The 144,179-nt window shown below is 41.3% G+C and overlaps 2 protein-coding genes and 3 pseudogenes across 2 annotated transcripts; 4 read left to right on the top strand and 1 right to left on the bottom strand.

Annotated features, from left to right (window-relative positions):
* The first annotated feature begins 38,498 nt into the window (after window positions 1–38,498).
* LOC139461319 (multiple epidermal growth factor-like domains protein 10) lies at window positions 38,499–41,941 on the top strand (annotated as a pseudogene).
* A 6,392-nt stretch (window positions 41,942–48,333) lies between these two features.
* On the top strand, window positions 48,334–54,145 carry LOC139461318 (scavenger receptor class F member 1-like; annotated as a pseudogene).
* A 13,639-nt stretch (window positions 54,146–67,784) lies between these two features.
* Window positions 67,785–99,815, top strand: LOC139460953 (serine/threonine-protein phosphatase 6 regulatory ankyrin repeat subunit B-like). Its single transcript, XM_071242428.1, has 9 exons — window positions 67,785–67,925; window positions 81,359–81,423; window positions 82,441–82,725; window positions 83,339–83,492; window positions 84,175–84,200; window positions 87,977–88,025; window positions 88,060–88,080; window positions 92,242–92,285; window positions 94,681–99,815. The coding sequence occupies exons 2-9, from the start codon at window positions 81,366–81,368 to the stop codon at window positions 98,985–98,987; spliced, it is 4,944 nt and encodes a 1,647-aa protein (XP_071098529.1). The 5' UTR covers window positions 67,785–67,925; window positions 81,359–81,365; the 3' UTR covers window positions 98,988–99,815.
* A 1,423-nt stretch (window positions 99,816–101,238) lies between these two features.
* LOC139461317 (scavenger receptor class F member 1-like) lies at window positions 101,239–115,860 on the top strand (annotated as a pseudogene).
* A 301-nt stretch (window positions 115,861–116,161) lies between these two features.
* Window positions 116,162–117,757, bottom strand: LOC139461316 (mucin-2-like). The gene has a single exon (XM_071242939.1). The coding sequence runs from the start codon at window positions 117,755–117,757 to the stop codon at window positions 116,162–116,164; it is 1,596 nt and encodes a 531-aa protein (XP_071099040.1).
* Window positions 117,758–144,179: the final 26,422 nt, after the last annotated feature.

Genomic DNA, 144,179 nt, shown 5'->3' with positions numbered 1-144,179 from the left:
TGTAATTAATATGAACATGAAATATCCGTTTGTAAACATATTTACAGGAAAACAATGATGGCATAATACTTATTTGCCGTATTATGTCAGTTTCAATCATGCACAAATATGACATGTCCTTGTAATGATAAGTGTTAATGTCAACAGAAGTCCATTAATCTATATTAAGTAGTCATACCCAAGCAGTATCTAGCAGCTAAGCCAACGAGAGTGCTCCCCCTTGAGCAGTAACAAGATGGCCACCATGCTGACCACATGGTCTGAATAAAAGGGCTTTTTAACACGAAGTACCTTTCTTCAGTTATTGTTACAAACCACTACATGGTGTCAGAAGTAAGTCTACCCATCAAAGAAGTTACTGACAACAATAATGAATAACTTGGAGCCTCCCAAACCTTTGGAACTTGCTGGAAATGTGAGTGAAAACTGGCGCCGTTTCAAGCAAGCATGGGAATGCTACTACACCATTACTGTTGATGGTAAAAACAAACCTGATGTATACAAGTCATCTTTATTGCTGCATTACATTGGAGAAAATGCCAGAGAAGTATTTAATTCTTTTGAATGGGCTGAAGAGGAAGATAAACAGAAAGTTGAAAAAGTACTGTGTTCCCAGAAAAAATGTGACATTTGAGAGATACAATTTTTTTACATGTTCACAAAAGGCAGACCAGACAATAGATCAGTATGTTAGTGAATTGCAACAAAAAGCTAAATCTTGTGAATTTGGACAACTCAAAGACAGTTTGGTTAGAGACAGAATAGTGTGTGGCGTGTACAACAGTGCTTATCGAGAGAAATTACTGCGTGATGATAGATTAACTCTTTCAAAAGCAATAGACACATGTCGTGCTGCAGAAATGGCAAGTTGTCAAGCTAAAGAAGTAAGTGAAGATTGTGCAGTTCATTACATAAAATCCAAACCAAAGTCAAAACCAAAACAGAAAATGAACTACAAGCAAACAAGTAAACAAGAAACAGTAAAACAAGAGCTTTGTGGACGGTGTGGAAGAAATCATACCCCAAAACAGAAATGTCCAGCATCTGGTCAAAAGTGTTTGAAATGTGGTCTTCTCGGACATTTTGCTACACAATGTAGATCTCATTCAGGTCGATCCCGACGTGTCTATGATATTGATGCAGAAGCATGTGATTATCCACCAGAAGATGCAGAATTCTTCGTTGATGTTGTGGATACAGACAGTCAGAGGGTCTCTAACTCAAAGGCTAGGATGATGTCACATGACATAAATGGAACACAGGTACCCCTCAAACTTGACAGCGGCTCAGACATGAACCTCATCAGCTTGTCACAGTGGAATAAACTAAAATACCAGCCACCATTAGAACCTCCTAAGATGAGCCTAAAAGCTTATGGTGGAATTGACATACCTGTTGTAGGACAGGCAGAACTCACAGTCACCTACAAAGGTAAACCATACAAGACTGTATTCATGGTAACGTCAGACAACAATAGATGTATCCTTGGTGTGGAGGATTGTGAGAGACTGAACTTGGTTCGTAGAGTTTACGAAATCAATGTTGATGAGAAAAATTTGAACAGCCAGAATTCTACAAAGCCAGAAGATATTCTAAGTGAATATCAAGATGTATTCACAGGGCTTGGATGCTTGCCTGGTGAACATACCATAAAAGTGGACAAAGAAGTCACACCAGTCATAGAAGCTTGTAGAAAAGTGCCATTTGCTCTCCATGATCAACTTAAAGAAGAGTTGAACAGAATGAAATCACTTGGAGTGATCACAGAGGTTACAGAACCTACTGAATGGGTTAGTTCGATGGTGATTGTGATCAAGAAACAAGGGAAATTGAGAATATGCCTAGATCCTCGCAATTTGAATCTAGCAGTTCAGAGAGAACACTATAAACTCCCAACTCGTGAAGAAGTGATGTCGCAGTTTTCTGGTGCTAAAGTGTTTAGCAAGCTGGACGCCTCCTCAGGCTTTTGGCAAATGAAGCTAGATCATGCCAGCTCAATGCTGACAGCATTCAACACACCATTTGGGAGATACCGTTATCTCAGACTCCCATTTGGTATTTCAAGTGCGCCAGAAGTGTATCATCGAACCATACATCAACTCTTCGAGCACATTAGAGGTGTAGACACCAGTATGGATGACATGATCATCTTTGGTAAAGACACCAGAGAGCACAACGAGCGACTGAAAGCAGTACTTCAGAAGTGTAGAGACAGTGGTCTGAAATTGAATAGAGAGAAATGTGAAGTGGGTGTCACAGAGCTTACCTTCCTGGGAGATAGAATTTCTGTTGATGGACTCAAACCAGACCCTAACAAGGTGAAAGCCATCATGGATCTTCAGAAACCCATAGAAAAGAAGGAACTGCAACAGTTCCTTGGGATGGTTAATTACCTAGGAAGGTACATTCAAGACCTCTCAGCAAAATCAGCACCACTTAGGCAGCTGTTGGAAAAAGACAGTCATTGGTCTTGGTCTCATGAACAGGACAAATCATGGGAAGAACTTCGAAACCTCATCTCACAAAGACCGGTTCTTCAATTCTATGATACCAAGAAACCCATCAAAGTGTCTACAGATGCATCAAAACATGGACTTGGTGCCATACTGCTGCAACAACATGAAGATGCATGGATGCCAGTAGCATATGCGTCAAGGGCGATGACCACTGCAGAGACTCACTATGCACAGGTCGAGAAGGAAGCACTAGCAATGTGTTTTGGAGCTGAACGGTTCCATCAATATGTGTATGGGAAAAAGTTTCTTGCAGAAACTGACCATAAACCACTGATTCCCATCTTCAAGAAAGCTCTGAATGACTGTCCTCCACGTATTCAACGTTTCCGTCTTCGCATGCAGAAATATGACATGGAGGTAATGTACACTCCTGGTCGAGAGATGTATGCAGCAGATACCCTGTCAAGGAACTTTCCTAGTGATCAATCACCCACCAGTACAACTGAAGCAGATGTACAAATGTATGTTGACAGTATCTTGTCAACAGTGCAGGTGTCAACCGACAGATTCGCACAGATCAGAGCAGAAAGCACCATAGATCCAGAAATGACAGCTCTAAAAGCAATCATCTTGACAGGTTGGCCTAATGAACATTCACAGTGCCCAAGAAACCTGGATGATTTCTGGAATTATCGAGATGAACTTTCATGTATTGACGGAGTAGTCTTCAAAGGCAACCGCATCGTCGTTCCCAAAGGTATGCGGAAACTGATGTTGCAGAAAATACATGCAGGACATCTGGGTCAAGAAAAATGCAAGCAGAGAGCTAGAGAAGTTCTATTCTGGCCTCGAATGAATCATGACGTAGATGTCATGGTAAGTGGATGTGAGACGTGCTTGAACTATCGTCATCGTCATCAACCTGAACTACTATCACCTCACCCAGTAGCTACTCAGCCATGGCACTATGTCTCCACTGATCTTTTTGAACTCTACTCAAAAGACTATCTTTTAGTTGTGGACGCATACTCTAACTTCCCAGAAGTCATTGCTTTGCCAAATCAGTCCAGCCAAGCCGTCATCAAAGCACTACGATCCATATTTGCCAAACATGGTTCACCAGTTGAACTGTTCAGTGATAACGGACCATGTTATGCGAGTGCAGAATTTGCAGATTTTGCTGTTGAATGGGACTTTAAACACTCTACATCTACTCCTAAATACCCCCAGTCAAACGGTCTTGCAGAACGCACAGTCCAGACTGTCAAAAACATCATGAAAAAGTGCATTGACAGTGGGGAAGATCCTCATCTAGGACTGCTCGCCTATCGTACCACACCGTCACAGCTGTTAATGAATCGGACAATCAGGTCCAATCTCCCACTGAAGAAAGATCTCCTTCATTCAAGTACACCTGATCCAGATCAAGTCATCAAACACAAGCTGGTTTCGAAAGAGGAACAAAAGTACTACTTCGACCAGAAAGCATCTCCTCTACCTCTACCCCAGTTAGAACCAGGTAGCAGTGTGAGAGTGTATCGAGACACAAATAATGACTGGAAAACAAAAGGTAAAATAGTGCAAAAGGTAGCACCAAGATCCTACCTTGTGCAAACAGAGGGAGGTGGAAGACTGAGACGAAATCGCCGTGATCTCCTCCTTACTCCTCATGACAACACACCTCGCATTACAACTAACCAGCCTGCAACAACAACAACAACTACAACTTGCTTGACAACTCCCGAAGCACAGCACAGTGGTACTACAACACGATCTGGCCGAGTCATCAACAAGCCATCTCGTCTGATCGAAACCGAGTGATGTGTGAATTCTGAACTGTTAAAGTTTCATGTTTCGGAAGTTGATTTTCAGTAGACAAGGTTTTTGTCAGAGACTTTAATTGAGTTTAGTTTAAGTTCTAAAGTTAAGAGAATGGCAAGCCATCATAAATGTGCAAACTGAATGACAAGAAGAGACACTCATCAGGAAGGAACTGAACATGATCAATTTGACATGATGTGTCATTTTAAGCACTCATTGAAAAAGAAAAGAAAAGAAATTAAACTTATCTATTGTTGATGTGCTTAGCCAGGCTTTAAAGTGTTTACATTGTTACCAGTTTAATTCAGTGTTTATATAATGTTAATTTCAACTTAGAAAGGGAGATGTAATGATAAGTGTTAATGTCAACAGAAGTCCATTAATCTATATTAAGTAGTCATACCCAAGCAGTATCTAGCAGCTAAGCCAACGAGAGTGCTCCCCCTTGAGCAGTAACAAGATGGCCACCATGCTGACCACATGGTCTGAATAAAAGGGCTTTTTAACACGAAGTACCTTTCTTCAGTTATTGTTACAAACCACTACAGTCCTCACCTGCTGAAAATTTCGGTCGAAAATGAGGCATGGGGTGAATAGAGTTACCTCCATTTGAGAATTTAGAGCCAAACCGGCCAGAAGCAAAACGGACGATAATTCTGACGAAAACGGTTAGTCAAAAAGGAACAGTGAACTTTCAGATTGAAAATAAAGACAATAGTTTAGTCATATATAAAGTAATTATGAAGACCGATACACCACATTCATTCATAAATACAGTTTTTTCATGTGTCATAATATTTTAAGTGTGTCGAAATCTTAAATAGTTGTAAAGCAACTGAATATCGTTTTTGGTTATGGCTGCATTAGATTTTCACTCTAGTGGATGTAGAATATATACTCATTAATTCTTCTTTTTCATAATTTCTAAGTTTCTTCATAGAAAATATTGATTGAAAGTTTGCATGTAGTTGCGTTTATGCGTGCCTGCATGGGGAGCTGGGCCTTCCCGCCTTACAGCTGACATAATACCGATGCGACTAAGGATCGTTATTTAAGAGTCGACCCGTGAAGATTCCGGGGTAGAATAGGTCTTCAGCAACCCATGCATGCCGTAAAAGGTGACTATGCTTGTCGTGTACAAGACGACAAACGGGATCGGGTGGTCAGACTCGCTGACTTGGTTGATGCATGTCATCGATCTTAATTGCGCGGATCGATGCTCATGATATTAATCACTGGATTGTCTGGTCCAGACTCGATTATTTACAGACCACCGTCATATAGCTGGAATATTGCCGAGTGCGGCGTTAAACAACAAACCGCTTGTCTAGACTTGCCTATTTTTGTATACAATAGCGACGTTTCCATTGAATTTTTGTTCAGTAGAACCTTGGAGCAAGTCTAGCCAAATACCAAGACGAAGTTAATGAACCATTCGGCACCAATCGGCCCTTTCCGTAACCCGGAACAAGCAGCAAGCACCAATCACAAGAGAGATCACAAGCGTGAAAGGCCTTGTTGACAGCCATCAACTGACCATGGCGGGGCACGTGCATATCTTGTGGCTGGCATTACCACTACCACGCCCTGTGCAGTCTGTTCGCTCGGTCGTTCTTGTCGCATCACCGTCACTGGACAGGACGATTATGCACATGCATCTGTAGGTGAGTGCGTTCGATTTTTCACTCGCCATTCTTATTTCTCGCACACAGCCATCTTTCTGTCCAACGGGGCCAGCAGCATGTCCAAAACATTGACCTGCCTTGGCCATTTGGCAGCCCCTTTTCCATCAGGACAATGTCATCCGTGTCTGCCGCTCTCAGACGCACATTTTAATTGATTTCTGGCGAGGAAACAGACGGCCTTCCATGTATAACTGCCTACATCTTGCATGTATAACTGCCTACATCTTGCATGTATAACTGCCTACATCTTGCATGTATAACTGCCTACATCTTGCATGTATAAATGCCTACATCTTGCATGTATAACTGCCTACATCTTGCATGTATAACTGCCTACATCTTGCATGTATAAATGCCTACATCTTGCATGTATAACTGCCTACATCTTGCATGTATAACTGCCTACATCTTGCATGTATAAATGCCTACATCTTGCATGTATAACTGCCTACATCTTGCATGTATAACTGCCTACATTCACCCACAGATTATCCCCTTCACAGTGTCAACAAATCAAAATTGTCAACTACCGTATTACATCCAAAAATAACAATGTGCGTTCCCCTTGTTCAGTAAGCTCCATTCATTAATGAAGTTCGTGTCTTTATTCCATTACAGGTCTGCTGAACCGATGTCTCACAACCAAGGTTCCCCCTCCCAAGGAAAAAGTTCATCTGTCATCAATTATTTCCCATGACATCTGCTGTCTTGTAAACACATGACCTCAAAGTCAATAGTAATGTTGTCAAACGCCAACCAGCATTGGTCACTTTTCTGGTATCAGTTCATTGTAACCATGGTAACAGATATAAAAATATTGTAGTATCATGAACGTGTGAAAATCACATTTGTTTTATTAACACCTTTTTATCCGAATTTTAATATGAAATTTATTTTTATATTTTGTTTCCATAGAATCAGAACATAAAGATTTGTAGAGTAATTGTGGTTTATCTTTGTTTCTTTGGCTGGGAATTGTTTGTTCTCATTGTGTTGGACATTGTTGCAGACCCTGACCCGATGCCTGTGCAGCCACCGATCCAACCTCCACACACTTCCTCCTGACACCTCTCCACACACTTCCTCCTGACACCTCTCCACACACTTCCTCTCAATATGTTCTGCGACATGGAAGATTGTGTAAGGTAGGTGATTTTATCCCAATGGTAGCCGCTGTATTCGCCATATTATGCAACCCGCTCCAATAAGATAATAAGGTACTTTATCGTTTGTTTATTTTACAGCAAGGTTTGGTGTCAACAATGTTGCAACCAAGTTCTTCTCTATCACTTTTTCTCTGACAACAAATTTGACTTGTGCCTGGTTTTAGCAGGCGCCATCTTTGTTAATTTTCCATCCTCTCGCTGCGTTTAATATGGCGAATATTGTGCTAACATTTTGCCTCTGGAATGAGAGTATGAGGACATCCTCCAAAGGAATCAAGCAAATCTCTTCATTTTTAGGGGGAAAAAAAAAATTATCAAGGAATTATGCACTTGCTTGGAAGCTCTTGGATATTTTTACTTCAGTACATCATAGCATGGGTAGTTTAGATTACAGGGTGTCTTCAGGGTGTTTTGTGTTGTTTCTGGTTAAAGTCCTCCTCTTGAGATGGGTTAAGTGGTCAAATAGACTATGTATACTAACCAGATACATGAAGATCCGGGGTAGTATAGATCTTCAGCAACCCATGCTTGCCGTAAAAGGTGACTATGCTTGTTGTAAAGGGCGACTAACGGAATCGGCTGGTAAGCCTCGCTGACTTGGTTGATGCATGTCATCGATCCCAAATGCCTGGATAGATGTTCATGATATTAATCACTGGATTGTCTGGTCCAGACTCTATTATTTACAGGTCGCCGCCAAAAACCTGGAATATTGCGGAGTGCGGCTTTAAACAACAAACCAACCAACCAGATACATCATAGCATGGGTAGATTTAGATAACAGGGTGTCTTCAGGGTGTTTTGTATTGTTTCTTGTTAAAGTCCTGCTCTTGAGATGGGTCAAGTGGTCAAATAGACTATGTATACTAACCAGATACATCATACCGATGAAGATCCGGGGTAGTATAGATCTTCAGCAACCCATGCTTGCCGTAAAAGGTGACTATGCTTGTTGTAAAGGGCGACTAACGGGATCGGCTGGTAAGCCTCGCTGACTTGGTTGATGCATGTCATCGATCCCAAATGCCTGGATAGATGTTCATGATATTAATCACTGGATTGTCTGGTCCAGACTCTATTATTTACAGGTCGCCGCCAAAAACCTGGAATATTGCGGAGTGCGGCTTTAAACAACAAACCAACCAACCAGATACATCATAGCATGGGTAGATTTAGATTACAGGGTGTCTTCAGGGTATTTTGTGTTGTTTCTTGTTAAAGTCCTGCTCTTGAGATGGGTCAAGTGGTCAAATAGACTGTGTATACTGACCAGATACATGAAAGAATGGTTAAATTTAGATTACAGGGTGTCTTCAGGGTGTTTTGTGTTGTTTTTAGTTAAAATCCTCCTCTTGAGATGGGTCAAGTGGTCAAATAGACTGTGTATACTGACCACATACACAATAGCCTTGGCTGATGCATGCCATGGATCCCAATTGCGTGGATTGATGTTCATGTTACCAATCACTGGATTTTCTGGTCCAGACTTGATTATTTTCAGACCACCGTCATATAGCTGGAATATTGCTGAGTGCGGTGTCAAGTATTGGAGAAAACACGCTCACGAGCTTTTGGTAGACAGAGCATGCCCTGGGGAGAGGGAAAACCCAAGGGGCGAAGCCAAAACCAAAACCGAGGGAAAGTGTTTTTCCATGCTTATGAACCAAAAATAGAAACTTAAAGCAACATTTATCATGTTGCTTGTGTACGGATCTTGAAAAGAACATTCTAAAAACCAGTGAAGCTTATCAACACCTCTGTAGCCTCGTGGTACACTCACTTGGCTACAGATATGAAGGTTGCGAGTTCGATCCTCGGGAATATAAAGAAAACATTTGTCATTTGATTTTACATTTCATTGCATGTTACAATCTGAACGGAAGTTATATTAATAAAATACCCAGGACATTATATAAAACCTCTGGGATATTATATAAAATCCCTGGGACATTACAACGTCCCTGTTTATGAGATTTAACCCGACTGGAAAGTAATACCTCACAATAGGTTTTAATGCCTATATAAAGAAGTCTCTTACTTAATAACGATCCCAATGAATAGGTTTATAAGCAACAAACAAACATCAAAGCCTTGTTAGATTTAGAATGCAGGGTGTCTTCAGGGTATTTTGTGTTGTTTCTGGTTAAAGTCCTCCACCCAGGTGACAGACCCCTCACTCACACACTCTCCCAGGTAACAGTTTGCAGATCACCCCCACCCCAAGTGACAGAACTCCCTCTCCCCTCCCAGGTGACAGACCCATCCCACCCATCAGGTGACAGTTACACCCAGATGACAGATCACTCCTATCCCCAGTGACAGTGGCGCCCAGGTGACAGACCCACCCCAGATGGCCAATCAACCCCACCATCCAGGTGACAGTTACACCCAAGTGACAGACCTACCCCACCCCCAGGTGACAGTTACACCCAAATGACAGACCTAACCCACCCACCAGGTGACAGTTACACCCAAGTGACAGACCTACCCCACCCTCAGGTGACAGTTACACCCAAGTGACAGACCTACCCCACCCACCAGGTGACAGTTACACCCAAGTGACAGACCTACCCCACCCTCAGGTGACAGTTACACCCAAGTGACAGACCTACCCCACCCCCAGGTGACAGTTACACCCAAATGACAGACCTACCCCACCCACCAGGTGACAGTTACACCCAAGTGACAGACCTACCCCACCCTCAGGTGACAGTTACACCCAAGTGACAGATCCACCCCACCCTCAGGTGACAGTTACACGCATATGTCAGATCAGCCCAACTCTAGGTGACAGTTACACCCAGGTGACAGACCCCGCCCTCCCTCAGGTGAAAGTTACATGCATATGATATATCTCCCCCCTCACATATCTTCACTCACTCACTCTGATATACATTAAATTTGTATTCATGTGTCCCTAAAATAACTAATTATTTCTTATGAGGACAATCTCAATTTTTCCCTTTAGTCATATTAAAAGATCACTGTAGCATATATCTTGGGTCTACAGGGCCAATCCCCACTGTAGCACTTGCTTTAGTTCTACAAGGCCCATCCCCACTGTAGCACTTGCTTTAGTTCTACAAGGCCCATCCCCACTGTAGCACTTGCTTTAGTTCTACAAGGCCAATCCCCACTGTAGCACTTGCTTTAGTTCTACAAGGCCAGTCCCCACTGTAGCACTTGCTTTAGTTCTACAAGGCCAGTCCCCACTGTAGCACTTGCTTTAGTTCTACAAGGCCCATCCCCACTGTAGCACTTGCTTTAGTTCTACAAGGTCAATCCCCACTGTAGCACTTGCTTTAGTTCTACAAGGCCAGTCCCCACTGTAGCACTTGCTTTAGTTCTACAAGGCCCATCCCCACTGTAGCACTTGCTTTAGTTCTACAAGGCCAATCCCCACTGTAGCACTTGTTTTAGTTCTACAAGGCCAGTCCCCACTGTAGCTCTTGCTTTAGTATTACAAGGCCCATCCCCACTGTAGCACTTGCTTTAGTTCTACAAGGCCCATCCCCACTGTAGCACTTGCTTTAGTTCTACAAGGCCCATCCCCACTGTAGCACTTGCTTTAGTTCTACAAGGCCAGTCCCCACTGTAGCTCTTGCTTTAGTATTACAAGGCCAGTCCCCACTGTAGCACTTGCTTTTGTTCTACAAGGCCCATCCCCACTGTAGCACTTGCTTTAGTTCTACAAGGCCAGTCCCCACTGTAGCACTTGCCTTGGGTCTAGAAGTTCCTGCTGTAGGAATATTGACCATGCCATTTTCTATTTTTAGCTGATGTCCCTAGGTCTGTGCCCCTTGCCAGTCACTGCAAGACACACGAACCTGAAACACAAGAGCCAAGTTTTTTATAGCAAATATGGGCATTCCACCCCAATGTTGGAGCAAGCTAGTGAAGGACCTCTCACCAGCTGGCTTAGGCTGTAACTGAAGTGAATACACTCAAGGTAAGATCCTACAGGGTCTGGCTGGGGTGCTTCCATGTCGGCTGCAATCCATCATGAGTTCTTTCAGTGTCAAGCAAAACTGTGCCTTGAAATCCTGGCTCTGCACCTTTATTGTTCCTCCAGTTACAGAACGCTTCTGGTTTGCAGTCAGCTCTGTAGCTTAATGGGTTCATTCGGCTAGCCTTTGTACCTTCCACACAGGGTCTAACAGTTTCAGAGCCTTGTTCCATCTGAAAGACATGAGGTCCCATCAATAGTAGCATCAACACATTCTGTATTGCAAGCCGATTCCCAGTGTCTTTTCCCATACTGAATTAAGAATATAAAGACCAACATGTTTGCAGACACACCTGCCTTTCCTTTCAGCCAGGGGCCGCCTCCACGGTCCAGTGGTAGAGCGTCATACCCAAAGACGTAAAAAGATGGTACTTGTTGTTATCCTGTCTGGCGCTTCGCATTAAGGGGCTAAAACAAGGACTGGTCGGCTCGGAGTCAGTGTACTGTGTCTGAGTGGGGTATTCATGTTAAACTGCGGCATGGTATCTCAGTGAGCTAGCACTTTAAATCGGCATCAGTCCGGACTAGTACAAGCAGCCACACAAACACACACACGTACTTGGACGTCGCTATATAAGTGCAATAATCTTGGACGCGACATTAAACCCCATTTCACCTCACCTCTTCTTTCAGCCAGGCTCCAGTCCAGCAGAGCTTATTCCAGAATACCACATTGCTGCTGATTAAGTAATGGTGTCATCAGGGTGGGTTCACGTAGCTTCAAGTTAAATGGCTTCAGACCAGGTACCTCCCCAAGTTGTACCATGATCCAGAAAGATGACAGGAGTATCTAGTGTCCTGCTTGAATGTGGTGTCCAGTCTGTGCCAGAGATTTAGCTCACCTGGCTGGAAGTAAAGTGAGTTTATGTTGGGTGACATTGTCTGTCCTCCCCCTGTCCATCCCTCCGTGCCTCTCTTCGTTGTTCACTGACATCTCCACGGAGACTGTCCATCCCTCCCTGCCTCTCTTCCTTGTTCACTGACATCTCCACGGAGACTATCCATCCCTCCCTGCCTCTCTTCGTTGTTCACTGACATCTCCACGGAGACAGTCCATCCCTCCCTGCCTCTCTTCCTTGTTCACTGACATCTCCACGGAGACTGTCCATCCCTCCCTGCCTCTCTTCCTTGTTCACTGACATCTCCACGGAGACTGTCCATCCCTCCGTGCCTCTCTTCGTTGTTCACTGACATCTCCACGGAGACTGTCCATCCCTCCCTGCCTCTCTTCCTTGTTCACTGACATCTCCACGGAGACTGTCCATCCCTCCGTGCCTCTCTTCGTTGTTCACTGACATCTCCACGGAGACTGTCCATCCCTCCCTGCCTCTCTTCGTTGTTCACTGACATCTCCACGGAGACTATCCATCCCTCCCTGCCTCTCTTCGTTGTTCACTGACATCTCCACGGAGACAGTCCATCCCTCCCTGCCTCTCTTCCTTGTTCACTGACATCTCCACGGAGACTGTCCATCCCTCTGTGCCTCTCTTTGTTGTTCACTGACATCTCCACGGAGACTGTCCATCCCTCCCTGCCCCTCTTTGTTGTTCACTGACATCTCCACGGAGACTGTCCATCCCTCCCTGCCTCTCTTCGTTGTTTACTGACATCTCCACGGAGACTGTCCATCCCTCCCTGCCCCTCTTCGTTGTTCACTGACATCTCCACGGAGACTGTCCATCCCTCCCTGCCTCTCTTCCTTGTTCACTGACATCTCCACGGAGACTGTCCATCCCTCCCTGCCTCTCTTCCTTGTTCACTGACATCTCCACGGAGACTGTCCATCCCTCCGTGCCTCTCTTCGTTGTTTACTGACATCTCCACGGAGACTGTCCATCCCTCCCTGCCATTCTTCCTTGTTCACTGACATCTCCATGGAGACAGTCCATCCCTCCCTGCCTCTCTTCGTTGTTCACCGACATCTCCACGGAGACAGTCCATCCCTCCCTGCCTCTCTTCCTTGTTCACTGACATCTCCACGGAGACTGTCCATCCCTCCCTGCCTCTCTTCGTTGTTCACTGACATCTCCACGGAGACTGTCCATCCCTCCCTGCCCCTCTTCGTTGTTCACTGACATCTCCACGGAGACAGTCCATCCCTCCCTGCCTCTCTTCGTTGTTTACTGACATCTCCACGGAGACTGTCCATCCCTCCCTGCCCCTCTTCGTTGTTCACTGACATCTCCACGGAGACTGTCCATCCCTCCCTGCCTCTCTTCCTTGTTCACTGACATCTCCACGGAGACTGTCCATCCCTCCCTGCCTCTCTTCCTTGTTCACTGACATCTCCACGGAGACTGTCCATCCCTCCCTGCCTCTCTTCGTTGTTTACTGACATCTCCACGGAGACTGTCCATCCCTCCCTGCCTCTCTTCGTTGTTCACCGACATCTCCACGGAGACAGTCCATCCCTCCCTGCCTCTCTTCGTTGTTTACTGACATCTCCACGGAGACTGTCCATCCCTCCCTGCCCCTCTTCGTTGTTCACTGACATCTCCACGGAGACAGTCCATCCCTCCCTGCCTCTCTTCGTTGTTTACTGACATCTCCACGGAGACTGTCCATCCCTCCCTGCCCCTCTTCGTTGTTCACCGACATCTCCACGGAGACTGTCCATCCCTCCCTGCCTCTCTTCGTTGTTCACTGACATCTCCACGGAGACTGTCCATCCCTCTGTGCCCCTCTTCGTTGTTCACTGACATCTCCACGGAGACAGTCCATCCCTCCCTGCCTCTCTTCGTTGTTTACTGACATCTCCACGGAGACTGTCCATCCCTCCCTGCCCCTCTTCGTTGTTCACTGACATCTCCACGGAGACTGTCCATCCCTCCCTGCCTCTCTTCCTTGTTCACTGACATCTCCACGGAGACTGTCCATCCCTCCCTGCCTCTCTTCCTTGTTCACTGACATCTCCACGGAGACTGTCCATCCCTCCCTGCCTCTCTTCGTTGTTCACTGACATCTCCACGGAGACTGTCCATCCCTCCCTGCCTCTCTTCGTTGTTCACCGACATCTCCACGGAGACAGTCCATCCCTCCCTGCCTCTCTTCGTTGTTTACTGACATCTCCACGGAGACTGTCCATCCCTCTGTGCCTCTCTTCGTTGTTTACTGACATCTCCACGGAGACTGTCCATCCCTCCCTGCCTCTCTTCGTTGTTCACCGACATCTCCACGGAGACAGTCCATCCCTCCCTGCCTCTCTTCGTTGTTTACTGACATCTCCACGGAGACTGTCCATCCCTCTGTGCCTCTCTTCGTTGTTTACTGACATCTCCACGGAGACAGTCCATCCCTCCCTGCCTCTCTTCCTTGTTCACTGACATCTCCACGGAGACAGTCCATCCCTCCCTGCCTCTCTTCGTTGTTCACCGACATCTCCACGGAGACAGTCCATCCCTCCCTGCCTCTCTTCCTTGTTCACTGACATCTCCACGGAGACTGTCCATCCCTCCCTGCCTCTCTTCGTTGTTCACTGACATCTCCACGGAGACTGTCCATCCCTCCCTGCCCCTCTTCGTTGTTCACTGACATCTCCACGGAGACAGTCCATCCCTCCCTGCCTCTCTTCGTTGTTTACTGACATCTCCACGTAGACTGTCCATCCCTCCGTGCCTCTCTTCGTTGTTTACTGACATCTCCACGGAGACTGTCCATCCCTCTGTGCCTCTCTTCGTTGTTTACTGACATCTCCACGGAGACTGTCCATCCCTCTGTGCCTCTCTTCGTTGTTTACTGACATCTCCACGGAGACTGTCCATCCCTCCCTGCCTCTCTTCCTTGTTTACTGACATCTCCACGGAGACTGTCCATCCCTCCCTGCCTCTCTTCGTTGTTTACTGACATCTCCACGGAGACTGTCCATCCCTCTGTGCCTCTCTTCGTTGTTTACTGACATCTCCACGGAGACTGTCCATCCCTCCCTGCCTCTCTTCGTTGTTCACTGACATCTCCACGGAGACTGTCCATCCCTCTGTGTCCCTCTTCGTTGTTCACTGACATCTCCACGGAGACAGTCCATCCCTCCCTGCCTCTCTTCGTTGTTCACTGACATCTCCACGGAGACAACATGGCCGTCCTATAGAGCTGAAACTTTGTGTGAATGATTCAAGTTGTGGTGTTGATGATGATGATGATGATGATGATGTTGGAGATTTAATGAGCACTGTTACAATTAGCAATGTTGCCGATTTCACACTTGGGGCATACCTAGACACATATGAAGGAATTATTAAAAAAATGTAAATTTTCAAATATATGCCAAAAATAATTTCCCATGACGGGCGTGAAAGGGAAATAAGTGATTACCCAAGAGTAATAGGTTCATTTGGGAATAGGGGCCTGAAAACTAGTTGACGAAAATGATGTGTTAGTGTGATTTTTGAGTTGCTTTTGCTTGTTGTTTTTTTATTGGTAGGACATTTAGATCCTACTGTTTAATTTGGTTTGGATTAGATAATTGCTAAGGTTGTAATAGCTGGAGGAACTAGTGAGGAGTTGCTGAATTGTGGTAATGTGTGTGTCTATGTCACTTCAAGGTTTGTTGCGGTGTATGATGTAGTGTTTATATTGGAAAATGAGGTGGTTAATGTCCTCCACTATAGGTACACTACAGTGCCTTTTAATATTGGGCTTATGGCTGTTTAGGTTTGTGTGCCCAGTGTGGAGTCTAGTTATAGCCCTGTCTTTTAGTTTGTTTTTATGTATGTTAAGACTTTGTATTGAGGTTTTTTTTACTATTTGTTTAAGGTGTTTTGCTATCATTGAGTTTTGGCATTTAGATGTCCATTTAGCCCTAAGTTTGCTTAGAATAACTGATTTGACTTCGGCCTTGCGGTGTTTAAGTTGGCCCCTGATTTGGCAGCTTTGTCAGCTTCTTCGTTTCCGAATATTCCGATGTGGGCTGAGACCCAAACCAGGTGGACACCATGTCTTCTTTTGGGATTGTTTGAATCCTACCGAGAATTTTACCTGTGAGTGTACCCCTGTTTTTAGAACATTTATTTGGGAGCGCTTGTAAGCTACTTAATGAATTGGTAGGTATTACAGTTTGGGGTTGTCTGCTGTTTAGAGTATTGTACAGTGCGGTGTAGAGCCATCAACTCCACAGTGAAGAGTGATTGGCCAGCGGGGAGCCTGTACATCTTGTTTGTAGGTTTAGAGTATTGTACAGTGCGGTACAGAGCCATCAACTCCACAGTGAAGATTGATTGGCCAGCGGGGAGCCTGTACACCTTGTTTGTAGTTTTAGAGTATTGTACAGTGCGTTATAGAGCCTTCAACTCCACAGTGAAGATTGATTGGCCAGCGGGGAGCCTGTACACCTTGTTTGTAGTTTTAGAGTGTCGGGAGTGGGTTCCAAAGCCTACTTATGGTGCCATTCTCCCCATGTTTGGTTTATGTATTGGAGGGAGATGGCCTTTGCTAGTGTAGTAGTTTAGCTTGGTATTTATGGTAGGAGTTGGTAGTTGAGGTGTAGTTATGGTGTACAGTGATGTGATTGGGGTTTGCTGTGGTGCTGCTAAAACATGTTCACATCTTGGAAATGGGTCAAGAGGTAAAATACCATACTGTCTTGTTTATCATGAACACCTGAGTATAATGTGTGCACCATTCTTGGGTTTAAGTTTGGGGAGAAATTGTTATTTCATGTATGTATTGTGTGCAGTAAACATGGTAAAAAACTACATTTTATCACTTCAGGTGAACAGCGGATAAGAAACTTGTCTCCTAAAATAAACCGGAAATAGCAATCAGATGTCCACACATTTTCACTTGTATCAGGAACCTTGTTAATTAGTTGCTTGGTTGGTGGAAAATGTGCATACATGCTGCGGGTTCGGTTTCAAATTTAATTTAATGCGGATAAATCTACAGGTAACCTTGCTCTACATTGACAACACAGTGTGTTTAACTCCTAATTTGGCCTCTACAAAGTATGCTGTCTCAAAGTCAACGGTTTGCCCTGTTTCAGCTGAGGGTTTTACTCTAATAATTGTATTCAGACCAATAAAACATCGTTTTTAATCTGAAAAACTCATTTTATACCCTTGATAATTACGTTATTTAAACAATGAAGTTCCAATGTTTTTTTAGGTCTCTCATGGTTACTCAAGTCTGGATTAAATACTGGAAGCCATTGTTCCTATTGTTGTTGTTGCACACTACTGGTTTGAATTTCGAAGACATCTCACGTGAGATGAGTATTAAATAAAACAATGCAGCTGAAGGTTCTTGTTCCTGTGATTTGATTGCATGTGAGTATAATTCCAGATCTGGGTACAACATGTTTTTCACAAAGGGAACAAAAGGCAGAATGGTTTCGATCACATGCAGCCGGATACAATGAATGTAAATGTTTTACAAATTCATACGCGACTGGAAATGAAATCTCCTCAGTTTATTGGACACTTTATTTGCATTAACCCGCTTTTAAGGGAAATTCTTTGTGCATTTGTAGGAGCCAAGGTCGACCACGCGGTGCATCCGGAGTAGTGGTACTTTTAGGAGCATTAAGTCAAGGAATCACTGTAATAAATGCATACATGCATTTAAAAAACTGGCAAAGAAAATACAGAATTGGTTTACCGGACTGACATTGGTGTTTGCTGATAATACAAAATTGGTTTACCGGATAGACATTTGTGTATGCTGATAGCATGTGTAGTAACGAAACAGGGAAACAGGATTGTTTTGTCAATTGCCATTTAGGTAAGGAGTTCTGGACAAATTAGTGATGTATTAGTAATGTATTTGAGATGAATTCATGTCAAACATTTACACTCAAATTCTAAGGATACATGAGAATCTCACCCGAGTGTCTTTTGATATCAAATATATCAACACGAGTCGATAAACGTGGAATATCTCTGAGGCTTGTGATATCTCCTATGGGAGCCAGTTTGGGTGATAAAACATGATAAAATAACTCAAGTTGTGTATTAGTTACGGTTTCCAAATTTTCCATAAGCCTTAAACAATGATGGGCTTAGTAAAGATGAAGGTTATGTTTGAATTGCAGACTTTTTTGTGTCCTGATAGGCCTCAGACCACAAGGAAGGAAAATAGGAGAAAAACATTCCCTGTTTAAATGGGCTGTTAAAGTCTGTGCCAATTTTTTGGAGTGACTTGTGATAGCTTAAGTGAAAGATTAGACATTGTACTTGGTGGCTAAAAGATTAGACATTGTACTTGGTGGCTAAAAGATTAGACATTGTACTTGGTGGCTAAAATGTTTTTTAGCCACAATCTGTACATGGTTACAGACTCCATCTTCCCATGATTTGACCCCAAGTTCAAGGCCGTTGTGGGTGTTTCCGCTTGGGACTTTTGGTGAGCATTGTTATCCCCTGTTTTGAAAAACGGGGTGATAAACCAATCAGCATGTCCGTCCGTCCTACATCAGTTTTCCGTTTCCAGAGCAGAATTCCTGAACTGTTCCATATTTTCTAGTTGAAACTTGCCGTACAGATCAGTCTAGTGGTGGTACCTTTTGATGATTTGGGATATTGAAAAGTAATGAAAAGCATTATTTTTTCTTCACTGACCTGAAGGTGTCCAATGGCAATGAACGAAAAGTTGGTATAAGTAGCTAAGCTCCATTTCCAAATTTCACCCGACCAGGGAATATGTCATCTCCTGATGACTCTTGGTGACAGAGGTTACTGCAAACCAAGATGGTGGATCCAGGCTCCAGACTGATATTTTGCAGATTTAGTGGCAAGTGGCAGGTTGGTCAGCATGCCGCAGGAGAACATCAGTTTTCCGTTTCCAGAGCAGAATTCCTGAACTGTTCCATATTTTCTAGTTGAAACTTGCCGTACAGATCAGTCTAGTGGTGGTACCTTTTGATGATTTGGGATATTGAAAAGTAATGAAAAGCATTATTTTTTCTTCACTGACCTGAAGGTGTCCAATGGCAATGAACGAAAAGTTGGTATAAGTAGCTAAGCTCCATTTCCAAATTTCACCCGACCAGGGAATATGTCATCTCCTGATGACTCTTGGTGACAGAGGTTACTGCAAACCAAGATGGTGGATCCAGGCTCCAGACTGATATTTTGCAGATTTAGTGGCAAGTGGCAGGTTGGTCAGCATGCCGCAGGAGAACAGCCTACGACCGATACTTATTATGGGGGACTGTCAGGTCACTGTAGATATCAAAGAAGGAAGGTAATTGTTGTCTGAGGCCTTATGATCTGAGTGGCCATATAGACTATGTATAGTGTTGGGCCGCAACGATACAGAAAGTCAATATGATACGTATCCAACATGCAAGGATACAGAGACCTTTGTGTACTGTTCAAATAATGTAGGACCACCTGTGTGGCCTAGTGGATAGAGCGGCGGCCCAGAGAGCTGAAAGTCACAATATGATACGTATCCAACATGCAAGGATACAGAGACTTTTGTGTACTGTTCAAATAATGTTGGACCACCTGTGTGGCCTAGTGGATAGAGCGGCGGCCCAGAGAGCTGAAAGTCACAATATGATACGTATCCAACATGCAAGGATACAGAGACCTTTGTGTACTGTTCAAATAATGTAGGACCACCTGTGTGGCCTAGTGGATAGAGCGGCGGCCCAGAGAGCTGAAAGTCACAATATGATACGTATCCAACATGCAAGGATACAGAGACTTTTGTGTACTGTTCAAATAATGTTGGACCACCTGTGTGGCCTAGTGGATAGAGCGGCGGCCCAGAGAGCTGAAAGTCACAATATGATACGTATCCAACATGCAAGGATACAGAGACCTTTGTGTACTGTTCAAATAATGTAGGACCACCTGTGTGGCCTAGTGGATAGAGCGGCGGCCCAGAGAGCTGAAAGTCACAATATGATACGTATCCAACATGTAAGGATACAGAGACCTTTGTGTACTGTTCAAATAATGTAGGACCACCTGTGTGGCCTAGTGGATAGAGCGGCGGCCCAGAGAGCTGAAAGTCACAATATGATACATATCCAACATGCAAGGATACAGAGACCTTTGTGTACTGTTCAAATAATGTAGGACCACCTGTGTGGCCTAGTGGATAGAGCGGCGGCCCAGAGAGCTGAAAGTCACAATATGATACATATCCAACATGCAAGGATACAGAGACCTTTGTGTACTGGTCAAATAATGTAGGACCACCTGTGTGGCCTAGTGGATAGAGCGGCGGCCCAGAGAGCTGAAAGTCCATCCCTGGCTGCATCGTACCACACGATGTGTAAGGATGGTAATTGTTGTTTCCCTGGCTGGTGCTCGGCATTAAGGGGCTAAAACAAGGACTGGTCGGCTTGGAGTCAGTATACTGTGTGTGAGTGGGGTATCCATGTTAAATTGCTGCATTGTATCTCGGTGGGCTAGCACCATAAAACTGACATTAGTCCGGACCAGTACGAGTGCTAGCACATGCACAGACAGACACCTCACATTATTCTTGTTATTTGCTTGGTATGATTGTTTGTTTGTTAAGTCTGGTCCAGACAATTCCATGACAGACATTATGAGCATCGATCATCACAGTGAGATACAATGACATGCAATCAGTCATCGAGCTTGACCACCCAAATTCAGTTGCCTCTTACAACAAGAATGCGACCTATATTCTGACCCGGAATCCCGACAGGCTTTGAATTCAGATACAACATGTAGCACAAATGCCTGAAAGAAATGCATGTTTTTAGTTTGTAAACTATATGGCAGGACATTTCTGCTACTGCCACTGCCACATACTTGACTGAAGTGACCAGGGGTCCAGAAAATTTAAAATCCCAAACAGACATTTGCATTTAGGCCACTCCCCCTTCAAATAGCGTATTTTAGTACGACTTTTCACACACATTACAAGTTGTTACATAGGTGTTCCCTTGTTAATGTGCGCTTCGGTTATAGTGCGTGGTAAAGCATGGCTCCCAAAATTTACTAACATATATAATAAACTCAAGTTTTCCAATGACACAGTGTTATCCCCCCATCTCAGAAAACATTATCAGCTGATCACCGCGATCACGTAAACCGGAAATACAAGTCCACAAATCCGACTGAAGTACGCAATTTAATCCTATTATTATAAGATATGGTAATAAAAAAAATGTTCATTGTTTATCTGGACTAATGTTTGCAATATATTTGATTAATTATATTCCATATTTAATTCAACAATTATAATAATGTTTACAATAATTTTGGTGAAATCGTATGCAAAGTGATCGGTAGATCGCACAACTTGCCGTTATTTACAGCAACCACGGTCAGGTTATCGCTATTGGAGCCTTGAAACAAACTTTAGGTTGCAAGAGATTGGATACACATATCATAAATGCCGTACCATGACTCGCTAAAAGTCATATTTGAGGCAGTTTGACTATTAAATGTCAACATAACGTTTTCACAATGGAAATACATGTAGCGAGGGAAGTCCCTACAGTTACTGGTCAAAATCGTTCCATACGTCAAAAAATGGTGGAAGCTGCAACTAAAATAACATGATATTGGAATATACTATTCCTGATTAAATAAGAATTTCAGATAAAATTTCTTCCAACCATTGCATCAAAATTCTTTGGAGTTGATTCATTGGGTACATTATAACTGAATTACTGGTAGATTGGGAGAGACGTGTGCACAGCTGATTGCTATTTCCGGCTTAGTTTACGAGAAAATACACACGGAAATCCTAATCTCTGCATATAAAACAATGCCTTGGAGTGCAGGAAATACATTTTAAATGGTGTATCATCATGTCTATTGATGTTTTATGTCAAATTTCATACTTTTATTGACCAAGTTTGTTTTACCTGTTTATTCACCTGAATTCGCATGAGGGATACGATAACCCTAATCAATTATTTTGACCCCGAAGGTAGCATTGTTTGTTTTGGAAAATGTCCGGACAGAAAAAATTAAATGGCCGGTAAGCAATATTATAAATCAGACATTTGACATTCCCAATCGGACATGTCCGGCCCATATGACCGTTTCCGGACCCCTGGATGTGACTGTCTAGAAGCAAGGGGATTATTTCCACTAATTACTTCCCGCTCACCAGTGTAACGGTCATTCTGTGTGGTGTAGCTCAGACTAGTATGATGATACAGACTAAAACCTTAAAAGACTCTTTTCCTGTGGGGTCTGGGTTAAGATGGGTCCCAAGGAACCTAAGTTTGTTGTACAATGTGACTTAATGGCTCGGACAGCCAGGCTCTGTGTTGATGTCATGTTATGGTACCCCAGCATCCCGGATTGTTGCACATAGTATCAATCACTGGATTGTCTGGTCCAGGCTGTGTTGATAGCATGTTATGGTACCCCAACATCCCGGATTGTTGCACATAGTATCAATCACTGGATTGTCTGGTCCAGGCTGTGTTGATAGCATGTTATGGTACCCCAACATCCCGGATTGTTGCACATAGTATCAATCACTGGATTGTCTGGTCCAAGCTGTGTTGATAGCATGTTATGGTACCCTAACATCCCGTATTGTTGCACATAGTATCAATCACTGGATTGTCTGGTCCAGGCTGTGTTGATAGCATGTTATGGTACCCCAGCATCCCGGATTGTTGCATATAGTATCAATCACTGGATTGTTTGGTCCAGGCTGTGTTGATAGCATGTTATGGTACCCCAACATCCCGTATTGTTGCACATAGTATCAATCACTAGACTGTCTGGTCCAGGCTGTGTTGATAGCATGTTATGGTACCCCAGCATCCCGGATTGTTGCATATAGTATCAATCACTGGATTGTCTGGTCCAGGCTGTGTTGATAGCATGTTATGGTACCCCAACATCCCGTATTGTTGCACATAGTATCAATCACTGGACTGTCTGGTTCAGGCTGTGTTGATAGCATGTTATGGTACCCCAGCATCCCGGATTGTTGCACATAGTATCAATCACTGAATTGTCTGGTCCAGGCTGTGTTGATAGCATGTTATGGTACCCCAACATCCCGGATTGTTGCATATAGTATCAATCACTGGATTGTCTGGTCCAGGCTGTGTTGATAGCATGTTATGGTCACCCCAGCATCCCGGATTGTTGCATATAGTATCAATCACTGGACTGTCTGGTCCAGGCTGTGTTGATAGCATGTTATGGTACCCCTACATCTTTACTTCATTAACCATATCATAGAATCGCTACTTGGCCAAATAATTATGGCCCTTAGGAATTGTTTCATACAATATGTAATGTACAATTTTTTTCTCCTATTCAGTTTTTACTTTTCTGAAACAAAAAACGACTTGTGATAGTAAATATGGTGTGTTTGTTTTTATCCCCCCCACAAATTAGGGTGGAGCAGAGTTCATCCATCGGTCATTCCATCTGTCCTTCTGTCCCTCCATCCACTTCTGAAAGGGGACACATTTTCTCAGAAACTAGTTAAGTCAGAGAAATGATATTTTGCACACTGATGTTACTGATCGTGATCTCAAAAAAAGTTTGAAACTTGGTGTTATAAATTCCTTTTTTACAGAGTTATGGCCCTTGTTCCATCGTTTTCAATTTAGTGCTTAATGCTTGAAATAGGGACAAGTTTTCTCATAAAATACTGAAGTTGCTTGAATGTCAGTTTGTATGCTTATCTAAGAGACAAGCGTCAAAACTGAGTTAAAAAATTGGTCCTGTAAATTATGTTTTTAACAGATGTACAGCCCTTGTTCCATGCCATGGTACTTAGTACATAGTGTGGGTCATGGGGACAAGTTTTCTCAGAAACTACTGGTTAGTTTATCATGGAGATACAGTGAGTTTGTCCGGGGGAGGGGCCTTTTGTGTGTAGTAATTTCATATTTAAATCAGATTGAATGTAACCAGATCTTGATGGTTATCATGGCGATACAGTGAGTTTGTCCGGGGGAAGGGGCGCTTTTGTGTATTGTAATTTCACATTTAAATCAGATTGAATGTAACAAGATCTTGATGGTTATCATGGCGATACAGTGAGTTTGTCCAGGGAAGGGGCCTTTTGTGTGAAGTAATTTCACATTTAAATCAGATTGAATGTAACAAGATCTTGATGGTTATCATGGCGATACAGTGAGTTTGTCCAGGGAAGGGGCCTTTTGTGTGTAGTAATTTCACATTTAAATCAGATTGAATGTAACAAGATCTTGATGGTTCAAGGAAACAAGTTCGCATTACACTTGTCTTAAGTCAAGTGATCAGTGGTTGATATCACGGACATGCATTGTACGACGGACATGCATTTTCCCAAAGAGAAGGCATAGTGATAAACTAGAAGTGCTGATACCTCAGTCTAACATGAATTCCCCACTTAGACACTATTTAGTAACTCGGAGCCGACCAGTCCTTGTTTTAGCCACATAATGCCATGCGTCAGGCAGGGTAACATCTGTTGGTATCTTTTGGACGCGGACTGTATCGAATCCTTAACCTGCCGGTCTCTGGGAAGATGCTCTACCACTAGGTCACAGAGGCGGTGTGATACAACTGAAACATATGGTACAATGCTGTGTATATTGTGAATGTCTGTATACACACTGATGAATCTCATCTCTTTATAATATTATACATGTATGATATATGAATGATATATGTAGATACATAAATTAGTAAACGAGTCACCGTTAGATGTCGTGCTTACTACCACTCGTCCAGCACTTGACTTGATCTCCAACTGGTGCATGTTTACCGTCACAAAGCAACATCAAGTAATCAAGTGCTGGAGGATCATAGTTTCAAGTGTTGTAAATAATTTTAACCGTGCAAAGGTTATCAGTTGTGTGAGGGATTTTTTACCAAAGGAGACATTACCACATTTTCCCACCCATCAATCTATGATGCCTGTGCCTTTGTCCTTTATGAAATCAATCCTGCTTTTGTATTGCAGCACTGCAGTATAAGATTCCTGTACGAACGTGTTCAGGCCCAAACAGTATCTGCATGCGAGACTGAACAGCTACTGCCTTCATTTGACATTAATAGTCGGGGACAACATGGCTTGACAGCAGTGATGAGGGCAGTTCTCAGTGAAAAGAAGAATGTTTTCGACCTGCTTGTGTCAAAAGGAGCTGATCTCACACTGACTGATGACTACAATGGCAGTGTACTTCATCTGGCATGTAGAGGTGGAAATAGTTCCATTGTAGAATATCTTCTGCATTTGAACTGCTTCTCTCCAAGGGAGCTAACCCATCACTCACTGGTAATTACAATGGTACTTTACTCCATGCAGCCAGTGAAGGTGGAAACATTGACATTGTTAGACATGTTATTGGTGACTTTGATATTAACACACAAGGATGGAATGGTCACACGCCACTGATGTCACAATCGAATGACATCATAAACGTCTGTGACACTGAAGCTGATTAGCTGCACAATGATTATGGATGATAAATATACTTTTAGCCTTGTGTATTTTGATATCAAATATATCAGCAATCGTGAAAAAAAATAAACTGTCCTTGGCAAGCCTCGGAATCTTTAAACTTGTATCAACATGAGTTGAAATAGTTCAAATAAAAACACATTTGGGTGAGATTGTGTTCATGGTACCTTATTCTTCTGAAATAATGTTTGTAACATATTCCTAGCTTTATATGAATTTTAACATTTGGAATCATGCATTCACTTTGTTCATACTAATTGCTTTGTTTTCCTGACTGAGTCAGTTATTGATGTAGAAGACGTTAAACTATTACGACTGTAAATGCCAAGCACTGTATCACGGAAGCCGGGATATCATAAAGATTTTGATTGAAGGTGTACAACGTCTGTACTGGAAATATAACATATAATCCAATAATGACCAATCTAGTGGAAATCAGTAGCAGCAGTAGTAGTTGTCGTAGTAGTAGAAGTAGTAGAAATAGAAGTAGAAGTAGTAGTAGTAGCAGTAGAAGAAGTAGTGGTGGTAGTAGTAGAAGTAGTAGTAGTAGTAGTAGTAGTAGAAGGAGTAGTAATAGTAGTGGTTGTATGTTTTGTTTCTTGTTTAACGCCACTTTCAATGTAAGTAGTATTACTATTAGTATGCACATTATTAGTATTATTATGTACAGATAAACATAAGAAATGCAGCAAAGAGGATGTGTGTGATCCTGGCACAGTCAGGCTAGTTAGGCTCCTCATCAGCTTGGGGCCCTTGCCCCCTCTACACGCAGCCCAGACAGTGAAAAGGACTTCTCCCAGGAAGCGCTGCCTTGTCAAACCCACTCAGAACTTTTCCGAGAATGTGAAGACTCCCTAACACTGCAGCTTTCTGCATTACTCAGATTGTCAGAAGGGCTGTATTCCTGGTAGCAAACCCGGGTACTCTCCCAATGTCTGTTAACAGATTGGGAGGTACCACACCTAAGGCACCGAGAACAATTGGGAGTCGGACAACTTGGTACTTTGGATGCAAGCTTGACATTTCGAAAGCGAGGTCCGCACATTTTCCATGTTTTTCCTCAATCAAGTCAATCATATTTGTGTCACTAGGGACAGACAATTTAATGATATAAATGATTTCATTGGTTTTATCAAAAAAGATCATAATGGTTAGCCTGGATACATCTGAGGCTGTAAACAGGCCTATTCCAAAACATGTGGTATTGACAATATTCCATGGCGCCCTCTACATATTCCGGGTAGAACCATGGATGGAACTCTGTGTCAAAATCACAAGCATGGCGAGGACGGTAATAAAATGATCGAGCCACACTATCATGTCACTAAAGATATTGTGCCAAATTTTGGCATCAACTGACAATGTGTTGGGCAGTCTCATTTAATTCATTTCCTAATCTACTTTTCATATTTTCACTTTGATATAAAATCGCACATTGACGGTATCAAGTGGGAAGTGACTTGTCCTGAGCAGCAAACAGGAAGCCTCCTGTTTCACTTTTTAAATGAAGGACTCTGCAGGGTTGCTGGTCTCAACACACTGCACATAAACTCGATGCAGTGGTCATTCAGATAGACTTTCAACTAAATGAAGTGTGATTTGTATTGCATTAGTGATAATGATGTAAAATGTAAATTGTAAATATCTTGAACACTTTTAAGAAGAATTGTTGGATATATGTTGTTTGTGTGACTGTACAACGTCCTCCTCCTAAAACATGTTTCTGGAACTTATTAACAGCATAATCTCAGCACTTGTTCAGCCATGATGAAAACATTAACATGTGATTTTTAGTCTGAACAAAATCAGCAAATGTGCTATCGTGTCAGACATGAAGCAAACACTTACTTGTGTGTGCAAAATGTGTAAGTGGCTGGTGCTACTGACAGGGAAGGATGTACTTACCCTTTTCTCGAACACCTGGTGTCCTCTTCTTTCAGTGTTCCATTCATATAATGTTCACCGCTATTTTGCCTCTGACGCCAAACTGAATCTGACTTCATGGATAATCGAGACTGGTCATTGTCCAGCGTTGCCATTTTATTATTATATGATATTATATTGAACGATTTTCAAATCACACACATATGGCTGTATGACGAACATCAATCAATTTACTGTGTCTTAGGTAATTACACTATGTCCAATTTGTTGACAATCTTAAGTCCCTGGGACATATTAGGAGACCTGTAGAGTTAAAATCTAAAACACAGTAAATTGATTGATGTATCTGACAAAATTCATTTGAAAAACAGCTTTAATGTTAATGTTAGATTCGTATTGTAACATATAGCCTTTTGTAGAAGTTTATATGCCTAACATGCAATCAGTGTGATCATATGGTTTTATATGTGAACTTTTTCTGGCATATTTTCAGTGGCAATATTAGCACATAGTTGTCATGAAAGCAACTGTTTCTCTTAGAGATTAGATGGCCTTGCAGGGTAACTGACCGGTACATAACATTGAAGACGTTGTTGTGAATATAATGTTCAATGAGTAAGGATGTGCAAAAGAAAAGTCCTCATTTACTCTTGTTGTGTTTTTTTATGCTGTACTGCGATGTTATTGAGCTGTGACCATTGGAAAATAATATGTCTTCTTTCATTATATATTATAATTATACTAAACAAATAACACTGGATGAAACTTTTAATTGGATGGTTAGCTTTGCATTGTAAAAATAGTAATACGCTTGCAGGGGCTTTAATGACACAGAGGGGTGTCTCACAATTAATTCTACACACCGACGTGATGTATCCCATTTTCCTTCGTAAAAATAGATTCTGCAGTAGAAAAAAAAAATCTTAATGTCGTGAATGTTCTTTTTGTCGGATATACTTGATGTGAAATGCATGTTTCAATGTGTTAGTTTTAACTCTTTGAATAAGTTCTTCTTATTGATATTTTATGTCCCTGTTCAACATATGTTGAATAACTGCTGTCACTTGAAATGGTAAACTTTTAAATTTGTAGTAGTAATTACGTTCATATCATTAACAAGATCAACAACTTAAATAACCTTCAAAATATATAAGCTTTAAACATCGAGCAAAGACACAGATGTTACCAGTATATTCCCCATCGTTTGTTACAGTAGTTTATATAATGTACACATTGCAATTCGTAATAAATAAGTTTCATTCTGAGTTTCATGCTATTCTTGATATTTACATCTATATCAATTGCACGTCAATCAAGATCGAGGTTCGGATCCCGACATGGGTACTATGTGTGAAGTGAAGGTCATGTTACAGGACACTGCTACCTCACTCAATTTTATTCACGTAGTCCCAGTGGTGTATGTGCGCTGTGACGAGAACTGACGTATGTGGACACTGACGAGAACTGGTTTGTGTGGACACTGGCGGGAACTGGCGTATGAGGTCACTGGCGGGAACTGGCGTATGCGGTCACTGGCGGGAACTGGCGTATGTGGACAGTGACGTGAACTGGCGTATGTAGATACTGACGAGAACTGGTTTGTGTGGACACTGACGGGAACTGGCGTATGAGGTCACTGGCGGGAACTGGCGCATGTGGACAGTGACGGGAACTGGTGTATGTGGACAGTGACGAGAACTGGTGTATGTGGACACTGACGAGAACTGGCGTATGTAGACACTGACGAGAACTGGCGCATGTGGACACTGACGAGAACTGGTGTATTTGGACAGTGACGAGAACTGGTGTATGTGGACAGTGACGAGAACTGGCGTATGTGGACACTGACGAGAACTGGCGTATATAGACACTGACGAGAACTGGGGTATATGGACACTGACGAGAACTGGCGTATCTCGACAGTGACGAGAACTGTTGTATGTGGACACTGACGAGAACTGTCGTATGTGGACACTTGCCTTAACTGGCGTATGTAGACACTGACGAAAACTGGCGTATAAGGACACTGACGAGAACTGGTGTATCTGGACACTGAGGAGAACTGTGGTATGTGGACACTGACGAGAACTGACGTATGTGGACAGTGACGAGAACTGGCGTATGTAGACACTGACGGGAACTGGTGTATGTGGACACTGACAAGAACTGGCGTATATAGACACTGACGAGAACTGGGGTATATGGACACTGACGAGAACTGGCGTATGTGGACACTGGCGTATGTGGACAATGACGTATGTGGACACTGAAGAGAACTGCCGTATGTGGGCATTAACGAGAACTTGCGTATGTGAACGCTGACGAGAACTGGCGTATGTAGACACTGACGAGAACTGGGGTATATGGACACTGAAGAGAACTGGCGTATGTGGACACTGACGAGAACTGGGGTATGTGGACACTGAAGAGAACTGGCGTATGTGGACACTGACGAGAACTGGCGTATGTAGACAGTGACGAGAACTGGCGTATGTGGACACTGACGAGAACTGGCGTATGTAGACAGTGACGAGAACTGGTGTATGTGGACATTGACGAGATCTGGTGTATGTAGACACTGACGAGAACTGGTGTATGTGGACACTGACGAGAACTGGCGTATAAGGACACTGACGAGAACTGGTGTATTTGGACACTGAGGAGAACTGTGGTATGTTGACACTGACGAGAACTGGCGTATGTGGACAGTGGCGTATGTGGACACTGAGGAGAACTGCCGTATGTGGGCATTAACGAGAACTTGCGTATGTGGACACTGACGAGAACTGGCGTATTTAGACACTGACGTATGTGGACACTGACGAGACCTGACGTATGTGGACACAGACGAGAAGTGGCGTATGGAGACAGTGACGAGAACTGGCGTATGTGGACACTGGCGTATGTGGACACTGAAGAGAACTGGCGTATGTGGGCATTAACGAGAACTGGCGTATGTGAACACTGACGAGAACTGGCGTATGTAGACACTGACGAGAACTGGCGTATGTGGACACTGAAGAGAACTGGCGTATGTGGACACTGACGAGAACTGGTGTATGTGGACACTGACGAGAACTGGTGTATGTAGACACTGATGCATGCGGACACTGAGGAGGAGACAGATACAAGTAGGCATGCCTGACAGACATAATGCACGCAATCTGTATGATATGGAACCATACCAATGTATTGTTCCTACAATCTATCATTCTGTGTGTATATGTATATATATATATACAATATGTATATTAGTTGCTCAGCAATTTTTGAAGAATGGACAACAAAACAGTATGTGGCGTACCAACAGGCAACTATCTCAAACCTGAGGGCTTCGTTCATGACATTAACGATTACAATTTATCCGTATTTACAATCTAGTTCAGTCATTTTTCACTTCGCTTAGTTTTACATATTGACAGTAAAATATACACATGATTCGACTGTCGAGTTAGACCACACTGTACTACCACACGACTGATGTTGAATGTGTACGCCTGTGTGGGCTGTAACGTCAGATAACACTCTACTACGCGACTAATGTTGAATGTGTACACCTGTGTGGGCTGTAACGTGAGATAACACTGTACTACATGACTGATGTTGAATGTGTACACCCGTGTGGGCTGTAACGTGAGATAACACTGTACTACATGACTGATGTTGAATGTGTACACCTGTGTGGGCTGTAACGTGAGATAACACTGTACTACATGACTGATGTTGAATGTGTACACCTGTCTGGGCTGTAACATGAGACAACACACTACTACATGACTGATGTTGAATGTGTACACCTGTGTGGGCTGTAACGTGAGACAGCACTGCACTACATGACTGATGTTGAATGTGTACACCTGTGTGGGCTGTAACGTGATACAACACTGTACTACATGACTGATGTTGAATGTGTACACCTGTGTGGGCTGTAACGTGATACAACACTGTACTACATGACTGATGTTGAATGTGTACACCTGTGTGGGCTGTAACGTGATATAACACTGTACTACATGACTGATGTTGAATGTGTACACCTGTGTGGGCTGTAACGTGAGATAACACTGTACTACATGACTGATGTTGAATGTGTACACCTGTCTGGGCTGTAACATGAGACAACACACTACTACATGACTGATGTTGAATGTGTACACCTGTGTGGGCTGTAACGTGAGACAGCACTGTACTACATGACTGATGTTGAATGTGTACACCTGTGTGGGCTGTAACGTGATACAACACTGTACTACATGACTGATGTTGAATGTGTACGCCTGTGTGGGCTGTAACGTCAGATAACACTCTACTACGCGACTAATGTTGAATGTGTACACCTGTGTGGGCTGTAACGTGAGATAACACTGTACTACATGACTGATGTTGAATGTGTACACCTGTGTGGGCTGTAACGTGAGATAACACTATACTACATGACTGATGTTGAATGTGTACGCCTGTGTGGGCTGTAACGTGAGACAGCACTGTACTACATGACTGATGTTGAATGTGTACACCTGTGTGGGCTGTAACGTGATACAACACTGTACTACATGACTGATGTTGAATGTGTACGCCTGTGTGGGCTGTAACGTCAGATAACACTCTACTACGCGACTAATGTTGAATGTGTACACCTGTGTGGGCTGTAACGTGAGATAACACTGTACTACATGACTGATGTTGAATGTGTACACCTGTCTGGGCTGTAACATGAGACAACACACTACTACATGACTGATGTTGAATGTGTACACCTGTGTGGGCTGTAACGTGATACAACACTGTACTACATGACTGATGTTGAATGTGTACACCTGTGTGGGCTGTAACGTGATACAACACTGTACTACATGACTGATGTTGAATGTGTACACCTGTGTGGGCTGTAACGTGAGATAACACTGTACTACATGACTGATGTTGAATGTGTACACCTGTGTGGGCTGTAACGTGAGATAACACTGTACTACATGACTGATGTTGAATGTGTACACCTGTCTGGGCTGTAACATGAGACAACACACTACTACATGACTGATGTTGAATGTGTACACCTGTGTGGGCTGTAACGTGAGACAGCACTGTACTACATGACTGATGTTGAATGTGTACACCTGTGTGGGCTGTAACGTGATACAACACTGTACTACATGACTGATGTTGAATGTGTACGCCTGTGTGGGCTGTAACGTCAGATAACACTCTACTACGCGACTAATGTTGAATGTGTACACCTGTGTGGGCTGTAACGTGAGATAACACTGTACTACATGACTGATGTTGAATGTGTACACCTGTGTGGGCTGTAACGTGAGATAACACTATACTACATGACTGATGTTGAATGTGTACACCTGTGTGGGCTGTAACGTGAGATAACACTGTACTACATGACTGATGTTGAATGTGTACACCTGTGTGGGCTGTAACGTGAGATAACACTCTACTACACGACTGATGTTAAATGTGTACACCTGTGTGGGCTGTAACGTGAAACAGCACTGTACTACACGACTGATGTTGAATGTGTACACCTGTGTGGGCTGTTACGTGAGACAACACTGTACTACATGACTGATGTTGAATGTGTACACCTGTGTGGGCTGTAACGTGATACAACACTGTACTACACGACTGATGTTGAATGTATAAACATGGGTCTGCTGTAACATGAGGCCATGAATGACCAAATGCTTTCGGGGTCCAGGTATATCCAGATGACGATTTGTGTTTAATCAGCAGAATATATCTAAATTATGTAAAGTTGTTATTGGACTGGCATCTTCCCTTCACCATTAACGTGTGATATAACTTGATTAATATTGAAACGGGGTTTAATGATGATCACATGCATTCACCGCTGAAGTGAGATATGATTAAAGGGAAACAACTCTTTATGCCATATTTCATGTCATCACTCAGCTCACGGCTGACATCAAGGAAATGGTAATCACCGTGTTCAGTCATTTCCATTCATTTTTTCACTTCTTCATCATGTGTCGACACTGGTCAACTCCAAACAGGAAGACGACGGTTAGCAAATGAAATGTAAAAAAAAGAAACTAGAAGTGGAAACACAATTGCTATATGGTAATGTAATATTATTGTTCAACAATGTTGAAACACTATTACCCTGTTTTTACAATGATTAGTTGTCAGGAATGTATTACGGTATAATGTGTTGTGTGGAAGGTACTACTACACAGACTGAACATACACAACCTATTCAGCGTCACTGAATGATTGAACCGGCGATGAGGGATGAGGACACTCCTGTCTCCAACGTGTAGAGTGGTTTACACCACAAGGATATTTTAGTCTTTAAAATCTTGTTGACACACACACAACGAGCTGTACGATAAACAACAATGTTTGTGAAATTCAATGAATAAATGTGAACTATTCTATTTAAAGATTTGCTTTACTAAATCTATGCCGGAGGTGTTTGTATTCAGATGGATTCCTCGTCGCATGATCTAAATAAATGTTGAGAGGTAACTAATAACCGAATGCATCAACACAATACGCTGGCAAACGCAACGATTTCAATGCCACGTATAATAGAGTGTTCTGCCTGATAATGTTTGATACAATCTGTCAAAGACTTGATAACGCTGTATACTTAATCGTAGCAGTAATCTGAATACATTAATTATACATGGTGTTGTATTAAAGGCTGAGTACAGGCGGGGTACCTGTACCTGTCTAACAGACTAATGAGCAGGAAGTCGGGTCTGCAGTTTCACTTTTATCAGCTTAACTATGCACGTATGTTAATTGGGTAAGTTGAACTGAAACCAAGCCAGGTGCTGATAGATCCTGTCTCGCTAGACACTGACATGTGGATAGTGTGAGTGAGTGAGTGAGTTTGGTTTTACGCCGCTTTTAGCAATATTCCAGCAATATCACGGCGGGGGACACCAGAAATGGGCTTCACACATTGTACCCATGTCGGGATTCGAACCCGGGTCTTCGGCGTGACGAGCGAACGCTTTAACCACTAGGCTACCCGACCGCCCCTACATGTGGATAGTCTCATGACTACACGATGACACAGTAGTACATTGGCTTCTGTAGGTATCACAGATATGAGGACATCCATACCCAGATAAATGTATAAGATCAAAGGGCATTTATGAAACATGCTAAAACCATACAGTTTCGCACTGGCGTATCTGAATTCGACCGAAACACGAGAAACGTATGAATGAATTAGGAATCTGTCTGTAGTCTGTCAGGTCATCACCATGGAGTAGCGAATCAAGGCTTTGGAATTCTATATTACACATATGTTTGATACCACTTATCTCAAACGGGATGTTAACCCACTGGTGTGTAATAAAGACACACGCACACATACGTGATCACGGACGTCGCTATATAAGTGCAATATTCACGAATACCACGTTCGACGCCACCTCACCTCACCTCACCTCACCTCACCTCACCTACAAAAGCATAGTATGCATTAACATAGTTTAGTTCATATATTGGATGGGGTGATCAGGTAGCCTAGTGGCTAAAGCGTTCTCTCGTCTCAACATGGGCACAATTGCTAGTGTCCCCCGCCGTGATATGCCTGGAATATTGTTAAAAGCGGCGTAAAACCAAACTCACTCACTCACTCAGTCATATATCGTTTATTTTCCGGGAATACAGCTGTTCTCACATAGTTGATCAGTAGGTATTTCATAGACTTTGAGGAAAATAAAAACATAACAAAGGCCATTCCACACAAACCACCTTTGGCACATGAGCATTGAGTATGGATCAAAAGGTGTCTGTTTCGTGTTTAGAGCTACCCAACATTGTGTACAACTTGTGACAGAAAGTAAAGCAATAGATAACTAAATACATAATCAGTAATAAGGATCTATCTAACTATCCATGTTGAAGCACACCTTGTAGAACAGTAACTGTTATCGTCCATAAGGATCTATCTAACTATTCATGTTGAAGAACACCTTGTAGAACAGTAACTGTTACCGTCCATAAGGATATATCTAACTATCCATGTTGAAGCACACCTTATAGAACAGTAACTGTTACCGACCATAAGGATCTATCTAACCAATCATGTTGAAGCACACCTTGTAGAACAGTAACTGTTACCGTCCATAACATGTATTTCACTGGTTGAGGTCAGGCAACAACCTTAATATCACTGCATTCTGGTCATGTGACAACCATTGTAATCCTAAACACATGCCAAACCGTTGTAATGTGTCAACTTCACGAAAAATACAACCTACATTTTTGTTTTTGTTGAAACCATGTCCTGTTGATCTTGTGCATGTTTATTTCTGCTGTGAACAGTTTCATATAAAAAACTACTCTCAATGTGCGCCTGGTGCAAGGGGGGGTGGGGGGTAGACATTGCCTCAAGTAACTAGGCCATGAGCAGGAAGTCTAGTTTCACAATGATGGAGGACACTGTTTGACCTTGTACCTGTGTATTTGGGCAGCTCTAACTGACACCAAGGCGCGTGTTGTCTGTTTCCTGTTTCACACTCCACTGAAATGTCCACAATCCCCTGACTGTCACGTGATACAGCTAGCCTGGCTTCTGCAGATATCACAACTAAAAACAGACAGTCATACACGGCATTCGTAACTTTAAACATAGATTACAAACGTGCACGAGTTTTATGTCAATCTGTATCGTTTCAGAGGGAAGCATTTGCTGGTAGTCAGTGTGTCAGTGCGCTATACACGAAGTGAATGTATAAATCAATATGTTTTCAATAGAAATGTAGGACGTACTTTCGAAATGAGCCTTAATATGTTCGTGATATGTGTTGATAATATGATATTCTATCATATCGTGATTAGTTGATTCTGGTTGATCATTCGGAAGCACGAAATCACAATAACCACTCTTGTTCATACCACGGAATCGACCATGAGGGTGCATTACAGGGTTCAGGAACCAGGCAGTTGGTATATGTGCTGTCTGTATGACTACATCGCATTAGTATGAATGTACATCAAAACTTAGCCTTTTCGCATTGTATCCACCATGTACGTCTCCTACAATAGCACAACTACATTTAATCACTGACACGGTTGTACTTTGGAGCAGAATACTTCCTCCACAGTTGTTGTGTGAGCTGTATGTGTATCAACGTCCGCACAGTATTTCCCGATGTAAAGTAATGTCCTATATACACCATTCAAGGCCCCAGTAAAGCCTTAAAAAAGTTGCATTGTAGACAGGTGCATGACTTTCCAAATTTGACAAGAATGATGTCCGATGCAATTGGGCCATATCCCTACTGTTTCTTGGATCTCATGTTGAAAGTAATCCATATTGAAATATATAACTGATCTGAGTAAGTGAGTGAGTATGGTTTTACGCCGCTTTTAGCAATATTCCAGCAATATCATGGCGGGGGACACCAGAAATGGGCTTCATACATTGTATAAACTAAATCTTTCACTGATTAATAGCTGTTTCCTTTCAATTGAAATGAAAGCGAGTAAAATGTAAGCAGACTAAAGACATTCTCCCAACAGTACCGAGGTGTACAGGACGACTTGTCTCCTGGAACATGCGTGACTTCCGTGGAATCCCGGGGAAATGATGAAGCAGGTTTTCCAAACCTGAATCAAAATGCACACATAAAAATCGCATATATATTGGACGTTACAATCCTTTGACACGGCAGTTGAAACGTAATTAGCAAAGTGACACATTTATCAGCGGAACAGAGAGAGAGGGAAAGGAGTTTGTATGTCACAAATAGGCTGACGCAGGTGGATATCGCAAGACCCTGTAGGTGCTCAAGATTTGGGTCACCACATAAGTTGATGCACCGTCCTGCGATGTTTCGGTGCAGCTTCAATGGTAAAGAACTGTTGGCAGTGACATAACTGTCAGAGGGTACTCGACGAAAGTCATATTGCTCAGCATCGGGTTGATGGAAGAGTGTGTGCACCAAGAGGAACGCCTGGCATCTGGATGCATCCAAGAGGTCCACCAAACTGGAATTGGTTGGATGGTATAGGTAGGCATCTGCAATGAGCAGAAAACGTGCCTCGTGAATTTGAACCTGAATATTCACGGATTTAGATATGAAATTATCCAGACAAATTATCTGCCAGTTTTATGTGGAGAACCCAAAGTAAGATTCTGGAACACAACAAAACAAGAGAAGAACTGCCCAGGGCATCCTAAACAATGTGCAGGCCCTGCCATGGCCAGCATGTTCACCGGATATGAAACCATTTGAAAACGTGTGATACCGCATGGACATGCAGATTCTAGATCGACAACAGCGACCAGTCTGAGTTCAGTTCGAAAAGTCTGTACAGGGGAAGTACTGGAGATTCCTATGACGTCATCAAGCGATTGACGACATCAAAGTGACGATATGTGGTAAGTTTCATTAATGCAGATGGCGAACAAAAACGTTATTAGTCACCAAGTAGAAACATTAACATAAACATTTTCAGTTTTATAACAAGTGTCTTTTTCCATGCCAGGGTGAAGACTCTCTATCAGGACACATTTCAAGTGAATAACTTTGTTGGTTGATTTGTATTTGTAATGTGGTGATGACCTGATGTATTAGTATATATGTCAACTGAAATCAGCTCGAAAAAGATTATGAGATTTTGAGAAAGTCGTTGAAATTCTCGTATGACGTCATCAGACAGTTGACAACATCAGGATGATGATGTGTGGTCAGTTGCGTTTATGCATATTGATATTATAGAAAACGTTCATAGTCACCCAGTAAAAACATTAACAGGAACAATTTCAGCTTTATAACATGTGTCTATAAAAACTCTGTATCTATTGCCGTGTTGATTTGTGCTTTTGTTTCCTTTTACTGACATTCAAACACAGTGTCAATGTGATTTTTATTTGCTCTTCAGTTTTGTAATTTTATTTTCCGTGAAATGAGGAAAAACGCCATTGTATAAATTAGATCATCACGAATAAAGTTCGTTAGATTCATACAGCCAGCCGATGAACTCATCGCTCACTTTGGCTGCGTTGATCGAACACGTGAGTTGACAATTATGTAGGTGACATACTTCTGTAAGTAGCATCATAACATTAATGTGTAACAGGTGTCTGTTCTGGTTTTACATAACATCTTCTCTATTACAGGTGATGTCTGTACTGGTGGTAGTGCGCATTGCTTACCTGATCATATCTACAGGTAAACATTCTGATATAAGTTAAATGGTTCAAATCGTAACCTTTTAGCTTTGTTCCAGTCATGATATTAATGTGTGATAATCATTTTCAAAAACAATGAACAAATCCAGGTCAGCTCTATATGTGTTGTCCTTCTAGGGTTGATTTGGTATAGAGTCAGATCCTTGATACCTGTCTTAATTTACTGATGTATTCTTTATATGATTTCCAGCTGCCATTTGCAGTGAAGACCAACACTGTCGAGACTGTGACAGCGACACTGGCAGTTGTCTGACCGAGTGTGACAGTGGTTATTTCGACCTGAAATGTAAGTCTTTTTGCAGCAGGAACTGTAAAAATAAGAAATGTAAATCTTTGAGCGGTGGCACAGAAGTGTGTACAGACGGTTGTGTCCCAGGGTATCAGGGCGGTAGATGCGACATACCATGTGACAGTCCAGGAGGTAACTGTGCAGCTTGTGTTGGTGGTTGTGGTGGAGGGTACTGCCAGCTTGGTTCAACCTGTGTGTCAGGATGCAGTGGTTCCTACTATGGTTCTGACTGTAAGCATTGTTCAAATAGATGTAAGACATGCAATGGTTATACAGGGATGTGTGAGGAGTGTATTCCACAATATTTTGGACCGAGCTGCGAGTATTCATGTGAACACTGTAGGGACACGTGTCAATTCGGATGTCTGCGTGGCTGTATACCTGGCTTTTACGGTGCTGCATGTGAGAAGGGATGCAGTACAAACTGTGGGTTTAGCCCAATGATGCTAAACAATATCAATGCAGACACACGACCTGTAATTAATGACACAGTGGAATGCAATCAGTACAGTGGTGACTGTCGTCATGGATGTGTCGATGGTTGGTTTGGTCCACACTGCTCCTTTCAGTGTAACGGTAACTGTAGGAATGGGAGATGCAATGATACAGGCGACTGTGTAGATGTGTGTGCATCTCATCATTTTGGAAGAAACTGTATACCATGCCCTGACAACTGTATCAACCACATATGTCATACAACCTATGGAACTTGTGTTCATGGATGTACTACTGGATTCTATGGACAATCGTGTAACAACACGTGTGAATTCTGTCTTGGTGGAGAGTGTGACCAGATGACGGGAATGTGTTTCAAAGGCTGCAACACAACCGGACACAAATGCACATCTATCTGCAGGAACAACTGCACTGTGGACGATTGCCGATCATGTCAGGGTGAGTTAATATCATGGAAAAGCACATCCATGTGCATCATAATTGAAATTAGAATGATGAATCATGAAGTATGTAGGTCAATGGCAATGCATTATGTTTTGCGGTTATACCACACAGATCAAGGTGGACGTTATTTCCCTATGCAAATGAACCGCCTCCATTGTCTAGTGGTAGAGTGTCCGCCCAGAGAGTGGAAGGTCCGGAGTTCGATCCCCGGCCACGTCGTACCAAAAGGCATACAAAAGATGGTACCTCTTTAGCATTAATGGGTGCTACATATTTTGGTGAAAATGCCATTTGCTGCCTATACGTTTAAAAAAGAGATGTTTGTGCTCACAATATTCTTATTTAATGTGATAGTGTAACAAATCAGTGATACGATAGGTGTTGTGTATCTGTCATAGTCGTGGTACTTTAAGTTGTAATACTATAATCTAAAACACATTGCACAGAACAGATTTATACCATCATTATCAAATATTGGCTTTCCAGATGAGAATGGGAAGAAAACGGCAATCGGACTTTGGACTGGGCTTACAGCTGTGGTCATAGTGATTGTGATGCCAGGATGCCTGTGTGCCATCAAACGTTGGAGAACTAAAAGGTACCTACATGACAGGCAGATGGTTCCGTATCTCTTGCAATAGCTGGCTAATGATTCGCAATTATCTTTACACTAATTCAGACAGAACCTGACAATTATTGAAATGTACGATTTATACTTGAATCAATACGCCAGTTCACTCAATGTTGTGAAGGCACTTCACAGCTTTTGTTGCTATCTAATATTCCTCTTTATTATTGCAGAGCTCAACCATCAGCAATTGTTCAACACAATGATGAAGGTGTTCAGGATAATATATATGTTCTGTAGAATACCAGGCCATAAACAGATATTGACAGATCAGAGATGAAGATATAGAATATCAGGCCATAAACAGATATTGGCAGATCAGAGATGAAAATATAGGCATACCATGTGTGCCACCAGCTGTGAGGCAAGAGGAAGTGGGCACAGACTCTCCATGCCAGTGTTGGCAGAATGGTTTTCTACAACAGGTGGTGGAAAATACAATGATGGATCCGAGAGTTTTGCTGGAGGAACCCTGTTTTCCACTCATATGCCACAGAATGTTGCAGGCAGTGGTGCAACCCAGCGTTCTGCCGGAGATACCCAGTCCTACACTCGTATATCACAGGATGTTTCATATGGCGATTCATCCCAGAGTACTGCCGGGGGTACCCGTTCCTACGTGCATATGTCACGGGACATGGCTGATTCTTATTCGTCCCACAGTTCCGCAAGTGATGCTCAGTCCTACACCCGACTCTTACGTGATGTTTTTGTATATTTTCCCAAGACAGTCGTGAGCTATATATCACCCGTTCATAAATAAATGTATATGAATTATGTTACTTTAAGTCTTTAATGTACTTTGTCTGTAATTCAAATCTGATATTCAGCTCACTTTGAAGACATCATGTTTGGCATCATGAGCTGATAATGCATCCACTAAGTGCTCCGTCGCTGAAAGTGTTGAACACACGACCTATTATCAAGGTTTACTAAGATAAACCTCGAGCGTCTGTGATTCAGAAGCCTTGGAACCCAGCATGCTCAAATACTTGTCATGTGCTATTTGCTTTATTGTGGCTTTTGAAGGTCTTCTAGTTTATGTATCATTCCCAGGCTTTTCACTCCCTCCTGATTGCAGCTGTTCTCCTCTTGGCAGTGGCAAAGGAAGGAACACCATCCTTTAAAGTTGACACAACTGATGGCTGTTGGAGATAACCCTTTCAGTTAGATATACAGCATAGTGGTCAATGTTGCCAATTTTCATCAAAAGAGAACACCTCTAGACCCTTTGTGACTGTAGAAAGATGATATGTCGTTTCATGGAAATAATTTCGAAGTTAGGCTTAAGACTCTTGAACCACCCAACGTTATCACAGAGTGTGATAGTGAATCGTGTTGCTGTGGTAACCTAACTTCCATCAACCCAACTTCATTCCTTGATTCATTGGGATTTTGTTACAAAACGTTGAGAGTTTAGGTATAGTAACATATCTATATTCAGAGATTGGAGCCAACTTGTCAAACCTGAAAGTAAATCGCAAGTTCACTGAGAAAAGGATATGTGGAATGCTGGACTTCCTCATTGATAACATCCATGTAAAATCTGGGGGGTGAGACAATGAGGTAAAAGTAAGCGTCCCCATGGGCACAAATTGTGGTCCCCTTAGTGCGGATCTATTTCTTTATGTATATGCATCGGAATTTCTGCTCGGATTGGCAAAGTCAAAACAGGGCTATTTTGCCAAGAAGTTTAACTTAAGCTTCAGGTAATCTGTGATCTGATATTGTTTAATAACCATTAAAGAGCCAATGCTCTTCCCCTGTTTTACCCACCTGGACTAGAAAATATGACACCAATGAAGCATTCACATCTGTTCATATTTCTATCTATGCATACAGAGGTTTCAAGTTAAGTTATAGGTTACAACAACGAATGCCTCAGTGAATATTGTTTGTTTGTTCAAATTTGACACATCGGTGACATAAATGATGTCTGATGTAATTCCCTATTTTCTCCAACTTCCACCCGAGTGTTGTTTTCTCAGATTAACAATTAAGTTTCCTTTGGATGAAAACTTTGGGGGTAAGACATTTCACTAAAATGTAGGTATCCCCGTGGACGTCAGTTGTGCTCCTCTTGTTGCTGATATGTTTTGTCATGCATATGGATCATAATTTATGTTGCATTGATTTACTGATGTACCTGAACCAGAATTAAAGTAGACCAGTGAGTCTGCGTCAACTACTTCATAACGATCCAGAGTTACAAAAATGTAGGACAGGAGGATTAACTTCAGCTTTCCAATTGTCAACATTCCTTTGATGTTGAGTAATTTTCCTGCTTCTCCAGCCCTTGCGGTTGACATTTCACATTTTTAAGATTTCTGAGAGTGTCATACAACTCTTGCTCAGAAGCTGTTTGATCACGTTTTGATCATTCAAGGCATCGATAAAGCTTTCAAAAAGTGACGCATCAGTGACAAAAATTATGTGCGATGCAATTCCCTATTTTGATTTGTATCATACCGTACACCTGGTATCATCACTATTGTGATATAGTGATCCATAAAAACTTGCTCATGAGGAAGTCGTTCCATATAATTCGTGCTTTTGGCAGAGATTCCTTGGGACGATAGAAAGCGTTTACTTTCTTTTATTAAACTGTTAGGAGAGTTAGGGAGTGTAAAATCTGATATTGTTCTAAAAGTTCCTAAAGTTACAAAGTAACGTTTACTGATATATGTGCAACAACGCAAGTGTAGGCGTTTAGGTCTCGCCTAAAAGAAAACTTGCATATGCTTTTCGTTTTCTCGACTTTATAAATAGTACACTAAGCATCTCCCTATGATATGCCCTCGCCATTTCTCGCTATAATATTATGGCCAATTACACCTTATGTTACACCACGGTTTATGTTATGAAGTGTATTATTCTCTATTTTAATGTATTACTCTATGCGTTCTCCCATGTTTGCCCCAAATATGTCTCTATATGTTGCCTTATAAATTCCTCTATATCTTACACTGTGAATTATCCAAGAAATGTACAGTATTGTTACACACACCCTGAACATTTTGATATCTTCTCACTCTACATATTGTGTTATACATTATTCAGATATGTACCAACTAATTAATGTGTGTCTCGATACCTTTATAAATTTATATCTTTTTGTAAATAAAATGTACATATGTGGAATTGTCATGTCTGATTCAAGATTGTTCGATTACCTGGTCAAGACTCCATTGTTTACAAGCCGTACGGTAGGGGTACTGCTGTGCACGTTCAAGCACCAAACAGGGACTTCATTTTTATGCAAAGTTGTACCTTAGGTTACAAACGGTATAACGCTATGTACTACACAAGTCGGTTGCCCTATGCATTATTCTAACGACACTTACTCAGATAATGAAAACACTTGAAATACATGATTCAGAGCAGTCAACTACTGTGCCAGTACGAGTGGTCTGAACTCACAACGGGAAACGTCTTAAAAATGTACAGTGATCTAAGCCTACCAAATAATACTTGTTTAGCATGCAGACATATATTTATTGTATCTGACTTAGTCCTGAAAGAGAGAGAGAGATCGGTAGACATACGTGGTGTTTGACTCGTGTCTCCAGACACACGTGATGCCACTCGTGTACATCACCATACATACCAACATACATACATACATATTTTGAAACGTGGTGTCACGCGTAGGCGTGTGCCTCCAAGAGGACGAGGGGGAGGGTGTGGGTTCTTTTGGATTGTTGTTGTTTGTGTTGGCAAAGTAAGCAGGGTGGCTGTCGATTAGTCTGAACACCATGTGGACACCATGACGTCTTGCATGTCACTGACGATAAGAAAAGACTCCATCCCCTGTTTGGGCTGACTGACACCAGGCAGCTGATCTTTCAAGCATGAGCCCTTTTTTTTTCTTTTATCTATTGTTATATGTTATTCTTTATTTTATTTCTTGGTGTGCACCGCCATGACAGACAGACAGACAGACAACGTAGACGACATCTCAACTCAGCCTCTACCCTCGGTTCAGCATCCTATTGGAGTTGAGATCAATCAAGCCACAAAGAGTCAGTTCAATTTATCCCTGTTTAATGATGACACATAGAGAATGAATGAAACAGCAAACGTGCAGGCTCGCTCGCCTGTTTTTTTTCCCGCTCGCCCCCGTTCAACTTTCATGTTTTCGGGTTTCATTTATAAATAGCATTTCTCCAACTGTGTTTTACCGTAATCAGGGAAGTAATGTTTGAATCACACAGTAAATGACCATGTAATTTGAAACAGCTGCCTTCTCTCGGACATATTTCTTCCGGTTCGTTACAGTCTGACTGATGCAGTTCTTTTCGCCTCTTGCCTTATTTGACAGGTCCAATGAACATTGTTTTAATCCCACTCTCCGTTGATTGGCTACTGACTGTGTAGGCGTGTCAAGTTATGTTCATAAATTAAACGATCACCCGATTCATGTCACGCCACTGTATTTATTCCTACACCTGGAATGTTTATCAATGTCGTCATTTTTGTCTGTTTTGATATATGCAACTGTTTTGGGTTAAACTATTGTAGATAAAACATGTTTTACGTTGTCGAATTTAATTATAAGCATTGACTGTATATATTTTTTCGGTTCATTGAGGTATGAATCGAAAAACCGATGAGCAAACTTGTGTAAGAATCCGGATTCATACAGTTTGCACATCGGTTTTTCGATTCATACCTCAATGAACCGAAAAAAATACACAGTCAATCCTTAGATATATGGTGATTTATAGTCCATATTTCATTTTAGTTTTGCCATATGCTGTAGAGTGTTATCATCTTGTTTATGTCTTTGTGACAACAGTTTGTGTATACTTTACAATCAGCAATAAACAATTGGAATCTTGAATACACTTCCTCTTGCGTTGTATGTCATCATAGTTGGATCTACGTCTATGCCGTTCACTCGTCACTCGGGGAGGTCGGGTAGCCTAGTGCTCAAAGCGTTTGCTCGTCACGCTGAAGACACAGGTTCGATTCCCGCCATGGGTACAATGCGTGGACATGGGTCCATTGCTGGTGCCCCACACCATGATATTGCTGGTATATTGCTAAAACCGGCGTAAAACCATGCCCACTCACTCAGTCGTCACGCAAGGTTTCAGTTCGGATCCTTACATGTGTAAAGTTAATGTCTGGTTTCTGCCATCGGGACACTGCTACCTCATACACTTGAATTTGTTTATTCCCAGTCAAGATCAGAGAGGTTTTAGATGATCAGAGTCGCATTGCCCTTTAAACACGTTGATCTTCTTGTTAAATATATCCGCATACTTAAGAGAATACCGTTTTGTTCCTTGTAAATCGTTCATATTAAAAAAAACGAACTACGTTTAGTTCCCTGGTTACGTAAAAGGTAGGTGCTTTGTGTTAATGTCATGTTTGACCAACTCTGAATTATAATATATCCATGGCGCACACGGCAAAAAATGTATGATAATGTTTGTATATTTAGAAACATTATGGGTTAACAGCCACTTGTTTCATTTTTGCTAAGACCTTTTTCTGTAGTATATAAAATATCTAAGTAGCAATGTTGATGGTAATTATTTACAGTGGTTGCCACTGTCTGTCTGTCTGCTGTCTGTCTGTTTGTCTGTCTCCCCCCCCCCCCCCCCCCCGCCCCCCTCTCTCTCTTTCTCTCTCTCTCTCTCTTTCTCTCTCTCTCTCTCTTTGGATGACCACGTGTACCTAAAAGAACCTGGATGAGATATGATGTTTGAACGTGTTTCTACTTGGTGAACATTGGCCAATCTTCTGTGTAGACCTGAAGATGGTTCATGAAAACGTGAGGAGGGGGGAAGGGGTCGCGGGAATGAGTTATAATCAGGGTTTAATTAATTACGACTAAAGGAAGACAATGTAGTGTCAGTTCTTAGCATGGTGTCTCAATGGTCTAGCACTACAGTCGTCTGTAGGATATAGGCGTATGTAGGTATAACAGACATACACGCCATCCATAACCTGAGATGTAGTTTACAATACACCATCAACATAGTAGGATACCGGCTTCTGTAGATATCACATGCAAACACGCCATCCATACCCCGAGACGTAGTGTACAATACACCATCAACATAGTAGGATACCGGCTTCTGTAGATAACCAAAGACAAACACTCCATCCATACCCCGAGACGTAGTGTACAATACACCATCAACAGAGTAGGATACCGGCTTCTGTAGATATCAAAGACAAACACGCCATACATACCCCTAGACGTAGTGTACGATACAACATGAAACAGAGTAGGATACCGGCTTCTGTAGATATCACATACAAACACTCCATCCATACCCCGAGACGTAGTGTACAATACACCATCAACAGAGAAGGATACCGGCTTCTGTAGATATCAAAGACAAACACGGCATACATACCCCTAGACGTAGTGTACAATACACCATGACACAGAGTAGGATACCGGCTTCTGTAGATATCAAAGACAAACACGCCATCCATACCCCGAGACGTAGTGTACAATACACCATCAACAGAGAAGGATACCGACTTCTGTAGATATCAAAGACAAACACGCCATCCATACCCCGAGACGTAGTGTACAATACACCATCAACAGAGTAGGATACGTGCTTCTGTAGATATCAAAGACAAACACGCCATACATACCCCTAGACGTAGTGTACAATACACCATGAAACAGAGAGCAGGACATAGCCTCCTAAATATAGCACTGACTAACACAGCATCCATACCCTAAGTCGAAGATAACAATAAATGTATGAGTTGTACACACGCCAGGGTCCCAGTCAGTGGGATGTTTGTGGTTTCAGAAGGAAACATTTCATCGTGGTCAGTCTCCGTGCGTTATACAATGTATATGTTCGGTTTAACGAGCTGAAAACAATATGTTTCGCTTCTGAAAAAGCCATAATATGTTTGTCACATCTGTTGGTAATATGAAATTGCAAATCATGTTGTTGATAACTGCCTTTTTTAGCTTGATATGATAGAAACGTGTTCTTTTCGTTAAATTCATTTTATAGTTATCAACAACAATTGTTACTAAAATGTTTTTTGTTTTTTTTAATAACGACTTAGGGTTCATTTTGCAACAAGAACAACACTTAGTATTTCGATGTAGCAACCACTATGCGTATAGTGCCGACAAACAGTAATCATAACAAGGCTTAAATTTGGGTTCGAATCCACAATAACCAGGTCTTTGCACAGTCGTGGGCCGTATTCCTCACTTGGTAACCCTGACAAAACATACTGTGTATCTCTTTCTCTCGGCGCAGTTCAACATGAATGCCCTACTTATTTATCACTTGAATGACCAGCGCCAGGTAGTATATGTGCTGATATGTATGTATGTTTGCATCAGTTGTAAGCTAAAACCTATACCACGTGGGATTTTATGTTTACTTTAATTATTGCATGTACAATTCAACCCACGTTGTCTTTTTGTTTACATTCAAATGATACTACACTATGACACATACATTTTAATTTCCGTGTTTTCTGCGTGAAACTATTCGTATTTATTATGACACATCCATTTTAACGGGTCCAAATGCGGTTGTATATCAAGGACAATTTTTGCCTGACCAATACAGTACACTGTCCATCCGTCAAGCAGGGCTGTGCTTCTAAAACACTGTTACCTGGAGAAAAACTGTGCTATGTCATATACTGGCACTGAACTATAAGTGCACAGTAACCTCACCAAAATGTTTGAGTATACACAAACTCATATTTTGCAAGGGCGAACATTTACAAAAGAGAACTGTTGAACATTATGTTACATTACAAAAACAATGTTACATGGGATTTGTGTGACTACATATATTTTCACGACCAACGATTGGCTTTGAATCTACGTTTAAAACATATTGCCCATAAAAGGTAATTTCCTCTGATTGATCAAGCAAGTGGTCGCCTGTTGTAAAGAAATAATTTCCTCCACACACCCATATAGCTAGTGTGTTTCAATGAAGGAAGTTATAGCATCCTCACTTGCCAGCTTCACAGTCACAAGACACAGTCAGACGGTGTACACTGAGATCCTGGGGAGGTGGAGCTCGGTCGGTTACATCAAGTATACTGCTATACTAATTGCACCAACGTGTGTTTCTAACCAAATGAGCATTTCATGTTGTTTTGTTATAAAAAGTAAGGATAATGGAACAAGCTTAGATGCATATCAACATTCTGTGATGTATATTAACTCTGTGTGATGTATATCAACATCCTGTGATTTATGGCAGAACTATCACACGCACGTCTCACCGAACAAATATATGTATCTTATATTTATTGCATACTTTTTGTTTCAGGTGATATGGCACCGATGACAATTCTGTGCGTAGAGTGCATAATGATGTACACTCGTGGTAAAGACATTATGAATATTTCCTATATGATAGATTTTATTATTTCAGCTTTTTTAGATTTCTGACATGTAATGCATTTATATCTGTAACATGCACTGTTCTATAGATAACATCACTCCTCCTTGTATCATGATCAGCTGTAGTTATGAAACTGAGGATGTCATATCGTCAATCACAAGGGCCAGTTTTAATTATTTAACAGAACAAATCCACACATTGTATACTTATATTTTTGGCTTTTAACGCTTGTTTGCAGAAACGTGCTTCAGTAATATACATTTTTGCCATCATTTTCAGCTGCCAAATGCAAAGGATACCAACACTGTTCAGAGTGTGACAGCACCACAGGACATTGCATCTCTGAGTGTGAACCTGGATATTTTGATCAAAAGTGTAGTTCTATTTGCAACAAAAAATGTCGAAACAAGAAATGCAAACTTACAATAAATGGCAATGATAATTGCACTGAGGGTTGTGTCCCAGGATACCAAGGCCCGGGGTGTAGCAGGCCATGTTACAACCCAGGAGGTGTTTGTACAGCATGTCCAGGTGGGTGTGATGGAGGATATTGTCAGCTTGGCTCCTCCTGTGTGTCTGGATGTATAGACTCCTACTATGGGTCTGGCTGCAAGACATGTCACAGAGGATGTAAGACATGCAACAACATAACAGGAACATGCACACAGTGTCATGTTTCATTTCGTGGTCCGAACTGTGAACAGGAGACGAACACTACCAGAGGTTGTGAAGGTGGTTGGGTACCTGGACATATAGACAGAGACTGCAAACATTGTTCTGACAAATGTCTCAATAAGACCTGTCACCCTAAGAACGAACCCTTTGATAAACGATGTAATCCAGGATTCTATGGTGAACACTGCAGCAAGACATGTGGTGTGTGTGTTGATGGAGACTGTGATCAGATGACAGGGATGTGCTTCAGAGGTTGTAACAGGACCAAACTTGGATGTGAACCTTCCTGTAGAGCCAACTGTACTTTAGCTGAATGTGACATTGACACATGTCCCCAAGGTGAATATATTCTGTCCATTCCCTGTTCTGTGTTGATATATGCACGGACTGGAATCACCCATCTATGTTGTACTTGAACAGGTTAGACTTGAGCGTATGAACCACTGATAACCTCTCTGCCTTAATTTAACACTTTCAGCAGCTGTAGTTGATGTCAACACAAAGTTCACAGGACATATTCAAAATTAGCATTTATTGGTTCTTGTTTTGTGTGTATATATTGAGGAAGTAACTGAGTTAAGCAGTTTTACAAGTGTGACATTAGGAACTGAGGATTTACCGATTTGAACAAATTAATGTATACATTCATCTATTCGCAAGATGTCTGTAAAAGGGGAGATACACCTATGCAGTGTCCTGATACACGCTCCTGTCGTCTTATGAGAAACAACATTCAGACGGACTACACAAGTATGGTTGTAGTTTTGCTGTAACATCCAGGTATACATGTTTAGAGATACATAAGGAGGAACATCCAGGTATACGACCATGCATACAATCCCAGGTAGCCACGTGTCTTACATGTTTAGAGATACATAAGGAGGAACATCCAGGTATACAACCATGCATACAATCCCAGGTAGCCACGTGTCTTACATGTTTAGAGATACATAAGGAGGAACATCCAGGTATATGACCATGCATACAATCCCAGGTAGCCACGTGTCTTACATGTTTAGAGATACATAAGGAGGAACATCCAGGTATACAACCATACATACAATCCCAGGTAGCCACGTGTCTTACATGTTTAGAGATACATAAGGAGGAACATCCAGGTATACAACCATGCATACAATACCGGGTAGCCACGGGTAGCCAATGAATACTTTTCATGGATCCTCCATATGTGAGGGGTTGTTAGGGGCGTTTACCTACATTCATATCAAGGCTAAGCTTACAGGCTAAGCTTACAGGTTGGTCCGAAGTGTGAATGTCCACCCTGCAACTTATGAAGATTGCGAAATGGGCGGCTGTAAACAAGCACCGCGTGAGTATGCCCGTGATCAACACTGTAAGCTTAGCCTTGATATAAATGTTGGTAAACGTCCCTAACAACCCCTCACCTATGAAGGATCCTTGAAAAAAATATTCATTTCATCCAAGATGTTCCTCCTTATGTAGCTTTAAACATGTAAGATGTGAGGTGAGGTGAAATGGGGTTTAACGTCACGTCCAAGATTATTGCACTTAAATAGCGACGTGCATGCACGTGTGTGTGAGTGTGTGTGTGTGTGTGGCTGCTTGTACTAGACCGGATTGGTGCCAGTTTATAGTGCTAGCTCACTGAGATACCATGCCACAGTTTAACATGAATACCCCACTCAGACACAGTATACTGACTCCGAGCCGACCAGTCCTTGTGTTAGCCCCTTAATGCCGAGCGCCAGACAGGGTAACAACAAGTACCATCTTTTAACGTCTTTTGGTATGACGCGGCTGGGGATCGAATCCGGACCTTCCGCTCCCCGGGCGGACGCTCTACCACTAGACCACGGAGGCGGTAAACATGTAAGACACGTGGCTACCTGGGATTGTATGCATGGTTGTATACCTGGATGTTACGGTAAAACTTCTACCATACTCGTGTAGTCTATCTGAATGTTGTTTCTCATCAGATGACAGGAACGTGTACAAGGACACTACGTAGGCGTACATTTCCCTCATACAGACACCTTGCTAATAGATAAATTTTGTGAAAACGCTAAATCCTCAGTTTCTAATATCACACTTGTAAAACTGCTTAACTCAGTTACTTCCACAATATAGTACATCACTATGCATGTGTCCCCAGCAACGTGTGCTGGAAGTAAGGACACCTAAATGGATCGGGATGTCAGTCTCGAAAGCCAGTCTGTCATGGTACACAGAGAGTTGCACATAATAAATCACTGGATTGCTTAGCCCAGACTCGATTGCGTGCAGGCCGTCGTTTTACAACGGGAGCATTGCTCAGTGCGACGTTAAAAAACACACCACACAGACACATTATCTACATGTGTGCCACGCACATGTGTAATGTACCTTAATATTTTACAATGTATACTTGTTCCTGGCGCTGTATGACCATGTTCTTTATTAAGGTGAACCTGATATATTCGCTATTTATTTGCTCAAGGACATGAAACAAGAGCTGATCTAGTGTGCATGACACTAATGACTAGTTCATTAAACATGTTTAAATATTTAGTCGCTCGTCTTTTTGCCAGATGGGAATGACGATCAGAAGACAGGCAGTGTGCTGACTTAGCTGTTGGCATCACTGCTTCTCCTTGTGTCGGGCATCTTGCTGACACTCTGCCGCTGTTACTGCAAGCGTTTCCCCAAACAAAGGAGGGTGTGTTGCCGTTTTATGGTAACCTTCACTGTTCTACCACTATAGTTTGTAGTATGTTGTATGCACAATCATACATACCATTGTTACCACAATTAATGTGTCTTTGTTAGGAAATGATTTCCACACACAGCAACATACACACATCGAAAGTATACACACACAGACTCATTTGCAAACACAAACAGACACAACAGTATACCTAACTGAACGTCAGTTTGGATGGGTTCATTGAAGTGTGAACGATTTAAAAGCGCTGGTAAAACTGTGTGAACCTCCGAGCTTGCGAGGGTAACCAGTACTTTTAAATCTTTCACACTTCAATGTGGTGGGGTGAAATGGGGTTTAACGTCTCGTCCAAGATTATTGCACTTATATGTATGTGTGTGGCTGCTTGTACTAGTCCGGACTGATGCCGATTTATAGGGCTAGCTCACTGAGATACCATGCCACAGTTTAACATGAATACTCCACTCAGACACAGTATACTGACTCCGAGCCGACCAGTCCTTGTTTTAGCCCCTTAATGCTGATCGCCAGACATGATAACAACACGTACCATCTTTTAACGTCTTTTGGTATGACGCAGATCGTGTGGACTTTTGAGATCACGTGTAATCAGCATGTAAGAAACAGTGTAAACTTTAAAGTATGAAATTATACACAAATATACTCATTAACACAAACACACATATCGACAACACACACAAACACACTTATTAACACAAATACACACACATACACACAACATTCTCCCACAAACACACACACAAACACACTAACATACACAATACAAACACATTTGCAAATGCAAACACATACAAGATATACCTACAAACAAACTACCCAACACAAACACACACATACACACATCAACAACGTATAAACGCAAACACACTCGCAAACAGGCACACAACAAGATACACCCCAACACACCCCAGCGCAAACAAATATACAAACACACACGACAACAACATACACACTCAAAAACACTCCAAACACAACCACACGCGCACATACACACACATCGACAACACCCACACCCACGCACTCATTAACACAAACACACACCCATGCAACATACCCCCACAAAGACACTACCCGACAAACTCGCAAACACAACCACACGCACACATACACGAACAACAGCACCATACGCACACGCTAGCAACAAACACACTCGCAAACACAACCAAATGCACACATACACTCACATCAATGACATACACACACGCCAACAACATACACACACAAACACACTCGCAAACACAACCGCACCCACACACACAACCACACACACACATACACTCACATCAATGACAGACGGTGTCGGTACAATCAAGAAGGCGTGAGTATTCAGACCAAGCATTCATCTTGCAGGTCCCAGGAGTACATCACGCCTACCCAGGACATGCATGTGTCACCAGCGGCCATTGGTGTTCCAGTATATGATGTCGTTGATGAAGCAAATATGTACGATGCACTCACTGATGAGGGACAACAGGCCTCTGGAGCCGGCTATGTGGAGCTGAGGTCAGATATAGCCATACTATCTGAGTTTTGTGTAAAAGCATTTCCTTACTGATCTTAATTATATTTCATTGTATCCCAATTGCGTAGATATATGCTTATGTTATCAATCACTGGTTTGTCTGGTAGAGACTCGATTTTTACACACCATCATCATGTAGCTGGAATATTGCTGAGTGCAGCGTTAAACAAACAAACAAACAAACAAACACTCATATTTTTAGTATTCACCTTAAGGTAATTTATCTAAATGGTTCATCCATCAGTGTACTTACTAGAACACCGATAGTTACAATTGTTAGGAACCCATGCCATTATTTTCAAGAATACGTTAGTATTCAGACCAAGCATTGAACTTGCAGGTCCCAGGAGTACATCACGCCTACCCAGGACATGCATGTGTCACCCGAGGCCATTGGTGCTCTGGAATATGATGAAGTTGATGAAGCAAAGATGTATGATGCACTCACACTGGTGAGGGACAGGCCTCTGGAGCCGGCTATGTTGAGCTGAGGGCAGATGCACGTGTCTAGGATATGATGTGGTTGATTAAACAAAGATGCACTTTCAACTCACTGGGGATGAACAACCGTCCTGGTCAGTAGATCATTCAAACATCACGTGACCTGGGACTTGTGAGCGTGAAAGTGTGACGTCAAGTGTTTAGGTGCATAACGTAATATTAATGTATCAGATGTATCAGACGAACTGGGACAAAATAATCGAAGGAAATGAGACATGTAGAAGTTGCAAAAGCAGACATTGTTTGTATTCGTATAATGAATGCTATACATGCCATCTGTGCATGCGTGTTTAAACCTACCAATTTCGAAATTTGCTACATTGTGCGTGTTCTGAAATTGATGTCATCATGTTGGATAAATTGTAGTGACCATGTGCCTCTGCACCAGTGAGCATCCGGAGGTTCCTTAGTGAAGAGCAGTGTCTTCTGGATGTTATTTGGACTGGTACAATGGAAGTGAAGCAACATGACAGGAAGGGGTAACAATTCTTGTGCATGTTTTCGTCTGGTTTGAATCAGGACAACGCAGTGCCGTTAGTTGGATTATCGACCAATGAATACTGGTCTCAAAAGAAAGAAATCGTCTATAACCAATATATTGTCACGAATAAATGCATGTTATGTTTTTTTAGGTTATTGTTTCCTTCACCTTCAATTGCTTCAATAAAAAAAATACGGAACGTGGCCCTACACAATTATTTAACGTTATCATTTGTGTGAAAACGATGCCTTCTTCAAGTGCCGTCATCTCATCAACAAACTACTTCGTCATATACATCTGATGGGTTATCGGCTGACAGTTGTATTTTGGATTGATAAGAAGGCTACGCATGTATTCCTACACGTGGTGCTTGTGTAAAGAGGCCTAATTTAGAGGTATCAATAGGACAATTGATTCTCGTTTTAAGGTAGACACGTGGATAACATTTCTACATTTGACGCATCAGTGACAAAACATTTTATTCATACTTGGTCATAAAAGAATCTTATACAATAATTTTAAAAATAAAGCAAGTCATTATCCTTATCAGCTCATTATTTGTACAACTTGGCTTTACCAACAGGATATTGAAAGCTTGAACATCTACATCCGTGTACATGTTTTTTGAAACATACACAACTGACTTGTAATTGTAAACTTGTTCACGTTTATCGATTGACAATTCAATAACAGTAATACTATTCAGGTATGTATAATGGAAAGAGAAGTTTGACTGAGTTGGTACATTCACTCATGGATAGTATAACCTTAACGCAGTGTCAACAATGTATCACAGATTGCTTGGTTGCATATGTAGGTTAATATAGAAAAATCAATGTACTTTAATAAATAACAAGTAATATAGTGAGTGAGTGATTTGACTTTAATGCACCTTTCACAGTGGTTCGGTTATATCAAGACATGTCAGTGTGATTTGTGAGGAAAGTAGGAAGTGGTGTGGGACGCATGTCACTTACAAAAACACATTAACGACCACCCGACTATTTTGTTGGTATGCCAAAAGGAAGTAGGATAGTAATGTCATGCATGCTAGGCTGTATTAGTATAATAGAGAAACCAAGTCTATTGAACGATAGGATGTGCCGTGTGTCCTATAAGATGAGTCTATTGAACGATAGGATGTGACGTGTGTACAATAGGAGGAGTCTATTGAACGATAGGATGTGACGTGTGTACTAGAGGACGAGTCTATTGAACAATAGGATGTGACGTGTGTACTATAGGACGAGTCTATTGAACGATAGGATGTGACGTGTGTACTATAGGACGAGTCTATTGAACTATAGGATGTGACGTGTGTACTATAGGACGAGTCTATTGAACGATAGGATGTGACGTGTGTACTATAGGACAAGCCTATTGAACTATAGGATGTGACGTGTGTACTATAATACAAGCCTATTGAACTATAGGATGTGACGTGTGTACTATAGGACAAGTCTATTGAACGATAGGATGTGACGTGTGTACTAAAGGACGAGTCTATTGAACGATAGGATGTGACGTGTGTACTATAAGACAAGCCTATTGAACGAAAGGATGTGACGTGTGTACTATAGGACGAGTCTATTGAACGATAGGATGCTGCAGGAGGAGACGACAGTGTTAATAGATGGGACATTTCTACACACGCAGGAAAATGCCAGCTGACAATGTACTCCTACATAACCACCTGGACACTCTGTACATCCACTGCCTATACTGTGACATGGTAGGAGGCACCTACTGCCTTGGTTTCACACGCCAATACCAATCGCTGAAGAGCGGAACGGATTAGAACTCCTGGTTGAAAAACCGTGTGTAACACTCTGAGAGGCAATCACACGTCATGCTACCACAGCATGAGCAGTGCTGGCCTTTTATGCTTGGTCCAGCAGGAACAGATGTGTCAATGTATATAGTTACACACACGCTGGTTGACATTGTGATATATCTGGCAATGGCCATGACATAATGTAAACACCAGAATTAAACACTAGAACTGTTACATTGCACAGGATTATGGTATTAATGAATTTACCGTATGTACATATCAGTGCAAGCAATTTAGAACAGCTCTAATATTGTCATATTATATGGAGGCACGAGTGTCCCAGTCGCCTAAGGCGCCGCAATTCTCCGTGCAGAGTTGTGTCCCTTGGACACACCAGAAACCTGTGGGTTCGAATCCCGATTGTGTTTCTAGGTTTGTCAGCACCTTACCCGTGATCGTGGGTTTCACCGACGTGGTACACGACTAAGACCTGCATCACTTCGGGCTTTCCTCCCACGTTAATCTGACATGCTGTGACATAACTGGAATACAGTTAAAAGCTGCGTTAAACCCAACTCTCTCACTTATATTATATTTTATTTCTGAAAAAAATATAAAAAAATTCGTAATGTAATATGAAACACCAACCAACAGGGTAATAACGTAGCATGTACAAACTACGCAATGAACTCAATAGCGTCAGTGAAGTGGCCTTTTATCTGAGTACAGCTTCTCGTTATTTTTAAATGCAGACTTTCATAATCAAGGAGATCAGGAAAGACATACTGCATCTTGTTTTGAAAATAATGTTAGTGAAGGGGTAAGCATTTATGACTTTGAAGGTAGCGTGACAGGGAAGCAGTTTCGTTTTGTTGAATATGTAACTTGAATATTAATCAGTGTGTTGTACAACATCACTGACTCAATTGTGCTGTATGTGCCCTATATCTGCAAAGTGACATTGCGCCGTTGACACTGTGCCAAACGACTAAAGTGTGATTCCTACATAGCACTGACAAACTGGAAATGATTTGCTACTCTTTGTTTTAAGTCATTGGTTCACTTCTCAAAATATGCAATATGTCTACATGTTTCCACAAAATGAAAATCTCAATATGACGGATTGGTACATGCCAGTCTTTTGATATGAACTTGGAAACAGACTTATGCTATGAACACTGTGTTATAATGGCATGTACATTGAATTAATAGGAGCAAAAACATTTCCCTATGTAAATGTAGATATGGTTGCGAAAATGAAAATTTTGTGAAATGTATGTAAATTTCCACATCGGTTTCTGTAACTTTGAAAATGTATTCCGTTTATGGGAATACTTAAAACTGACTTTTTAGAGAAAATATACGCGTCCTCCTAAATTATGATAATTTATTGAAATTACGTTTCACTGGCTGTTGATATGGATAATAAATGCAATTTTAAGTATAATTTTGCATAATCACGTATACGTACACGGCGTATGGTATTACTTTCTACACTGACTACGTTTATACTACATGAGTTCAACCTTGAATTTATTTCAGCAAAGACTTACCATAAAATGATACAATACGTACTATGTTTATCCTGGATATGTTAACATATCACTCTGGTTGTAAACATCTGCAGTTGTGTCACTTACCAATCAAGGCCTGTATCACCAGCATATGTTTAGACATTACTATGTTTATCCTGGATGTGTTAACATATCACTCTGGTTGTAAACATCTGCAGTTGTGTCACTTACCAATCAAGGCCTGTATCACCAGCATGTGTTTAGACATCACTATGTTTATCCTGGATGTGTTAACATATCACTCTGGTTGTAAACATTTGCAGTTGTGTCACTTACCAATCAAGGCTTGTATCATCAGCATGTGTTTAGACATCACTATGAAATAGTGATAACTCCAGGTGTTCGCAATATGGTAAACGTGTTCTGTCCCAACTGTGGCAGCCTGCACAAACACATGGGATGGCGAGTTTGATACATTTAGTATTGAATGAAGGCGTGTGTAAAATAGTGTCCTATTGTATATTTATGGTATTGTAACACAAAACAAACCCTTTTTTAACATTGCCACATTGGCTATGTACTATTCTGTACTTATGTAAATCATGAAGGTACAGCTATGTATAACTCTTCATCAGGAGATAAACAGACTTGGTGGTATACTTACACTCAATTAACCTTTTTTTCACAGACTGTGCATTCAGGGTAAAACTTGGTCGCATGTATATTTTCCGGCTCAGAACTGAACTTGACAAAAAATACCCATATTAAAGATATGACGGCACAGCAGAAGATACGTAGCTTTGTTTCAGATGCATGTGTTCGTGAAATGTGTTCTCTGTATCATGCTATATCGTGTTTCTGCCGATTTTCTGCTCACTGTTACACAGTAATAATAGCAATAGTATTAATGAGACTGTGAAACAGGATTTGTCGATTTTGACCGAAACTGACACTGTAAAATGTCTTTATATGGACAACACAAATGTGGTGAGGTGAAATACGGGTTACGGTTGTGTTCAATGTTATTTCACTTGTATATCGTGTGTTTGGGTGTGCAGCTGCTTGTCCTACTCACAATGGCCTGACGGCTTGTAGTGTTAGCACACTAATGTATCATGCTGCAGTTGAACATTGACAACCAACTCCTGACAACAGGGATAAACAACGGAGACACACTCTACACACTGGTTGTACGCACGAGTTCGCTGATCCAAGGACATATTACGTATGTGCCCTTCTCCCTTGAGTCGCGTCACATAGCCTTATCAGAATTCTCCAACCGTGGATTAAAAAACCAGACTCGTCAAGATGATGATTCATGGTTAGTCAACAGGAAGTGTGTGCTTTGAACTTTGTAAAGTCAGCTGTCAGCATCCCCCTATCATTAACCTGACACGCTGTGACATAATGTGACTACAGTTGAAAATACTGCTCGCACACACCCACGGTTGATAACATTGTGGGATGTTTAAAGGGAAACAACTCTTTCTGTCATAGCCCCTTCACTGAGCTCATATCTGATTATCAGGAAATGATAAACACCATGCATCGTAATTCTATGTAACGTAGTAGAGTTACGATCATCTTAACGCCACGATCGCGGGGTTTACAGTGCTGGGATGTCTGTCTAATGATAAATAAGTACGATGTTTGACTGTGAGATGATACCATACAAGGACAAGGGTTGATGTTGGATGTGTGTCGGCTGTAACATGGAACACCACCAGACAACATAACTGATGTTGAATGTGTGTCGGCTGTAACATGGAACACTACCAGACTACATAACTGATGTTGAATGTGTGTCGGCTGTAATATGGAACACCACCAGACTACATAACTGATGTTGAATGTGTGTCGGCTGTAATATGGAACACCACCAGACTACATAACTGATGTTGAATGTGTGTCGGCTGTAATATGGAACACTACCAGACTACATAACTGATGTTGAATGTGTGTCGGCTGTAATATGGAACACCACCAGACAACATAACTGATGTTGAATGTGTGTCGGCTGTAATATGGAACACCACCAGACTACATACCTGATGTTGAATGTGTGTCGGCTGTAATATGGAACACCACCAGACTACATAACTGATGTTGAATGTGTGTCGGCTGTAATATGGAACACCACCAGACTACATACCTGATGTTGAATGTGTATCAGCTGTAATATGGAACACCTCCAGACAACATAACTGATGTTGGATGTGTGTCGGCTGTAATATGGAACACCACCAGACAACATAACTGATGTTGAATGTGTATCGGCTGTAATATGGAACACCACCAGACTACATACCTGATGTTGAATGTGTGTCGGCTGTAATATGGAACACCTCCAGACAACATAACTGATGTTGGATGTGTGTCGGCTGTAATATGGAACACCACCAGACAACATAACTGATGTTGAATGTGTATCGGCTGTAATATGGAACACCACCAGACTACATACCTGATGTTGAATGTGTGTCGGCTGTAATATGGAACACCACCAGACTACATAACTGATGTTGAATGTGTGTCGGCTGTAATATGGAACACTACCAGACTACATAACTGATGTTGAATGTGTGTCGGCTGTAATATGGAACACCACCAGACAACATAACTGATGTTGAATGTGTGTCGGCTGTAATATGGAACACCACCAGACTACATACCTGATGTTGAATGTGTGTCGGCTGTAATATGGAACACCACCAGACTACATAACTGATGTTGAATGTGTGTCGGCTGTAATATGGAACACCACCAGACTACATACCTGATGTTGAATGTGTATCAGCTGTAATATGGAACACCTCCAGACAACATAACTGATGTTGGATGTGTGTCGGCTGTAATATGGAACACCACCAGACTACATACCTGATGTTGAATGTGTGTCGGCTGTAATATGGAACACCTCCAGACTACATAACTGATGTTGGATGTGTGTCGGCTGTAATATGGAACACCACCAGACTACATACCTGATGTTGGATGTGTATCGGCTGTAATATGGAACACCACCAGACTACATAACTGATGTTGAATGTGTGTCGGCTGTAATATGGAACACCACCAGACAACATAACTGATGTTGGATGTGTGTCGGCTGTAATATGGAACACCTCCAGACAACATAACTGATGTTGAATGTGTGTCAGCTGTAACATGAAACACCACCAGACAACATAACTGATGTTGAATGTGTGTCGGCTGTAATATGGAACACCACCAGACAACATAACTGACTGACCACGACTGTGTACACCCCGAATCTTGAATGTATACACACTGGTCGGTCACCTCATGAGACTACGACTGTGTACACCCCACATCTTGAATGTATATACATTGATCGTTCACCTCATGAGACCACGACTGTGTACACCCCACATCTTGAATGTATACACATTGGTCGGTCACCTCATGAGACTACGACTGTGTACACCCCACATCTTGAATGTATACACATTGATCGTTCACCTCATGAGACCACGACTGTGTACACCCCACATCTTGAATGTATACACATTGATCGTTCACCTCATGAGACCACGACTGTCTATACCCCAGATCTTGAATGTATACACATTGGTCGTTCACCTCATGAGACCACGACTGTCTACACTCCACATCGTGAATGTATACTCACTGGTCGTTCACCTCATGAGACCACGACTGTGTACACCCCAGATCTTGAATGTATACACATTGGTCGGTCACCTCATGAGACCACGACTGTTTACACCCCACATCTTGAATGTATACACATTGATAGTTCACCTCACGAGACCACGACTGTGTACACCCCACATCATGAATGTATACACATTGGTCGGTCACCTCATGAGACCACGACTGTGTACACAACACATCTTGAATGTATACACATTGATCGTTCACCTCATGAGACCACGACTGTGTACACCCCACATCTTGAATGTATACACATTGATCGTTCACCTCATGAGACCACGACTGTCTATACCCCAGATCTTGAATGTATACACATTGGTCGTTCACCTCATGAGACCACGACTGTCTACACTCCACATCTTGAATGTATACTCACTGGTCGTTCACCTCATGAGACCACGACTGTGTACACCCAAGATCTTGAATGTATACACATTGGTCGGTCACCTCATGAGACCACGACTGTTTACACCACACATCTTGAATGTATACACATTGATCGTTCACCTCATGAGACCACGACTGTGTACACCCCACATCATGAATGTATACACATTGGTCGTTCACCTCATGAGACTATGACTGTGTACACCCCACATCTTGAATGGATACACATTGATCGGTCACCTCATGAGACCACGACTGTCTATACCCCAGATCTTGAATGTATACACATTGGTCGTTCACCTCATGAGACCACGACTGTCTACACTCCACATCTTGAATGTATACTCACTGGTCGTTCACCTCATGAGACCACGACTGTGTACACCCCAGATCTTGAATGTATACACATTGGTCGGTCACCTCATGAGACCACGACTGTTTACACCCCACATCTTGAATGTATACACATTGATCGTTCACCTCATGAGACCACGACTGTGTACACCCCACATCATGAATGTATACACATTGGTCGTTCACCTCATGAGACCACGACTGTGTACACCACACATCTTGAATGTATACACATTGGTCGTTCACCTCATGAGACCACGACTGTGTACACCCCACATCTTGAATGTATACACATTGATCGTTCACCTCATGAGACCACGACTGTCTATACCCCAGATCTTGAATGTATACACATTGGTCGTTCACCTCATGAGACCACGACTGTCTACACTCCACATCTTGAATGTATACTCACTGGTCGTTCACCTCATGAGACCACGACTGTGTACACCCCAGATCTTGAATGTATACACATTGGTCGGTCACCTCATGAGACCACGACTGTTTACACCCCACATCTTGAATGTATACACATTGATCGTTCACCTCATGAGACCACGACTGTGTACACCCCACATCATGAATGTATACACATTGGTCGTTCACCTCATGAGACTATGACTGTGTACACCCCACATCTTGAATGGATACACATTGATCGGTCACCTCATGAGTACCACGACTGTCTATACCCCAGATCTTGAATGTATACACATTGGTCGTTCACCTCATGAGACCACGACTGTCTACACTCCACATCTTGAATGTATACACACTGATCGTTCACCTCATGAGACCACGACTGTGTACACGCCAGATCTTGAATGTATACACATTGGTCGGTCACCTCATGAGACCACGACTGTGTACACCCCAGATCTTGAATGTATACACATTGATCGTTCCCCTCATGAGACCACGACTGTGTACACCCCACATCTTGAATGTATACACATTGATCGTTCACCTCATGAGACCACGACTGTGTACACCCCACCTCATGAATGTATACACATTGATCGTTCACCTCATGAGACCACGACTGTGTACACCCCAGATCTTGAATGTATACACATTGATCGTTCCCCTCATGAGACCACGACCGTGTACACCCCAGATCTTGAATGTATACACATTGGTCGTTCACCTCATGAGACCACGACTGTGTACACCCCAGATCTTGAATGTATACACATTGGTCGGTCACCTCATGAGACCACGACTGTTTACACCCCACATCTTGAATGTATACACATTGATCGTTCACCTCATGAGACCACGACTGTGTACACCCCACATCATGAATGTATACACATTGGTCGTTCACCTCATGAGACTATGACTGTGTACACCCCACATCTTGAATGGATACACATTGATCGGTCACCTCATGAGACCACGACTGTCTATACCCCAGATCTTGAATGTATACACATTGGTCGTTCACCTCATGAGACCACGACTGTCTACACTCCACATCTTGAATGTATACTCACTGGTCGTTCACCTCATGAGACCACGACTGTGTACACCCCAGATCTTGAATGTATACACATTGGTCGGTCACCTCATGAGACCACGACTGTTTACACCCCACATCTTGAATGTATACACATTGATCGTTCACCTCATGAGACCACGACTGTGTACACCCCACATCATGAATGTATACACATTGGTCGTTTACCTCATGAGACTATGACTGTGTACACCCCACATCTTGAATGGATACACATTGATCGGTCACCTCATGAGACCACGACTGTCTATACCCCAGATCTTGAATGTATACACATTGGTCGTTCACCTCATGAGACCACGACTGTCTACACTCCACATCTTGAATGTATACTCACTGGTCGTTCACCTCATGAGACCACGACTGTGTACACGCCAGATCTTGAATGTATACACATTGGTCGGTCACCTCATGAGACCACGACTGTTTACACCCCACATCTTGAATGTATACACATTGATCGTTCACCTCATGAGACCACGACTGTGTACACCCCACATCATGAATGTATACACATTGGTCGGTCACCTCATGAGACCACGACTGTGTACACCACACATCTTGAATGTATACACATTGGTCGTTCACCTCATGAGACCACGACTGTGTACACCCCACATCTTGAATGTATACACATTGATCGTTCACCTCATGAGACCACGACTGTCTATACCCCAGATCTTGAATGTATACACATTGGTCGTTCCCATCATGAGACCACGACTGTGCACACCCCAGATCTTGAATGTATACACATTGATCATTCCCCTCATGAGACCACGACTGTGTACACCCCAGATCTTGAATGTATACACATGGATCGTTCACCTCATGAGACCACGACTGTGTACACCACACATCTTGAATGTATACACATTGATCGTTCACCTCATGAGACCACGACTGTGTACACCCCAGATCTTGAATGTATACACATTGATCGTTCACCTCATGAGACCACGACTGTGTACACCCCACATCTTGAATGTATACACATTGTTCGGTCACCTCATGAGACCACGACTGTGTACACCCCACATCTTGAATGTATACACATTGATCGTTCCCCTCATGAGACCACGACTGTGCACACCCCAGATCTTGAATGTATACACATTGGTCGGTCACCTCATGGGACCACGACTGTGTACACCCCACATCTTGAAAGTATACACATTGATCGTTCACCTCATGAGACCACGACTGTGTACACCAAACATCTTGAATGTACACACATTGGTCGTTCACCTCATGAGACCACGACTGTGTACACCCCAGATCTTGAATGTATACACATTGATCGTTCACCTCATGAGACCACGACTGTGTACACCACACATCTTGAATGTATACACATTGATCGTTCACCTCATGAGACCACGACTGTCTACACCCCAAATCTTGAATGTATACACATTGATCGGTCACCTCATGAGACCACGACAGTGTACACCCCACATCTTGAATGTATACACATTGATCGGCTGTCACGGCAGACAACACAACTACAGAACTGATGTACACGGATTGGTTATCAAAAGAGATCGCGTCTGACTTCATGACACATGACAAATGCACGAGTCAGCCAATGCAAGGACATATTGTACATGTGCCCTTCTCCCAAAAGCTCTATAAGAACTCTTCAATGATTGCTTCGAAAACCAGATTCGGTGTGTTCTGCCTTCCATCAGTTATCTGACCGGCTGTGATATAACATCACTATTGTTGAACACAGAGTCAATAAAAAAAGCGACAAAACCCGTTTCATATTCAAAAGGAATATCTGCTAAAAGCAGCGTCGATTGTACGTCATGAATCACTATCAAATCGTAATGTTAGGTGAGGTGAGTTGAAGACAGTGCTCATACACATACACACCTATCTGTTAGTGTTGTGATATGTCTCTGAAGGGAGGCAACTCGTCATGACTATCTCAGCTGACAGTTTATATTCAGGAAACGATAGACACTATGCGAATGGGTAGATGTCACAGTCTGTGTCACCTTGACATAACCAAAACGAGATGTGCAGCCGTGCGATGAACACTGGTGATATTCAAGTAGACCATGAAAAGAAATGTGAACTGATCTAGTTTCACTCAAAGGGACAAACTATGCGAGAGGGTCGTCATCGTCGCGTGACTAAAGTGAATGTAGAGAGGCAACAAAGAACCTGCTAAAACAACCCCATTCGTCACACGTCAAGATGCTTATAGAAACATTTTTTAACTGGTTTAATACATGTAGAAAAAGTGGCTATTCCTGGGGAAACCATGACTCAACGCGTGACAGTGTTCCAAGACTTCAAAGTAATTAACTTTGTACAGTTGCAGCCCATCTTACCACATGTCCCCGACTTCATAAGGTTGAATACTGATCGCTAGTTTCACTTCTCATCACTAGTTTAACATGTAATGCCTCATGTCCTGGCAATAGTCAACATGTTTCCTCAAAGTCGTATTGTCATTGTCCAAGGATAATTACTTGTATAACCAACGACTGTATTATCATGTTGTCATGACGACCTCAGTACATCGCCCTTGTTAGGTCTTTGAAAGACATTTAGAAGTGATACACATCAGGAAGAAAGTGTATGTATGTCAACTTCTTTATTAAGATGAACACAACGTTTCAGAGTGAATGCTTACTCCTTCATGAGGTGAATGAATGCCATGAGGCAGAGAGCATGTATGTACATGTAAGGACAACAAAACTAATAAGATAACAAAAGGTGGAAAATAACAGAGGTAAGAAACGAACAAGGGAAGCCAACAGATGATTGGCGCTGATCGGTGATTAGCAATATACAATGAAAGCCAACACTTTACAGCAATTAGCGCTGATAGTGTTGAAGCCAGTACTTAACAAAATTAGGTTGGGTCATGGTTGTTGGTTCACCATGTGTTCACTGGTCGCATTAGTTACGTTGATTCAACGGCGAGTGCGTGCTGGTAAGAGAAGATAATCACAACCATAACATACATAAGCCCATTGAAACAGACAAGTAAGCTTGATATTACTGTGGAAGCATCTGGTGTCGACACTGTAGTACTGCTACAACCACACAATGTGGCATAGCATGAGCAGATAGTCACAGTTGCACCTCTAATTATGTAACCTCAGATTATGTCTAGCATCATTACATCCAACCTTTGTGTAATATCGTGCAAATACATCAACGCAGTTATATTTTGTTTAACCTCATGGATGTTCATAACTTAATATACACCTTATGTCTAAACTCGTGTATCTACTTTAATAAAGCCAATATTTGTCTAACATTGTGCATCTTCGCACACAGTACAACACACAGTACAACACAATAGAATAACATCAATTAGTTGTTTTACATTCAACGGCGCATTGGCACTAGCACTTGGAGGGTTATTGGATTAAAATTAACAATTTCTGAGAAGAGAACCAAGGTTCTATGATTTAATTGCCATTAAGATATTGTTAATATTCAAATACGTACTTAGCGTTTCCCTAAGATATTGATATTGACAGATTGTTGTATGGAAAAAAAAAGCTACAAGAACATATTTTATAATCCTTCAAAAGCTGTCCTTAAAGCAGAGTCAATAGCACAACACTGATTTACAAAAATCTAGAAGCGTCCTTCATTACCAAAGAGCGAACAAATTCCTTGAATATATAACACTGATCAAACAGCTGTTGTGCAATCACTGTATGACGCCCTTTGGCATCTCCATAGCTTAAGTTGACCTTGTTGTCTAAATTTCGAAACATAAATAACCACAAACACAAGAGGACCTGGGAAACTGCTAGACTCTGGGCCGTTGTGACACAGGATGAGTATTAGCCAATTGCATCACTATTTGAATGTCACAATAACCGTTCTCCTCCCGGGCTTCATATCACGTGACTGCCGCTGTACCCTTCTTCATGTGCAGGTGTTATAAAAAGGGACAGGTGTGATGTCCAGAAGATACACAGTCAGCTGTGTGTATCTAACTACTTGAGGGAGTTGTCTGTAAACTGCGTGTCACTGTACAACAACTATATAAGACGTCTTTCGACGACAGGTAATCACTGTTTCTCTAACCGTAATGGTCCTATCATTGTGTGTCACACTCATCGTGATTGCAATAACCTCTGCTCTTATGCCACTAGGATTGAATGAGTTAAGGTTTATAGTCACATCAACACATGTAATGTGTCTGATTTCGTGTCACTGTACAACATCAAACATGGGACGTTGTCTTGGCAGGCTATATGTCTGATTGCGTGTCACTGTACAACAGCTACATAGGACGTTGTGTGGACAGGCTAGATGTCTGATTGCGTGTCACTGTACAACAATTATATTAGACGTTGTGTAGACAGGCTATCTGTCAGTTTGCGTGTCACTGTACAACAGCTACATGGGACGTTGTGTAGACAGGTTATCTGTCTGATTGCGTGTCACAGTACAACAACTACATGGGACGTTGTGTAGACAGGCTATATGTCTGATTGCGTGTCACTGTACAACAACTATATAAGACGTTGTGTAGACAGGCTAGATGTCTGATTGCGTGTCACTATACAACAACTATATTAGACGTTGTGTAGACAGGCTATCTGTCAGTTTGCGTGTCACTGTACAACAGCTACATGGGACGTTGTGTAGACAGGCTATATGTCTGATTGCGTGTCACTGTACAACAACTATATAAGACGTTGTGTAGACAGGCTATATGTCTGATTGCGTGTCACTGTACAACAAGTACATGGGAAGGAGTGTGGACAGGCTATATGTCTGATTGCGTGTCACTGTACAACAACTACATGAGACGTTGTGTTCACAGGCTATACGTCTGATTGCGTGTCACTCTACAACAACTACATGAGACGTTGTGTACACAGGCTATATGTCTGATTGCGTGTCACTGTACAAAAACTACATGAGACGTTGTGTAGACAGGCTATATGTCTGATTGCGTGTCACTGTACAAAAACTACATGAGACGTTGTGTAGACAGGCTATATGTCTGATTGCGTGTCACTGTACAAAAACTACATTAGACGTTGTGTTCACAGGCTATATGTCTGATTGCGTATTACTGTACAATAACTACATGGGACATTGTGTAGACAGGCTATATGTCTGATTGCTTGTCACTGACATCAACTACATGGGACGTTGTGTGGACGGGCTATGTGTCTATATAACTTTGAACGCTCACTCACTCACTCACTCGAATTTGATTATGGAAGAGGTCGAAAATGGATTCAGAGCACCCTTGTACACTCAGGCATATGTGAAATCATTTAGATATATAATTTGCTGAAGTCATGTGCATCACATTCGAGATTTCTTCCCACGCCCTGATGGTGGTTTCATGTATATAAACGACAATCTAAAGGCAAGACAGATGTATTGTATTGGAGAAGCGGTATGCACTACGAAACATTGAAACGGAACCTCAAGAACTGTCAGCGACATACCAACGCAACAAGGAGCAATCCATGCATGTCAGTTTATGAGCAGTGTTACCTATTCACCACGACTGCTGTTATTGTACCTGTATGGGTGTACGGGCCTTACCTCGTGAAATGCATCAACTCACTGGAACACTTTAATTAAGAACTTGAAAAGATTTGCAAAATATCTGTCGACGCCCAGTTGGCGGTAGACATGCTTTGCTAGTCCTACAGTCATGGATTTACAAAATCGGAGCTGCAGTTTCTCGAGAATCAATGAGTGAATCAGAGTTGTTCAGGAGGATTGATTCTATAGCCCAGATTTCACTATTATATAGGATTACTGGTCCGAATAATGTTTTGAAAAATGTGCAAGTAAGAGTTGTAGGTATATCTGGGTTAAGAATGGACCGGATACTGGAGCTCGTGGTAGGCCTTAGGACCTTTTTTTCAGGAGAGATTTAGCACTATTTTTAAGTTTACAATTTGTTTCAAATATAATTCCTAAGTGATTATATCTATCTGTAACTAGTAATTTTGTATCACCCACATTTTTGGTCACCATTTATCTTCAAGTTATTCATTGCTCAAAATACAATTAGACCATCAAGTAACACTTGTAGTATGTTTTTGAATCAGCAATAGTACTGAGTCATCGGGAAACAACAAATGACTAATGTTTAAACCATTAATAGAGGTTATCACGCGAGTGTGTTTGGGGATGGTCAATATCCTGCATTAGGAATAAACATTGTATTTAGCGAGCCTTGGCGAGCTAAATACATAGTGTTTATTCCTACAAGCACAGATATGGCTACTAATCCCACTTGGCTAGGCCTCGTGCCCTCGCCAAATTGATTCGAAACTTATATCTCCAAAGTTGCCAAACTTATAAAATGCCTTAGCTATGTCACAGTTAAACACAGATTTTCAGTATATTAGACTGTTCTTTTGATAATGATAGCAATTATCCCTGTAGTTTATCCAGATTCCCGATGGTTAATTCTGACTCGATCGCCGAATGACAAGTGCGACGCCATGTTTGTTTATAAACAGTGAAAGTAGTCCCTACTTGACCTTTGATATTTGCATCTCTATCCGCATATGACCCCAACGGATATCGTTTTTATCCGTTGGCTTTATCCTGCCGAGAAACCTACCCATTGTATGATAAAGTTGTATATTATAACTTTCAGATTTGATATCAAGTGGAAGATCATTGAGGAATATATCTAATACTTGTCTTACCCCGATGTTGGAGTTCAAGGATTGTGAAATGTCCTTGTCAGTTTTCACTTCATAATAGATATAGTGATGATATTATTTTAAATACATTATATCAAATTTTATTTGATAATATCTTTGTTAGGAGTAGTGATCTGTCAACTGAGTCAAAGGCCTGTGAAAGTTCTACTAAGAAACTTATATTTTTTTTTATTTTTTCCTTTTTGCAGAATATATTAATGTTTAATGAACAAATACATTATCGGATGTTCAGTATCCCCTTCTAAATCCAGACTGACCGTGGTCTTGTAATAGTGGTTTTTTTTATGTGTTCCATGTGTTCCATTTTTCTTTCATTTGAGAAGTTTACCCAAGCAGTTGCTAAGTGCGAAACGCTTGTGGTTGTTTGGGTCAGTCGTATCATCCTTCTCATGTAAGAATCCATTTGAATAGAGCTAGCTGAAGCTTACTAGACTTGCTTTGTTTTAGTGTTGTGGATATTCCTGAAGTGGTTTGTTATAGCATCTCAGGAACAGGATAAATAAATTCTAATAGTATTTAATAGTTTCTCGAATTGGTTACTGTTTTGATAAATGAGGTTTACAATTGTTCCAGCTGAGTTCATTTATATTCATGTTGTTTTCTTCTCAGTAACTTTTGTATTTTGTTCTTCTTAAAAACAATACTGCTATTATTAAATGATATATTTTTTTCGAATTGAAATTATGACGTTTCCCCTCCATATTACGTTTTGCCTCTAAACATTCAACATCCTACCATTGTTCTTTTTGGTACACTTGATTTATTTTGGTAAGGCTTTGTAATACTTTGTTGACGGTTTGTAAAATATCAGAGAATGCAACGAGTGTTTCACAGTCCACATTCAGGGCAGGAGGTTAACAAAAAAATGTTATTTGAATATTTAAGCTGGAAGAAGCATATTCAACATATATGTGTCCGTCTTCTACCCTTGTATTAGGTAAGGGTTACATTTGTGGCCTTATACAAATATGCCAATTATATGAAAACATAAATTTAACGCACAGAATTAGGATATAAACACAGTATGTTTATCTCCATTCTACCATGACTAAATGAAACACGAACTCTTTGGTGTTAGCAAATATACTGAGTGAAAAGGCATTGGTTGAGTCCAGTGTTTTGAGTGAGTTATCGATCTGAATTACGGAATCACCGAAATAAATATGGCGCTGTATATACTCAAACAGTTTGTTTACACCATAATACTTCACTCGAACATGTGACAGACATTGAAAGCATATAAGCACGGCACCTTGGGAAGCTAACATGAGGTGGGCATCCGTAAAGAAAACAAAGCAAGCTTTGCAAGGCTTTGGCTCTACATCGCGCGACACCATTATGACGTCTTACCGCTCATTGTGACGTAAAAGATATTACGTCACAGTAGTATAAAGAAAAGTGCCAACATTCAAAGCTCTCTGTTGTCTCCAAAACGTAAATACATTCCCTTTGTACATTTCCATCGTGTTTTCTGCACGAAATGTATTGCAATCCATCCTTTGATTATTGTAGTAACTGCATCTGTGCATTTTGTAACCTGTAATGGTAGATATGATTATTTAAATATGCCTACCAAAAATGACTGAACATAGTACTATTCTATGAACATTAGCTTCTGCGGTGATGCGGCCGTGAATCCAGCTGTTTCAATCAGAGGGGGTTTATTGTGATTCAATAGCCTCTGATTGACCAATCAGAATCGAGCAAATTCCAAATCCATTATAGAATAGAGCATATACATATTATGCTTGTACTGTAAATAGATATTTTTACTTTTCATATGCGTCATTCAAACTGTGAATATATCCTATAACTACCATTTTTTCCTCTCCTCACTTCCTTTTAAAAGAGCAAACACAACTCTTTGAGCCTCTTGCTCTGTGCTGACCATCAGCATAACTAAAAACCATGTGTACTAATGACAGGCACTGGTGGTCTGCATGGTCCAGGTATGCAGTGGTGGTGATATGGCAGGAGGTATCATATTACCTGATGTTTATGATATCGCTACCTTTACCCAGAAGTAAATACTTGATTATTCACAAGCGGCTACATTAGTGAGTTGCATGCATCTATGGTTACCTACGCACACGCACAGATTATACTCATTTGTTTGTACTATGTTTTCGTATTGTAGTTTATTTAATTCATAATAAGAAACAAAATAGTAATAGTAAAGCTGTGTTGTTCATACACTTATGAACTTCAGTTACGCGGACATGTGACATACCTACATTGTATAACTTGACATTTAAACATATTTACTGTTATAACAAAAGAAAACACAACCCATTGTCCGGTAGAGATGACTGTGCATAGCGGCGGGATATTTTAGCGCAATAAACTTGGTAACATGGGTTCGTTTGACATCTTTGCACGTGTCGGAATTCCATAAACAGGTTTCATATCCTAAAACTGACTTATCAGCAAATCTCGCTGCACTGCGCGATTGATACAAGAGCATGGCCTGCCAGAGATAAGAACCTAATGCTCCCTCACGGAAGCCTTGGACATCACGTGCGTTAGGGGACCAGCACCATCTCATTGCCTGTTAAACAGGGCGGATAAAAAAACATCGTTTTTCCGTATATTTTCCGCTTGAAAAACTCTTGACACTTTCTGGACGCTCACCAATTAATTAATTTTAATGTATTGTTAGTCGTTGTTCCTCCCAATGACCATATAAGGAGCAAAATGACATTTTCGTGTTTGCAGTGAAAGACCGATTAGAGTAAGAACATGTGTTAAGAGTAGTGAAGGCGGCGAAGAGAAAGTGAAGGGTTGAGTAGAGTAAGGAAAGGTGGTATGAGTAGTGAAGGCGGCGAAGAGAAAGTGAAGGGTTGAGTAGAGTAAGGAAAGGTGGTATGAGTAGCGAAGGCGGCGAAGAGAAAGTGAAGGGTTGAGTAGAGTAAGGGAAGATGGTATGAGTAGAGAAGGCGAGGAAGAGAAAGTGAAGGGTTGAGTAGAGTAAGGGAAGGTGGTATGAGTAGTGAAGGCGAGGAAGAGAAAGTGAAGGGTTGAGTAGAGTAAGGGAAGGTGGTATGAGTAGTGAAGGCGAGGAAGAGAAAGTGAAGGGTTGAGTAGAGTAAGCAAAGGTGGTATGAGTAGAGAAGGCGGCGAAGAGAAAGTGAAGGGTTGAGTAGAGTAAGGAAAGGTGGTATGAGTAGTGAAGGCGGCGAAGAGAAAGTGAAGGGTTGAGTAGAGTAAGGAAAGGTGGTATGAGTAGTGAAGGCGGCGAAGAGAAAGTGAAGGGTTGAGTAGAGTAAGGAAAGGTGGTATGAGTAGTGAAGGCGGCGAAGAGAAAGTGAAGGGTTGAGTAGAGTAAGGAAAGGTGGTATGAGTAGAGAAGGTGGCGAAGAGAAAGTGAAGGGTTGAGTAGAGTAAAGAAAGGTGGTATGAGTAGAGAAGGTGGCGAAGAGAAAGTGAAGGGTTGAGTAGAGTAAGGAAAGGTGGTATGAGTAGTGAAGGCGGCGAAGAGAAGGTGAAGGGTTGAGTAGAGTAAGGAAAGGTGGTATGAGTAGTGAAGGCGAGGAAGAGAAAGTGAAGGGTTGAGTAGAGTAAGAAAAGGTGGTATGAGTAGGGAAGGCGGGGAAGATAAAGTGAAGGATTGAGTAGAGTAAGGAAAGGTGGTATGAGAAGTGAAGGTGGCGAAGAGAAAGTGAAGGGTTGAGTAGAGTAAGGAAAGGTGGTATGAGTAGTGAAGGCGGCGAAGAGAAAGTGAAGGGTTGAGTAGAGTAAGGAAAGGTGGTATGAGTAGAGAAGGCGGCGAAGAGAAAGTGAAGGGTTGAGTAGATTAAGGAAAGGTGGTATGAGTAGTGAAGGCGGCGAAGAGAAAGTGAAGGGTTGAGTAGAGTAAGGAAAGGTGGTATGAGTAGTGAAGGCGGCGAAGAGAAAGTGAAGGGTTGAGTAGAGTAAGGGAAGGTGGTATGAGTAGAGAAGGCGAGGAAGAGAAAGTGAAGGGTTGAGTAGAGTAAGGGAAGGTGGTATGAGTAGTGAAGGCGAGGAAGAGAAAGTGAAGGGTTGAGTAGAGTAAGGGAAGGTGGTATGAGTAGTGAAGGCGAGGAAGAGAAAGTGAAGGGTTGAGTAGAGTAAGGAAAGGTGGTATGAGTAGAGAAGGCGGCGAAGAGAAAGTGAAGGGTTGAGTAGAGTAAGGAAAGGTGATATGAGTAGTGAAGGCGGCGAAGAGAAAGTGAATGGTTGAGTAGAGTAAGGAAAGGTGGTATGAGTAGTGAAGGCGGCGAAGAGAAGGTGAAGGGTTGAGTAGAGTAAGGAAAGGTGGTATGAGTAGTGAAGGCGGCGAATAGAAAGTTAAGGGTTGAGTAGAGTAAGGGAAGGTGGTATGAGTAGAGAAGGCAAGGAAGAGAAAGTGAAGGGTTGAGTAGAGTAAGGGAAGGTGGTATGAGTAGTGAAGGCGAGGAAGAGAAAGTGAAGGGTTTAGTAGAGTAAGGGAAGGTGGTATCAGTAGTGAAGGCGAGGAAGAGAAAGTGGAGGGTTGAGTAGAGTAAGGAAAGGTGGTATGAGTAGAGAAGGCGGCGAAGAGAAAGTGAAGGGTTGAGTAGAGTAAGGAAAGGTGGTATGAGTAGTGAAGGCGGCGAAGAGAAAGTGAAGGGCTGAGTAGAGTAAGGAAAGGTGGTATGAGTAGTGAAGGCGGCGAAGAGAAAGTGAAGGGTTGAGTAGAGTAAGGAAAGGTGGTATGAGTAATGAAGGCGGCAAAGAGAAAGTGAAGGGTTGAGTAGAGTAAGGAAAGGTGGTATGAGTAATGAAGGCGGCGAAGAGAAAGTGAAGGGTTGAGTAGAGTAAGGAAAGGTGGTATGAGTAGTGAAGGCGGCAAAGAGAAAGTGAAGGGTTGAGTAGAGTAAGGAAAGGTGGTATGAGTAATGAAGGCGGCGAAGAGAAAGTGAAGGGTTGAGTAGAGTAAGGAAAGGTGGTATGAGTAGTGAAGGCGGCGAAGAGAAAGTGAAGGGTTGAGTAGAGTAAGGAAAGGTGGTATGAGTAGAGAAGGCGGCGAAGAGAAAGTGAAGGGTTGAGTAGAGTAAGGAAAGGTGGTATGAGTAGGGAAGGCGGCGAAGAGAAAGTGAAGGGTTGAGTAGAGTAAGGAAAGGTGGTATGAGTAGCGAAGGCGGCGAAGAGAAAGTGAAGGGTTGAGTAGAGTAAGGAAAGGTGGTATGAGTAGGGAAGGCAGGGTGGAGAAAGTGAAGGGTTGAGTAGAGTAAGGAAAGGTGGTATGAGTAGGGAAGGCGGGGAAGAGAAAGTGAAGGGTTGAGTAGAGTAAGGAAAGGTGGTATGAGTAGGGAAGGCGGGGTGGAGAAGGTGAAGGGTTGAGTAGAGTAAGGAAAGGTGGTATGAGTAGGGAAGGCGGGATGGAGAAAGTGAAGGGTTGAGTAGAGTAAGGAAAGGTGGTATGAGTAGGGAAGGCAGGGAAGAGAAAGTGAAGGGTTGAGTAGAGTAAGGAAAGGTGGTATGAGTAGAGAAGGCGAGGAAGAGAAAGTGAAGGGTTGAGTAGAGTAAGGAAAGGTGGTATGAGTAGGGAAGGCGGGGTGGAGAAAGTGAAGGGTTGAGTAGAGTAAGGAAAGGTGGTATGAGTAGGGAAGGCAGGGTGTAGAAAGTAATGTGGGATGAGCAGTGGAGGCGGGGTAGAGCAGAAGGGTTGATAAGCGTAAGTAAAGATGGTGTGAGCAGTGATGGCTGGTTGTTGCGATATATGTCTCTGAAGGGAAGCATTTCGTCATGACTACATGTATCTCAGGAAATGATAGACGGTGAAAAATTATTGCACTTTTACAGCGACGTGCCTGCGCGCGCTCGCGCGTGTGTGTGTGTGTGTGTGTGTGTGTGTGTGTGTGTGACTGCTTGTACTAGTCCTGACTAATTGATAGTGCTAACTCACTGAGATACTGGTCATAACGCAGTTTAACATGAAAACCCCACTCAGAAACAGGGTACTGACTCCGACCATACCTTGTTAAGCCCCTTTATGCCGAGCGCAAGACAGGGTAACAGCAAGTACCATCTTTTAACGTCTTTTGGTATGACGAGGACGGGGATCGAACCCCGGACCTTCCGCTCTACCACCACGGAGGCGGTCAGGAACTGTTAGACACTATGCGAATATTTGATTCATTCTTCAAACACTAGTAGATGACACAGTCTGTGTCACCTTGACATAATCACATCGGGATGTGCAACTGTGCGATAATGAAAATAAATGTCAACTCATCCAGTTTCACTCATAGGGACAATATGTACCGGAAATATTTTGTATTCAGAAGGGAGGGACGTTATCGTCGCGTGACTAAATTTAATGTAGAGAGGCAACAAAAACACCATACGCGAGACGTCAAGCTGCTTTTAGAAACATTTCAACTGGTTTAATACATGTACAGAAGTGGCTATTACCGGGGAAACCATGACTCACCCAACGCGTGACTGTGTTGTGCTTTTCAAGACTTCAGTGGGGTTGACTGTGTATCAATGTACAACATTTGCATTATGACATTGGTCATTGGTCAAGGCTGTAGTACGTCCATACGTCCACATTTTCTTAAAACGTATGGATGAATCAAGGTGTGACGTGTTGATATATTGAACTCGGTATGAACAGGCGAAAGGTAAACAATAACAAAACCTTGTACAGAAATAAAATGTTTTTAGATTTGCTGGACATACATGAAACATACATATATACATATATTCACACATGTGTTGAGTGTTGAAAGTGAACAATTAGCACAGATTTGTACAGGAATAAACTTTGTATCACTTCCCACGGCCACATCACATGTTCTGAGAAATAACTCAACATCAATGTTGAATATGCATAAAAAGAATTGCAGTTATCAAAATGAAAGTAGGACTGTGCATCAGCGTCGATCAGATTAGATCCCTGTGAGATATCTACCGGTATTTGACTGCAGTCCTATATCATAGACTTGCCTACCGTTGTGTAGACGTATAAATGAATGTTCACGTAAATCTCATTCTCAAATCTTGTTGAGAGAAGTGTGGACACGTCTAAACTTCAAAGTGTTCAAAACTGTGCTGCCAGGCTTGTTACTAAATCCAAGAAGTTTGACCATATCACACCGATTCTACGGAACCTCCACTGGCTCTAAATCAATGAGAGAATCCAGTATAATGTGATGCTGATTGTGTTCAATGTGAGACACAATCAAAAACCAACTTATATCAGCGAGCTTCTTAAAGAGTACGTGCCTGGGAGATCTCTCAGATCAAGCCGCCAGTCCTACTCTCTGTGCCTGGTGTTAGAACGGCGACTTTGGAGGTCGGAGTTTCGCCAAAGTTGCCCCTGAGCAATAGAATAGGCTGTCATTGGATATATAACAAACATTGACAGTCCTACTTTGTTCCGATCAAGACTGAAAACCTATCTTTTCACAAAATCTTTCTTAGAGTATTGAGGCTTTGTGTTTTCCTAGCTATGTAATGTCTCTCTTTTTTGTGTAGACTCAAATGAAGCGCTTTTTAGCAGTTCTTCGAACTGGATACCAGCGCTTTATAAATTATGTAGTTATTATATAGTATTATACACTGAAGTTGTGACGGGTGTCTGGATGTGCCACCTAAATTCCTTCCTTGAAATATCCCCACATGTCGGTGTAGAATGATTAGGTCTACAGGATCAACTCACACCATTTTTTCACACTGAACAATAAAAAGGCAGGGTTATTTTAGATAACAGTGTAAAAGCAATACCAAATGCATGCCTTTGTAGACATACATGTTTACAAGCTTGTTATTTCTTTGGAGGCAAATAGTGTCAAATGTTTATAACCACAACTAGACAGTATGGTATGATATGTGCTAATAAACACTATTGGTCATCTCACCTCGTGCTTGGACATCAATACTCCAACGTGTGTCCCGCCTCATGCGTGCTCAAGCTTATATCATATTTTGTTCAGCTACTAAAGTGCTGTAGAGTTCAAAAGGATTCTGTCAAACACCCAACATAACTACTTTATAATATCCATGCTTCACGTAAGAGGTGACTAACGGCAGTTGGTGGTCAGGCTCGCCGACTGGGCCATATATGTCAGTGTATTCCAAGTGCGAAGATCAATGCTCATGATAGCAATCACTGGAATGTCTGGTCAAGATCCGATAATTCACAGACCGCGGTCATATAACTGAAAGAGTGCTGAGTGCAGCGATAGACAACAAACAACAACTAAACTAAGTGTACCTGATTTTGTTCGGTGTAATATTTAATCAACTGCAAAATAATATGCAACTTAATAACGCACATTTACTGCAGGGATTTCACGAACTACGAAGCGCCTGGAACGGCACTGGCATTGTCACCCTTCAGATGTCAGTTGACACTGTAAGACTTCTTCTAGTTGCTGGACGACTGTAGTCCATGTATTACCGACCAGTTTAACAACCTATGTACTTGTCCACAGTTAAACGCTCTGCTCGGTTTTACCCAATATTTGCTAGTTTTAAAATTCCGAATAAGTAACAACAATTTTCCCATTGTGAGAGGCCAACGACAATCTCTACCGAGAGAACACAAATTGTTTGATATGAGTACCACCATATCTTTAGATGTGAAACTATTCACCAAGAAAGGTTGTTGCATATACCAAAGGAGTATCCCAAATGATTGCTAAAATCCGCACACGATAAATAGTTCACGTTCAAATCTGAATAATCTGAAAACAAAACCCACTCAAATAAAACTAAATGTTAGGTAATCAATATCAGGGTGTATACAGAGAGAAAATAAATACATACATCCAAGTACCCACGGGGTTAGCCTCGGGTGACTTCCTTTATCTATGCTCAGATAAGTGATTCGGTATGGCGATCGTCTCTGCCGACACTCCCACGCTGGCTGTGCTGGCTGATTCTGACAGGACTCTCATGCTGGTTGTGCTGGCTGATTCTGACAGGACTCTCATGTTGGTTGTGCTAGCTGATTCTGACAGGACTCTCATGTTGGCTGTGCTGGCTGATTCTGACAGGACTCTCATGTTGGTTGTGCTGGCTGATTCTGACAGGACTCTCACGCTGGTTGTGCTGGCTGATTCTGACAGGACTCTCATGTTGGTTGTGCTGGCTGATTCTGACAGGACTCTCACGCTGGTTGTGCTGGCTGATTCTGACAGGACTCTCATGTTGGTTGTGCTGGCTGATTCTGACATGACTCTCATGTTGGTTGTGCTGGCTGATTCTGACAGGATTCTCATGTTGGTTGTGCTGGCTGATTCTGACAGGATTCTCATGCTGGTTGTGCTGGCCATCTCTCTCAGTGCTGCCCTATCACTTTCCTTTCCTCTACTTCTGAGGTGCACAGCGATTAACAGAATAAACACTATAGATAATATACCAACACGAATATAACACTGTAAACAATGAAGTAGCTAACGGGATGAGCCCTTCATCATTTTCAAAATATCTTTGGTCCTCAGCAGTGTAATATCGTCAATCTGTTTTTCCTCTTTCAAACTAACAAGCCCTTAGTTGTCGTCATAAACTGAGTTTGGTACCCCTAAACTTTACTCCGAATTGTAAATTTGGTTGAGTTGTAAATCGCGACTCGAGCCTCGAGCTAACGTTTGTCGATGTCCTGCACATATGATAGTAATACACAGTTATTTAATTGTCCTATGTCCCACATTTCCGGACTTATATATTGATAATCCATTATATGTATATGTGCATACGTTTACCATAACTATACCCGCCATACTTTAAGTATATACAGAGACAATGTCAGTAATTCTACTTATATATGAAACCATGACCACTTACGGTCTAATCATTCAGGTACCTACTCTGCCATCAGCCATCTGCATCAGATTCTCAACACCCAACAATGATATTTTGTTGTAGACACAAATAAATGACACCTACCTACAGTCTGATGGATCACCCAATTGAAAGCAACTGCAATTGCATGTATCCATAGTCAGTCATTTTAGGTATCAACGTTATCTGAAACTTGTGAAGTTTAATAGAAAGTAGTAATAACAAATCGCTTATCTTGTAAATTGAGTAATTACTCGTGGAATCTATATGATAGTAATCACATTTTGACTTCAGTATTACTGCTCGGTGAACTGATATGCTCTTTGCGGCATGGCGAATCAATACAGCACGCAGCATATATTTGTTATTGATTTCCTGGTGATGGCCTACATGTTTATCTTCTGTCATGCATAATTGTAAACATTGTGGCTAAATATAACTCAATGTGGTGACCAATCGTGAACAACAGCATACCAGGAATATGGTTTGTTGGTGAAGGATGTAATGGTGGAAGAATGACAGTACTTAAAGGGATATCAAATTAGGTTTGTAAGAATAAATGGCGAGGCGGAGAAGGTGGTCCTTTTTATTCAGAAAAGTACTAACACGAGTCCTCTATACTGTCGTGGCGCACAGCCAAAATGTCTAGTTCCATGAAGCAAAACATGAATGTAATCTAGTGAACATTTCGCACGTATACTTACTACCTAGATATAATTTAAGAATATCGATGTACCTGCAGATTGAATCACAGTTTGAATACATTTGTTTGTGCTTAATTTCCGTGATGTTATTGAAGTGCCTTAATGACCTTAATGATGTACGCTGGTTCGATCAGTACCTACAGTTGTGTTCTGATGATTGTTTACCGTTGATAGTGTTTTCTGGTTTAGGATTCGTTATATTGACATTGCGGCATGTTAAGCGGTGAAATCAAACAATGTAACAATAGAATAAGAATGTTATGAGTATAAGGAGTAAATACAGTCAGGATTTCTGTCTTCCTCAACAGGCATCATATGAACACACAGATCTCTCTTCAAGCCATGCTGAGGACAGGCACAGCTCTGATATTCGGTGAGTACAATCTTTCAATACAGAATTGTGTTTCACACCGATGCTTTCAGTGAAAGCGCACCATGTGCCCTACAGTCACATACGTCGACATATACCAGGCTGTGATCGCGTGTGATGGATCACACGTGTGCTACTGAGAGTTGAATATTTGCTGTGTTCAGTTCTCACTTTGACCCGTGATCTAACAGATGATTGGTCAAATGATGTTTGTTGACATGTGATACAGAGCAACGGTTTTAAAGTGGTTATCATTAACAAACCTTGAGAAGAACATGATAAAACTGTCAGTGGTAAAGTGGTATTCCTGGATCCCCCTGTTGTGGATATGATGGAATGGCAATAAACCTGGTTGATAATATGTGATATTTGTAACAAACGTCATATTTGGGATCACACTTTTTTAGCAAAGTACAAAGTTGAGTCCCAGTCGGGATTTAAACCAACACTCCAAGTGTGAGGCTCCTAATCGTCAACACACCAAATCAGCGATCTAACCCATTCAGCTACTGAAGCTTTAAAGTCCGTCAACTTGTAGCACAGATTACGTACTTTGTGCAACCCTCTGACAAGTGTAAATTGGCACGACTCCCACATACCTTTGCTATCCGAAATATAACGTTTCTTTCCTTTGGCCACTTTCTGAAAGGCATTGTGTATTTAATATGTGAAGTTATTTACAATGTAGAGTAAGTGATATACACATACAATAAAATCTTAGTATAATGAACTATCATGCTGTATATTGATCACTATAATCACAATAGTTAAAGCAAAGTTCACATTTATGTAAAGATAACGAGTTTACATCACTTATTTGTTGTAAGAATGTGATAAGAAAGAAGATGTATTCATGATACGGTCATTCCAGTAGGTAATGGTTGCCAGAAAGTAAGCAAAGAACAGGCTAGTTATACGCTATGTTTGTACACATAATATTAAGGAAACATGCACGTTGGCATCTTGTATACACGTTCAGTTCTTCCTAGTTTCCTTCATGTTTATTTCTGGCATTTTCAGCAGTACTGACTCATGCAGTCACAGCGTGTGAGTGGGGCAAATATGGGGAGAATTGTGACAAACGCTGCCCCCCAAACTGTCAAGTTAACCCACAGAGGTACCTCACACACTGTAACAAGGAAACAGGAGAGTGCTCCGATGGCTGCATCCCCGGATGGTATGCTGCTCAATGTGACCAACCTTGCAGCAAGAACTGTCTGGACAACGTGTGCAGTCATCAGAATGGACAGTGTACGAAGGGATGCAGTGGAAACCAAACAGGGGATTTCTGTGAGGTCACTGAAGGTGTGGGATGTTGAAAGGTTTCACCTTGTTAAATCGTTAACGTCTCTTCGTCAGGTGTATCTGGGCTTTTTTATAGCCACCTATTCTAAGTTGACGGATTACAACAAAAAGAAATCTGATTTTCATGAAATGATTTCTCAGTGTTGTAAATTGCAAGAATAATATATACATTTTCTATAACCCATCGTGTTAGAAATATGTTTGTGGTTTCTTTTAGTCTAAAAAGTCTGAATTATATATTATCTCATTTATTTGCTCTTGTGTAACGCCTCACTCAGCAATATCCCAGCCATATTAGGTCTTATCGCACATTCGATCCCAAATGGATGTTGTATATTCCTGAATGAGTACTGAATTTCAGTACATCCACACGTGTATTATGTAACACATATAAAAGTTTAACAGTGGTTTCATTGTTACATATTTGTCAGCCATCAGAACATAGTATTAAATCGAACACATACATCAATTAGTATATTAATAATTATACAATATGAGTACATCAAGACACCATTGGAATCTAGCATTAAGAACAACATACTACAAGGAAAACCGTCATTATCACATAAAATATATTAATAAGGTGATGTAATTGCAACGTTTATTTCGACAGTATCAAGAAGGACAAACGTCAAGATGACAACGGATGAAAGAACAGGACTGTCAATGGCACACGTCGCAGTGATCATCACAATGTACCCTGTGGCAATTATTGTTAACATCGTCGTCACCGTCGTCATAAAACGTCGACGCCAGACAGACAACAGGTAAGTAAAACAACATTTCATACAATCTTCTTGAAAGCGTGACTTTCATTTCTAAGATAGTACATGTGTAAGCTTAAGCAACGCCTACACGGTTTGTATGTTTTACTGGCAGTGAATATACGAGTCATGATAACATGTTATTGTTACTGTCGAGAATGGTGACGGTGGGGTTCTAATACATGAACTCAGTTCTACTACATGTCGCAAAACAGGTTATTTGGAATTATCACGTACTCGAAGCGACAAGTGAAAATTTGAACAAAGCCAATAATACAAGCAATATATTAAACATAGCTTAAATACCCTCTATTTTTTAAGTGAAACAGTAAATATAATTGTTATTTTACATACGTATGACAACAATTGTTCCTTTGTAAAGTGGACATGAATTATATCTTGCCAGAATTGCTGTTGTTGTTGTTTTCCTAAAGACCTGTTCTTATTATAGGTTTAACTTTACCTATCTTACAATACACGTCTGAATAACATCAATGTCACGAGATGGTAAAACAATTCGAGTTTGTTGAAAGGTGGATGGGACAGTCCTGATTCCTTACAATAAACTTACTGATTGTGACCTTTACATCAGTGGACGTATAGTGTACTTGCTATCCACTCGATGACCATGATTGTGTCTATCTAATTACTCTCAGAACTAATGATATGTTCTTATTAATTGCAGAAGAAAGTCAACCGGGAGGCCAACAGGTAATGTAGCAAATGACATTAGAGGGTTAGATATCTTCACACATGGTAACTGCCACTTGGAAAGTGACCCTGGGAAACACCACCATTTTGATTCCCAACTCCGCATCCCGCCCTCTGGGAAACTGATCCCAAAACCTTTCACAAACACCAGGCATCATCACTGTTTGAAATTGACACTGAAATATATTAGTAGTTGGACTCGTACAGTGGCCTGCTTTTAGTGAGCCTAGTTTAGTAGGACATTATGCTTGTGGGTTGTTGTGTCTTTAGTCGATTTTGTTCGCGATGGCAGCAGTAGGCCTCAACTTACATCCAGCACGTACATGTATATTTACAACTCTAGAACTGTACTAAATACTAGTATGTCATTGTCCCACAGTGCTTGATGGAGGCTGTGTTTATGCAACACAACAATCATAGTTAGCAAGATGCATTTCTGTTATCTCCTTGAGTGGCTGATGTACAGAGAAGGGTCAGGTTGGCGGTTGATGTTAGTTGTATCTCTTGGTCCTCGTTGTAACCTACTACAGTGTAAAGGTCCGGGATATAATTGATCTTCAGCAACTCATGCTTGTCGGAACGGTGATCAGCATCGCTGTCTTAAAGAGGTGCATACCGTCATTCCCCATTCGCGGAGATTGATGCTCATTTTGTCAGTCACTAGATTGTCTGTTCCAGTCTCAATTGTGCAACATCATTTACCCCGGGGAAAACCCTCGTCTTCAGGGTCAGTCTATTCTGGAAAAAGAGATTGACAAAGAACATTACACATAAAACAAAAACAAATATATGTCAGAATCAATGCTAGTATACATTAACACTTTTATTGATTCAAAACACTATAATCCTCGTTGAATTGAGCCTATTAACATATTCCAACGTTTCATTATTTGGACATTACCAAATTTGACGCATCAGCAACAAATATTTAAAGGTGATGCATATCCCTACTTTGACGTTTCGGTATTGGTTCTAACATCGTTATCAAGCAAATGATATAAAACACAGCAAGTGGTATGGTTGACAAGTATACGCATCAATAAAAGTTCCTGTGGCACCAATATGTCAAACAAGCAGAGTTTGGTTTTCAATATTGTAGTACACTGTAGTATTGAATGAAGCCACAAAAACGCAACTGCTACAGAAAAGTGACAAGTTGACTTGTATGCAAGCCAAATGCATTTCACTTTCCAAGAATGGGTATAAAAACATGTCCGTTAACGGGATTCCATATGCATTGTTTAGCATCATGCTGACAACAACCACTCAGAAAAACAACAAAATTACGCAATTATTCAAAAATACGAAATGCCACGCCTTTCCGAAAATGAGCGTCTGCGAGCCATTTGTATGCTTGGAGCAGGATGTAGTCAACGTGATGTTGCAAGACAATTTAACGTCCACAGAAACACCATTTGGTGTTGATGGCAACTTTGGCAACAGACGAATGCAGTCAGAGACCATCCTCGGAGAGGCCACGCATAACCAATAATCGACAAGACAACTGGATTCGAACAACACACCTTTAAAATCGATTCCAGCCAGCAACAGTGACTGCAAGAAGCATCCCTGGCCTTTGACGAATATCTTCACAAACCTTACGTCGTCGCCTCAGATGTGCAGGAATATTGCCATTTTGACAGGAAACCACCATCAAGGACGTCTATGCTGGACGGCCATGCAGTGGGGACAAGTTCTATTTACTGACAAGTCTCGTTTTCAATTCAGCCACAGCGATGGATGGTTTCGAGTGTAACGACGTCGAGGTGAACGTTACGTCAATCATTGTGTCATGGAAGAAAATCGGTTCGGGGACGGCAGCGTTATGGTATGGGGTGGGATTACAGCAAGAGAGAGGACCCGTTTGATAGTGGTAGAAGGAAATCTAAATGGACGAAGAGATCATCGGCCCTGTTGTTCTACCGTTTTTTGCGTCATCATGGCCCAGCCTCATATTGATCGACTTGTCCAGGATTCTCTTCAACAAAACAACGCGAATGTCATCAACTGGCCGGCTCGCTCCCCTGATCTCTCACCAATCAAGCACATGTGTGATGAGATGGATCGGCGCCTTCGACGTCAACCTTCGTGTTCCACAGACACTCAAGGAACTTCGAAACTTGCTCCAGCAGATGTGGTCAGATATCCCACAGGACTTTGTGCGACACCTGGTCCATTCCATGAGACGAAGATGTGTTCCTTGCATCGCAACTAAAGGTGGACACACACGCTATTGATTTGTAAATTGACATTTTGGCATGTTTGGCAAATTAAACCATTTGAACACTTACAGGAGTCTTTTATATGTTGTCAACCGAAATTGTTTCCAATTTGGTAAAAAACTTTGGATTAAATCTTATTCAATGTCACAGGAACTTTTGTTGTTCAGTATATATATATCGGGGAAGTCAGTGACATAAACAAAGGATGAAGCCAGTATTATTAACCACAGGATTATGGCTGATTGGGGTCTTTGATGAGTTGATGGTACACCGGGGATACGTAAAAGACTTGGTCACGGTTGATTGACGGTTTGAGTCTTTTGATCTTGATGGTTGGTTGTAGGTTTCCGATTTTGAAGTCTTTAAAGTTGGTGGTGAGGACTTTGACTTTATCCCACTTAATGCTGAGGCTTGAGTTGTCACGGATGTGGTCTGATAGAGCTGATTTAGAGTTATCTTTGGAGACTGAGCTTTGATGTTCTTTAATTCGGGTTTTGAAGGGCCTAGATGTTTTTCCTATGTAAGCTTGTCAAAAATTGCAATTAATGTGGTACACTGCTCCTGATCGTTCTTGCTTGTGTCTGGATGGTGGTTTCCCTGTGGCTTTTATTGTTTTCTGAATGATATGACTTATCTTGAAAACTCAGATGTGGGCCTGTTTCTTTAAGAGTCCCTGGATTTTGTGGCTAGCTGTTCCAAAGTAGAGGAGGCTGATCACAAAGGGTGCAGACTGTTGACGGGGAGATTTATGAGATTTCTTGGTAATGTTCTGTATCGTCTGATGTATTAGTTGCTCAGGGTAGAGGTTATACTGTGTAAGTGGTTAGATGCAGCTTCGTAGAACAGATGTTGGGAGCTCGTCCTGCAAGGGTTGAACAAATTCCTTTTGTGATTTTACGTCGCTCTATGAAAATTGTTCATCCATAAATTCTTATCCTTGCTAAATCATTCAGTCATCACAGTCGTAGCAGTTGCATTAAGTATGTTTTCAACTACCATGAACACAAACTCGCAAAAAGAACGGAACACTAAAAAACTCTTTAGTTTCACCAAGATCAGTAATGGTGCTCTCGTGTCACTAGATCTTCTGGTTCATCGATCACTTGATTGTCTGGTTTGTTTACAGGATGACGTCGCATGGCAGAGGCACTGCTGTGTTGCGTCAGAAAACACATACTTACTTTTGTTATGCAATTCGTATGGAATGACGGGTTCTACCGGTAGGTCAGGACATCCTCACCCTTTTTGCGAACATCTGGTGTCATCACTGATTTTCAGTGGTTCATTCACACAATTTCAACATCTATTCGCCCTTTGCGCCAAATTGAATCTGTTTTAACAGAAAATCTAGGCGCATTGATATCTTCCATTGTCAATTGATGTTATTTTGATGAGCCTACCCACTGACTCAGCACAATCTGGAAACCTTTTTTTCTCTAATTCCACTGAATCACAAAATAGGTTACGTTAAATTTTAAAATTATTTTTAGAGTAACTTCCTAATAATATTATCGCATGTTATGCCCTTATGTGATTTTCCTCCTTTTTTTCCAGCTGGTACTGACCCTGAGAATCCTGAAGACGAGGCTTTACTGCGAAGTAGGTAACCATAACAACAGAGTGATGTTGTAACAAAGACATAATATGTATTCACACATGTATTTCGTAACATTGTGGAGGGAAAACTAACATCAATAGAATTTGACTTGACTTTCACCTTGTCAATGCCTAATGAAAGTTTACCTTCAGTACTGTAGTTGTTAAATGAGGATTAGATATATCGCGGCACTAAAAACGACAACTTTTGAACTTCCCATTTTACTCCGATCTTTCGTCAAAATCATCGACTGTCATAATTCGCCACCGGTTGTAACGTGTTCCCTATTTGTTTATTATTATCATACAGCTATTACTGGAAACGGCGACAGAGACGAATTGTGCGTTGCTGAAAAGGCAGGGAATTCGAGTCAAGAAGAAGGCACTTATAAACAAGACAGTACTGGAGTTAAGAGAAGGAAGACTGACACGAGCAACATATGTCAGGGACAGGAGGGCGCGGAATGTGCAGCGGATCTTACAGTGTCTACACATGACCTTCAACACATGGCAGCAGCTGATATGAAAGAAACCCAAGCTACCTTCACCAACATCACAACAGGTGACTCTATTTAAATATATAACTTGTAGTTTTCTGATGTTTTGCTCTGACCTCTTAAAGCTAGGCATCATAAAGACTCCCGTGTTGTACAAGGTGTCATATGTATTTAAGGGGGTCATTTTTATGTCATACTTCGTTGTATATTAGCCGTGCTTGTGATGTCGAGGTGTTAACATAAAACATTTGTCTTAACTGACTGATTGTTAAAACATGTATTACAATATATACTCACTGCCAAAACAAATACGAATACCATAGATGTTCGTTTATATGTGAAGACTTACTCATATTCAAGAGGTATTAGACTGGTTCGATTCTCAAACGAACACATTGGTATCTTGTGTGAACCGATGCTCATGAACACATGACATGTAACGTCCTGCCTCATGCAGGATTAACATAGAAAGTTTGGAAATCACGTGCAGAATATAGTGATGAATATAAAAACACGTTGTGGTAAGATTTGACTGTTAGTTTTGTCATTGATTGGTACACATTTGACACAGCTTTTAATAACTTACGTACGCATCTTTTATGTTCGCGTTTCTTTTTGCGGTGAGTATACCTGGTGATTAGGTAGTAACATTGACTTTTCCAGGGCAAACTATCAGAGAGGACGCTAATGTGAGGACCTGCGAGATCACCACAGAGGGACGTCACACTCTTAATGTAAACGCCCCGTGTGCATCTACTATAAATGTTGCGGAACGTGTTCACGGAGATGTTGGATGCAATAAAGGTAAATAACATTAAATGTACAAACAAATGATGCATACACTTTCGGCGCATAAGCTCCATAAAACTCAATACCTCAAGCATAGACATTTTTCTTGGTTCAACCGAGGAAGGACATACAGTATTTGAGGTATTCGATTCAAAAGCGCCACAAAATTCTGAAAAAGAAAAAATATTTATTGTGGGGTCCATTCCATTGATAAAAGGCAAGTGAGACCGCCTTATTTGTGTCATAAACACTATCCACGAAACTGTATGACAATAGCGATGTCCTCAACGTTCTAACAGTCAACTTTCCCTTTATGTCTGACAAATATTCCTTTCGCTCCAGGGTTTGGTGTTTACATTTCACAACTGTTGAGGTGCAATAGAACATACTCTTTCTTTCAAGATTTCAAAGAGCATCATACGACTCTTGCTCAGAATGAGTTTAATCAAAGTTTCAACAATCAAGCCTTTTTCTAGAAATGTTATTGTAGACCTTGCGAGGACATTTCTAAATTTGACGAATCGGCAACAAATATTACATCTGATGTTATTTCTTATTTTGCCTTGAATCATATGTGCTCTCAGTCTTTTGGATAAATTATTTGAATCTTTACTATGTACCTTTTGAGATAGCCAATCCGAGCAGAACTTCTGACTCATAGGGATAGAGTAATACATATGCATGGATGGCAGGACAATTGGTTGTCTACTTTTTTTGCCTAAATGTCCTATCCCACGTTAGCTGAAATGAAATCACGATGTATCTGAATATTTAATTCCGCGGGAACACAAGGAGACACATTGATGTCATGGGAGTACAAACTCTGCTGACATTGATAATTTCTTTATGTGTTCTTGGCTTCAAAATCAAAGCATTAGCGTTACTGTAATCAGGAGAGTAACATGTTACAATGCTAATGATTATATCCCTATTGTTCTGCGCAAGCAAACAATCAATAGCTTTCAATTTGACAGTATGCTTTGAGATATCTTCGACCACCACTGGTGGAGCGCGGGTGGCACAAACGTCTGAGGCGCGATAATTTGCAATGTAGCGTTGAGTCCCTTGGGCACGGCAGAAACCTATGATTTATGTTACGGTTCAATACAACATTAAACCAAACTCCCTAACTCACTTACACTTGCATAAATATATGTCCTTCGATCTGGCACACTTCTGTGATGCTCGTGGGCTTTAAACAAAAAGGCTGACATCTTAGACTTCGGTCGTTCCTCCGCCATCAAACCTACATGATGTGACAAATGAAATACTGCTCACATCAGCATTAAACTCAAATTACTCACTCACCCTTTCTCAATTGCTGAATACATGCTTTTACAAAATAAATCAACACAAGTCAATTGCTATATGTCTGTGTCAAATGTAAAGGTCACTTCCAGATAACTTGAAATATTAGTTTAACACCAGTTATTTGTTACAACTAGAAATGACAATGCATGCAATTAGCAAAGGTGAAGGATTACTCAGTAATTATAAGTTATTGTGACATCAATCAGAAGTAAATGTGAATTGTTTTGAGGGTGTAACAATTACAGCTCTTTGTGTTTTATTTGAATGTTTGTTAACGCCTCAATCGTCAATGTTCCAGCTATTTGACAGTTGCGTGTAAATAATAATAAACCGGAAGTGATGACATTGAACCAACATAAAATTGCTTTTAGGGCAACTATCGAAGTTGTAGTATTTGTATTGTGCATTCATTGGGGAGGCAGAAGTTTTTATACCTTTGTTATTGAGGTAGATATTGGAATTGAACTGTGTCATTCAACCGGGACTGCTGAGAACTTTGGCATATTGTTAGCTGCAAGGAACATACTTTCTCATTTGAAAACTGTACAGCTTCAGATGTACTTATTGAAACCAGAAAAAAATGTTACAAAATCGGTAATGATTATTTCTTGTGTTTGGGGTGGCTTGAGGTATTGCACCTCAGGATTTCGATGAGGTCCTCTTCCTCCACACTTGGTAAAGCCAGACGGTACATGAGGCATGGTTGTGTCATGAATGTTTTGGGCAATTGAGAATTTCGACGGCAATATGTCCTTGCATAAATGTGATCGTAATTCAGGCAGACAGGCATTCCACATTCATAATAAGTATCTCTCGACATTGAGTAAGGACTTGTAATGTCAGTGCTATTGACATTTAGGTGAAGTGTCCAGGGATAGGTGTCCAGTTTGGTTGAGACAGTCACAGATCTTTGTTTAAAATACTAAGGAACAATTTGATACGATCGATCTCTTGACTTAACTATGCGAAACCTAATACATATCAGAAAAGGTAAGGTCGTGGAGTGGGTTCCCAATGTTTTTTTACCACACTCACTCAGTGACTTAAGCCTTACATGTAAATGTTGTACTAGCCTGTGACTCCCCATATGAATGAGCCTACACCAGTAGCTGAATGCTTTTGACATGGGATGATACTGCAAAGGGGTTTGTGGGTTTTGTTGCAAAACATATTTGTGATTTTAACCACGAGAGTTTGAGAGTGAAAAAGTGCCAAACTATTTGTAGTTATTCACAGGTTCTATCTGTTTCCCTTTAAAGTCTAATTTTTCATAACGTCTCAGTGGTTCAGAATTCAATAAGCTTTGTTAGGATTGATATCCATTCCTGTAGAATTACAACTCTTCTACAATGACAATTGTCTTCTTACATTGTTTGTTGTAAGTGTAACAAATACATTTATGTAATTCGCAATAACTATTATATGACTATGTTGATAACTAGGCCACGGAGTGACGTGTATGTATCATGTTCATTTTTACGTTAATAATTGTAGCCATTTAAATGGGAATTCAATCAATACTATGAAACAGTGTAGGCAAAAGAATGTTCCTTTTCACAAGGAATTTACATGAATCATGTTTTTATTTGTACATGTATTTTTTTCAGGAAATGTACATTACAACAGCAATGATCAAACGAAAAGTGAGTGCAAAGGTGTCATGAAGAGAGGTAAGATTTATATATATAGTTATATAAATATATATAATTCAAAGCTATAGGGACGTGAATTACATAGACGTGATCTTGAAACAAATATATACTATAAACTAACATATACAAAACAATATGCTTATATGCATATTCCCACCCGAGTCATAAAAAAATGAGCATTCAACATAATTTAGCAAGGCATATCGGCATGCTTGGGTAAAATATATCTGCTTAAAGTATGTGTTAAGACAATAAATAAACAGTATCAGTCTTGCCTACGTACAAACGCACGACCCCAAAATCCGGATTTTGTTCATAACATTTAGACAAAACTATCCAATTAAAACTGCTGATATTAAACTGATTCAAGGATCAAAAGTAAAGACCAAAACTTTAAAGAAAATATTAACACTCGCCAAATTCGACTCATTTAAATCAACGGAATTAAGTGTATCAAAATGAAAAAGATAAAATTGTGGAACTTGTGAATATATAGTTGAAAATTCATGCACACAATATGATGAAGGAAACAACTAGCTATATAGTTCATGTACGCTACATTACACAAACGGGGGGTTTGAGGGACAGAATGTGCCTCCATAAACAAAAGATAAATATAAATTGTCAATGCCAAAGAATAACTAATCTAGATTATCCGCCGAAAGAGTCGATTTGGCGTACAGGGCAACCAGATGTTGAAAGCATATGAATGGACCACAGAAAATCAGTGATAGCACCAGGGTAACAACGTCCTGCCTTACCGGTAGCACCCGCCAATTCACACAATGTACGTAATCTAAGTATTTATTGCCTGAGGCCGCACGCCATGAGACAGCGAAAAAACGTCCTCTTGTGCATTTACATCAACAAATACGCAGCCGACCAGGAAAAACGATCTAAGATATCCCTTTTCTTAAAATGAATGCTGCTGGTGCCATGCAGAGTAAAGTGGAAATCTAAACACATAAACATCATTGAAACGTCATGAACCCCTTTAAATAGATAAGCAATCGATGTGATTAATATTTGCATTTATTGTGAAAGTTACCATTGTCATAGTCATTGTAAAGCCGCTGATGTGACGTTATGACTACGCCGCGTCACAATATTTGTGCATGTGTTTTCGTTCGTTAAATGCGCTTTGAAATACATGTGTTACAATTAAAACGGTATCTGACGGCATTGAGTGTGACTGATTTACAACTCACTCAATCTTCGTTATATGAATTTCTCATTGAGAAAAGATGTTGTTATAAGTGTGGCGTATGAATACATCATTCGCAGCTCTGAATGGTCTCTCAATGAGGCGCACCCTGGAAATAAAGTTCGCAGCTTTCTCCAAGATTATCTATAAGAAACGATAAGATGCCGATTCTAAAATTCATTCCACAGAACATGTAGCTTCAAATACGGTCAGGTGTAGGTGATCAGGTGAGGGTAGCCCGCGAGACGATCGACTCATCTCGTCATGTTGGCTGTGTGATAATATCATGCGAGTCAGCATGTTGTTTATCTGTTATAAAATTGGTTGTAATTACCGTTAAGCTACACCATTTGTTCATTTTCGGAGCACAAACGATTAACGGCAAAATATTGCAACGGTTGACATGAGGACGACATTACTAACGACTGTCCACTTGATCAAAGGGCGCTACTCGCGTTTATAGCACTAAGTGCATGGTCGTAATTAGACGCGGCGATGACTGTTAGTCTGTTGTAACGATCTTTTGACATAATGTTTTGTTGATTACTGAAGCTCTGAATGACTCCACGACACTCACACTACGACAAAAATGCAAAGTGAAAGTCAGTACACTATCTTTGTTTCAAACCTATTTGTTCGCGAGTTCTGCTGTAGGCAACTGCAAAAAACACGGACTTGACTTATTCAAGTAAAACATGTCAATAATAGAGTTTCGAGATGCGTGCATAGTGTTTCTATGCCTCTCTGGTGTTGTGAAAAAGTCAGTTGTGTCGATCGGGAGTTCATACAAACCATTATGTTATTTATCTGTTGTGAAATCGGTGGTAATTACCGTTCAATTTAGGAACACGATATTACTGACGACTGTCCACTTGGTCCAAGGGCGTTACTCGCATTAAAGGCACGTGGTACTAGGTCGTAAGTAGAGTCGGTGATGACTGTTGGTCTGTTGTGAGGATTTTTTGACATAATGTTTTGATTTTTCTGATGCCCTGAACTTTAATAATTCCACGACACCCGCACGTGGACAATGCAAAGTGAGAGTCAGTACCCTATCTTTACTTCAAACGTAATTGTTTCTATGTATCTCTGGTGTTTTGTGAAAGACAGTAGTGTCGATCGGAAGCCTAGGGGTTGAATGTACCGTGCAGATTATGATTACCTTGTCTATCTATTTTGTTTTCTGAATGTCTTCATATTGTCTTCCAGGTATGCTGGAGTGGGAGATCCAGAAGACAGAAGAATTGTTTGAAGAGACTGCTATCTACAATAAAGTCCAAGAACGTTTAGAGAACTTTAGATATGTGACAATATCTGGAGCTTCAGGGGACGGAAAGACGTCAATGGCGCTGATGTTGGGGTCAGAATACCAGAAGAAAGGATATGAACTATATTTTGTCAACAACATTTCAGAATTCGAGTTATGTAGTGAAAGACAAGGTAAATTTCTGTGTTTCATATTTGATGACATATTTGGAACAGTAGGAATATCAACGGATTCACCTCACCTCAGACGGATTTTAGATATTCTCAACTCTTACCTTGAGCAGGTGGCATCTAACTTTTCTAAACCATTCCAATCTAATGGAAAGCTTAACTCGCATTCAGCTCATAGAGAGAAAAACATGGGAAACGTTCGTGTCATATTTACCACAAAATCATACAATCTTGAGCTTGGAAAATTACACTTTGGAGAAAATGAGTGTGTGTTTTTCAAAGGAGATTCGGTCATTGATCTTACACAGACTGAGTGTCGCTACACAGTCCAAGAAAAGAAACGGATGTTTATAAAACATAAAACTTATAACAGTAACAGTAGTTATTTTGATTTAGACAAAATATGTGGCATTGAGGATCAACTGTTTGGCTACCCGCTCACATGCAAACTGTTCTTCAGTTTTCCAAAATCACATGATCAATATGAATGTTTTTTTACGGCACCTTTAACCTATCTGAGGGCAGAACTGGAATATCTGCTAAAAAAAAGGAATAACACGTCAGCAGCACTGATCCTGATGTTGCTTTGTGAAGGTAACCTGAACCTTTGCCATCTGGAATCAGGCAGTCAATCTCTGGAGAAACATCTCTCCACAGTTTCAAGTGTAGTTAGTGGTGTTGGCCGTGCAGAGATTATCAGTTGCGTGAAGGGATTTTTCGGTACATTTTTTACCAAAGCAGACATCACCAGTTTTTCACACCCAGCAATCTATGATGCCTGTGCCTTTGTCTATTGCAAAATCAATTGTGCTTTTGTATTACAACACTGCAGCATACACTTCCTGTACGAACGTGTTCAGGCCCAATCAGTACCTGCATGCGAGGCTGATGAGGATAGACATGTCATCTATGTATCAGATGCCTACAATGACATCATTGCTTCAAGACTGGCAGGGGCTGTGAGGGAGGGGAACTATCGGATGTCTATCATGCATCCTATTTTGGAAAGACAGGATGTAGTGGATACGATCCTTGCTGAACTCAAACCCTTCCTGACTGATACATCAGTGACAGATGAACATGGCAACAACATGTTTCATTATGCCTGCTACTCGGGAAATATATACCTTGTGCGTCAACTCATTCCTTTTTGTGACATCAACAGTAAAGGAGCAGAGGGTTTCACACCAACAATAATATCCGTGCTGCATGGACGGGAGGATTTACTTAAACTGCTTGTGTCAAAGGGAGCTGATCTCACACTGTCTGATGACCACAATGACAATGTACTTCACCTGGCATGTCGAGGTGGAAATAGGTCCATTGTAGAACATCTACTGCCATTGTTTGACATTAATAGTCGGGGACAACATGGCCGTACAGCAGTGATGAGGGCAGCTCTCTATGGAAAGAAGGATATTGTTGACTTGCTTGTGTCAAAGGAAGCTGATATCACACTGACTGATGACTACAACAACAGTGTTCTTCAGCTGGCATGTAAAGGTGGAAATAGGTCCATTGTAGAACATCTACTGCCATTATTTGACATTAATAATCGGGGACAACATGGCAGGACAGCAGTGATGAGGGCAGCTCTCTTCGCAAAAATGGATATTTTCGACCTGCTTGTGTCAAAAGGAGCTGATCTCACACTGACTGATGACTACAATGACACTGTACTTCATCTGGCATGTCAAGGTGGAAACAGGTCCATTTTAGAACATGTACTGACATTATTTGACATCAATAGTCGGGGACAGTATGACAGAACAGCGTTAATGGTTGCAGCTATGTGTGCAAAGAAGGATGTTGTCGACTTGCTGGTGTCAAAAGGAGCTGATCTCACACTGACTTCTGACTACAACGACACTGTGCTTCATCTGGCATGTGGAGGTGGAAATAGGTCCATTGTAGAACAGCTACTGCAATTATTTGACATTAATAGTCGGGGACAGTATGACAGAACAGCGTTAATGGTTGCAGCTATGTGTGCAAAGAAGGATGTTGTCGACTTGCTGGTGTCAAAAGGAGCTGATCTCACACTGACTGATGACTACAACGACACTGTACTTCATCTGGCATGTGGAGGTGGAAATAGGTCCATTGTAGAACAGCTACTGCAATTATTTGACATCAATAGTCGGGGACAACATGGCCAGACAGCAGTGATGATGGCGGCTCTCTATGCAAAGAAGGATGTTTTCGACCTGCTTGTGTCAAAAGGAGCTGATCTCACACTGACTGATGACTACAACGACACTGTACTTCATCTGGCATGTGGAGGTGGAAATAGGTCCATTGTAGAACAGCTACTGCAATTATTTGACATTAATAGTCGGGGACAACATGGCCAGACAGCAGTGATGATGGCGGCTCTCTATGCAAAGAAAGATGTTTTCGACCTGCTTGTGTCAAAAGGAGCTGATCTCACACTGACTGATGACTACAATGACACTGTACTTCATCTGGCATGTCAAGGTGGAAACAGGTCCATTTTAGAAAATGTACTGACATTATTTGACATCAATAGTCGGGGACAGTATGACAGAACAGCGTTAATGGTTGCAGCTATGTGTGCAAAGAAGGATGTTGTCGACTTGCTGGTGTCAAAAGGAGCTGATCTCACACTGACTGATGACTACAACGACACTGTACTTCATCTGGCATGTGGAGTTGGAAATAGGTCCATTGTAGAACAGCTACTGCAATTATTTGACATCAATAGTCGGGGACAACATGGCCAGACAGCAGTGATGATGGCGGCTCTCTATGCAAAGAAGGATGTTTTCGACCTGCTTGTGTCAAAAGGAGCTGATCTCACACTGACTGATGACTACAACGACACTGTACTTCATCTGGCATGTGGAGGTGGAAATAGGTCCATTGTAGAACAGCTACTGCAATTATTTGACATTAATAGTCGGGGACAACATGGCCAGACAGCAGTGATGATGGCGGCTCTCTATGCAAAGAAAGATGTTTTCGACCTGCTTGTGTCAAAAGGAGCTGATCTCACACTGACTGATGACTACAATGACACTGTACTTCACCTGGCATGTAAATGTGGAAATATTCTCATTGTAGAACATCTACTGCCAATGTGTGACATCAACTGTCGGGGATACAAAGGTTGGACACCAGTTATGAAAGGAGTTTACAGTGGGAAAAAAGATACACTAGATCTCCTCCTGTCAAAAGGAGCTAACCCATCACTCACTAGTTACGATAATGATACTTTACTCCATGCAGCCAGTAGAGGTGGAAACATTGACATTGTTAGACATGTTATAGGTGACTTTAATATCAACACACGAGGAGGGAATGGTCACACGCCACTGATGCTAGCTGTGTGTGGAGGTCACACTGATGTAGTTAACTTCCTGGTGGACCATGGTGCTGACGTCCACATGGTGGACAATGATGGAGATAGTCTCCTCCATCTGGCTTGTGAGAAAGGAAACTTGAAGATGGTGAAGCATGTCATGTCATATTCTGATATTAACCTGAGAGATAACTTTGGTTGGACACCGTTGGCAATGGCAGCTGTGGAGGGGAAATTTGCTGTTTTTAAATATCTTAAAGGCCTAGGAGCAGATGTGACACTGACAGACAGGGCAGGAGATGATGTTTATACTCTGGCTCTTCAGGGAGGATGCAGGGAAATCATCAAGGAGTTAGGACGAGAGGAACATTCTTGCAAGAGCATCACACCATGGAATCAGCTGATGAATTCACTGGTGACATCTCAAATGTTCTACTTAAATACACATTCTCAACAAAGGCCTGATCTTGTTCAGAGAGACCAATATGGAGACAGTTTACTACATCTGGCCTGTCGAGGAGGCAACATACAGTGTGTGGAGTATCTGCTCCCATCCTATGACGTCAATGTCCGAGGTCGGTATAACTGGACACCGGCGATGATGGCGGCTGTGTGTGGACATGAGGATGTCTTCCAGCTACTGGTGTTTCACAAGGCAGATCTGTCTCTGGTCTCAAACACAGGAGAGGGTATTACCACCCTGGCTCGTCGGGGCAAAAACGACGACATTCTCAAGTATTTATTGGAGAAGTCTTGAAATACACGTAATGAAGCTTGTTTGCAAGTAGTAGTGCCCTCGACTCTAATTCCTAGATAATACTTGTGTTTGAATGTTATTTTGATTGATTTATTCACTCTTGTAATAACATTTGGTTTGGTCCCTTTTTCTAAAATATATTAAAGACAATATCCGATCTATTATGTTTTGAACGTTGTCCTGAGTGAATCCACAGTTTCACTGAGTTATTTTTACCCCTAACAGTCATTCATAGACAATACCTAGCTGTATGTAAGAGTTCACCTACATGTATGTGTACTAACAGGGAAAAGTTACTGTGCTTCTTTTAAAGTGGTGAAGATGTTATGCTATAGAAAATAACAGCACACTATTAAGTCATCCGTCTCATCAATGTTTTATCACGACAAATTCATAGACAAAACCCATACCTCATAAAATGAGAAAGAGCGACACGCCCTTGACAGAATCCACATAAATATAATTTGCGCTCACTTTTTCTAAAATATATTAGAGACAGTATCAGATCTGTTATGTCTCGAGTGAATCACTGAGATATTTTTTCCCCTTAACAGTCATTCATGGACAATACCTAGCTGTAAGTAAGAGTTCACCTACATGTATGTGTACTAATGGGGAAAAGTAACTGTGCTTCATATAAAGTGGTGTAGATGTTATGCTTTTGAAAATAACAGCACACTATTAAGTCATCCGTCTGATCAATGTTTTATGATGACAAATTCATTGACAAAATCCATACCTGGTAACACGAGTCAGAGCGACACGCCCTCAACAGAATCCACATAAATATCATTTGCGTTGATACAGAGGAGGCAGCGGCGGCGCGTTAAAGACCCGATGATTTAAAACAACCTTGGGAAATTTGGTCCTAAATGTCAACCAAAGATTGGCCCAACTAAGCTGGGCCCAGTGTTGCAGACGTCTGCAGAAACAGACGGCCATGACAGTGTCAATAGTTCACCGTCTCAAAAAGTATGTTACAACACGTGCAATATGTGGACCGGCACTCTCCTGCTGCACCGTGGCGTTACGTCCCTGTTTTTGCACAAGTGGTAGAACATAATGATGTCGTCCCGGTAGCGTACGCTGTTCCAATTGGCAGTAATACTGATGAGTTGCGTTCCCCCATGAGTTGTGATGCGTGGACATCCCATTAAACTTGCACACCTAAACTAATGATATTGAGCAAAGCAAGCGTCGCTAGCACATTCACCTGGACGAATGTAGACCCGAGTACGACCATCAGAGACGTTCATATGAAACCTGGACTCACTTGAGAACAGTATACTGTCCTTTCGGACGTAAGGAAGCAACATTGGGCGCATCGCTGGGACGTCGGGAGCGGATGTTGTGCTCCCTCAGTCGGTTGGGAACGGTTTGAGCTGTTAATCTGGCAGTTTGGTATCGATTACGTAGATGCACCAACCGAATACGGTTGCCTTGTTGACGTGAGGTCACACTTGAAAGACCTTCATTTACAGATAACAAAAGTATGTCATGAGCACCTAATAGCATTGTGTGCTGTTCACATTTGAAGACAACAACAGTGAAGCCCATTGCTGATGTCCCCCGCCGTGATATTGCTGGTATATTGCTGTAAGTGGCGTAAAACCATACTCACTCACTCACTCAATGAACAAAAACACTAACTTGTGTATCACTCCTCGGCCCAACAAACATGAACTCATTCAAAGTGTGTGCACGTGTAAACTGTTCATTATTTAGTTTCACAATAAATATATATTCATTTAACTTTATGTGAAGCACAGTCACTTCTTTGCCGTTGGTGTATTTGTTTTGCCATAATAATTGCTTTGTTTACTTTGTCGAATATAGTTCAATACAATATAAGCATAAAGTAGCTGCAATGGAATTATATTCCTAAATGAATAGCAGGTTATGCAGGTGTACATAACTGTTTGAGACAGTTAATAACATGCAAGGTCGTCCTACATTTAGTTGCTAAGACAAATGACAAAATGGGTAAAAAGAATACAACGCATATGCTAGAAAAAAACACTGAACACTGAATACCATCGTAGATTCTAACAAGGACTACTCTTGTGAAAATCGGATTCTTAATGCTTCTGGATGTACTAGTTGTGTTATTGTCATACCCTCTATAGTTCTGAAGTAGTAGTAGAATTGAATTACGTAAGTGACAATGGATTGTACATATTGTACATAGTTTGAACAATTTCAAGTTGTCTGTGTTTGTGTCCGAGGTTGGTGTGACTGGACACCGGTGATGATGGCGGCTGTGTGTGGCCATGATGATGTGTTCCAGCTATGTGTGGAGTATCTGCTCCCATCCTTTGACATCAATGTCCGAGGTCGGTGTGACTGGACACCGGTGATGATGGCGGGTGCGTGTGGCCATGATGATGTGTTCCAGCTATGTGTGGAGTATCTGCTCCCATCCTTTGACATCAACGTCCGAGGTCGGAGTGACTGGACACGGGTGATGATGGCGGCTGCGTGTGGCCATGACGATAAGTGTTCATAAAATAACGGAACTAGAACCTGATTGTCAAAAAATCATTTGTCTTTATTAATGTCATGTGATTTTGTCATATGCTGTATATAAACTGCAATGCTATTGGACTGTCACCAGGTGTTATTTTGAAATTGTGTTTACTATTTCATAATACATTCTTCTTATGCCTCCCACAACAAACAAAATAATACCTTTAATGAGATAATTAGCCATGCGTAGTAAAAAACCTGTATTTATATCGTTTGTGCCAGAGATTATGTTTGTTTTACAATTACTTGTCCATCATTCTACCAACTTGATGTATCCCGGATGTATACCTTATGTTTCCAGGTTTGTCAGCACCGTACACGTGCTTGTTGGTTTCTCGTCTAAGACGTGCATTACTTCGGGCTCTCCTCACACATTAAGCTGACACGCTGTGATATAACTGGACTATTATTAAAAGCAGCGTTAAACGACAAAAAAACATACAAACGATGACTGTGCTGTCTATGCTGCATTTTTTTTTAATTGTTACCACTGGACAACTGTATTTATCCTTTCACTGTATGTTCTACTCATGCTTACCATCATACAAGTAATGGCACTTTCAATTGGATAGTTAGCTATGCGGTGTAAACCACCTTTATTGGATGACTTTGTGACATGAAGGAATGTCGTACAATTAGTTACCAAGCACAATACACACCCAAAATACACACCCACGATACACACCCAAAATTCTTGTCACAAGAATACGTTATTTTGTTTATTAATTGCAATAACGTTAAAAACCTCAACACATGCAAATGATGCTAATCTTTACTATACATAAGCATTCACCATCGAGCAAGGACTCGGATGTAAACAATTTTTTTACCAAATTTTATTACGCTATGCATATTTTGTAAATAATTGATGTGCTTCTCCGAGGGTTTTAGATTTATATGCAGGGTAATCAACCCTGTTTTTGTGCATACCAATGTAACAGGACGATTACTAAACACTTTACTATGTGTTTTATTTGTACAGTATATGATGTTTAATAAGTAGGGATTTGTAAGGATAAAACATTATTTGTTTCACGTGATTTTGCCACATACTGTATATGCTGCAATGTTATTGAACTGTCACCAGATGCTATTCGAAGATTGTATTTATTATTAATACAGTGTTATTATATGTTCATTTAATACTTACCAAACACACCAGATTATATGTTTAATTGGAGAATTAGCTCTACATTTGATGTGAATTGCGTGGTTTCATGTCTTAGACCTACTGTTTGTAGACTCACTAGCATACACATTTATTTCCCTCTTTCCCGACTATCCCTGTTTATATTTGACCATGGAACATAAACACTCAAACTTGTCCAATTTGTTCACCATCAAAAGTGTATGTGGTATATGACAAGGAATTGATTTAGTGATTAACTTCAATAACAGTCTCTGAGCCAGCACATACAAATATCCTTGAATCCATTCTTCCAGATATATGAGGAGTCAGCATCGAACAAAGACCCGGTTGTTTCAAACATGAACTTTACCATATTATGTTACAATTTTGCATTTATATTTGTAATATGTGTGTGAGATAGCTGTTGAGGGTAACTAACCCTGATTGTGTGTTTATACAAGGTAACATTACCAACACTAAACAATTTACTATATGTCATATATACTACTCAAAATTTGATAAGGATCACTAGGTGATATATGTGTAAGTTACCACAAACATAACAAAAGACATGAATCTGACTCAGAAACGTGTTTAATCATGTTATGAATGAAAATTCATGAACGGCATGAACTTGTATCAATATGGAATGTTTGAAATCTGTAAACACCAAAAGGCATTTCATTAAAGTATGTTAACAGCAAACAAGAGAAAGAATTACACAGTTATGAGGGATAGTCCATCATTACACTTAGTCGATGAAGTGTCAATATCGAGTATGACCTCCCCCTGCATCAATGATGGCCTGACAACGTCGAGATATGCTGTCAATAAGCACCCGGATGTTCCCAATGGGAAGGTTGTTCCACTCTTCCACGAGGGCATGTCCGAGCTCTGCCAAAGTCGTGGGTTGTGCTCTACGGCGTGAAAGGGCAACCTGGGGCAACCTGCAGCATGTTCCAGACATGCTCAATCGGGTTCAAGTCCGGCGAGCGCACTGGCCAATCCATGCGGACAATTGTCTCCTGCTCAAGGTACTGCTCAACCACCCTGGCGCGATGAGGACGGTGGTTATCATCCATCAGGATGAACTCAGGGCCAACAGCACCAGCGTAGGGTCTGACGTACGCATCGAGGATCTCATCCCGGTACCTCACCCCCGTCATTGTTCCTCTCTCCAGGACATGAAGATCTGTCCTTCCATCTCTGTTGATTCCACCCCAGACCATGATGGAACCACCACCATAACGGTCATGTTCACTTATGTTGGCATCATGGAAACGTTCACGTTGTCGTCGCCACACCCGCTGCCTCCTGTCTGTAAATTCCAAACAATACCTGGACTCATCGGTGAACAGAACTGGAACCCAATCGTTCCGTGTCCAAGTGACATGATCTTCAGCCCATTCCAATCGCTCCCGCCGGTGTCGAACAGTCAGGGGGATTCGGACACATGCCCTTCTCGAGTAGAGACCTGCATTGTGAAGACGATTCCGTATCGTCTGAGTGGACACATTCACCCCCGAGGCGTTCAGGAGGTCGTTACATAGGCTGGTTGCTGTCCAGAAGGGATGACGTCGTGCCTGAAGAGCCACGAAATGATCTTGTTGTTGGGTTGTCGACCTCTGACGACCACCCCCATGTCGGTGTGCTGCTGTACCAAAATTTTGCTGTCGGGACCAGGCCCTGCTTACAAGTCTCTGGCTGACGTTTAGTGCATTGGCAACGTCACGTTGTGAATAGCCAGCATCAAGCATTCCAATACATCTGCCAAGTTGTTCTGTCGTCAGGCGACGCCTTACACGTTGAGGGGGCATTGCGTAGATAAACGTAGTGTAAACACTCAATTGAGTTTACAGTTTCAGAATGAATCAGACACCGTTGCCTGATTGGAAATCGTGCAATGGTAGCAAAAGCATGAACTGTGATGTGAAACGCATTTCCCATGGCATGAAATGCACGTGCACGTGTGTTGGAGACGTTTTTGATTTCACTTGAACACAATATTGCCAGTTATGCAGTTATTTTGTTTTTTTATTAAGAAAAATATCTACGATCCTTATCAAATTTTGAGTAGTATATTTCACAGCAGATGGTGTTTTATACGATAGGGATTTGTAAGGCTATATTTTTATTTTAGTTTTGCCACATGCTGTATGTTATGGACTCGTTAAAAAATGCCAGAGCAAGGACCAGAATGTTATCATCTTTTTTATGTCTTGGTTAAAATAGTTTGTGTATGCTTTACAATTAGCAATAAATAATCGGAAACTTGAATACATTTCCACTTGCGTTTCATAGTTGGATATACGTCTATGCCGTTCACTTGTCACTCGGGGCGGTCGGGCAGCCTAGTGCTTTAAGCGTTTGCTCGTCACGCTGAAGACACGGGCTCGATTCCCGACATGGGTACAATGTTTGAAGCCCATTGCTGGTGTCCTACGACGTGATATTGCTGGTATATCGCTATAAGCGGCGTAAAGCCATACTCACATACTCACTCGTCACGCTAGGTTTCAGTTCGAATCCCGATGTGTAAAGTGAATGTCTGGTTTCTCCCATCGGGACACTGCTACCTCATTCACTTGAATTCGTTTATTCCCAGTCAAGATCAGATAGGTGGTAGATGACCAGAGCTGCATTGCTCTTTGAACACGTTTGATCTTCTTGTTAAAAGTATCCGCATACTTAAGAGAATACCGTTTTGTTCCTTGTAAATTGTTCATATAAACAAAAGCGTATTACGTTTAGTTCCATGGTTAAGTAAAAAGCATGTTTGACCAACTCTGAATTATATATCCATGACACACACAGCTACAATAACAGATAATGATTGCATATTTAGAAACATTATGGGTAAACATTTTTATTTTTGCTAAGTCATTTTTCTGTAGTATATAAAATATCTAAAAAGCAATGCTGACGGCAATTGTTTACAGTGTATGTATGTCTGTCTGTCTGTCTGTCTGTCTCTGTGTCTGTCTGTCTGTCTGTCTGTCTCTCTCTCTCTCTGTCTCTCTTTCTCTCTCTGGATGACAACGTGTACCTACAATAGCCTGGCTATGCGATATGATGTTTGAACGTGTTTCTACTTGGTAAACATTGGTCAATCTTCTGTGTAGACCTGATCCCTCACACAGCAGGACCATGGTTCGACGTTGGTATCGCCCTTACGTGCTTACTGTACATGTTTCTCCCACAACGGGAGTCCGTCCTCTGCCTCCTCGAGTCAATTGCTCTCTTAGACATCACGAGATGGAAAGGCAGGATGGCAAACATATGTGTCAAAGACGCTTCGCAAAAACGTGGGATCAATGAGTTACAATAATTAATACTAAAGGAGGACACTGACGCGTCAGTCCTTAGCATAGTGTCACAATGGTCTGGCACAATAGTCAGGACTAATACAAGCAGCTACACACACGTGCATGTACGTCGATGTATAAGTGATACAGATGTTGAAAGCGTTCATTAGAACCCATTTGTCATGTCTCTCCTGTAACTAATGGGTACAGGGGGTTGTTTCCAGTCAGTTGCCTCATCCAACTGAGTGAATCCCTCTGTGGAACATGGTGCGTGCACACATGGCTTTAAAGATAACAAAATAGAAAAGAAGAGTTTAAATGTTAACTACAAAAGTGGTATACATTACTAAGGATCATGTGTGTTTGATACCATCTGCGACCATACTAACCTCCCAAACTGGAACACTCGCTGCCAGCCTGGATTAAATGTGCCACCTATAGGATCATATGATAAAACACAGTTCAGCAGGTGAAGAATTAAAATATGTGTTCCTGTTTCAGCACATAATTACAGACAGTTTTAGATGCATCTATAGTGAAAGGTCATAGTCAGTGACTGGTATCACGTAATCACAATCATATTCCTATTTGAATCTATGTATAGAAATTCAAAATGATGGCCAGCCCTGTTACCAAGCGCATGCCAAGAGGGTAGAGTTTGACTTCCAATTATGAATTTCCCCTCCATGCTGAGCAATGTAGACATCATTTTACTTTTGTGTAAAGGCACATTTTACGCTTTACAATCATGATTTCGAAATCAAAGGCAGGTCATTAAATTCTAGAAATTGTAATGTGGAGACGTAGTGTACAATACACCATCAACAGAGTAGGATACCGGCTTCTGTAGATATCACAGACAAACACGCCATCCATACCCGGAGACGTAGTGTACAATACACCATGCATGATACAGAGTTGTATATTGTCTTCTGAAGATATCACGGATAAACACGCCATCCATACACTGAGACGTAGTGTACAATACACCATCAACAGAGTAGGATACAGGCTTCTGTAGATATCACAGACATACACGCCATCCATACCCCGAGACGTAGTGTACAATACACCATGAAACAGAACGTAGGACATTGGCTCCTGTAGATATCACAGACAAACCCACCATCAACAACCCGAGAAATGGATAAGATCAAAGTTTCGACACTGGCGTATCTGAACAAAAGCACGAAAAACGTAATGAATGAATGAGGAAAGTAGGCAGTCAGGTCATCACCCTGGATCAGCAAATCAAAGTTCGATAATTCGATGCCACACATATATTTGATGCTACTAATTATTGCAGCTTTAGAAACACTGTGGTAGTTGTTTGAGTAGCAGTAACTGTTTTTACTACATAGTAGAGGTGAGCTACAGTTCCCGTTGATAACCACAAATAATCGTTATCAGTGTGGGGAACATATTCAGGTCACGTTGTTTGAACGTGGGTTAATCCAATGTTCTCTGTTGACTGAACCATTCGTAAGATTGGTCTTTCGTGTGACAGTTGCATGTTGGCTGTACATGCCTTTCCCACGAGCCTTCTTTCTCTTCCTCTTCGAGTTAGCTCCTCTCCCAGACATGGATAGACATGCATGACGGTTTGCTAAAAACGGCTTGGATATCAGTAGGGAGTGAGGAGAATGATAGAGAAAGGATTATGTAAAGGGGGATAATTAACTCACTTGGCAAGCTCTTTCAAACCAGCATAACTGTCTGAGGAAGGTACCGAAGCGTCATACAAGCATTAACAGTGACGTGTTGAAAGCCATCAAACAATATGGAAATGGGAGACAAGCTGCATGTAATAGACGGGTGTGTGTCCCTGCTGCACATTCTGATTCGTGCCGCCAGCAGTAATCTTCACCCACCTCCGTGCTGTAGTGATCGAGCGTATAGTCAGAGAGTGCAATGTCATTGGTTGGATCCTTGTGCCGCGTCATGACAGAAGATGAATAAAAGGACTGGTCTGCTCGAGCCTGTAACCGGTGGACGGGTATAACATATAAAATGTGGCATGGTGCCTCAGTGAGCTGTCACTATATAAGAGGCTTGAGTCCGGACTAGAACAAGGAGCCACACATGGACATGCACGTCCATGCATAAGTGAGCATGCATTGAGTGTTATTTTAAACCCTATTTATCATGAGTCTCCTGTAATCTACAATATAGTTCTGATATGAATAACAAGTTTTGGTGGACTGATTATATTCACTTGTCTCAGCCATGTAACCCATTGTGGAGCAACTCGTTCAACTCGTTCATCATAATTATATGTGGAAGCAACTTATATCAATAGAAATTGCCGTCATACAACCGGAATATTGCTGAGTGCGGTGTTTAACAACACAAAAACACAGAAACATGTAGTAATTACTTGTAGGAACACACACACTAATAAGCATGTGTTTTGTTAACATATATGACCACAATAATACCCCACCCTGAGATTAAACATATTGAGGGTTTGTCAAATGAGATGTCTACTGTTCTCGCTTTGAAGAATGGAAATACTTAACTCGTTTCCAGATCTCTAAATAGGATGGGCATGAGGATGAAACAGGACAAGGTGTGCACTTAACAGTCAACACTACCCATCATTATGTCACTGGCGTGTGCCGTGATTGATGCTGGCCAAGCTAGCCTATATCCGCCCCAATGACTGCAGTTGGTATTTCACTGGTATGAGTGCTAGTTTCACATCACGTTGATACAAATAGCATGCATTAACACGGTCTTTAAAACCAGATGAGTAACCCTCAATTATATCAACATGGACCATGTAAGGCACATCTTGTAACGTTTATTCCCACTTAACGTGTCGGACAAAAAGAATGTAGACACCCATGTGTGATGGTGCTTAAAACAAGAAATAGTTATTCGATGGTGATGTTTTTGAAATGGTATTATAGTTGTGTTCTGACCCTTAAGTTCGCATTGTTTCGGCGATTGACGTTATGACAGTATTTGAAATGTTTTGTTCAAATCCATTTTTTAGGTGTCTTTTGCCCAGCAGTATAGTACATTCTTAGGCCAGGCAACCACTTTCTTCCCACAAACGCCACCCGTAAACGATCAAAAGGTGCGTGGTACGAATTTCAAAGACATTCGAACATTATACGCAAAAGACGAAGAGTAAACCAATATAAATAAGGTAAATAGCCATGCTGAAAAATCACACATTCAACAGCACGGTTTGTTTTGATGAGCAGGGAGCAAGACGTGAACTTCAGAAGATATCACACACAAACACGCCATCCATACACCGAGACGTAGAGTACAATACACCATGATATAGAGAGTAAGACATTGACTCCAGAAGATATCACAGACACACACGCCATCCATATCCCGAGACGTAGTGTACAATACACCATGATATAGAGAGCAGAACATGGACTCCAGGAGATATCACAGACAGACACACCATGCATACACCGAGACGTAGTGTACAATACACCATGATACAGAGAGCAAGACATGGACTTCTGTAGATATCACAGACAAACACGTCATCCATCCCACGAGACGTAGTGTACAATACACCATGATACAGAGTAGTATATTGCCTCCTGAAGATATCCCACACAAACACGTCATCCATACCCCGAGTCGAAGGTAACAATACATGAATGAGTTGTACACAAGCCAGGGTCCCAGTCAGTGGGATGTTTGCGGTTTAAGAAGGAAACATTTCCGTGTGGTCAGTCTCCATGCGTTATACGATGTATATGTTCGGTTTAACGAGCTGAAACAAATATGTTCCGCTTTCTAAATGAGCCATTTTATGTTTGACTTATCTGTAATATGAAATGACAAATCACGAACTGATGTGGTGGATATCTGCCCTCATTTGCTTGATATACTGGATACGTGTTCTATTAGTTTAATTCATTGTTAAGTAACCAATAACAACTGTTATTAAAATATGTTTGTTTGTTTTTAAAATGTCAACCAAAAAACAAGCAACACTTAGAACGATGTATGATGATGACAAACAGTAATCATAGCCAGGCTTAAATTCGGGTTCGAATCCACGATCATCAGGTCTTTGTACAGTCGAGTGTTGTATTTCTCACAAGGTAAACCTGACAAAACACACTACATGAGACATATGTGCGTGCGTGCGTGCGTGCGTGCGTGCGTGCGTGCGTGCGTGCGTGCGTGCGTGCGTGCGTGCGTGCGTGCGTGTTTGTTAACCTTAATACCGAGCGTCAGGTATAGTGGTACTTGTTGTCCAGCTGTTCATGTGGAGTTGTCTCCCGATACTTACCAGGTGTATTCTTCAGGTATACGGGGAGGGGGTGGCGGCCACAGTGGATAGCATACAGAAAAGAACCCGACCGTAGCATCAGTACCCATAAATTAGGAAAAATACCGCATAGTTGGAATGACACTGACAAATTACATGACACTTATATACATAGACCCCTACTACTGAACTTCAGCAATGGCAATCAAAGTGACAATACAGTTTCCTTAATCATAGATACATCATGGCGTTATGAGACATAACACACATATAAGGGCATGTTCTCTGATTAATTCTCAGGCATGTAATGTCAATTGACTTGATGAGACAACAACGGACAAAACGCCATCCTATGTGTTTTTCCTCATTAAACCATTGACCCATTAACCGTGCATTGGGCACTGAGGACCTCTCATCCACTGTCTACTACGTTGACAATCCGCATGTACACCTTCCTCGTCATCAGTTGTAATCCTACATGTGCTGGTGTGTATGTATGTTCGCCTCCACTGTCTACTACGTTGACAACTTGAATGTACACTGTCCTCGTCATTAGTTGTAATCCTACATGTGCTGGTGTGTATGTATGTTCGCCTCCACTGTCTACTACGTTGACAACTTGAATGTACACTGTCCTCGTCATTAGCTGTAATCCTATAGGTGCTGGTGTATATGTATGTTCGTCTCCACAGTCTACTACGTTGACAATCCGTATGTACACTGTCCTCGTCATTAGTTGTAATCCTACATGTGCTGGTTTATGTGTATGTTCGCCTTCACTGTCTACTACGTTGACAACCCGCATGTTCACTGTCCTCGTCATTAGTTGTAATCCTACATGTGCTGGTGTATAAGTATGTTCGCCTTCACTGTCTACTACGTTGAAAACATACATGTACACTTTCCTCGTCATTAGTTGTAATCCTATATGTGCTGGTGTATAAGTATGTTCGCCTTCAATGTCTACTACGTTGAAAACATACATGTACACTGTCCTCGTCATTAGTTGTAATCCTACATGTGCTGGTGTGTATGTATGTTCGCCTTCAATGTCTACTACGTTGAGAACCCGCATGTACACCTTCCTCGTCATTAGTTGTAATCCTACATGTGTTGGTGTGTATGTATGTTCGCCTTCAATGTCTACTACATTGACAACCTGCATGTACACTGTCCTCGTCATTAGTTGTAATCCTACATGTGCTGGTGTGTATGTATGTTCTCCGTCACTGTCTGGTACGTTGACAACCTGCATGTACACTGTCCTCGTCATTAGTTGTAATCCTACATGTGCTGGTGTATATTTATGTTAGCCTTCAATGTCTACTACGTTGACAACCTGCATGTACACTGTCCTCGTCATTAGTTGTAATCCTACATGTGCTGGTGTAAATGTATGTTTCGCCTTCACTGTCTACTACGTTGACAACCCGCAGGTACACCTGCCTCGTGATTAGTTGTAATCCTATAGGTGCTGGTGTATACGTATGTTCGCACCAGTTATATGGACAGCTGAAACTTACACCACCTTGGATTATATGTCAACTATAACAAGCATATTTACCATATAGCCCGCGTCGTCTTTTTATTTATTTTATTCAGATACTTCCTCCACAGTTGCCGTGTGGGCTGTCGGTGTATCAACTTCCGTCTGTCCCCTGTAGAAGCCACAGTAAATATTTCCTTATTATTGACCCACACCCTACGCGCAATGTGTAAGGTACATGTTGATAATGTTCAATTTTTGGACATGACCTAGATTCAGTAGTTTGTGTTGATACAATGCCTATCATGGATTTATGAGTTTTCGAATCGATGAAACTTTTTCATAAAGTACTTCATTTAGAAGATAAATACTATGTGTGTGTCTATTTCCGGGATTTTATCGAGTATTTGCATCTTGGAAATTCATCTGGAGACCCGAAAGTGTAACCTTGAGGGGCTCAAATGAAAATTTCCAAGATGCAAATACTCAATAAAATCCCGGAAATAGACACACACATACTATTTGTCGATATTGTAAACCTATTGTTTTATTTAGAAAAAAAAACATGCGCACTCTTTAACACCTCGTACTTTCTCGGTTGTGATGCGTCAACATCGAACGTTCTGTTGCTGCTATGGTGATTGTGATTTTGGTAATTAACGTACACCGGTAATGAGACGCAAATACCTTCACGTATATTTCAGCTGCGATACCTACATCATTGAATTCCTCATTCATTTTAGAATCAAATGCCAAATGGTCTTTGTCATCAATACAAATTGTCTAAATGCAATGAAGCAAAATAAATGAGGTGTGAAAACGGACGCTGAAAAAACTGCACTTGTTGGAAATGTAAACAAAGTCATTCGTCTATTCGGTGAGTACATTGGCTCGAGATCTGCATTTTCAGAATATACACGGGAAGAGAATCGTAGGAAGAATTAGGGAATTAAACACATATACATTCCAATAATTTGATATTTTCAACAGAACTTATCGAAGTTCCCGTCCTGTGTGACGCCATGACTGACGCAAAATCATGCACAACGACAACGGTATTTATCAGAATTTCTGACAATTTACGTTGGTTTCAATGAAAAATACAACAAAAAACAGTACACAGATTGTCAGAATGTTTCTGATTACTTACATGTCAACATTTATGTATATACGATCCCTGAATCAACGAAAGTCCCCTCGTAAAATCCCGCGCACTGTTGACAGTCAACACGCCATTTTGTAAAACTCGGTCACCGGTAGTAATGTCAAACTTCAACATATTTGTTGTACATATTTGGTAATTTCTCTGAGGTGAAGGTCCTTGAATGCAAGTACACACGATCATTGTTAACTGCTTTTTACTGTTTCATGATGTAGATCTTGCATATCTTCTGTACATTTTTTCACACAATTAATTTCACTTTGGATATTAATTTTAATTAAACATTTAAAATCCCAATAATTCCCATGAATAGAGAAAATCAAAATATTTGTTATGAATGTTAATTTTGTATTTCAATTTGCGTCCATTGTTAATAAGTATGCAAAAAATGCTGAGTAATTATGTATTCCTACACAATGATTCGGTCGCTTGCTTCAGGGAATGCAAATCATATTTTCACCCTTTGACATTTGGTCATGTGACCCAAATTAGCCAATCACAACACAGAACACTCTTTCTATAGGTTAACAGTTAAAATTATGACATTGAGCAATGTGTTAAAAATTGTTAAAATATAAAACGAATATGTATATTTTACCTAAAACAGGATTGTTCTGTGTTGCTGGTTTTTAACAACGGAAATAGCCCCGCAACACAACCAAATTAAAATGTAAATATTTCAATTCATTTGTGTAAAAAACAGAACCGGATATTGTTCATCATTATGCCCGCATCAGTCATTTCACACACATCCAAATGATGCAATCTAACACATGACTCGAGTGTTGGTGGTGTTTGTTTCCATTGAGTGGGTTGTGATGTGATTTGTGTGGTGTTTGTTTCCATTGAGTGTGTTATATGGGGCAGAAATTTGGGGATTTACACAAATAGATGCTCTGGAAAAAGTTCATTTATATGCTTGTAAGAACTATTTAGGAGTTAAAATGAATACCCCCAACGTGATGGTTTATGGTGAATGTGGACGAGTCCCTTTGTGTATAGAACCACGTCTGAAAATAATAAAATATTGGATAAGACTACTTAATATGCCCTCCTCAAGATTCCCAAAGAAATGTTACAATATGATGTGTTTGTATGATAGCAATGGCAAAACAAATTGGGTAACCGACTTAAGGAACCTGCTGAATAATTGTGGTTTTGGTTACAGTTTTAAATTAGAACATATTGCTTGTTCATAAATGCTATAACAAAAAGATTAAAAGATTTATATTTTCAGTCATGCAATGCAACTCTAACGCGTTCACCAAAGTCCCTGTTATATAGCAGTTTCAAGTCATATATCATTGCAGAGCAATACCTTTTCAGTGTTAGCCTTACAAAATTTAGGGTAGCACTTGCAAGATTCCAATGTTCATCACACGATCTTTTAATTGAAAAAGGTAGATAGCCAAATATTCCGAGAGAAAATAGACTCTGTTCACTATGTGACCTAGGATTAATTGAGGACGAGTATCACTTTTTACTAGTATGTCCCCATTATGATGAACTAAGAAAAGTATATTTACCAAATATTTTCATAGAAACCATTGTACATTTAAGTTTAAACTATTACTGGCCACTAGCAACATCGAAACCATAAGAAATCTTTCTATGTACATATATCATGCTTTTATACAAAGAAAATCAAGTTTGGAAAATATTTGATTGTACCAATTGCTCCTGTAATCATGATTGTACTATAGGCCTGTGGCCTCCTCAGTACGTTGAATAAAGAAATTGAGTGTGTTGCGATGTAAGTGTTGTGGTGTTTGTTTCCCATGAGTGTGTTGTGATGTGAGTGTTGTGGTGTTTGTTTCCATTGAGTGTGTTGCGATGTAAGTGCTGTGGTGTTTCTTTCCTATGAGTGTGTTGTAATGTGAGTGTTGTGGTGTTTGTTTCCCATGAGTGTGTTGCGATGTGAGTGTTGTGGTGTTTCTTTCCTATGAGTGTGTTGTAATGTGAGTGTTGTGGTGTTTGTTTCCAATGAGTGTGCTGTGATGTAAACATAATGAATATTTCCAATATGATAGATTTTATTATTTCAACTTTCTTGATGTCTGACATGTAATTCATCTGTAACATGAATCATCATCAGCTGTAGTTGTGAAACTAAGCATGTCATATTGTAAATCGCAAGGGCCAGTTTTAATTATTTAACAGAATACATTCGCACATCGTATGGTTTTCATGTTTGCTTTTTAAAGCTTTTTTTTCAGAAACGTGCTTCAGGAATATACATTTTTACCAACATTTTCAGCTGACCTATGCAAAGTAGACCAACACTGTTCAGAGTGTGACAGCACCACAGGACATTGCATCTGTGAGTGTGATCCTGGATATTTTGATAAGAAGTGTAGTTCTATCTGCACGAAAATTGTCGAAACAAAAAATGCGAACTGTCAATAAATGGGAATGCTAATTGCACTGAGGGTTGTGTCCCGGGATACCAAGGCCCGGGGTGTAGTCGGCCATGTTACAACCCAGGTGGTGTTTGTACAGAATGTCCAGGTGGGTGTGATGGAGGATATTGTCAGCTCCTCCTGTGTGTCTGGATGTGTAGACTCCTACTTTGGGTCTGGCTGCAAGACATGTCACAGAGGATGTAAGACATGCAACAGAATAACAGGAACATGCACGCAGTGTCATCCTTCACTTCGTGGTCCGAACTGTGAACAGGAGACGAACACTACCAGAGGTTGTGGGGGTGGTTGTGTACCTGGACATATAGACAGAGACTGCAAATATTGTTCTGACAAATGTCTCAATAACAACTGTCGCCCTAAGAACGAACCCTTTGATAAACGATGTAATCCAGATTTCTATGGTGAACACTGCAACAAGACGTGTGGTGTGTGTATTGATGGAGACTGTGATCAGATGTCAGGGATGTGCTTCAGAGGGTGTAACAGGACCGCACATGGAACCTTCCTGTAGAGTCAACTGTACTTTAGCTGAATGTGACATTGAGACATGTCCACAAGGTGAATATCTAACCAGCTTTACTTTATATTAATATAAATAGAGGTGAGAGCAAGCTTCCATTTACACATTCTGAATAACCAATGGAATAATTTAGTTGTAGGTGCAAGGCTTCTGCTGTCCATTCCCTGTTCTGTTTTGATACATGAACGGACTGGAATCACCCATCTATGTTGTACTTGAACAGGTTAGACTTGAGCACATGAACCACTGATAACGTCTCTCCCCTAATGTAACACTTTCAGCAGCTGTGGTTGATGTCAACACAAAGTTAACATGGGACATATTCAAAATGAGCATTTATTGGTTCTTGTTTTATAAGGTTGTCCAGTTGTTCATGTAAACTTGTCTACCGTTACGTAGTAGGTGTATTCTTCAGGTATACGGGGAGGGGGGTCGCGGTCACAGTGGATAACATGCAGAAAAGAAGCCGACAGTAGCAACAGTACCCATAGTTGAACAGAAATTCGATACTTCCTCCACAGTTGTCGTGTTTGAGATTGAGTGTGAGGAGTATATCTTGAGTCGGGAGGTGTGAGATTTGAGTGTGAGGAGTTTGAGATTGAGTGTGAGAAGTGTATCTTGAGTTGGGTTTGTGAGATTTGAGTGTGAGAAGCTTGAGATTGATTGTTAAAAGTGTATTTTGAATCGGTAGGTGTGAGATTTGAGTGTGAGGAGTGTGAGATTGAGTGAGAGAAGTGTATCTTGAGTTGGGAGGTGTGCAATTTGAGTGTGAGGGTGACGGTGAGCAGAGGAGGGCTGTGGTGGGGCAGACCAGGGGAGTAGTGGGGCAGAGCAGGGGAGTGGTGAGGCAGAGCAGGGGTGTGGTAGGCAGAGCAGGTGAGTGGCGGGACAGAGCAGGGGAGTGGTGGGGCAGAGCACGGGAGTGGTGGGCAGAGCAGGGCAGTGGTGGCATACAGCAGGGGAGTGGTGGGGCAGAGAAGGGGAATGTTGGGGGAGAGCAGGGCAGTGGTGGGGCAGAGCAAGGAAGTGGTGGGGCTGAGCAGGGGAGTGGTGCGGCAGAGCAGGGGAGTGGCGGGGTAGAGCAGGGCAGTTTTGGCATAGAGCAGGGGAGTGGCGGGGCAGAGCAGGGTATTGGTGGCATAGAACAGGTGAGTGGCGGGGCAGAGCAGGGTATTGGTGGCATAGAGCAGGTGAGTGGCGGGGCAGATAAGGGGAGTGATGGGGTAAAGCAGGGTATTGGTGGGCAGAGCAGGTGAGTGATGGGGTAAAGCAGGGGAGTGGTGGGCAGAGCAGGTGAGTGGTGGGGTAGAGCAGGGGAGTGTTGGGGTAGAGCAGGGCAGTGATGGGGTAGAGCAGGGCAGTGGTGGGGCAGAGCAGGGCAGTGTTGGGGTAGAGCAGGGCAGTGGTGGGGCAAAGCAGGGCAGTGGTGGGGTAGAGCAGGGGAGTGTTGGGGTAGAGCAGGGCAGTGGTGGGGTAGAGCAGGGCAGTGGTGGGCAGAGCAGGTGAGTGATGGGGTAAAGCAGGGCAGTGGTGGGGCAGAGCAGGGCAGTGGTGGGGTAGAGCAGAGCAGTGGTGGGGCAGAGCAGGGCAGTGGTGGGGTAGAGCACGGCAGTGGTGGGGCAGAGCAGGGCAGTGGTGGGCAGAGCAGGTGAGTGGTGGGGTAAAGCAGGTGGCCAGAGCAGGGAAGTAGTGGGGTAGAGCAGGGCAGTGGTAGGGGAGAGCAGGGCAGTGGTGGGGTAGAGCACGGCAGTGGTGGGGCAGAGCAGGGCTGCGGTGGGGCAGAGCAGGGCAGTGGTGGCATAGAGCAGCGGAGTGGTGGGGTAGAGGAGGGAAGTGGTGGGGTAGAACAGGGGAGTGGTGGGGTAGAGCAGGGGAGTGTTGGGGTAGAGCAGGGGAGTGGTGGGGTAGAACAGAGGAGTGGTGGGGTAGAGCAGTGTGTGCGTATTAGATTGTGTCAAGGCAACCATGAGAAACACGTTGTCATTTCTTATCAGAGCGGATTACCCAGTCGCGATCGTTGTTTCCTTGTTGTTGGGACATATTGACATATCGATTTTAAATAGTCACGTATCACAACGATATATAACCCATGGTGTATATTTGTCAGCTACGGAAACCATAAATACAGTTGACAACCGAAGGTCGAATACAATATGTAAAACCAAGGTAGAGGCAATTCATGTATCCGTAGGAATTTGGAGTATGTTAGCTCACCATAGCTGAAGAAACTGGAAATATGAGTCGTCTACAAACGGTTTTGACATCTTCCCGATGTTGAAAATATGCATGAATGAACCTGGCAAAAGTTTTTTTCCCAAAATTCTCTAAAAGTGGATAATAGTTTAAAACATAGTGACTGTGACAGCTATACTGAGTGTTTTCTTCATGGCAGGGGATTATTTGTTTAAGTTAGATGATGTACGTTACTGATATATTGTTTAATACATATTACATTCAGGATAATGTTTTCTCTATTGAGAGCCGTTGTCCTTCAGATGTGTTTCCTGTCCTCAGTTTTAAAAAGAATGATATTTTATGCATATGGATTATACATCACACGACTCTTGCTCAAAAGTGTTAGCAGGGTTACAGCATTCATTGCCTTATTTCAAAAAAAATATGTGGAGGATATTTCTAAATCTGACGCATCAGTGGGTGATGGCATGACCATCTTCAGCTACATCAGTGGTTGATGGCTTGATCATATTCAGCTACATCAGTGGGTGATGGCGTGATCATCTTCAGCTACATCAGTGGTTGATGGCGTGATCATCTTCAGCTAAATCAGTGGTTGATGGCGTGATCATCTTCAGCTACATCAGTGGGTGATGGCATGATCAACTTCAGCTAAATCAGTGGTTGATAACATGATCATCTTCAGCTACATCAGTGGTTGATAACATGATCATCTTCAGCTACATCAGTGGGTGATGGCGTGATCAACTTCAGCAACATCAGTGGTTGATGGCATGATCAACTTCAGCTGAATCAGTGGTTGATAACTTGATCATCTTCAGCTACATCAGTGGTTGATGACATGATCATCTTCAGCTAAATCAGTGGGTGATGGAATGATCATCTTCAGCTACATCAGTGGGTGATGGCATGATCCACTTCAGCTACATCAGTGGGTGATGGCATGATCATCTTCAGCTAAATCAGTGGGTGATGGCATGATCATCTTCAGCTACATCAGTGGTTGATGGCATGATCATATTCAGCTACATCAGTGGGTGATGGCGTGATCATCTTCAGCTACATCAGTGGTTGATGGCGTGATCATCTTCAGCTAAATCAGTGGGTGATGGCATGATCATCTTCAGCTACATCAGTGGTTGATGGCATGATCATCTTCAGCTACATCAGTGGGTGATGGCGTGATCATCTTCAGCTACATCAGTGGTAAATGGCATGATCATCTTCAGCTACATCAGTGGTTGATGGCGTGATCATCTTCAGCTACATCAGTGGGTGATGGCGTGATCATCTTCAGCTATATCAGTGGTAAATGGCATGATCATCTTCAGTTACATCAGTGGTTGATGGCATGATCATCTTCAGCTACATCAGTGGGTGATGGCATGATCATCTTCAGCTACATCAGTGGTAAATGGCATGATCATCTTCAGCTACATCAGTGGTTGATGGCGTGATCATCTTCCGCTACATCAGTGGGTGATGGCATGATCAACTTCAGCTAAATCAGTGGTTGATAACTTGATCAACTCCCAATAAATTAGTGGGTGACGGCATGATCAACTTCACCTCAATCAGTGGTTGATAACTTGATCTACTCCCAATAAATCAGTGGGTGATGGCGTGATCAACTTCACCTCAATCAGTGGTTGATAACTTGATCAACTCCCAATCAATCAGTGGATGATGGCATGATCAACTTCAGCTACATCAGTGGTTGATGGCGTGATCATCTTCAGCTACATCAGTGGTTGATGGCGTGATCATCTTTAGCTCCATCAGTTGGTGATGGTGTGATCATCTTCAGCTACATCAGTGGTTGATGGCGTGATCATCTTCAGCTACATCAGTGGGTGATGGCATGATCATCTTCAGCCACATCAGTGGTTGATGGCGTGATCACCTTTAGCTCCATCAGTTGGTGATGGTGTGATCATCTTCAGCTACATCAGTGGTTGATGGCATGATCATCTTCAGCTACATCAGTGGGTGATGGCATGATCATCTTCAGCAACATCAGTGGTAAATGGCATGATCATCTTCAGCTACATCAGTGGTTGATGGCGTGATCATCTTCAGCTACATCAGTGGTTGATGGCATGATCATCTTCAGCTACATCAGTGGGTGATGGTATGATCAACTTCAGCTAAATCAGTGGTTGATAATTTGATCAACTCCCAATAAATCAGTGGGTGATGGCATGATCATCTTCAGCTACATCAGTGGGTGATGGCATGATCATCTTCAGCTACATCAGTGGTAAATGGCATGATCATCTTCAGCTACATCAGTGGTTGATGGCGTGATCATCTTCAGCTACATCAGTGGTTGATGGCATGATCATCTTCAGCTACATCAGTGGGTGATGGCATGATCATCTTCAGCTACATCAGTGGGTGATGACATGATCATCTTCAGCTACATCAGTGGTTGATAACTTGATCAACTTCACCTCAATCAGTGGTTGATAACTTGATCATCTTCAGCTACATCAGTGGTTGATGACATGATCATCTTCGGCTACATCAGTGGTTGATAATTTGATCAACTCCCAATAAATCAGTGGGTGATGGCATGATCATCTTCACCTCAATCAGTGGTTGATAACTTGATCAACTCCCAATAAATCTGTGGGTGATGGCGTGATCAACTTCACCTCAATCAGTGGTTGATAACTTGATCATCTTCAGCTACATCAGTGGGCGATGGCATGATCATCTTCAGCTACATCAGTGGGTGATGGCGTGATCATCTTCACCTCAATCAGTGGTTGATAACTTGATCAACTCCCAATAAATCAGTGGGTGATGGCGTGATCAACTTCACCTCAATCAGTGGTTGATAACTTGATCATCTTCAGCTACATCAGTGGGCGATGGCATGATCATCTTCAGCTACATCAGTGGTTGATGGCGTGATCATCTTCAGCTACATCAGTTGGTGATGGCATGATCATATTCAGCTACATCAGTGGTTGAAAACTTTATCGACTTCACCTCAATCAGTGGTTGATAACTTGATCAACTCCCAGTAAATCAGTGGGTGATGGCATGATCATCTTCAGCTACATCAGTGGGTGATGGCGTGATCATCTTCAGCTACATCAGTGGGTGATGGCGTGATCATCTTCAGCTACATCAGTGGTTGATGGCATGATCATCTTCAGCTACATCAGTGGTTGATGGCGTGATCATCTTCAGCTACATCAGTGGTTGATGGCATGATCTACTTCAGCTAAATTAGTTGTTGATGGCATGATCAACTTCAGCTAAATCAGTGGTTGATAACATGATCCTTTTCAGCCAAATCAGTTGATGTTGACATTATGAATAAAAATAAGCGACAAAACCATTTCGCTATTCACAAGAAATTTGTGTGAAAAGCAGAGTCTATTGTACCATTAATGATAAATAGATAGATGATGGAAGGATGGATGGAAGGAAGGATGGAAGGATGGAAGGGACGGACGGACGGACATACATACAGACACACAGACAGACAGACAGACAGACAGACATATATATATATAGATAGATAGTCCAAATATGAGCTGTATAATTAACTCAACCTGTTTCACGAATCTGATTTTTAAGATTCAATATATATGTAAGAAGAGCAAGTGTAGTTATTTTTTTAGTTCTGAAATTAACCAAAATAATAAACGTTATCTTTAATCATATTCATAAATATTACATGGGGTGCAATCAAGTTAAATACCTTAAGATACTGTTTAGATTGCCTCCCATGTGTTTTATGAGCCAAATGTGCTGTCATTAGCTGGTGTACCTGGCATGTTTCCTAACTCATGAACAATGAAAGCATTAAGTAAACAAAGAGACACATTGAGGCTATGTAAATATGGTACATCCTGGTAGAACACAGCTTGCTATGTACTCTTCTATGCTTTTCACTTTAACATACCACACCTAAAATCTACTCAAAGTGAAGCTTGCGGGTTGTAATGAATAACTATTTCCTCAATAATACAGTATTGTTGGTAATAAGGGGAAATTGGCGTCCTCAATGGCGTTATAATTCAGACTAATAATACATGTAAACAGATATTAGGAACCAGGTCCATATATTTCGTGACCCATAAAATTCCGGGGTAGAATAGGTCTTCAGCAACCCATGCTTGCCGCAAAAGGCTTCTATGATTGTCGTAAAAAGGCGATAAACGGTATCGAGTGGTCAGGCTCGCTGACTTGGTTGATGCATGTAATCGATTCCAATTGCGTGGAACGATGTTTATGATATCATTCACGGGATTGTCTAGTCAAGACTCGATTATTTACAGACCGCCGTCATATAGCTGGAATATTGTTGAGTGAGGCGTTAAAAAACCAACCAACCAACCATATATTTCGTCTAACCTTAAATAAGATATTCTCAGCTGGATGTGTAAAGAACCTGAAGCATGCTGTGACACATCTCCCGCTCACATTAGGTGGCAGTGAGATGTGAAGGACGGGACTGGGCCATCATGGCGGCGGCATTATTGCCATGCAGCAGCACCTTTTACCAAACATTCGTTACTTGTTTATACCTTGATGACAGATAACAGTAAACTGATCACCATTGGTCAATTTCAACTACACGATTTAATAGGAATATGTCATACTTCAACTTTCCATTGATGTCAAACAATATTACAGCAGCCTTTAGGGTTTACATTTCACAACTTTTGAGATACAATCGAGCATTCTCTTTCTTCAAAGATTATAAAGAGCGTCATACAGCCCTTGCTCAGAAGTTGTTTGATCAAGGTTACAACATTCACGGCCTCAGTAAAGCTTTAGAAACGTTTATAGTATAAATATTAGGGACATTTCCGAATGTGACGCATCAGTTACAGAAAAGATGTCCGATGCATTTCCCTATTTGACATGTACCATATGCTCCCGTTTTCCTCTGGTGAAGAGTTGACTTGCTTTTGCATGTGTTTGTGTCAGGTGCCACCGGTGGGGCAGAATACGCTCACCTTTTTGCGAACACTTGGTATCATCACAATTTGATAGTGATGCATAAACACATGCACATGGTACAGTTAGCATCGTACGATCGACTCTGCTTTTAGCTGAAATGTCTTATGAATATGGAAAGGGTTGTGTCACATTTTTTATGATCATGCCATCAACCACTGATTTACATGAGATGATAATAATATCAACAACTGATTTACCTGAAGTTAAGCATGCCATCATCAACTGATTTACCTGAAGTTAATCATGCCATCATCAACTGATTTACCTGAAGTTAATCATGCCATCAACCAGTCATTTACCTGAAGTTGATCATGCCATCAACCACTGATTTACCTGAAGTTGATCATGCCATCAGCCACTCATTTATCTGAATTTAATCATGCCATCAACCACTCATTTATCTGGAGTTGATCATGCCATCAACCACTCATTTACCTGAAGTTGATCATGCCATCAACCACTCATTTATCTGAATTTAATCATGCCATCAACCACTCATTTACCTGAAGCTGATCATGCCATCAACCACTCATTTACCTGAAGTTGATCATGCCATCAACCACTCATTTAGATGCCACCGTGACCCAACTTTCAGCATAATCTGGTAGCATCCAGTGTCATACACAACAGCACAGTCAAAACAAAGCTCGTAATACGCTCTGTTTGAACTATGCCCTTCTCTATGACTACCATATCAGCAAAATACGTAGTCAGTGCACGTCGATGCATGTTTATATTTTGCGTATCAAGTCCAAATGATTTGAAAGATCATGATATTTCACTGGTCTTGACACCGCATGGGGAGATACGGAGTTGGGTGTGGAGGCGCGGGGTCACGGTGGTGAATCGCGAGCGCCTAATCCGCTGTTTATACATAGAAGGGGGTACTCAAACACCAGTTAGCTCGGCAAACCAGCTGTAGTATACATGGTTCCGATAGCTTGGACATCCCGATCATTGTTCATTACAAAATTGACATGAGCGAGAGTCCCAGGCAGGAACTGGAAAAGCATTCATGGATGCTGATATATTGATGGTGTATTGATACATCGATGCAAGAAATCTCTATCAACGCAAAGAAAAGGTAAAGGATACAATTTGATAAACTTCATTTATTGGGAAGGGGAAGACGTAAGTCACTGTTTTCAGTTAAATGGATTGATTTGAATTTCGAATGCGATGTGAACATTATATTGACAATAACAATAGTAAATTATTTACTTGATATATATTGCTATGTGAAATTAACTTCACATAATCTTGTATTGTGAAACACATGGTCATTAACAAATTATTGTTACTCTCAAACTGCGTGTGAAAACGCTTCAGTTCGATGGTGGGAAATCTCATAAGTGTGCCTTGCTTGAATAAAATCCGTAATAATTTTAAATGGTTTATTTAAAACTTATCGCCAATCTTCTGGTAAACTGTCAATATCAGTGTGGTGTAAAAACAACCTGGCGTGTTCATTTGCTTACACAACTCTCATGCACATGGAGACTCCATTAAGTTCCCAGAGCGCAGGACCCTGAGAGGACCCGTTTTATTGTTTGCCCCAAGAGGTAATTATCTCATTCATAAAAAAACGGGCTTGAGCGTATGTACTGGAAAACATATAAAGTGCTGTGTTGAACCCTGTCCTGCAATGATGAGAGATAGCCGCCCACATTATAACGGTACACATACCAAACCTTTCCACTGCCTGTACGCAGTTTCTGGTGTAACGTTCTCCCCGACGTATGTAGACCCATGCTCTGCCATCCCCTCGACGGAGTAGAAATCTTGATTCTTTGCTGAACCAGACATCTCTCCATCGCAGTTGAGGCAATACCCTGTGTTGACGACACCAATTGAGTCGTTGTTACGCGTCGAAGAGGACGCCTTGCTCGTAGAACTGCTGCTCTTGAACGGTTTTGTACGGTCTGGTCGGATATTTGGGATGCGATTGAGGTGGCTGTGGTCTTGCGATCTTGGGCCGGGTCGGTTACTCAAGGTCGTACTGTCCTTGGGCGATCAGGTGTTTACCAATGCTGTTGAAACCGATCCCATAGCATCGTGATGGTGCTGGGCGCTTCATTGAAAACCCTGGCTACAGCTGATCGGGATTTCCCTGCCTGCAAGTGACCTATGACGTTGTTTATTTGCACTTCTGTTAATCTTGGCATCTTGTTGAACTGTCACTGTCACTGTTCGATCGAGATGCCAGGCAATCAAGAAACAGTACGTGCAGCTCCATGGCCCTTTTGTTAATGCACCAGGTGCGTTTTTTCCCGACAAATGGTTTGCATGTCCTTGTTGTGATCATTGTGATTTGGGAAATTGGTCACTGACATTATAACACATTAAACCTCTTCGTTTTGCACCTCTTGGTTCGTTAATTTTGCTTTTATGGCCAAAAATATCCTTCTGTGTTTGTTTGTTTTTTAAGCGTATATATTATTTTCACTGACTTTTGCTATCACCACTGTATTTTTGTATTTGATATGACTACTGCCATCATATTACATTACCATTGAATATTGCACTACCACTCTATTGAATAATGCAATTGTAAACAGTTGTTGTTAGTTGGTTTCACACTCAGTTCTTTTGCGTACAAATATATCGGAATCGACACAGTGGTCAATTTGCAAAACAATATGAATACACTACCAGAAGAAGACGGGGTACTCAATTAACCATTTGACTCTCCTTAACCACCTTAAGCATATATGTCATACTATCATACTGCATCTTTGACTTCAAAAGTACCGACTGTCAAGGCGACTATGATTGTCATAAGCCGCGACTAACGAGATGCTCATGACATTAATCACTGGGTTGTCTGGTCCAGACTCGATTAGTTACAGACCGCCGTCATATGGCTGGAATATTACTGCGTGCGGCGTTAAACATCAAACAAGCAAACAAACAATTAAACAAACCCCAGGCGTCTGCTGGTCAGGTCCTCTCTACTGGAGGGACGTATTGTGTCATACGTGAAATCGCTGTGGGCAACATAGATCTAGTGCGCATGCAGATAAACTTATTAGCTGGTGAATAAGTCTGACACTGAGGGAGACTCTGATTTCTGTGTTCAAGTAGACCCTTAACCAGATTTATGTTTCTTAGCCTCTTTCAAAGAGGCCCCAGCTTCTTCCGGTGGCTTGTGCGTGGGAAGGTGGTCTTGTTGTAATGTCATGATAGAATATCCGTAAGAACTTCCAAGGATCCATCTGTCACAGCCCATCAGCCATTCCATATGGCAACAGTGTCAGGTTTGAAAGAGATGCACACTGGCCACGGATACCATCACAAGAGGGTGTACGTAACATGTTTGTGTATGTGACTGAGCAATCGACATAATGTGATATTGCATATATCATCATCCCTGTATTAAGTGTATGCATGGCACTATATCAATCTCTAAGAATCAAAACACACACAGAATCGTTGGTGAAAGTAGGTGTCACTGAGTAAGGCGAGTGCAACACAATACGACAATGAATAGCCCAGCAGTTATCACAAGTGGGTCATGTCTTATGATGGCGGGACTCAACAGATAAACTTCGCTGGACCTTGTACTTGACGCTCCCGCAGTGAAATAGCAGGTCACCGTTTGTTGTAGTGACGAGCAGAATGTTGATAACAACGCCGCTCCCAGGTATCGACCACTAGAGTCTTTGTGGTATTGCCATTGTAATAGCTACGCGCATCAAAGACTACCATGTCCAGTGTTTGGTGTAGATAATGCTTAAAATTTTAAATTGGACAAGTGGTGAAATAATAAAAAGCAAAGTTGGATGTAATTTTGAAAATAAATGATTGTAAGTACTACTGCTAAATGTTTAGTAAAATGTCTCATGGAGCCAATGTGATGTAGGGATGGGCTGTCACCATGCGGTTTCTGATAAAGATACTTTGTGAGTATGTTATCAAGGTCGCTAAGCGTGACCAATAAGAACGCTAGTGTGTCCTTGTTTAGGGGCACATTGACATTGAGATTATAAGCATTCATTTACGTTTACTACGACTATGCAATAGCAAATTGTAGATATTTGCCCAGTAAGAAAGACGTAAGCACAATAGAGAAAGGCATATTCTACCAAAGTAGAGGCAAGTGCATGGTTAGGGCACGTTAGCTCCACCATTCATCCCCAGAAACTACGTTGCAGATTTGCTTGAATGATTCCAGCAATAGTTTATTTCTAAAACTGCTCTAAAATTCAATTGTTTAATCATGTGTTGCACTTTAGCATGAATATTCGTGTGTTGCAATACGTGTCAGATCTGGATCAGTGTCACGCTGAGGCTTGGTGACATTACTATACCTGCAGTGATATGAAGTACCTCGAGGTCACCATGCACTATGACTCACTTCGCAACTGTTCATCACATCGACTTCATTCTAGATTCGATCCCAAAGTTTTCATCGCACATAATGATGCCATAAACATTGCCATGAAGCCTATTCCTCGAGACGCATGATGAAAACATGTGTGCACATCATTGTTCACTTGTGTGGAACCCGTCTGTCACGCGTTTAGCTGCCATTTGAACACACGTTTCAGGAAATTGACCACTGATGTAGCTGAAGTTGCTATTGACATCTACCACTAATTGCCCTTGAGTTGCTAATTACATCAACCACTGGAGTTCATCATGCCAACAACCACTGGATTTATCATGAGTTGATCATGTCAACAACCACTGATTTACCTGAAGTTGATCATGTAAACAACCACTGATTTATCAAGATTTGCTCATGTCAACAACCACTGATTTACCTGGAGTTCATCATGTCATCAACCACTGATTTATCTTGAGCTGATCATGTAACCAACCACTGATTTAACTGGAGTTGATCATGTCAACAACCACTGATCTACCAGGAGTTGATCATGTCATCAACCACTGATTTACCAGGAGTTGATCATGTCAGCAACCACTGATTTACCTGTTGTTGATCATGTCAGCAGACACTGATTTACTGGGAGTTGCTCATGTCAACAACCACTGATTTGCCTCGAGTTCATCATGTCATCAACCACTGATTTGCCTGGATTTGATCATGTCAACAACCACTGATTTACCTGTTGTTGATCATGTCAGCAACCACTGATTTACCTAGGATTCATAATTTCAACAACCACTGATTAACCTGGAGTTGATCATGTCAACAACCACTGATTTCCCTCGAGATGATCAGGTCAACATCCACTGACTTACCTGGAGTCGATCATGTCATCAACCACTGATTTACCTAGGATTCATAATTTCAACAACCACTGATTAACCTGGAGTTGATCATGTCAGCAACCACTGATTTACCTAGGATTCATAATTTCAACAACCACTGACTTACCTGGAGTCGATCATGTCATCAACCACTGATTTACCTAGGATTCATAATTTCAACAACCACTGATTAACCTGGAGTTGATCATGTCAGCAACCACTGATTTACCTAGAGATCATCATGTCAACAACCACTGACTTACCTGGATTTGATCATGTCAACAACCACTGATTTACCTAGACTTGAGCATGTCAACAATCAATTATTCACCTGGAATTGATCATATCACCAACCACTGATTTTCCTGGAGTTGATCATGTCAACAACCACTGATTTGCCTCGAGTTCATCATGTCATCAACCACTGATTTGCCTGGAGTTGATCATGTCAGCAACCACTGATTTACCTAGAGATCATCATTTCAACAACCACTGATTTACCTAGACTTGAGCATGTCAACAATCAATTATTCACCTGGAGTTGATTATATCACCAACCACTGATTTTCCTGGAGTTGATCGTATCAACAGCCACTGATTTACCTGGAGTTGATCATGTCATCAACCACTTATTAACCTGGAGTTGATCATGTCAACAACCACTGATTTACCTGGAGTTGATCATGTCATCAACCACTTATTAACCTGGAGTTGATCATGTCAACAACCACTGATTTACCTGGAGTTGATCATGTCAGCAACCATAGATTTACCTGGATTTGGTCATGTCAACAACCACTGATTTACCTGGAGTTGATCATGTCAACAACCACTGATTTACCTGGAGTTGATCATGTCAACAACCACTGATTTACCTGGAGTTGATCATGGCAGCAACCATAGATTTACCTGGATTTGGTCATTTCAACAATCACTGGTTTCCCCGGAGTTGATCATGTCATGAACCACTGGTTTACTGGGAGTTAATTATGTCATTAAACACTGGTTTACCTGGAGTTGATCATTCAATCAAAAACTGATTTACTTGGATTTGATCATGCCTTCAAGGGCGGTCGGGTAGCCTGGTGGTTAAAGCGTTCGCTCGTCACACCGAAGAACCGGGTTCAATTCCAGACATGGGTACAATGTGTGAAGCCCATTTCTGGTGTCCCCATCCGTGATATTGATGGAATAATGCTAAAAGCAGCGTAAAACCATACTCACTCACTCGCTCAATCATGCCTTAAACTGCATATTTACCTGGAGTTGATCATGTCATCAGCAACTGATTTATCTGGAGTTAATAATGCCCTCAACCACTGATTTACCTTGAGCCAATCATTCCATAAACTACTGGTTTCCCTGGAGTTGATCATGCCATCAAACACTGGCGTACCTAGAGTGGATCATACCATCATTGAACGAATTACCCAGGGTCGATCATGCCATCATTGACTGAATAACCTGGTATTGATCATGTCATCAACTACTGACTTACCTGGAGCTGAACTTACCATCAACTACTGACATACCTGGAGCTGATCTTGCCATCAACTACTGACTAACCGGGAGCTGATCTTGCCATCAACCACTGACTAACCTGGAGCTGATCTTGCGATCAACTTCTGACTTATCTTGAGCTGACCTTACTATCAACTACTGACTTACCAGTAGCTGACCTTGCCATCAACCACTGACTTACCTGGAGCTGACCTTACCATCAACCGATGACTTACCTGTGGCTGACCTTACTATCAACCACTGACTTACCTGGAGCTGACCTTGCCATCAAGCACTGACTTACCTGGAGCTGACCTTACCTTAGAAACCTATAATGTTGGTATCGCCATTATGAAAAGATACGTTTTCTGCCAATGGTAAAACCTGGGAAGAGGTTTTACATTTTTACCAAAACCCTGGGATGAGGTTTTTTGTAAATTTAGTAAAACCTCATTTAAGGGTCTTTGTAAAAAGGTAAGACCTCCATACCAGGTCTCGCCACTGGAAAAAAAATACATTCCCGATACACACTGATTTCACAGGGTCTTACTTACAGGCAACAACCCGGACTTCTGCACAAAGACAACAGAAAACAACAGCCAGTAACATCCTTTAATGAAAGTTAAATGTAAAGTAGAGAGACCCTTTTGGGGATAGACCTTCCAGCCTTGGACTTTAGATCGTCGCTGGTGCGTTAGTAGATGCGGACAGCACTACACCGGTTCCCCTAAAAAATGTGTTATAGTTAATTACAACAAAGTATACAACCGTATGTTCTAAACATCTATAAAGCATTAAGCCACTTTAGAAAATATGGCTACATCAAAATACATTTTTATAGTAAAAATTAACCATTTCTATACGCTTGTTAAGGGCGTTTCATTTTATTCACAGATAATATTCGAAACAGTGATAATCATAAAATATTGGTAAAGGACTGTCCTATACATTGAACTAAACTTACCAGTTTGTTCGCAAATCTGCTGCTTGCTTACTTCCAGAAATAGGTCTCCGCTATCCTCCTCGCTCGACATCTCGAACTCAACTGAGAAAGACAACCACGTGTTCTTACCGCATGTATCCCACGTGCACGTTTCGGGTTCTTTCTATACGCTTATCCTGGTAATAGCGAGGTAGTAAATCCCCGTTATAGTGCCCTAAATGGGAGACAATTAAATTTACAGTAATTCTAAACGTTTAACGGTTTCTAAGCTGGATTAAACACTCCTCCTCGGTTTTGGTAGAGAATGTTAAACCTTGGCAGTCGGGAAATCCCTCGGGGTTATCGCCACTTGGGATTTCCCTCCTCCTGAGGTTTTACATTCTCTACCAAAACCTCAGAGTCTCCATTACATAAACCACTGACTTACCTGTAGCTGACCATACCGTTAACCACTGACTTACCTGGATTCGACCATTCCATCATAGACTGAATAGCCTGGTATTGATCATGCCATCATTCACCGAATTACCCGTTTGGATCATGTCATCAACCACTGACTCACCTGCAGTGGATCATGCCGACAACCACTGACGTACTTGGAGTTGATCTTGGCATCAACCACTGACTTACCTTGTATTGAACACACAACCAACCACTGACTTACCTGGATTCGACCTTGCCATCATCCACTGATTTACCTGGATTTGACCTTGCCGTTAACCACTGACTTACCTGGAGCTGACCTTGCTGTCGGATTTGATGGTGGAGGTTTAATGCTCTTTCATTCTGGTGTTGATTGGACGGGATGTTTCACCTACGTATGATTGTCAGGGAGGTGCATGGTTGAGTGGGGAGGCCCGGGGTTGAGGTGGAGAATCAGGAGGCCCGGGGTTGAGGTGGAGAATCACGAGTGACCAAGGAAGGGGATACTCAACAACCAGTTGGTTCCATGTAGTATGAATTAGTGCGACAGCTAGAATTTTCCGAATGTTTTTCAACTCCAAATCGACGTAAGCGAGAGTCCCAGGCAAGAACTGCAAAAAGAAACCCATGTATCATGACAATGTATCGAGTTAAAAGAAATAGGTCAAAACAGTTTATATCATCATAGGAATTGGATATAATTGTACTACTCGAAACCTAAATTATGGACGTTCGCTCGATCAGAGCATACTAGTATATTTGTGGGTTTTTATGATCATTTTTCATCGTTGACTGTGTACTTTGGTACATGATTCGTACATACTGATATCCCTTCCATGACAGGCAGCATTTGAACAAACACATATCCCTTCAAGCTATGCTGATGCCAGACACCTGTCTCATATTCAGTGAGTACATCCTTTTAGTGCAGAATGGATGAGGAATTAGCTGACTTAAAAAGTAGAAAATATCAGCTCACAGTCCCAATAAAAAAAAACACAGGTGACCGTGTTGAATATATTTGACCTAATTTCTAGAACAATCAAGATGGAATAACTGAAATGAGTTCTATAAATTCATCATTGAATACATCATTTCAGCAGATTCAAGAAACATTATGGCGATGGACGAACAGAGTTTTAGGTTGGGTTGTGAATAGAATTGATACATTATTCTTAGACATAGCAATTGATATGCCTTTGAAAGGTGGATGTTATGTAGATTTACATCCATAATATGAGAAAAAAAAGCCATAGTTGCCCTTAACGTAATGATGCTAACAGAATATAATGGGCATTGGAGTTTCCTGCAGATACTAGAAAAAATCATCCATATAGGCCTTCGAACTATCACCAAAATGATGAACTAAACTTTAAAGGTACCGATGCACCTACACCAATTTCACAAATCAGTAAGATAGAAAAGTAACATTTAGATATGTATGTTTTCGGACTTTTTAAAGTAAATGTACACAAAATAAGCTCTGCCCAAGAAAATATTCCCAAAATTACTTTATTTCTGGTTGAAAAAGATGGAAGATTTAAGTTTAAACGGAATATTTTATGATCAAACAACACCAAACGAAACTAATTATTTCTTAGAAGAATAGAAGATGCTATGGAATCACACATGGCAGACTGCTGTGGTGTTGGACAGGCTGCTGATGGGTCCACATACCTAAGGAGGAGGACAATATTTTAAAATTTGAACATTATTGTAATCAAATGCAAGTACCAGACATAATTTACACTGAGTCTGTAGCTCTTAAAACACAGATAGCATGTACAGAACAGAGTTCACAAACATAATACAGCTATACATAAGAAGCTGAAGGACATTAGGTTTGCTGGTTCGGATATATAGTTGTAAGGTATGATGAAAAAAACCCAAATGCTCCTGTGATTTTGAGGTCCTGATACAGCAGTGAAGTTCTGAGAGTCTCTACAAATGAAGAGATAATAGTCAGGGAAAATGTATCGCATAAAGAAATCCCTGTGTGATTGGAGAGCCTACAAGAAGGCAACACGTTGTCATGTTTGTAATATACCCTGAATGGGGATTATGTAAGAGATCATTATCACAGGTAATCACAGAGAAGTGCACATTATAAGTGTTACTTAAAACTTGACATTGCATAAATAACTAAATTGTGTATATACTAGCTTGGTCTCGTCGCTATATGGCTGAAATAATGCCGATGCGACGTTACATTTTAACTCACTCACTCACTCACTCACTTAAAACTTTAAAATAAATCCCCCAACAACACCAATCCCTAATTGTAATTCATAATCTATGAGACTTTATCTCAAAGACTGATGGCTGTTTGTTTAGCTCCTTAACAAACGAGCCCCAGGCAGGATTATAAAAGTGCCTCATTTTAATGTATTTTGGGATGACACGGCCATGAATAGAACGCCCGACTGTCCACTCTTCAGGTAGACGCTCCACCACTAGACCACGGATTCGGATAAAATATCTAAACATTGTCATTCTGTCAACTAAATTGATTGCTGCATTTTAACATGTGGCGTTGATGTTTAAGTTGTATGCTGACAGTTTAATGCTAAATAATACACACTATGGTCTGGACGACTGTTTCTCTGTTTTGACACGTTGAGTCTTTGTCTTCCAATTTATTCAGTTATCCAGAGCTACTGCATCTCCTTTGTTTAGAAAGATTGCATTTTATGTGTATGTGTTACACGCTATAGGTCATTTGCTCAACCGTTGTTTGATCAGGGTCACAACATTCAAGGCCTAAGTAGGCTTTCAAAAAGTTTCATGGTAGAAATGATGAGGTCATATCAACAGTTGACGCTTTAGTTTCCAAACCTATGTTTGATACAATTCCCTATCACACTCGTATCAAAGGTTCCCGGGTTTACTCAGGTTAACATTCATTTGCCCGTGCATGTGTTTATTGACAAGTACATATGTTCTTATGTGAAGTGATTATAAAATGTTTCAATTGGAAATACATACAAGGACATTTACACAACAAATCAAATTGAGATCATAATTAAATCTCGTATATTGGTATCAGAGAAATACCCATTAACAATTAACACAATGCCATTTAGAAAGTGGTCAAATGTAACAAATATTATATTCGGGATCACACTTTCTCAGCAAATATTTGTTAAAAGTGGAATTATTTTATTAAACACACGAATTTGATAATTGATGATAGTCATCTCATAAACAACCTGAGAATCAAATGCTGCTTAGATATAATTTATGCTGGTGTTAAATCAGACTTTGAAGAGGATATTTGACAGGCTCAATTACTGTGTAAACTGTCAACATGTGCAGAACAGTTACACCCTGTTTTACACCTTATTTCTCGTAGAGGTATATCTGAAGGAATTTAAGATAGTGGCCATTTGGCATTTGCCTTTGCCAATCCTTATAATTAAATTCGACAACGAAAACATGTGTTATCAACTATAGTTTAACCAAAAACAGTTGTATTTACCAAAGCAGACAAGCACGAGGAGATTGATAAACATTACTTACTTACTTATATTGGAGATTTAACGTGCGCTTTCCGACTGCAAGCGTATGTCGCACACGGGCCTGGCCAGGCCTTTTAATGTGTTTCCAAAAAGGGGAAAAGTGAGTTTGTGCAACCCAGGAGGGGGGCTTTAGGGGTTACTTGTATAGTAATTTGGACATTTTGATATTTGGAAAGAATGCCAAGAGTGGGTGGGGGACGAACTAAGGGAGCTGTGTGTGTTGGGTGGTTATCAAATAAGGTAGTTTTGGTTTTAATATTTTATTTGAGGTTTAAATGCGGCTAATTAGTCCTGTTTTTATTAGGTATATGCCTAAGGCTTTGAATTTTTCTAATTTATTTTGTGGATTTAGGATTGATTCTAGTGTAAGTCCAGTTTTAAGATTTAAGGTGGTCTGTAGTGTTGTTCGGTGTGTTTGGTAGTGTGTGCAGTGAATGAGTACGTGTTCTGGTGTTTCTTGTTGTTTGCAATGTGGGCAGTTTCCTGTTGTGTGTAGTTTAGCTATTTTACGGTGTTTGAGTACTTTCCTGATTTGGCTATTTGAGTTTTTGTATATATTTTGCCATTGTTTGTTGATTTTTTTGTTCAGTGACACTTTTGATTTCTGATTTTGAGCTGGGTAAGTTTAAGCTTATTTCTGGGAGTTTAAGGGATAATTTTGCTGCTTTATCTGCCTTTTCATTTCCAAAGATTCCTACGTGGTTGGGGATCCAAATGAACTCTATTTGTTTACCTACCTTAGTTAAGTTGTTTGAGCTATTGAGTATTTGATTTATTAGTTTGGGGCGGTTTTTAGTGTTTTTATTTTTGAGGGCTTGTAGTCCACTGAGGGAGTCGGTTAGGATGAGGATTTTTTGGTGTTTTTTAGATTGCTGATTGTGTAGTGCTGAGGCCATGCCCATTAGTTCGGCCGTGAATATGGATTGGTTGTTTGGGAGTCGGTAAGATTGTGTGTCTTTGGTTGGTTGTGCGATGTGGACTCTGAAACCTGTGTGTTTTGAGATCGGATCTGAGGATCCGTCTGTGTATATGTGACACCAATTTGGCCAATTTTCATGTATGTATGCTAGTGTAGTGGTTTTAGTGATGTTAGGATCGGTCTGTTTATTTAGTGTATCGGCTAGTGTTGTGTCTATTTTTGGTATTTTAAGTTTTGGAGTGAAGATATTGGATGATTTATTGTTTTGTTTAAGATTATTTATTTTGTGTTCGTTTAGGTAATTGGTTATTCTTTGGGAAATTGGAGTAAGTAGTGGATGTTTCCGGGCTAGGGCTTGGTTTCTAGGGCTAATATTTTGTTTTATTAAGTTTTCGATTAGTGGGTTTGATTGGGACGCGGCCCAGAAGTTTAGGGTCAGTTGTTCCCTACGTAGTTTAAGTGGCATTTCTCCTGTTAAGGCCTGGAGTGAGGTGGAAGAGGTGCCATGTTGAGTTCGTGTGATTAGGTTTAGGGCCTGATACTGGATTGAGTCTAGTTTTTTTAATGAGAGAGTTGTTTAAGGTGTCGAAAATGGCACTGCCATAGTCTAGTTTCGATCTAATTAGTGATATATAGAGTGAGAGGAGGGTGTTTTTAGAGGCCCCCCAGTTGGAGCCGGTTAGGCATCTTAACGTGTTTAGGTCTTTGCTGCATCTGGTTACAAGGTTTTTAATGTGAGCATCCCAGGTGAGATGTTCATCGAAGATTAATCCTAAGAATTTGGTTTGTTTTTTGGAATTTGATTGGTTTGTTGTTTAGTTGGAGGTTTAGGGTGGCGGGTTGCATATTTTTGTGTTTAAATACTATTCCTGTGTTTTTTTCTGAGTTTAGGGAGAAGCCCCATTTGTCAGCCCATTTTTGTATTTTATTTAGAGATTTTTGTAGTAAGTTTTGGGCCATTTTAATGCTTTTAGTGCGGATCCAGAGGGCTCCATCATCCGCGAATTTTGATATGTTTACTTTGGGGGATAGTCCCTCGAATAGATCGTTAATCATAATATTGAAGAGTGTTGGGCTTAGGATGCTGCCCTGGGGAGTGCCATTTTCTAGGGGACATTGGTCCGATAGCGTTTGGTCTATGCCCACGGTGATTTTGCGGTTTGTTAGGAAACTTGGATGTAGTTAATTATTTGACCTTTAAGTCCTATTTTTTGTAGTTTTTGTATTAGACCGTTATGCCAAACCATGTCGAATGCTTTGGAGAAGTCTAGAAAGATGCCTGTAGTATATTGTTTGTTAAGTTGGCCTGTTTTAATGTCCTGCTCTAGTCGGGTTGAGCGTCCAGGAGTGAAACCGCTTTGGTCTGGATTTATTATGTTGTTTTGTTCTAAGTAGTGTTGTAACCTGTTTTTGGCCATTGATCCCATTACTCTGCATAAGTTAGAAGTTAGGGAGATTGGTCTGTATGAATTAGCCTGGTCAGCTGGTTTATTGGGTTTGGGGATTGGTATGACCAGGGCTTCTTTCCAAGGTGATGGGACCTGTCCGTTTAGATATATGAGGTTATAGAGTTTCAGAAGAGTTTGGAGTAGTTTGGGTGGTAGTTGTTTAATTATCTGGTATGAAGTAAGGTCTAAGCCTGAGGCTGTGCCCTTTTTCCTATTTTGTAGGACGTGGAGTAATTCTTCCATTGTGAAATGGAGATTAATTTCTAGGTTATTATCTTTTGGCTCTTTGGTAAATTTGGTTTCTACTTTTAGTTGTTCCTGGAATTTTTTTGGTTGAAGTTGCTATTGCTACTGACGGCCGAGAAGTGATTTGCTAGGTTATGAGCTTTTTCAGTGGGGTTTGTTGAATTGTTTACGTTGGGAGTTTTTTTACGACGTTTAATGCCCCTAATGGCGTGAATTTTGCGCCAAACTGTTCTGGCGTCTGTATGATGGTTAATTTCTTCACAATTTTTTTTCCAGTCTCTTGTTTTAGCTGTTTTAACTAAGCTTTGTACTTTGTGATTTAGTTTATGTGCTATTTTTAGGTGTTTGAAGTCACGTTTGGCTTTATTGAATGCGGATTTGCGTTTACGCCTAGTTTGTTCTATCTCCTCGTTCCACCAAGGAACCGAGGGTTTGCCTATGCTGGTTGTTTTGAAAGGAATGGAGTTTTTAGCTGCGTTTATTATGTAGTCAGTGAGGTTTTTACAGTAGATTTCGGGGTCGTTACTTTCTAGGTCAGCTAGGTTAGCCTGGTTGCAAATGTCCTGAAATTTGTCCCAGTCGGCTTTGTTGTAGTGGAATTTGGGTTCCTGGTTTGGGGCTGGTGTTGGGATGTTTACGTCTCCTATAGTTATATTTATGGGTAAGTGGTCACTACCTAGTGGTACCCCGTGTACTTCCCATTGAATACTTTGGGCTAAATCTGGGGTGCATATGGTTAAGTCGATAGCCGACATTTTGTGGTGTATTTTGTCGTATCTAGTAGGTTGGTTGTTATTTAGTAGTATTAGGTCATTTTGTTCTATCCATTCTGAGATGAGCTTTCCGTGTTTATCTATTTTATCTTCTATACCCCAGGTAGGGTGGTGGGCATTAAAGTCTACTAGGAAGATTGTAGATTTATTGCCTATTTGGAGGAGGGTGTTTAAATCCTCAGGTTTGACCAGTTTTTTCTACCCAGTGGTATATATTTATGATATTAATTTTTTGGTTGTTATTTGTTATTTGGATACCGTTTGCTTCTAGGTTTGGTGTGTTTATTTTTAGTTCTTTGTAGCTTAAATCTTCCCTGACGTGTATGATTAGGCCGCCTCCGGCTCTACCTGGGTTTGTTTTGGCTCGGTCAGTTCTTATTGAGTTATAGTTTGTTAGGGTGAATTTAGATCTGGTAGAGAATTTAGTTTCCTGTATACAGACTATGCGTGGACCTTTGTCTCGTTTGAATTTAGCTTTTAATTCCTGGCCGTGGGAGGCTAATCCGTTGGCGTTCCACTGAAATATATTTAGTCCTTCCATTTTGGGGGATGAGAGGTTATTAGTTTGTTTTGAGTTTTAGGTTTTGTTTAATTGGTAGCTTCCCTAAGTTGGGAGAGAAATAACTCAAAGGAGAGAGTTGTGAGTTTTAGTTTTTGCGCTACTGAGTGAAAAGCTTTAGTACTAGCATTTGGTGAGTTTTGCTTATGCATGTAGGCTAGGAGTAGTGTGAGGTTATTAAGAGTTTTAGTGCTGGTTAGTTGAGGATTTTTGCGCCTGAAGTTTTTGTTTGTTTTAGGGGCTGAGAAAGTGATTTCATTTATTTCCTCGGTGGAAGAATACTCGTCTTCGGCGGTTAGGTTGGTTTTTATTGTTTGAGTTTTCATTGGGGAGGCTTGTGGAGGTGTTTGTGGTGTGGGGTGTTGAGTTTGAGCTTGCGTGTTGGGTGTAGCTGTGGTTTCCTCAGTGATAAACATCCCAGGTGGAGGAATATATACAATTGCATGACATGAATCAGGTGTTCAATGTATGCACATCACTTGACACGCCAACAAGTTCAGTAGCCAATGGAGAGTAGGGTGAAAGTAAAGTTGATAGGACATGTCAGTCAAAGCAAGAGGCGAGAAGAACTGCAGCAGTCAGACTGTAACGAACTGGAACAAATTTGTCCAGGAGTAGGCGGATGTTTTCCAATTATATGGTCAGTTACCGCCAGGTTTAAACATTAGTTCCCTGAGAACGGGAAGACAAAGTTGGAAAATTCGGGGTTAGAAATCAAACCCTAAGACATGACATTTGTGGATCCCAGGCCAGTGGCCAAATAGTCGAGCGAGCCTGCTCGTTCCGTCTCAAAGTGTAGTTTTGACAATGAATGGGCATGGATTGTGATTGGCTTTGCTACATGTACTGTGCATTCAGAAAATGAATTCCCTCGATTGTAATATTCGGATTCCCCTAAAATTCGTAATAAAAGTAGTAATTTATGGTGGGCACGGCTTCGTTTTTAACATTCACTGGGAAGAGAATGCAATAACACGTGACCATTTCAGCTCATCAGAGTGCCGGGATGATAATGACTACAACAAAAAGTTAATTATATTGCCATTGAACATTGTACTACCACTCTATTGTGTACTGACATGGTAACTGATGTGAATAAGTTGTATTGATTTGTAAATCTTATGCATTTTTGCTACACATTTGTTAATTATATTCCTGTTTGTTGCTTGTTTGTTGTTGTTTTTTTACCTACAGATTGCTGTTTCAATTTGGGAATCGACATGTACCAGGAATTAGTGGGATCGTCCGGGACACGCGTAAGGATGATGTGAAAAAATGATCACTTACATGGTTGAGTATGATGATGCTTTGGCTTTAATAGAAGACAATAACTGATGTTTTGGCTTTAAAGACATTAGTATTTGAAAGTAAAGAAAGAAAAGCAAACATTGAGATTTGGAACCTGAGAAGATAAAATTGGAGGGTGGAAGAATTTTGGATTCAGCAGATGGAAATAGATAAAGTACATAGGCTGAAATAACTTGAATTACACAATTATCTCTATCACCTCTACAAGTAATGAAATGTTTGATCTTTCCAAGCAGATAACACTTGTTCTGCCATTCTCTAAAACTAGATGTTGAGAAGTATTTCCTACATTTTAAAAAGTTGGCTAACAGTTTGAAATGACGACAGGAACAGTGGACCATGTTATTGCAACGTGTGTTGAGTGGAAAAGCTCAGGAAGTTTTGTTTTTTTCTGCTTTACCTTATGACAGGAGTTCTGATTATAAGGTTGATGAGGCCGAATTTTTGAAGGTTTATGAATTGGCTCCTGAAGCCTACAGGCTAAAGTCCCCAGCACCCTGTGGCTGATCAAAAGGGGCAACCAAATTAGGCAACCTGTTTGCCGTTGGTTGTGCGCTCTGTCGGTGGAGGACGGGATATTGGTGGTTGAGGGGACTTGAGCAAGGAAACAGGTGTTCCTTTGTCCAAAACACCACTTTACCCTAAATTCTCCTAAACAGATGGTAGAATGGGCCCCGTTCTATCAATCAGCTGGTCATGCCTTTCCATGTGCACAGTCAACTTCTATTTTATTTATTGCACATTATCGCATTCTGCATATAATATAAATTTGCCTAGATTTCTATACCAGAAGGCTGAGGCTGATGAGCCAATCTGGCATTATTGACCTCGAAGTTCATATTGTCTTCAAATAACTGTATAGGGCAGACTTTAATACTTTTTGAAATTGTTAGCTACCTCTGTTGGTATTGCTTGAGTATAGCACCCCTGTAGCCCCAGTGTATGTAGTCGGTTCTCTTAATTGTCATATATAATGTTTATTGCTATCCCCATTGTAGTTTTGTATTTGATACTGACCATTGCCATCATATTATGAATTGCAGATGAATATTGTACTACCACCCTAATGTACTGCCTTTGTTATTGCTGAGGATTAGTTTGTATTGATTTGTTAGTTAATTTTGTAATACATTGTTGATTGTATACAACTTCTGGGCTGTTTGTTGGTTTCACGCTAATGTGTTTTTACATACATATTTTTGGGTTAACATTGTGTCAATTTAGGAATCGATGCTTTACAATATACATACCCGAGGGTCACAACAATAATTGAAACAATGGAACAGTTGCCGCCCAAAGTGTGATGCTAAATAAAAAAATAATGACAATATATTCACCTACATTCCTTTTACTTTAGTAGTGCAGGGTTTGTGTGGATGAGGCCCATCTGTGAACTACAGACCCTGTTACCTTTCCGTATCATCCTGTATGTGCATGGTAGCTCTGAAGAAGGAGATCCCACACATGCTGGCCAATGACATTACAGCCAATGTTGAGGGTGCTTGAAGCCTACGTTGACGATGTCATCAATTATTCAATGTGAGACGAACACCTGAAGAGGATCTGTGCCTTCTACGAGAGACTGACTGAAGCCAGGTTGACTGATAATTTAGTGAAACGTGAATTTGCGCAGGCGCATGCATAATGTTATATCATAGGTCCAGGTCAGGTACAGCCTGTACAAGTTAAGGTGAAATATATTTCAAAATCCAAGTTCCACAAAACAATAAATAACTTACGATTTTTGGTTATGGCTGGTTGCTACCGTACATTTTTTTCCAAATTTCTAAAATATTTCCAAAGATCTAGCTTTAAACATGAGCAGTGTTAACAAAAGACCGACTGAACAATTCTACTGACTGTCCTAAGAAAAGGTTGCTTTATTGATGAAGAGATAAAGTGTTGAGTTCCACAAGCAGTTGATCAGTGAATATTTCACACAAACTGCAGTTTCAATTTTCACGTCTGCCAGAAATTTAAAGGTACATTCAGATCGAATAGCAGGAGTGCACGGGTGGCCCAGTCGTCTAAGGCTCCGCGATTCGCTGTGCAGAGTTGCGTCCCTTGGGCACGCCAGAAACCTAAGATTGTTGGTTCGAATCCCGGTTCGCCCCAATTTGGGTTTGTCAGCACCACACCCGTGCTCGTGGTTTTCACCGAAGTGGTAAAGGTCTGAGACCTGCATCACTTCGGGTTTTCCTCCCACATTAAGCTAACACGCCGTGATATAACTGGAATATTGTTAAAAGCAGCGTTAAACCTAACTCACTCACTCACTCGAGTGGCAGTGTTGCATAAAGTATATTGGTTGGTGTACATGTTGATGCACTCGTTGGTCAGAGCACTGCATCTGTGTATTGATTATTTTTCATCATTGACTGTGTACTCTGGTTTATAATTCGTACATTTCAATATCTTTGAATGTTAAACGGTTCAGTAGAATATACAAATCATGAATAAGAGGTAGATTGAATCAGTATGTTTCTCTTCCTCAAAAGGCAGCAGTTGAACAATAGACGTCTCTTCAAGCCATGCTGATTCCAGGCACATGTCTGATATTCCGTGAGTAAATCCTGTCAGTACAGAATTTTGTTTCATTGCCTCAACGAGAACTGATAAATACACATGTATAACAAAACATGTCCAAATTATCTTGATATTTCTACATCAACGAAATAGAAATAATGGAATTCTTAATCCCACAAGAACATTCACAAACAATTTCCATTTGAAAGATCGCCCATATATGGCAAATGATTCAACAGTAAACACTATTCCTACATTGTGCTGTACTTATAAGAATGACACTTAATCTGTGATAATATTCCTGTTCGTAATGGTTACCTGAATGTAAACAACGTGCTATCTGCTGGGTTTCTACAAACAAAAATTCAGGGAAACATGCCCTCAGACACAGTATCACTACTTTATATGCGTTATTTTTAAACAGGTTCTGGGTTTCTCTCATAGCTTCGTTCATGTTTATTTCTGACATTTTCAGCAGTACTGACTCATGCAGTCACAGCGTGCGAGTGGGGCAAACATGGTGATGATTGTGACAAACGTTGCCCCCCAAACTGTCAAGTTAACCTACAGAGGAACCTCACACACTGTAACAAGGAAACAGGAGAGTGCTCCGATGGCTGCATGACTGGGTGGCATGCTTCTCAATGTGACCAACATTGCAGCAAGAACTGTCTGGACAACGTCTGCAATCATGTGAATGGACACTGCACAAGGGGATGCAGTGGAAACACAACGGGGGATTTCTGCGAGATCACAAAAGGTGTGATATGACAATCAGTTCCTTAAACTTTGTTAATTCAAAAGCATATTTTAACAATCTGTAATACTTTATGTGGGCTATGTACTAATTATACCGTTGATAAGCATTTGGAAGTTGGAAACACATTTAGATTTGGAAGGTTTATTGATAACAGCTTCCTTATTATTTGTAAGGACTTGTTTATGGCTGCTTCTCTACCTTTCACCAGGTGTATTGTGATTCGTAACTACTGTTGGAAAATGGTTGATTCCCTAAATAATAACTACTGTCACCTTTGCCCAATGGTATTAAAGGTATATTTGTATTACGTAGTAACCTTGTGAGAGGTACAACTTTCAAGCAGAACCTCCTGAAAGGTTTTTAATTTTGTATTGTAAGGCATAGACTTTCCAGTTGAATTGCATAAGCATCTAAGTTTGATTTTTGACCAGTTGGAAGTAGAAAAGAAAGGAAAAATTGGTGATGTAAATGTTTTCTATCTTACATGTCATGACTTCAGTTCTCTCCATGCTGTACGTTGTCTTGCTCTCGCCTGCTGTCAACGGACTCGTTTTTATTTTTGACTACCATTATAATCAGTTTCAATAGAGGGTAGCTTGATGTTGTCCTATTCTATCAGGTATATATTGCATTCAGGTGGTTGGTTAAAACACTCCTCCTCGGTTTTGGTTGGCTCGTGCTTTCTCTTACCTCACTCTTTTACATGTTCATTCTAAACCTAAGAGTCTTCCACACTTCCATACAAGGATTATGTTGTAACTGCAAAGATAAATTATGCATTTGACATCACCCATAAATAAGTTTGTATTTCTTTTAATCTTTTAAGTTTTAGTTATATCTTATCACATGTGCTTGTTGTTAAATGCCGCATTCAGCAATAGTTTACTTATGTCATAGGCTATCTAATATGGGATCCAAAATATACGTTGGCTTTGAAGTTAAATAACACAAATTAAAACTTGCATTATAAACTAAATGCATTATTTAAAAGTGGTTCTGTTGTTACACATAAGAATATATCATCTATGCATTTAACCGAACACACATACATTAGTATGATATTTATC

The sequence above is a fragment of the Haliotis cracherodii genome, unplaced genomic scaffold (genome assembly GCF_022045235.1).
Source record: "Haliotis cracherodii isolate W230 unplaced genomic scaffold, xgHalCrac1.p SCAF_14, whole genome shotgun sequence".
Classification (NCBI taxonomy): domain Eukaryota; kingdom Metazoa; phylum Mollusca; class Gastropoda; order Lepetellida; family Haliotidae; genus Haliotis; species Haliotis cracherodii.
The sequence above is the reverse complement of the archived record's forward strand: the minus strand, read 5'-3'. Positions and strand labels throughout refer to the sequence as shown.

Excerpts from the sequence above, each read along its gene's own strand:
- LOC139460953 (XM_071242428.1), top strand. The coding sequence starts at position 81,366 with ATGAACACACAGATCTCTCTTCAAGCCATGCTGAGGACAGGCACAGCT. Across the intron at positions 81,424-82,440 it reads AGGCACAGCTCTGATATTCG|CAGTACTGACTCATGCAGTC; the intron begins GTGAGTACAATC and ends TGGCATTTTCAG. Across the intron at positions 92,286-94,680 it reads CAAAGGTGTCATGAAGAGAG|GTATGCTGGAGTGGGAGATC; the intron begins GTAAGATTTATA and ends ATTGTCTTCCAG.
- LOC139461316 (XM_071242939.1), bottom strand. The coding sequence starts at position 117,757 with ATGGTTGCCTTGACACAATCTAATACGCACACACTGCTCTACCCCACC.